At 40.1% G+C, this 144179-nt stretch overlaps 3 protein-coding genes and 3 long non-coding RNA genes across 6 annotated transcripts; 5 read left to right on the top strand and 1 right to left on the bottom strand.

Annotated features, from left to right (window-relative positions):
• Positions 1 to 40057: 40057 nt before the first annotated feature.
• On the top strand, positions 40058 to 42218 carry LOC311093985. Its single transcript, XR_014608508.1, has 8 exons — positions 40058 to 40361; positions 40670 to 40775; positions 40873 to 40979; positions 41087 to 41178; positions 41292 to 41374; positions 41480 to 41575; positions 41675 to 41783; positions 42084 to 42218. It is a non-coding gene; the product is annotated as an uncharacterized lncRNA (long non-coding RNA).
• A 12000-nt stretch (positions 42219 to 54218) lies between these two features.
• Positions 54219 to 55062, top strand: LOC311078798. The gene is made up of 3 exons (XR_014605274.1): positions 54219 to 54320; positions 54466 to 54546; positions 54658 to 55062. It is a non-coding gene; the product is annotated as an uncharacterized lncRNA (long non-coding RNA).
• Positions 55063 to 60354: 5292 nt separating this feature from the next.
• On the top strand, positions 60355 to 68102 carry LOC311097661 (uncharacterized protein; the record flags this gene model as incomplete). The annotated part of the gene is made up of 7 exons (XM_084137505.1): positions 60355 to 60766; positions 62893 to 62952; positions 63041 to 63115; positions 67459 to 67487; positions 67581 to 67655; positions 67805 to 67873; positions 67992 to 68102. 7 exons carry the CDS (start codon positions 60355 to 60357, stop codon positions 68100 to 68102), a joined length of 831 nt encoding a protein of 276 aa, XP_083993631.1.
• Positions 68103 to 74587: 6485 nt separating this feature from the next.
• On the top strand, positions 74588 to 90407 carry LOC311078720 (uncharacterized protein). Its single transcript, XM_084107698.1, has 11 exons — positions 74588 to 74763; positions 77559 to 77882; positions 77980 to 78345; positions 78652 to 78738; positions 80618 to 80677; positions 88692 to 88754; positions 88843 to 88917; positions 89226 to 89254; positions 89346 to 89420; positions 89570 to 89638; positions 89757 to 90407. The coding sequence occupies exons 1-10, from the start codon at positions 74703 to 74705 to the stop codon at positions 89627 to 89629; spliced, it is 1200 nt and encodes a 399-aa protein (XP_083963824.1). The 5' UTR covers positions 74588 to 74702; the 3' UTR covers positions 89630 to 89638; positions 89757 to 90407.
• Positions 90408 to 108230: 17823 nt separating this feature from the next.
• Positions 108231 to 132562, top strand: LOC311078653 (uncharacterized protein). Its single transcript, XM_084107598.1, has 17 exons — positions 108231 to 108354; positions 109805 to 110116; positions 110199 to 110561; positions 110868 to 110954; positions 116167 to 116214; positions 116359 to 116439; positions 125778 to 126104; positions 126194 to 126535; positions 126842 to 126928; positions 130285 to 130347; positions 130474 to 130515; positions 130812 to 130844; positions 130933 to 131007; positions 131313 to 131341; positions 131433 to 131507; positions 131657 to 131725; positions 131814 to 132562. Exons 1-17 carry the CDS (start codon positions 108294 to 108296, stop codon positions 131922 to 131924), a joined length of 2205 nt encoding a protein of 734 aa, XP_083963724.1. The 5' UTR covers positions 108231 to 108293; the 3' UTR covers positions 131925 to 132562.
• Positions 132563 to 133995: 1433 nt separating this feature from the next.
• LOC311085901 lies at positions 133996 to 140555 on the bottom strand. The gene is made up of 6 exons (XR_014606975.1): positions 140321 to 140555; positions 139990 to 140099; positions 139851 to 139891; positions 137521 to 137585; positions 135851 to 135952; positions 133996 to 134410 (listed from the first exon to the last, which is right to left on the bottom strand). It is a non-coding gene; the product is annotated as an uncharacterized lncRNA (long non-coding RNA).
• Between the last annotated feature and the right edge of the window lie 3624 nt (positions 140556 to 144179).

Genomic DNA, 144179 nt, shown 5'->3' with positions numbered 1-144179 from the left:
GATAGTTGACGCCATAGCGCTGGCTTATACTGCCAAGGGCATTCAATGCCCGTTGGGAGTCAGAGCGCACTCTACGAGAGGCGTTGCCTCCTCGTGGGCTTGGTCCAGCGGGATTTCCTTACAGGATATATGTACGGCGGCAGGCTGGGCCTCTCCGTCTACATTTATCAGGTTTTATACCTAGAGGTTCCCGCCTTACAGGCTAAGCTTTTGTCGGTGTAATCTATTTACAGGCGCAACGCGCTACCGACTATACTGGGCAGAACTGTGTAAGACCCACGTTTTCCCACATTAGTGCAGGCTCCCTACCCTGGCTATGTGATGTCATATTCGCGTCTGTGGACATGTCTATATAAGGACGGAGGAAACCCCTCCTGTCTTTAGACTCTCCCTGTGAGGTCATGTTAAGCCTGCGGACGCTACAGTATAGGGAATTAAGGCTCCCCCCCTTATTCCCTGACTCTGTGTGAGTCTATCTGGTGATTATGCACTGTATGCCTGAAATAGCTTCCGGTGATCAGTGTTTTTATCCCAGCACGCACGGCGTTTTGCAAGGGGTTCCCGTAGCGTTTTGATAAAACGCAGTACGAGAGAACTCTCGTAAGAGAACGTACTCGGTTACTAACGTAACCTCGGTTCTCTCTAGAAGAGGGAACGAGTACTGCGTTCCCTTGCCGTGCGTTTGGTTCACTCTGGTTCGCTTCGGCGATCAAAATCAAGTGAATCAGCCTTCTCAAGCTCCTTTTATAGAGGTAAGCCACGCCCGTCTCGGCGGGAAGTGGCGAGGAGGGCGCGAAGCGCCCTCATTGGTCTGATGTTGCATCAGCCTGCGCTCGATAGGCTTATGCAGTTGCCGCAGAGCAGCCAATGAGCGGACAAGCCGTCTTGCTTCAGCTGTCTGCTGCTGCCGCAACGCGTTTTACATATATGAAAATTAAAGGATAATTTTTGCTTCAGTGTTTCGTGAAAAGAGACTTTTCCCGTAGCGTTTTGATAAAACGCAGTACTCGTTCCCTCTTCTAGAGAGAACCGAGGTTACGTTAGTAACCGAGTACGTTATCTTCAGTGTTAACTCATCAAAATATGACTGTCATATTCTACAGTATGATTGTCACATTGAGTTGTTGTTTTAGTTTCATTTCGTTGACTTTTATGGTGTGTCCCAATTAGTGTACTTATGCATATTCTAGGACATGTTTAGTATAAACAGTGAGAGTAGTGTGTTCATATAACACTCCGGTTCTTTCACTCGATTCTCCCAGAAAGCGTCACATGAAGACGATATGTTGAGCTCATCCATGCAGCGCATTCACTGTAGATCCATGAAAAACACCAAACAGACATAAAATTCTGCTCATCCACTCACAAAATGATCAAAAACATACATGTAAAAGTGAACAAAACAAATATACAAAAAAGAGAGAAACACAAAATAAGCCGTACACTCGTAATGCTCAGCAACAAGTTTAACATATAAAACTTCAGTTATTCATCAAGTCTGGGTGTCTTATGACCCCAATATGAAATAAACTGATTTAAATATATTTTTAAAAAAATATATATTTTTGACCTTGTCTGACTGGAGAAAGTTTGTCCTGCCATTCACCTCAACAGCTCAGATGAAACTGAAGAGAAAATGGCCGACTTCACTTATTTTTTACCCTAATGCTCAATTCACCTACTTATACTACGCCCTAAAATGATGTGGTCTTTTTGGGAAGAAAATACTTTTGAGTGTGTAGTAGAAGAGAAGACAAGCTTTGGGGAGACAAACTATCACGTCATTGCGTCTTTGACAGTTGCTCTCTGTTCATTCTGTCACAGTAAACTGACCTGTCAATCATCTTGTCACAGTTAAAATCCTCCACATTTAATTTAATTTAATTTCCTACTATATCAGAGAAAAATGCAGAATCATGTTGATCTCACGGGTCTTTCATGACGAGACTCTCCTCATATTAATTAATAACATTGAATAAATGTTTTTATATCAGGTTAAACTTTGATTAGTCACTCAAACCTTTATCTAAACCTCTCACCGTCGGTCGCGCATATCCGCTTTGTTTTGTAGTTTTTTTTTAACACTTTTTACTCGTGTTTGTAGTTCCTTCTCCAAAGCACAATGGGTTGTGGGTAATATTAGCTGTTATAGTGAGCACAGATCCACACTTCCAAAATCCACCGGAAATAGTAGACCATCCGGAGACTTCTGACACACTCTTCAACATACTGTGCTTTGGGACACTTATTCTAATCTCACACACTGTTTAGGAAGGATAGTATGGACATTGAGACGCAGGGCGAGGCTGTGTTTACGTCCACTTTTTATGCTCATCCCTCGCTAATGTTGCACTAGTGTCCACTACTGGAGAACTCTTGAGTTTGAATGAAATGCTCTAAGCCCTTGATCACTTGGAATCCAATATGGAGCTGATTATAAATTATACATTTGTTTTACACACCATTATATAGGCCTGTATGTGTGCTTGGGCTGTTGGAGAAAATACATTTTAAAAAAAAATCTTAATAAAAGTCTAATATCATACTATATAGAGTTGTGTGGTGTGACATGCTTCATGCCGCAATGCATGCTGGGAGCCATGAGTTTTATACTATGGGTGGCTCCCAGCATGCATTGCAGCATGAAGCATGTCACCATTGTCGATGGCTTTTGTCTTTGTCTATAATTGTCCCCAATCTGCCCTATCCGTCTCTGACTCTGTGCTCGATCTCTTCTTCAGTCATAGTGATTTCTGTCGCTGCAGTCGCTGTTCTCCTTCTTGCTCTTCTCTGGCTGATCTGCAGAAAAAGAGCTGGTGAGTTTTCAGATTTACTCCTTTACAACAATTAAAAACAGTTCAGATGAGCAAACAAACACATCATGTTCAGACTGTAAGTATCATAGAAACATGTGGATTATATTAAATTCTCAAACAGAAGTTTATTCCTGCTGAGAATTCCTGTAATGTCAATATCAATGAGTTATCAAGTCAACAATCATTTTTATTATTAATTTTAATGCTTCAACAAAACCTGATTGTTGAAAATCTTTGCCATGCGTGTTTGATCATAAATATTTCATGAGGCACTTGTTTTCAGATAATAAAAGAGGGACTGGCGACTCTGCGGTGAGTTCAGTAATGCAGTGATTTAGATTTGATTACTGTCTTTAAAGCTCAATAAAGTGTCATTCATGCAGTTTAACTGTTTGTTCTGAAGGTCAAAGATGAGAATGATCATAAAGGGACGTATGAGACGATCAACATGTCCATTCCTCCCACTGCAAGAGCCAATGTGAGTCCACTAAATCATCAAACATTACGTTCACTGTCTGTTCAATAATGTGATTTAAAAGCTTTTGTGTTATTCTACATATTATAGTGAGAGATATGTCTGTTCTGCGTGTTAAACTTGACTCTCTGCACGTTTGCATTGATGTTTAGGAGCAGACAGATGATGTGACTTATTCTGAGGTCACTTCTTCCAATACAAAGCCAGTAAAATCACTCAATGTGAGTAGATACCAGCACATGAGTTTGACTCTCAGATAAATGAAGCTCATGCTCTAATAATAATAATAATAATAATCGCTGGGGTTCAAACATTGATGAACAGAATCTGTGCTTTCAGGATCATGATGATACAGTGACTTATGCTGCCATCAGAGGAAGAGAAGATCAACCGCAGGATGAACTTTACGCCTCTGTGAACAAGAACAAGACCTTCACTAATAAACATTAATGATACAGATCATGAGCTCATCATATCAGGAGCAGACGGGAAGATTTCATCTCTCTGGTGTTTGGAGGAATTATATATTTGTGTGTGAACGAGCAGGTATTTGTTGAATGTCCTGTGAATATGAATGAGATTTATTGTGAATCATCATCTGGTCAGAGCACAGAATCTCATCTATATCATCACAGCTACAGTAAAGTTAGAGATTGAAGCCCTGATGTGTTTTCATACAGGCCAGACTCAATCTAGTGTCTCTCAAGCCTCTTCCATGACTGGAGTCTGTTTATCCGCTGGATTTCTGTCTGAAAACCTTCATCTTCATGCAGAAGCTCATGCTGAAATGATCCTCTTGCTTCAGCTTGTATATCAGCTTCAGCAATTTGACTTTGCAGTGTGTATATGTCACGCAATTAAATGTAAGTTATTTCTTTCTTTTTTTCACGTGACAATAAAGAGCATGAAAAATCATGGGTTTAAAGAAAAGTTTTTGTCTCTTCCATTCCTGTAAAAACAGACGTAACTAAACTTGCTCTTGTTAGCTGGAAAGTTTTAAAGTTAGAATTACCCTCATAGTTCTGATGTGAAAGTCTGAATGTTTCGATTCACACACACAATAAACTAGTCAGACGTTACCAGCTAAGTCCAAACGTCGAGCGAAGGGTTCATTATGATGACCATTACACTGACCTCGTACCTTATGCACACCAATGATGTTGAAACGATCTGGTCATCTACAGCTTTAAGATGGTATGAGCTTCTGGAGTCGGGATTTCATCCCAGTTATAGGAATTTCGATCTCTGTTCTGTTGACTGAGAAGAAGGCCTTAGGTTTCCATGATTTGGTTGGATGTTGCTTCTCAACTCTGAAAGGTATAGTGCTGGAAGTTGAGAGGGAAAAAGCTGGGATCGTTCCTCATCTCTGACACCATGCCTAAGTCGGATATAAGCTAAACCACTGAAAGTGCTCTTATAACACGGACATTTAAAAGGACAGAAGGATGGATTTTCTGCTTCAAGTGATAGGACTAGCTGAGTGAACTTATATTTATATTGTCTTGATGCCTGTCGTTTTATATAAATATTCAGATATAAGTGACCAAAAAAGCCATTTTAAAGTAGTTAAAACATCCGACTGGTAAACTTTTGTGTGCTTTCCTCTATTTTAAAACCTGTATGTTTAGCAGTAACTACAAAGCTATTTGAGGAAAAAACATTACTTATTTAAAAAAAAAAAATAGAATAAAATAAAGACAAAAAAAGACTGACCCAGGAGCTTCTTAATGATAACAGCACTAAACACTAGACAAGAGAGTCCATTACCACACTCTGAGCTACAAGGAAACACTGAACATTTGGACACCATGCTTCACAGCAGGGGCGTAGCCAGAATTTTATTTTTGGGGGGGCCAATCTGAAAATGAGGGGGCAACTAATATATATATACAGTGAGGAAAATAAGTATTTGAACACCCTGCTATTTCGCAAGTTCTCCCACTTGGAAATCATGGAGGGGTCTGAAATTGTCACCGTAGGTGCATGTCCACTGTGAGAGACATAATCTAAAAAAAAAAAAATCCAGAAATCACAATATATGATTTTTTAACTATTTATTTGTATGATACAGCTGCAAATAAGTATTTGAGCACCTGTCTATCAGCTAGAATTCTGACCCTCAAAGACCTGTTAGTCTGCCTTTAAAATGTCCACCTCCACTCCATTTATTATCCTAAATTAGATGCACCTGTTTGAGGTCGTTAGCTGCATAAAGACACCTGTCCACCCCATACAATCAGTAAGAATCCAACTACTAACATGGCCAAGACCAAAGAGCTGTCCAAAGACACTAGAGACAAAATTGTACACCTCCACAAGGCTGGAAAGGGCTACGGGGAAATTGCCAAGCAGCTTGGTGAAAAAAGGTCCACTGTTGGAGCAATCATTAGAAAATGGAAGAAGCTAAACATGACTGTCAATCTCCCTCGGACTGGGGCTCCATGCAAGATCTCACCTCGTGGGGTCTCAATGATCCTAAGAAAGGTGAGAAATCAGCCCAGAACTACACGGGAGGAGCTGGTCAATGACCTGAAAAGAGCTGGGACCACCGTTTCCAAGGTTACTGTTGGTAATACACTAAGACGTCATGGTTTGAAATCATGCATGGCACGGAAGGTTCCCCTGCTTAAACCAGCACGTCAAGGCCTGTCTTAAGTTTCCCAATGACCATTTGGATGATCCAGAGGAGTCATGGGAGAAAGTCATGTGGTCAGATGAGACCAAAATAAAACTTTTTGGTCATAATTCCACTAAACGTGTTTGGAGGAAGAAGAATGATAAGTACCATCCCAAGAACACCATCCCTACTGTGAAGCATGGGGGTGGTAGCATCATGCTTTGGGGGTGTTTTTCTGCACATGGGACAGGGCGACTGCACTGTATTAAGGAGAGGATGACCGGGGCCATGTATTGCGAGATTTTGGGGAACAACCTCCTTCCCTCAGTTAGAGCATTGAAGATGGGTCGAGGCTGGGTCTTCCAACATGACAGTGACCCGAAGCACACAGCCAGCCACAACTGGCCTAGCCAGTCTCCAGACCTAAACCCAATAGAGAATCTTTGGAGGGAGCTCAAACTCCATGTTTCTCAGCGACAGCCCAAAAACCTGACTGATCTAGAGAAGATCTGTGTGGAGGAGTGGGCCAAAATCCCTCCTGCAGTGTGTGCAAACCTGGTGAAAAACTACAGGAAACGTTTGACCTCTGTAACTGCAAACAAAGGCTACTGTGCCAAATATTAACATTGATTTTCTCAGGTGTTCAAATACTTATTTGCAGCTGTATCATACAAATAAATAGTTAAAAAATCATACATTGTGATTTCTGGATTTTTTTTTTAGATTATGTCTCTCACAGTGGACATGCACCTACGATGACAATTTCAGACCCCTCCATGATTTCCAAGTGGCAGAACTTGCAAAATAGCAGGGTGTTCAAATGCTTATTTTCCTCACTGTATATATATATATATATATATATATATATATATATATATATATATATATATATATATATATATAACCTAGGCTATAGCAGCCTACGACATAGCTCGGTGATTTTACGAGGGCGATTATAAAAAGTGTCAATGATGTCATCTTACTCAGCAAATATATGAAGAGTTTAGTTCCAAAACGTGATAAACGTTATATATATATATTCCCGCAAAAATCTGTATTGTATCTCGTCGGTTTTGAAAAGTCCATTTTTAATTTTACGTAAAATGCGATATCTGCCGTGTTATTCTGTCATGTTTTCTCCCTTTCCTTTTCCCTTTCTCTGCAGAATGCGATACATCCGCTCAACTAATCACAGCGCAGTGAGCGCACCATTCCACGCTTTGTAAACCGTAACGGCGCGCACTTTGAATACACCCGGCATATTTTCCTTCTACTTTGTGATCCACAATTTTATTTTATTTTTTAAATAATAATTTTGACGGTATTGGTAACCCTGTGGTGGTTTCTGCTGTGGGGAAGAAACATAAACCATCGAAATCTAATCATTTAGGCTACTTGTGGAGATTAAGAAGATGAGGCACGCGGGAGGAGGAAAAATGCCGACTGTTGCTTGTTCTCAAACGACGACAGCATCAAACTTCTGTCACGCTGACACTTTCACCCCAGGGGATCTTTTGAAAAACTTTCAATTGTTTTACTCAAAGTCAACGAAAACCGAGCAGGACCAAGACATTTTACAGCTGATCGCCGTAAAAAAGTTCAGGAGGTATTTCTTAGCGATGGTGATTTAATGTCGGCTATTTTTAGTCCAGTGCCTGTAAGCTATATAAGATTAGTATTGACCAAGTTCAGAGGCTGTCATATGTGGATCAACTTACTTTGTTGTGTATTTTCAACAGTTAAAATATGAAAAATAACTTTTATATTGGTTCAATGGATTAATTGCATTTTGGAAAAAAAGTGTCATGAATTAATTGCATTTTGGGGGAAACTAATCCTTTTTTATAATAAATATTTGAAAATCAAAATCTGGATTTGACATTTTTATGTTATTATAACCTAAATATGCTATGTGAAAGTTTGAAACAAACAATAGTGGTTTTCATCTTTCCACTCTCTTGGTAAAGAAAACACATTAGCCTATTACTCAAAATAATCATAATTTATCGCGTTTTGAAACCAAACTCTTCATATAGCCTACAACAGATATAGGCTATACAGGAAATGTGGTCATCACTGGTTGTGAAGGCGGTTCATCAATTGCAAACAAGTCATTGCGCATTGTGCCGATCTGAGTCGAAGTCTCACCGCTATTCCTGTGATGAAATATGTGCGTTTCTGTCTCCTAGCCGCTTCACTCGCTGTCGTCTTGTAGTAAGCTGAAGCAAACTCAGACATAAATGGCTTATTTTCTCCTTCTCGCTCATCTTTTCGTGTGTAATATTGTACTTTGCACAACGCTGCCATTGTCACCGCATGAACTCTCCCACGAAGATGACAGCGTAGGTTACGCACAACACGTCAAATCAAGTTTGAAAACAGCCGCATTTTACCGCACAGTATTTTGATTGGTCAATCTATCAATTAGACTAAATTTCTTATTTTTATTATTTTATTTTAAGCAATCAGAAATCTGAGGGGGCCGGACATGTAAATGAGGGGGCCTAGCCCCACCCAGGCCCCCTCGTGGCTACGCCACTGCTTCACAGTCTCTAGTCTAGATACTTCCTCAATGTGGAATTGACTCTCTTTTGCAGCCTGTCTCTAGTGGCCAGTCGATGAACTGCAGTTTAAGTAACTTCTGTATCGGCTTCACAAGAGAGACCGGAAGGTTGCCGCCTTAAAGGTACGTATCTTTTTTTTGGAGAGTGATTTCTATCAGGATGACTCTGAACCAGACAATGTGGAAACAGACGATTCAGAACAGGACTATGTCTTGGTCAATATTACAGAAAACAGAAGTACGTTTGGCAGTAACTGCTATTTTAAGAAGAAAAAAAAAGAATATTACTGATTTTCAATTTTTAAAAAAGAAAGAAAAATAAAAAATAGAGGGGACCTAGGATGATAACAGCACTAACACTAGACAAGCGAGTCCATTACCACACTCTGAGCTACAAGGAAACGCTGAACATTTGGACACCATGTTTCACTTCCTCAAAACTGCTTCACAGCTTTATCAGCGCTTTAACCTGTTCTGAGAACAGAGCTATTCTCTGAACGTGTTCAAATGCATCCTGCAAAATCACCATCATCTGGAAATCACACTGAATGCTGCACTTGAAGTCCATTTCAGAGTCTTGCATATCTGAGCTTTCTCTATTCTCCTGAGTAACTCTCTCAGTTAAATGATCTATAAGAGATCATTTGAGGTTTTGCATATGTGATAGTCCTATTTCTCTTTATTTTGCAGATTTTAAACACACATAAACACTAACATTTTACATGAAGCATTGGCTTTATCACATTTGCTGTCGATGAATAAATGATGTTACTGCCATGATGGTGTTGTTCCAGCATCTACCAGCAGAGGGTTGATGAGATTATTCAGTCAATTCCTGACCCAATCCCAGAGGAAAACAGTGAGGATCAGGCACACATATATATATATATATATATCACAGAAAGGTGCTCGTATCCAGACTGTTTAATGTACAAGGGCAGCATGAATGTGTTGAATGAACACTATCAACAAAATTGTAGCCGCAATTATCAATTAAAAAATCATAAACTTTATTTGTTTTAAACACACACTCAAACACAATACAACAATGTGTGCGGTAAAGTGCCTCGTTTAATTTTTCACATCTATCTTCACACAAACCAGGAAGTGACATCATGGCCTAAATGCTGGAAAATGCTAAAAGAAAGAAGACTAACAGTAATTCTCTCGTGTGCAAAAGTAGCCAATAAACTGTTCAGAGCAGATGTGTGATGAGACAGTGTGGTTCACACATTTGATGAGATCATAGGAAGTTAATAACCACAGGAGGAGATGATGATGTTTAAAGGAAGAGCTGTAACTATATATAATGAAGAGAAAGACTGAAACCGAAAATGGCTGATAAGTGTGATCTGTGTCTGCTGGGACTGATCATTCTCTCTTCACTTCTCACAGGTAAAGAAATCTGTATTTTCTCTAAAGACATTGTAGGATTGAAAATAATCCAAGATATTTTAAATGAACAAAGACGTTTGCTTTACTGTTTTCCACCCCCTCTTTCTACCACAATGACCATTTGTAGATCCTAAAGGCACAGAGGGGCTGATAGTGATCACTGTAGGCCAAGATGTGTGTACTTAAGGGGTCGATGAATTGTCACACATTTAGTACCGTGGGGGAAGTTGTAATTCTCTGATTGGTCAGTTTGAACGTCTCACATTTGGGTTTTAGTCACATGGTCAGGGAAAGGATAAAAGAAGATTGTACCTGTTGCTCTGTCTCTTTTATTATCTGGGTCCCTTTCTTGGGGCTCTCTCTCTTTGCCTCCTCTTTTCTTTCTATCTATCTATCTATCTATCTATCTATCTATCTATCTATCTATCTATCTGGTAACATTTTACATATATCATCGCTGTCGAGCGGAAACCTCGTATGTCAAAATTTTGTCAATTTCATATTTTTTCACAAATCGATGCTATTGGTCAGTCCCCATGTGGTTCTGTTATTTTTACAAATTAACCAATCAAGTGTTGAAAATAGCTTGAGAGCAAATCTCTTAACTCCATTGGACACTTCAACTGTCTGAGAATCCTCGTAACTCCACCTCTTCTTCACTCGGGAGAGAGCGGGTGCTCTGGAGTAATCGTAAATCCCCAAGTGCATCGTAATAAGACAGAGTTATGGTCACCTCCAGGACAACCGGCAGATTACACCTTTGACTTTATTCAAATGCAATGTGATTATAAGGTTTTGATTGTACTTTATTGTACACTTTATTACACTTTATTTATTTTTTTGGTTAAATTAACCCTTGTGTGGTGTTCATATTTTTGTTACTCAGCCAGTGTTCGTGGGTCTGGTGGACCCGCTGCATTTTTGGGTTTTTAATTCAACACAATCAAAAATGTTATGTTAAAATACTCAACAGATGTTTACTTCATCCCAATTACAAGCAATATAAACAGCATATATGGTTAATATTTTCTCTTTACCTTTGTTAGATCACATTTAAGAATTGCAACCTCGTGTGGGAATGGCAGGAGTAGAAACACAAAACTCACTCTTGCACTCTTTCACACTTACACACAATCTCTCTCTCACACGCACACACACACACACTCATGCACACACATACACACACCCATAACACACACACCCACAACACACACACAGACACACACAAAACACACACCCACCCACACACACACACATACACATGCACACATACACATGCACACACACACACACACTCACTTGGATATGTGGTGTACGGTCACTCTCCATAGGCATAATGGTTTTTCTAATGTACAAACTGTATAATCTATCCCCTACACTAACCCTACCACTAAACCTACCAATCACAGAAAACTTTTGCCATTTTTTGAATTTCAAAAAACACCATTTAGTATGTTTTAGTATGCGGACACATATGTCGTCATAAACCTTGTTTACGTTGTAATACCCATGTCATTATACACATTTGTGTCCTCATAAACCATATACAAGAACATACACACACTAACAGCAGGCCCTGACAGGAGGAGGACAGAGTAAAGGTACACAGGACCTACAATTTCTACACTTTTATTAGCCCCGGGTCCAGTAGACCCGAACATCCTGTGTGTAATATAAATGTGTAGGGGGGGTGTACAATGTGTTTTCATTGAAAATGTGTTCTGATATATATTCCTCACAGAAAATGAGCCAAGGCCAATGAGTCTCAGTTTGAAAAAATAATTAATTGTATCATTTTTCTTTTGATAAAAAATTAAAACGGGTCCAACAGACCCGAACACCATACAAGGGTTAATGTAGGCTATAAATTAAATAATTAAAAAGGTCAGAAAAAAAAAAAAAATAGAAATAATTTAATCTAATAATTTTAATCAAAATTAAATGAATGAACAAAAAATAAATAAAAGATGTAATATGCTTCAAAGAAAAATAGGGATGAACAACAACAACAACAAAAAATCTGTCAATGACTTGCTGACATGCACGAAAACCAGCCATGTATAGGGCATTTCTTGGTTGGCCATCATTGGTCCCACCACCTGTTTTATTAAATGTTGTCCTCTGCAGAGCCCTTTTCCTTTTAGCAAGGCTGGCAAAGTCCTGCCACTTCTTCCTGACCTCCTTCCCTGATCTTTTAATGCCCCTAGTTACAGTCAGTTTTCTAGCAAAATCCTCCCAGATTTTTGTTTTGTGTATTTGTATGACTTCCCTTAAACCTGCTGAAAATAATATGTTTGTATAGCTCCACCTTAATCTCCTCTTTTTAAAAAATTTTTTTTTTTTTTTTGGTTCAGCCATTTTTCTGGTGTCTCCACTCGTAGGTTTGTGCTTTTATAGATTATTGGCCTAGTGGAAAATGCACATCAGGTGAAAACAGTTAGGTTAAACATTTAAAATGGCAAGCTGTGCTGCAATTACAACTTGTAAACAACATTTCAGCTCTAGATCGTCTCTTATTTAAAAAACGAACGAAATGAATGCTCTGCCAGTTAACTGGAGATGTTTTATTTATTTGTAGAATTGGTAGGCTACATTCGTGCCGCGAGATGTTTTAAAAAGTGGTGGGGACAATATCGACCCTAGCAAAAAGTGGTGGGGACATGTCCCACCCGCAAATTACGCCTATGATTAGGCAAGGCATTCCACAAGGTGACATTTCAGCACTTGACAAACGGACAGCGACTCTTAAGTAGCACTTAAAGCACAGCTGCGAACGATCGTGCTAAGTGCAATTTTGTGAAACGCACGTGGAATGAACACGAACGTTCGTAAAGTCGCTCGCAGAAAATCCTCGTAAGTGCTAAGAAGATCCATCGTTATCTGGAAACGCAGCCCAGATTAGGCTAATTTCCGCCTATTAGACAGCCGGCCATTTTGCTTTCACATTTGTGATATGGAAGATTTTAGTCAACTGCCTTTTTTTTATTTGATATAATATTAATAATCTGGAATATTAAGAATCCCAATAGTAACTGGGCTGCACATTTACATTGTGAACCCCCTTTCTGTTCACATAATCCCCTTCATTGAGGCCTTGATGTCAGTCTATGGTAGCCTATAGTCTATGGTACCAATCACGTTAGTGAAGCCTGAGTGACACATACTGTAATCGGCATGGTCATGATTGCATGATCTTCATAAAAAATTATGATAGCTTTAAAAAAAAATGCTTTACAACATTGGGTCTTAAGTGGCTTGGAAATACCACAAAAAACCTAAAACTGTTTTTTAAACCTAAAAGCGCCAGGTAAACTCCGAATGACACGACAGACAGCACTTTCCATCAAGTTCTCCGCATCTCTAATAGTGTAAAGGAAAGAGCCACTCGCAAATAATCTTAGGGCAATGCAAACAGTTTGTGCTTAAAGCCTGACTCCGAGAAGTCGAAAATAAATGTGTGTTTCCAACAATTTAATAATGTAAACGACAATCTCACGAGTCACGAGAAAAAATATACATCTCAGAAAGTGCACTACCGCGCTGCACTGGACTTCCCGTATCAGCTCCGCTTATAAAGCCGCAATCTAATCCTGTTTACATGAAATAAGCTCCCGAGCAGGTTTAAGCTTGCGCACTTGTTGCTATGACAGCAAGTCCAGGATGAGCGTCGAAGAACCAAACAATCCAAGATCATAAATCATCAACAATCAAATCCAGTTAGAGTTAGCGACGTACGAAGAACGGGCCCCAGGACTATGTCTTGGTCAATATTACAGAAAACAGGAGTATGTTTGGCAGTAACTGCTATTTCAAAAAAAAAAAAGAAAAAAAAAAAAGATTATTACCGATTTTCAATTTTTTTAAAAAGAAAGAAAAATAAAAAATAGAGGGGGCCTAGGATGATAACAGCACTAAACACTAGACAAGAGAGTCCATTACCACACTCTGAGCTACAAGGAAACACTGAACATTTCAACACCATGTTTCACTTCCTCAAATCTGCTTCACAGCTTTATCAGCGCTTTAACCTGTTCTGAGAACAGAGCTATTCTCTGAACGTGTTCAAATCATCCTGCAAAATCACCATCATCTGGAAATCACACTGAATGCTGCACTTGAAGTCCATTTCAGAGTCTTGCATATCTGAGCTTTCTCTATTCTCCTGAGTAACTCTCTCAGTTAAATGATCTATAAGAGATCGTTTGAGGTTTTGCATATGTGATAGTCCTATTTCTCTTTATTTTGCAAATTTTAAACACACATAAACACTAACATTTTACATGAAGCATTGGCTTTATCACATTTGCTGTCGATGAATAAATGATGTTACTGCCATGATGGTGTTGTTCCAGCATCTACCAGCAGAGGGTTGATGAGATTATTCAGTCAATTCCTGACCCAATCCCAGAGGAAAACAGTGAGGATCAGGCACTCTTTTAAAAAGACACATTTCCGGCTATACTTTTGGACTCTGCTCATCTATATATCACAGAAAGGTGCTTGTATCCAGAGTGTTTAATGTACAAGGGCAGCATGAATGCTCTTCCACAGCTCAGGAACACTATCAACAAAATTGTAGTTGCAAAAATATTATCAATTAAAAAATTACGCTAGATACTATAACTTTGATGTTAGCATTGTCATTAGCAAACACGTTTGATTTCTGTAGTTGTTTGGCCGTTCCTCTGTCGGTTTTATTTGTGTAACTTAGTTCGCAAATAAATAGAGATCAAATTCTTCATAGACATAACTGGTTTTGAAATAGCCGGTTCCTCTGCTCAGGTTGACAGCTGATCAGCTGGGTTGCTCGTGGCGAGGGGGGGGGAACAACAGTTCGTTTTTACGACAGTGTGTTTGAAAGGGCTATAATAAAGAGGTCTTGACGCTTCAGGGCCCTGTCATGTCCATGACGTTTTAAAGGTTTAGTTTATTTAATATAACAATTATAAATGCAAATAACTTGAATCTTTATATACAAAGCTTAATTATGTGTTTGGTAAATTGATACAGAAATTATAAGAAAATGTAAAGGGAAGATAAATGTTCATTTTGAATTGAATGTTCTTTGTTTTTCACCAAAAAAAAAAAAAAAAGTATGGTGACTACAGCCACATAAATGTAAATAGTTATTTTGTTTCTTTATATTTTTTCACCCAATTTTATTACAGGTGTTCTAAAGCCTTTGAGGAATCAATATTTGATGTAAAATCCCTTATTCATTATGGGTTACTCTTTTTATATAATAAAAACAAAACATTTGAACTTCCATTTTTTTATTTATTGGTGATATATCACATCAGAACACATACAAGTGTCTCAAGAAGTGTATTGTCTCTGCATCCACCTTGTAGCTGAGAGTCTGTAGAATCCAGAAATATGAATATCTTCACTCTGCTATGAAAATTGACCCTTCCAGAAGCCAAAATATCAACATAGTGCCAGGTGGACTTTTTTTCAATTCTAATACAAAACATGATTACACACACACACACACACACACACACACACACACACACATTATTTCCTAAATGTCCAAGTGCATTATCTCTTTTTAACATAATTTGATACTTTAATCTATGAAAACTATTTAGTTTGAATTAATTTTTAGTACATTTAAATAATACATATTTTATGTTTTGTTATCTTAAACCCAATGTCAGGTTGTGCAACTGTCCGCACAAATTAACAGACTAAGAAACTATTTAAAATGGAGTCTAAAGAATAAAAAATTAAAAACGAAATTCTATGCCATACTTTTAGGTTTAAAACCTTTCACATGAACACATTTTATAAATATCAGTAGTTTTAAAGCTGTTGAGATCATTGAAAAACTTTTGACCAGCAATTTGCATGTCATTTATTATGGTAATTACAGTATGCATGATAATGCATCGTCCAGAGGAGCCTAAATGGCCCTTGTGGCAGAGTGAAAAGTTTTGTAGATCTCTCTCAAATACTGGTAAAAACTGCTGATTTAAAGTATCGGTAGGTTGGTACACTTTCCATGTCTGGTGAATTTAAACACTTAGAAATGTTAACAACTGAAACTTGTTTAAATGCATTGTTCATGACTAAAAAATATACATTACATCAGTTTTGAAAAGATGTAAAAAAAAAAAAAAAAAGCTTTATTTGTCAGAATTCTGACTTTTTTTCTCGCAATTCTGACTTTATAACACGCAATTCTGACATTAACACGCAATTCTGACTTTATATCTCGCAATTCTGACTTTATAACACGCAATTGCGACTTTATTTCACGCAATTCTGACTTTATATAGAAATAAAGTCAGAATTGCGAGATGTAAACTCGCAATTGTGAGATAAAAAGTCGCAATTATGTTTTATTCTGTGGCGGAAACAAGCTTCCATACAATACAGATTACCACAGTGATATTTAACCGTTCGATTTTGCTGTGGAAAGATTCCTGCTTTTGGGGTTATTCATCGCCTGTTGAAAGTACCTTGTTGATGCTTTTACACTTTTAAATGTCCTTTTAATGTTCAATGGTTGAAGGATGAGTAGTATAATGTAATTGTTTAAAACACAGTTTAAAAATATTATTGCGTCCATAGAGCTGGGGCCTGTACCATGAAGCCGGATTAGGTGGCTAGCCAGCTATGTTTCAGCTTAGTTTCCGCCAACCCTGGGTTTTAGGTACTATGAAAGTAGCTTGGCTTTAATCGGTGTTCGTTGCCATGGTATCTTACGCTGCACGGCTAACCTGCTCCGGGGCAGGTTATGTTCTGGATTCAAGATCTCAGACCGAAGTTTGACCAATCAGCTGAGAGCAAAGAAACATATAGGTGACGTAACTTATTCCCAGTGTCTGTTGCAATGACTTCACCTTTTCTTCCAAATCCGGTGGACATCTCAGCGCAAATTGTTTGACGAGCACTTCGTAGAGAAAGAGTTTTTAGCCAGACAAAATCCCCTTGCCTTAACTGATAGTTATGAAAGATACAGATTTTCCGCGGAAGGAATGTCTTATCTTTGCGAACTTCTTGAGCCGCACATAAAGAATTTAACACGTCGAATTCATGCACTTACTGTACCGCAAATATTGTGTTGCATTTTTTTTTTTTTTTTTTTGTTGCAAGTGGTACATTCTTGCACGGTGGGTGACGCACAGAAGCTAGGGGAAAACATATGTTTGTCGAACCATTCGCAAGGTGGTCCTCGCTCTGCAGGAGTACATGAAAAGTTTAACTAATAATGTTCCCCGGACATTTATCGACCATGTCCATAAAAGAGGGCTTTTATAAAATTGCCGGTAAGATATATTGATAGGGTGACATCACATGAACACTTTTTTTTCTTTAAAAGCAAATTTCACAAATGTACTATACAATATAATACATGTTAAGAATTATTTTTAATCTTTTTTATTATTCTTCTGATAATCTTATGATAGGATTCCCAAGTCATTGCAACATGTATGCAGTCTATTGCTCCAATCTCCACTGCTCTAGGGAACATGAGGCAGATTATGTTAATAGGAAGTCCTATCACAGCCTTAATGTTCAGGTAGAGATGATGTGAATATGTGAGATGATTATTTTCTGTGAGATGAATCTTTAAATTAATAGTAACTTTAACAGATATAACAATGATCTACTAAACATTTCATCTGCAGACGACTTGTGGTGGTCATGAACATATGATCAAGTTTGGATGCCAAATGGCCTGGCTCCAGTGCTTGACTCACAAATTTTCCGTGAGTCTGTGTTGTGTCAGCGCTTTGAGGAAAGCAAGTTAAATTTGGTACAGTACAAAACACTGTTCATTTAAACTGAGATAGAAAAACCTACACAATAACCCCCTATCATGACCCTCAGACAGGGCCACAGCACCGCTTCAATGTGGCCCTCAGTAAAACCAGAGTGAAGATAGAGATGACCTTTGGCCTCCTAAAGGCACATTTCAACTGTGTTCGGCGCTTCAGAGTCACCAGAGCGGGCATCACAGATAGTGGCTGTATGTGCCATTCTGCACAATATAGCCACCAGTAGAAAGGAGCGAGAAACACCACAAAACCAGCTTCTCCCCGATGAAACTGACCCGATCACACTTGACCACCCAGCTGGTGCAGATGTAGATGCAATCACCATACAATTACACTTAATAAAAGCACATTGAAACTGCAGATATGTCTCAAACTGTTTTATTGGTTTTGTGGGATGGGAGGGAGAAAGAGAGCAAGAGAAAGTTGCATTAATAAATATTCATACTAAAGTGTTACTTGGTTAAATAAGTTATACTAATATATATATATATATATATATATATATATATATATATATATACACATATATACACATATATACACATATATACACATATATACACACATATATACACACATATATACACACATATATACACACATATATACACACATATATACATATATATATATATATATATATATATATATATACATACTGAGATCAGTTTTGTCCAGCTGTTTGATTTTGTTTGGAGCCTCCTCAGCTCACAGTCAGCTCCTTTAGTGTGCAGTCTAGTTCAAGACTCCTTTAGTGTGCAGTCTAGTTCAAGTCTCCTTTAGTGTGCAGTCTAGTTCAAGACTCCTTTTGTACAGGGCCCTGACTGAGTCTGTTTCCACCTGAAACATAATTCCACCACAAACATGATCATTACAAGTTTTCTGGAGGCTCATCAAATCACAAAAAGTTCCTTGACTTCCTACAAACACAGGACTGACTGTAATTTATGTCAAGGGTTTTAAATCCTTACACATTTCTTCTGAAGGCCATTGAGGTAGAGGCTTCAGTTTCTGGGTCAGGTTGTGAAAAATCCTACAAAAGAGATGTGTAAGGGCCAGTCCCTTTTTTATGCCACACATTCAAATGTTTGCCATAATAAAAAGCCCAGTGCATTCACATCAGCAACTGTCTGAGAACACACAGACAAAGTGTCTTCATCATTTGCTTCACCCTAATAGTGTGTGTGTGTGTGTGTGTGTGTGTGAGAATGTGTGCTAGCTTCAACAGGGACACTGTATTTCCCTGCAGAACATACAGTCAGCCATATTTAAAACTTAAAAAAAGTAGTAATGTATTGCACACGTACCCAGTGTTACTTGCTTAGAGGAGCCAGCACCAGGGTCAGATTGTACAGCACCTGTAATCCCATCCATAATCGGCCGTCCCTTATTGCCTACTCAGAGCCAACTCCTCCGCCAGTGTATTCTGGTTTTCTGAATTTAACTCTTTATTTCTGTTTGCTGCAAACAAGTGTGATAAAATGTTCACAAAAGTAATAAAAGGTTGTGGTAAATACTCTTTGAATTAACTCCTTGAAATAACCTTTGAATTATATTTGTATATTTTGTCTTTATCTGCTGCCAAGAACATTTGGAGTTGGGGTTGCATCTAAAAATCTAAAAATCAATGAATATTAATCTTTCTTAGTACATACATGCACATTTTTTATATATTATAAAAATAAGCTATAGGCTATATTACACATATAGGCATACATATATACATACATAATTTTACATAAATATAGAACGTATTTGTTTAACTTACACATTAACAATCAGCAATCTTTCTCCAACAGTCTTCTCTTGCTTTGGCAGCAGAGACCGTATTGTTTCGAGCTTGAAATACATATTTAAATTAATCGTAATTATGAATGATTATCTCTTGCTCCTCCGCAGAAAAATATATCGCTTTCGCTCTACCCGCGATTGGTTGTTCAGTGTCGACGTCACTCTTTTATGTGCACGCGCGTGGAGTAATCATAGCTTGAGGATCAAAGCCTGAGTTGACAAAGAAAGTTGATGAGCTGCATCATGGTACCAATAAAGCCTGATTGCATCGGTTTGGTTTTGTCAACTCAAAACTAATCCTGTAACCCCGAGTTTGTTCAGCTACCTTCATGGTACAGGCCCCTAGTCTTTCACTGATTGTTTACAGCTTAACAGAAGTTACACCATGAGGCATATAGGAATAATGTGGATATGCTAAAAACGGCTTTCCATTGGTTAGTAGGCGTCTCTTCCGTCATTGAGTTTCAGTGTCGAGTCTTCTGCGGTGAGGAGAGCAGTTCACGGTATTTCTCATATTTACACAACCACCACACACACTTTATACAGCTTGATTAAGCGACAGACTCATTTCTGTATTGTTTTCATCGATCACAGCGATACTTGTGCGTCTTTTCTGGCGTCTTCCTCCTGAAATAAACATTTAGTGCAGCAGCAGCAGCGAGCATGAGGAGAATATGTTGAATTCATTCAGACCTGGGGCCTGTACCATGAAGGTAGCTGAACAAACTCGGGGTTACAGGATAAGTTTTGAGTTGACAAAACCAAACCGATGCAATCAGGCTTTATTGGTACCATGATGCAGCTCATCAACTTTCTCTGTCAACTCAGGCTTTGATCCTCAAGCTATGATTACTCCACGCGCGCGTGCACATAAAAGAGTGACGTCGACACTGAACAACCAATCGCGGGTCGCGATTTTTCCGCGGAGGAGCAAGAGATAATCATTCATAATTACGATGAATTTAAATATGTATTTCAAGCTCGAAACAATACGGTTTCTGCGGCCAAAGCAAGAGAAGACTGTTGGAGAAAGATTGTTAATGTGTAAGTTAAACAAATACGTTCTATATTTATGTAAAATTATGTATGTATGTGTAGCCTATACGTGTAATATAGCCTATTTTTATAATATATAAAAATGTGCATGTACCGGTACTAAGAAAAATTAATATTCATTGATTTTTAGATGCAACCCCAACTCCAAATGTTCTTTGCAGCAGATAAAGACAAAATATTAAAATATAGTTCAAAGTGGTGAGTATTTACCACAACCTTTTATTACTTTTGTGAACATTTTATCACAAACACTTGTTTGCAGAAAACAGAAATAAAGAGTTAAATTCAGAAAACCAGAATACACTGGCGGAGGAGTGGGCTCTAAGTAGGCAATAAGGGACGGCCGATTATGGATGGGATTACAGGTGCTGTGCAATCTAACCCTGGTGCTGGCTCCTCTAAGCAAGTAACACTGGGTAAGTGTGCAATACATTACTACTTTTAAAAGTTTTAAATATGGCTGACTGTATGTTCTGCAGTAGAGGGAAATACTACAGTGTCCCTGTTGAAGCCAGCAAACACACACACAGTCTCCCACACAGAGGTCAGTATGCAGCAGACAGAACACCAAACATAACCTGCTTTTCAACAGTTATGCTTTACATTGGCCTATTTTTATTTATTAGGGTGGTGGAAATGAAGACACTCTGTCTGTGTGTTCTCAGACAGTTGCTGATGTGAATGTACTGGGCTTTTTATTATGGCAAACATTTGAATGTGTGGCATAAAAAAGGGACTGGCCCTTACACATCTCTTTTATTGTAGGATTTTTCACAACCTGCCCCAGAAACTGAGGCCTCTACCTCAATGGGCTTCAGAAGAAATGTGTAAGGATTTAAAACCCTTGACATAAATTACAGTCAGTCCTGTGTTTGTAGGAAGTCAAGGAACTTTTTGTGATTTTGATGAGCCTCCAGAAAACTTGTAATGATCATGTTTGTGGTGGAATTATGTTTCAGGTGGAAACAGACTCAGTCAGGGCCCTGTACAAAAGGAGTCTTGAACTAGACTGCACACTAAAGGAGACTTGAACTAGAATGCACACTAAAGGAATCTTGAACTAGACTGCACACTAAAGGAGACTTGAACTAGACTGCACACTAAAGGAATCTTGAACTAGACTGCACACTAAAGGAGTCTTGAACTAGACTGCTCACTAAAGGAGTCTTGAACTAGACTGCACACTAAAGGAGTCTTGAACTAGACTGCACACTAAAGGAGTCTTGAACTAGACTGCACACTAAAGGAGTCTTGAACTAGACTGCACACTAAAGGAGTCTTGAACTAGACTGCACACTAAAGGAGACTTGAACTAGACTGCACACTAAAGGAGCTGACTGTGAGCTGAGGAGGCTCCAAACAAAATCAAACAGCTGGATAAAACTGATCTCTCTATATATATATATATATATATATATATATATTAGTATAACTTATTTAACCAAGTAACACTTTAGTATGAATATTTATTAATGCAACTTTCTCTTGCTCTCTTTCTCCCTCCCATCCCACAAAACCAATAAAACAGTTTGAGACATATCTGCAGTTTCAATGTGCTTTTATTAAGTGTAATATTGTATGGTGATTGCATCTACATCTGCACCAGCTGGGTGGTCAAGTGTGATCGGGTCAGTTTCATCGGGGAGAAGCTGGTTTTGTGGTGTTTCTCGCTCCTTTCTAATGGTGGCTATATTGTGCAGAATGGCACATGCAGTCACTATCTGTGATGCCCGCTCTGGTGACTCTTAAGGGCCGATCACAGTTGAAACGTGCCTTTAGGAGGCCAAAGGTCATCTCTATCTTTACTCTGGTTTTACTGAGGGCCACACTGAAGCGGTGCTGTGGCCCTGTCTGAGGGTCATGATAGGGGGTTATTGTGTAGGTTTTTCTATCTCAGTTTAAATGAACAGTGTTTTGTATTGTACCAAATTTAACTTGCTTTCCTCAAAGTGCTGACACAACACAGACTCACGGAAAATTCGTGAGACAAGCACTGGAGCCAGGCCATTTGGCATCCAAACTTGATCATATATGTTCATGTGAAATTTGCTTAAAAAAAAAAAAATCCCTTCAATATATCAAAAACCCTATCAATATATCTCACTGGCAATTTTATAAAAGCCCTCTTTTATGGATATGGTCGATAAATGTCCGGGGAACACTATTAATGAAACTTTTCATGTAGCCTACTCCTGCAGAGCGAGGACCACCTTACAAATGGTTTGACAAACCGTGTTTCCCCCTAGCTTCTGTGCGTCACCCACTGTGCAAGAATGTACCACTTGCAAAAAAAAAAAAAAAAAAAAAAAAAAAACGCAACGCAACGCAATATTTGCGGTACAGTAAGTGCATGAATTCGACGTGTTAAATTCTTTATGTGCGGCTCAAGAAGTTCGCAAAGATAAGACATTCCTTCCGCGGAAAATCTGTATCTTTCATACAAGTAACTATCAGTTAAGGCAAGGGGATTTTGTCTGGCTAAAAACTCTTTCTCTACGAAGTGCTCGTCAAACAATTTGCGCTGATATGTCCACCGGATTTGGAAGAAAAGGTGAAGTCATTGCAACAGACACTTGGAATAAGTTACGTCACCTATATGTTTCTTTGCTCTCAGCTGATTGGTCAAACTTCAGTCTGAGATCTTGAATCCAGAACATAACCTGCCCCGGAGCAGGTTAGCCGTGCAGCGTAAGATACCATGGCAACGAACACAGATTAAAGCCGAGCTACTTTCATAGTACCTAAAACCCAGGGTTGGCGGAAACTAAGCTGAAACATAGCTGGCTAGCCACCTAATCCGGCTTCATGGTACAGGCCCCTGAGCGAGTTTGTGTTCGTTTGTGTGATTGTCTCGATGTTTGTGTGAGAACTGTTACTGAATGTTAAAGTCGAGAGTTAAAGTGTGAGATCTGTGAGAGGAATTAATGGGAAACGATCTCAAGTGTTATACTGATAAGTTACTTTACGTTGAGCCTATAATGAGCAACGTCAGACATCTAAATCAACTCTTAAATGTTAATATTGTAAATGAATAGTGTTTTACTCTTGCTTTGTGATTTCTTGCGTTATTTCTTGCCTCTTCATGATGACTCGCTTAATTTAATCCTAATTTGTAAGTCGCTTTGGACAAAAGCGTCTGCTAAATGACTAAATGTAAATGTGATGCTATTTATTTTTAAACGTTGTATGATCATTGTCCGTTTCAGCGCACATAAAATGTAATATTTTAATGATTTAAGTAGCTACGTTATATTAAGTATGTTATATTGTGAGATATCTTTCAGTAGTGCAGTTTAACAGGCTTTTATCATGTATCCTGACTCAAATAATGTGTTTCTAACAGCAAACACTCAGAATAAAGTGAGATGATCTGCTGATGATCCTGAATGGCTTGTTAAATGAGTGTTGATAGTCTGAGGCTCATCAATATTAACAGATCTGCTGAAAACACTCTTTATTTCATGACAATAGTTCCTGCTTTCACCTCATTTATTATGCTGATGTCTTCAGATCTCCTGTAAATTGACACTTAAAGCTCATTTCATTGGTGTCAGCAGACTGAGGGTATTTGTTGGTTACTATATGTACGTTTATTTCTGTTTATGGAAGAATATATTTGGAATAATTACAATTATTTATATTATTTTCTATATTTCTAGATACCTGTATTTTAATGAAGAAGCAGAATAATGTTAGAATTAACAATAAAAATAATAAACATAATTAATGAATTGGCATCAGTTAGTGTGTATGATGAATACAGACATAAATGCTTAGTGTCATTTATTATAAAAACAAACTCAGTGATTTATATTTTTGATTTTAGCAGATCAGCTCCTCCCACAGTAATTCATCATCAGAGAAGCTCCTCCCACAGTAATTCATCATCAGAGAAGCTCCTCCCACAGTAATTCATCATCAGAGAAGCTCCTCCTACTGCAGTCACATCATCAGTGAAGCTCCTCCCACAGCAATTCTCCAATAAATGCTGTAAATTCCCATCAGCTACAAGTGAAGACGAGCATCAGAGCATCAGGAAGAGCTGAAATCTGCAAAGACTGAGTTTATTAAAGAGGACAGTGAGAACATGAGTGATCCAGAACCCTGCAGAATGAAACACACTGAAGATCCTGAAGAACAAAGAGGTTGGTGTTTATTCTTCATTCATTCATGATGCTGAAGAACATTCATGTTAGAAACATTCAAGCACTTCATCACATTTAGATAAACAGTTCAACTATGAAACGGTACAGAATGTTCTGGGTTTTCTTCAACAAATGGTCAGTAAAGGGAGGTTTGAGACATTTTTATATTGATTGTCAACATCAGATCAAGCTAAATACTATTTTAACTATTTTATTTTACATTTATTTTATATCTGGTTCTCAAGTAGCAACAACGTTTCCAGAAGTTTAGTCATTTTCAACATAGTTTTCAAAATATATATTTTTAGGAATAGTCAGTAAACACCAAGTTACTGATAAAGTTGCATTTGTAAAATATCATATAAGTTATTCATAGTTATAGAGATTTTTCTTACAGTAACTTTGGTAACAGGGTTGATGAATACAGTCAATGCTACAGTTTGTGTAAAAACTCAGACAATGGATTGAGATTATTTTCTTGTCTTCCCAACATGCAGTAGAAAGAGCCCAGATGATGTCACTTCCTGTGTGTCACAGTTTTAAGAAATGCTCTGTTTTTAAAAGGAGGAAAATCATGTCAGGAGTAACAGGGTTGAGTGAAACATGTAGGACACAGATAAAGCTAATAAAAATAGTTAATTTAAAGCCAGTTAAAGTTATGGCCACTCTACAATTTGAGCTTGTGAAGTTTCTACAGATGCTGCAACGGCCGTGAAATGACGGAAATAAATTTAACACATAACAAATAATAATAATTCAAAATTTAAAAATAAACAATCCACTCCACTTGAATGCTGAACGCTTGTGTTATTTCTCACAGGGTAATTCACTTGAGCTTGTGTTTCTGGTGTCCCACTTTCACATGCGCATGAATTGAAGTCTATGAAGGAAAAGTCTAGTGTGAACGGCCATTAATAATTAAAACGGTTTTAGAAAAAATAAATATCAATATATCATATGTTTCTGGTGTCCCACTTTCACATGCGCATGAATGGAAGTCGAAAATGGCAGTATTGTGTATTTTAATGTTAAAGGAACCGTATGTAAGATTGTGGCCAAAACTGGTACTGCAATCACTTTCAAATTACTGTAGAGCGGTGTAATATTTGTTTCTTTCCTGTCAGACCTGATGGAAGAGAGCGAGGAGAGTGAAGAACTGAGTGAAGTGGAGGAGGAGAGTGAAGAACTGAGTGAAGTGAAGGAGGAACATCATGTCAAACCTGGAGAAAAACCTCTGAGTCGCTCAAAGACTAAACATATTTTTTTCAAGAAAACAAGAGCCAAGAAATCTTTCACCTGCACTCAGTGTGGAAACAGTTTCACAACCAAACAAAGTCTTGAGTATCACATGAGAATTCACACCGGAGAGAAGCCGTTCTCATGTGATCAATGTGGGAAGAGTTTCGGTCAATCATCACACCTTAGTGTTCACATGAGGATCCACACTGGAGAAAAGCCGTACGCATGTGATCAGTGTGGAAAGAGATTCTCAAACAAACAACATCTTGAAATTCACATGAGGATCCACACAGGAGAGAAGCCGTTCTCATGTGATCAGTGCGGCAAAACATTTCTTTGTGCATCAGACCTGAAGAAACACCTGACAGTTCATACGAAGGAGAAGCCGCATTCATGTTCTGTGTGTGGAAAGAGTTTTTCACTGCGGGGCAATTTACATAAACATGAGAAAATTCACACTGGTGTGAGAGAGTACATGTGCTTTGAGTGTGGGAAGACTTTAACAACAGCTCAACATTTAAAACTGCACCAGAGAATTCACACTGGAGAAAAACCTTACAAGTGTTCACACTGTGACAAGAGATTCAGTCAGTCAGCAGATTTGAGATCACATGAGAGGATCCACACTGGAGAAAAACCTTACAAGTGTTCACACTGTGACGAGATTCAGTCGATCATCATCTCTGAATTCACATGAGAGGATCCACAGCAGAGATAAGCTGCACATGTGTGATCAGTGCAGGAAGAGTTTCTCTTTTAAAACTCACCTGAATCTACACATGAAGATCCATACAGTGGAGAAACCACTTAAGCACAGTCTGAAATCACAGTAAGTAGTTTATTTTCATGTGCTGAGCAACAAAGTCTCTTCCGTGTAAGTTAGACACACATCACTCTATAGCCAAATCTCTCCTCTCCACCTATAGCCGGTGTGTGGTGAGCACAGGCCACTTTGTTGATTGATTGATAGATATATATTAACTCGTGTTCAACCGGTCATGAAAAATGAATATTAATAAAAGAAATCAAGCCACAATGTCTTACTTTTTTATAGATTTTTATTCAAAAATATTAATTTCTCTGCTGTGGAAGGACTTTTTACAGATAATTTCTCCAGCCTTTGAAAAAAATCCTCTCACAAGGGACAATTGTTGCTGGCATGCAAATATGTTTTTTAGCAAGGACATACAAATGAGGAAAGATTACTGCTCTCTCATTCCAGTAAGTTAGGGGATCATGAGTTATGGGCAAAAACGCATCGTTGAGGTATTTTTTTCACTTCCACCGTGGTATCAGCTGTAGCATTGTGTATCATCTGGGTTTTCACGGATACGATTACCGAAAAATGTTCCCATAAACTGTCCTGTGTTGATGTTGATGATGATGGGTCTGATGTTGACATTTGTGGCTCTGAATGAAAATGAAAACAGCATTTAGTTACAAATCCAAATAAATGACATGAATCAGATTACATAACATAACATAACATAGACTGAAACTGCTCACCAGGAGTTTGAACCACTGATGAATGCATCATCGAAGCACACTCCACTGTGATGTGCTTTTCAGCTTCCTGGGCTTTGGCAGGATTTCCAAATGCCACATTTTTAAGTTGGCTTGAGAAAGAACTGAAATCCTATTTAAACTTATTATTATTATTCTGGCCCAACTCTAACTCCTCATATAGCTTTAACTCTAAATACTCCAAACTCGGGTCAGACCTTCAGACTGTTCTGACTTAGTGTGCTATATCTTTTCTAACTGATTTGACAGTTTTCCTAAAAATTATTAAAAATCATAAAAATCCCATTGATCTATCTATCTTATCTATCTATCTATCTAGGCTATGTATATATCTATTAATCTATCTGTATACATCAGGGTTATTATAGTTTTGCATTTTTCATTAGTTTTTATTTTTATTTCGTTTTGACTTTTTGTTTTCAAATTCAGTTTAGTTTTAATTAGTTTTTAAAGTGGGTTTGCTAGTTTAGTTTAGTTTTTATTTTTTGAAAATGCTTAGTTTTAGTTTAGTTTTTATTAGTTTTAGTGTTAGTTTTTTTTTTTGTGTAATTTGTGTTATTTGTCAGGGGCAAGATTCAAAAAGATCAGAAAAAGTATTGTGTAATAATAACTCAACAAAAACATCATACAATTTTAGAAAAAAATTCACACCCCATTGAAATTCCTTTACCTCTTACCAAATCCACACGCCATACCAAAAATCTATATATCTTCTATACAGAATTCACACCCTATTCAAATACCACAGCTGTACAATTTCCACACCCTATACTAAATTTACCCTATACAGTCAATAGCCTACTCATCTGAATTGAAGCAGCAAACATTCAGTGTAAAAGTAAAAAAATGACATAACATTATTTAATATTTGAATCACAGCTTACAGTATATAGTGTTTTGACATCGACAACCACAACCAAAAAGTGCATTTTACCTCAAACTTGCGACTAGTTAACTTTCTAAAGAAGGCGCAATTGCTTCTCGGGTCGACATTAACACACTGACAAAATTATATTCAGAATTTAAAATATATTTATACCACTTTTTAATGTGTGATTGTGTAAAGTTGTTCACAAGACATGAGATACCAACCTTTCGCGAACTTGCTTTCAACGTCGAACGAACACTCGTTCTCATGGAGACACGGTGTGCACGGAGGGGAGGGGCTGTGTGTGTGTGTGTGTGTGTGTGTGTGTGTGTGTGTGTGTGCGCGCGCGCGCATGTGAGAGACGCATGAGTGACAGAGAGACGGAGGGAGAGCAGGGAAAGGAAATGCAGCTGAACGAATATGCTGCGTGTTTTAAATAGCGTTAAAAAAATGAAAGACCTTGACAAAGACGAAAACTAAGGACATTTACTCTATAATTTTATTTTATTTTAGTTAGTTTTGCCAAACACACATTACAGTTTTAGTTAGTTATCGTTTTTTTTGTAATACCTCGTTTTTATTTTTATTTCAGTTAACGACAACGTTTTTTCCCACCTAGGTTTCGTTTTTTCGTTCGTTTTCGTTAACGATTATAACCTTGGTATACATACACTCACCTAAAGGATTATTAGGAACACCATACTAATACTATGTTTGACCCCCTTTCGCCTTCAGAACTGCCTTAATTCTACGTGGCATTGATTCAACAAGGTGCTGAAAGCATTCTTTAGAAATGTTGGCCCATATTGATAGGATAGCATCTTGCAGTTGATGGAGATTTGTGGGATGCACATCCAGGGCACGAAGCTCCTGTTCCACCACATCCCAGAGATGCTCTATTGGGTTGAGACCTGGTGACTGTGGGGGCCATTTTAGTACAGTGAACTCATTGTCATGTTCAAGAAACCAATTTGAAATGATTCGAGCTTTGTGACATGGTGCATTATCCTGCTGGAAGTAGCCATCAGAGGATGGGTACATGGTGGTCATAAAGGGATGGACATGGTCAGAAACAATGCTCAGGTAGGCCGTGGCATTTAAACGATGCCCAATTGGCACTAAGGGGCCTAAAGTGTGCCAAGAAAACATCCCCCACACCATTACACCACCACCACCAGCCTGCACAGTGGTAACAAGGCATGATGGATCCATGTTCTCATTCTGTTTACGCCAAATTCTGACTCTACCATCTGAATGTCTCAACAGAAATCGAGACTCATCAGACCAGGCAACATTTTTCCAGTCTTCAACTGTCCAATTTTGGTGAGCTCGTGCAAATTGTAGCCTCTTTTTCCTATTTGTAGTGGAGATGAGTGGTACCTGGTGGGGTCTTCTGCTGTTGTAGCCCATCCACCTCAAGGTTGTGCATGTTGTGGCTTCACAAATGCTTTGCTGCATACCTCGGTTGTAACGAGTGGTTATTTCAGTCAAAGTTGCTCTTCTATCAGCTTGAATCAGTCGCCCATTCTCCTCTGACCTCTAGCATCAACAAGGCATTTTCGCCCACAGGACTGCCGCATACTGGATGTTTTTCCCTTTTCACACCATTCTTTGTAAACCCTAGAAATGGTTGTGCGTGAAAATCCCAGTAACTGAGCAGATTGTGAAATACTCAGGCTGGCCCGTCTGGCACCAACAACCATGCCACGCTCAAAATTGCTTAAATCACCTTTCTTTCCCATTCTGACGTTCAGGAGATTGTCTTGACCAGGACCACACCCCTAAATGCATTGAAGCAACTGCCATGTGATTGGTTGATTAGATAATTGCATTAATGAGAAATTGAACAGGTGTTCCTAATAATCCTTTAGGTGAGTGTATATATATTTCTATCTGTGCATCTATTAATGTGTATAGTGTGTATGTGTATAGCCTACTCTGTCTGTCTCTAGCCAGTCAATGTGTAAATTTAAATGTAAGCCTAAATATAACTAAACAAATCGCACTATAAATGTCACTATATCACCAAAAATACGCTATCTCAAAATCAAACTCCTCTCACAAAAACCCACGAGGTAAATATGCGTTAATTTCACTTTTATACAGATGTGCGAATGTGTGGTCTGTTCCTGACCGTGTCAATCAAACGCTGATTCGGCGGACCACACCTGATGAAACACTTTGAGGCTTCGTTTGGCCATAGTCACATGACATGGGTGTTTTGAATCACGCTTCGGATCAGTGTTTCAAAACACCTGATCTTCGGGATTTCGCAAAGCTTCGGAACGACTGTTTCGCGTCAGCCATCCCTATCCTTCACTCACTGCGAAGTTTTGTTTGTGTCACACTACATCTCTGAGCATTTTCCCTGGTTTCCTGTCTCTTGGTTTTTGGATTTCTTGCCTGTTCTGTGGATTACTCTCTTGCCTCTGACCCCTGCCTGTTTTGTTTGTTTTTTTTGTTTATTTGTTTGTACGGACTGCCTGCCTGTGTTTGACCTTGCCTGTTCTTTGGATTACCCCTTAAATAAAGCTGCGTTTGGATCTCAACCTTCGTGTCTCGGAGCAGTATAACTGCCCATTTTCCCTAAGTTAAAGTGAGAGTACATTTTTAAACATTGCCTAATTTTTTATTTGCCTCATTTGCATAATTATAAATGATCCACAAAATGGGCCTAGAGAGAGTATGTTTTAGCATAGTTATTATTTAAAATTTAAACTGTAAAAAGTAAAAGCGCACACACTTCACTCTACAGTTGTTTGAATGACTGTAAAAGATGCACCTTCAAATAAAAAAGCAGAGTGTGTATTAAGTGTGTTTTAATAGCCACAGCACTCGAAACCACTGGTCCGATCAGATTGTAATACCTATCACCACTAGACTAGTGACGTCAAAACCATCCACAGGATTTTGTGAGACTATGAGGGGTGGACCTCAGTTCTTCTAGATCCGGGGGCAAGAAAAGTTTGAGCGTTCAGAAATATAAGAGCTCAATCCCATGTTCAGCAGCAGCCTATGAATACATATCATTAGTAAGGATTGTAACAAAAAACAAAACAAAAAAAACTTGCATCACAATAAGTGTATTGCGATTCTTAAAACATTTGCTGACCAAACAGAATTTCATAAAGTTTAGTAACAACATGTAACAATGTTTACATCAATTAATGTGGATAAATATCAGGTACTGTATATAGATACATATGAATTTTTCTCAAAGTAAAATCTCTCACTAATGCTGTAAACATAAATAATAACGTTATAATATTTTTTATGATAGGCCTATGAGTAAAATTATAATATGTAATATAGTGCATATTAGCACAAATACTCCTCTCTAATGTTTCTAGCGAGGCCTGTATGCTGTGGTCATTAAATGGCTTTTCTGAGGTAAATATTGCGTTACTTGACATATTGTTCTCCAGCTGTTTTATTGACCTATTTCCGCGGTTGAAGCACTGATTGAGTGATTACATGAGACATGATACATTTCAGCAAGTTGTAGGCTACTGTATCTTCCAACATAGTTCATTCTAGTTTATTTACTTTTAACTAAAGAAGAGCTTTAGATCAGTTCACCTGCCGCTTGAACCGAGGTGCTACTACGATCTGCAGTGGCGGCTCTAGACAAATTTTACTAGGGGGGCCAAGGAGGGGCCAGTGTTTAACCAGAGGGGCACATTAAAAATGGCAACACATTTTATTTACATATTATAAACTTTATTTTACTTTAAAATCATATTAACATTCATTTTGTACAAGAGTGAGTGCAGGTGCAAAAGAGGTAGGCCATAACATTTTCAGGGCTCTCAAGTGTCACGCATTGAGCGTGACGGTCACTCATTTTGGTCTTTTGTCACGCACTCCCGCCACACATTGTATTTCTCGCGCAGAAAAAAATATTTATAATATATTTAATATACCGCAGCGCCCAACAGTTCTCTGGCCGCGCCGCTCTCGCTATAGAACCGGCAGGATTCAAGCGCGTCTCCCCTGGAGTTCTTAGTCGAGCCTGCCACTTATCAGCCAATCAAAAAAAGAAAGGGGCTACACAATAGCCAATCAGAAAATAGCACTATTGTATCTGGGTAAGATTTAACGCAACAACCAATGAAAAAAAAAACATATCCTGGAATTGTTCACTTGATTCTGCTACAGCGTCGTCTTCCGAAGTTTCGTTCACAGAGGAAACCACTCCGAGCTCCGAGCATCACTTTGAGCACAGAGTAAGTCATGATCTCCTGTTTTAATGTTACAACAAATTCACAACTTGTTTGACACAAACAGTGACAACTTTGACTGCTGTTAGAGAATTTTTCTCAGATAATTAGCATCAGTTTTTCATGAGTGTCTGTATCTAAGCCAACAGTTTTACAGCCTGTTCACTGACAACACCTGCTCAGAACAAGTAACTTAGTCTAGGCCTAGTCATATTTTCGTTATCACACGTTGACTGACATATTGTCACATTATAAACATCTCTCTCACCAAATAGGCTTAATAATTTTATTAGCACTAAATAAATGAAAGTGTATTGCATAGTCGATGTTATACAGGCCAAAAGTTTGGAAACATTACTATTTTTAATGTTTTTGAAAGAAGTTTCTTCTGCTCATCAAGCCTGCATTTATTTGATCAAAAATACAGAAAAAAAAATTAATATTGTGATATATTATTACAATTTAAAATAATTGGTTTTCAATTTATTATACTTTAAATTATCATTTATTTCTGTGATGCAAAGCTGAATTTTCAGGATCATTACTCTAGTCTATCACATGATCCTTTAGAAATCATTCTAATATGAGGATTTATTATGAGTGTTGGAAACAGTTCTGCTGCCTAATATATTTGATGAATAAAATGTTAAAAAGAACTGCATTTATTCATAATAAAAAAATATTCACTGGTCACTTTTGCCTGTCTTCAAAACTTGAGAGCCCTGTCATTTTTTAAAATACAGGGTGTCAATTCAATGCGAAAATAAAACACCAGGGTACAACAATGTGCCATTTCCTATTTATGGAAGCCTCACTTCTGTGGACAGTTGAGTCCACACTTAAGTTTTTGAATTGGCACAACAATTGAATTTTAATAAAATATAGATACACTACACTACAACAACAGGATACGACGGTTGTGCTGTCTGGATACATCAAGATCCAGAGCCTTGGCCCTTCTGGACTCTATGCTCAGGACACCAAGATCACGGAGTCTCTCATCAGTAGTGGTGGACCGCAGGAAGGTTTTTATTAGTTTCATTGTGGAGAAACTGCGTTCGCAAGAGGCTGAGCTTACAGGAAGGGTAACAGCAATCTTTCACAGTCTAAACACTTAGAGTTTTAATTCATAATTGTGATGAATTTAATCCTTTGTAAGTTATCATTTTGCAGTGTAAGATTACAGTTAACACCTAAATAAATGTATTATGTATTTTTATAAAACTCAGTGAGTGTATCAGCAGCAAAAAGTAATTCTTGAAAAAATGTGCACAGTAATTTTATACAATCTAAACATGTTAATAAAAACAAATTACTATTAGTACTCATAAAATTCAGTCAGGCAATCATACATTTCACAATTTTATATTTATATATGAATGTCAAGAATTCAGAAGTGTATAGCTTATATTTATAATGCTTACACTACACTACACAAAAATAATATACAATTAAATTATGCTTATTTTAAATGTATTGTGCAGGCTAAAAATATATAAGCTTTTAATAATCTTTCAGTGTTTAATATGAATAAACACAGTGTCTTCAGTGTTCTTACCATGATAATATGAAACGCTTCAAAACAGCTCACAAAGCATTTTTAAAAGTTCACAGCTTTTAAAACATTTAAAAGTTCACGGCACAAAGCGAAGAAATGTCGAAAGCACGATTATTTGTTCTTCAGAGTTTTAAATTCCAGTTATTTTGCGTTTGATGCCGATTCATAGTCCTTGTGTGATGTGTGTGTGATCTAACAGGCACAAGCGAGTCGTTTAAAAACAGCAACAAACATAAAATACAAATACACAAAATAAAGTCATTTTATGCAAATCCACAGCCTTTTAGATCAAGCATTATAATGTGAATATATCATATTGGAGAGAGTTTTACCGTGCATCCTGCTGTAACGAGGCGCGCGCACTGTTTGAATATTGAATGGAGAATGATTGACAGCCAGATTACTTCAGATGACTTTGTGAAATTATAAGCAGACTCTCTCAGGCCCAAGTCACCCAAACTGACGTGAAAAAGCGGGAGGCGCCGAAAAGCGCGCTGTTTGCATCCCTGAATATGATTAAGTTTCTAAACATATCGAGACCATTCATTATCAGTGTGAGGAAGAAAAGTAACACGATTATGTCCAAGAACAAGAAGTCACTTATGAGATGAAATATTTTTGCTTACCTTCGACGTTTGCAAAAGGAGAAATCGTAGCTCCTCTCTCCAAGAGTAACGTTAGTTGCTGAGCTCTCATTCACCGAGCAGCACCGCAGGCAACAGTGTTTGGATGCGTCGCACTAATTTACCCGTGTAGAACGTTGCGTTAGTTCTGCTTTTGGCGCTCGCATGTAAAATCATATTACTTTTTTTTTTCACAGGGGTTGCCAGGGACATGTCTACAGAGGCACGGGCCTCCCTAGGCCTCCGTGTAGAACCGCCACTGACGATCTGTCACGTCATATTTAAGAGCGCCAAAACGGTATTTATTGTTTGAATTTCATAATAAAATTGGCATAATTTGAAAGCTGAGACTTTGTTTCATATCAAAAGTAACCTGCCTTGTCTTGTCTTGTCGATCGTTGTCAGTGGCCTCTTTGCTTCGGTATTTTTCATTGCGTGAAACAAAACTGCGGGGGGTTGGGGGGCCTTTGGAGATAACTGGCCCCAGGGCCTTTACAAGTCATAATCCGTCCCTGCTTCAGGACCAGATCAGATTTTCTGTCCAATCAAATGCTCTCTAGAATCTGAAGCTCCGCCCCCTACATTATAAATAGACGCTGAAGCTGCGGCTGAAATCGGTCACTTGTTCACACATTTACTATTTTCTACATGGTGAATGGCACATAGTGCACTATATAGGGGACAGGGAACCATTCAGACAGTGTAAATGCTTTCCATTGGGACGAATTAAGTCTGGTCACCCAGGGAACTGATACGAATGTAAATGTGTACCTTGAAATGCAATGGAAGTCGCTTTGGATAAAAGACAGAAATGTAAAATGGTTTGGCATTAGTGTCACGAGAACCGACTGTGGTTTAAGCCATGAGTTGTAAAATGGTTCTTTGCTCAATGGATCCGATTGAGCTGAAATATAAGCGAAACTCTATTGGCTTTTTTAAAAAATGGGAGGAGCTGCCCGATAAACCCCGCCCCTTATCCCTGTTTCAGTGGAAATTACATCAACACACTGAATAATGCTGTGTGTTTCAAGGCACTTCAGTGGGACTTTAAATCTCAAATCTTTATAAACAAGTGTGTACTTTTTAAGTCTGAACAGTTTAGAGATTTCCAGATGTGGAATTACTGGACTTTTCACACAGAAAATTAAAGTATCTTGAACCGTATCTTCAAGTATCTTATCCAGACATGTATCTTTATCTGGTTGATACACGAGTAAAAGCATATATCATTATTTTCTTAGCGGAAGAGTTGGGAATATTTGTTTGTAGATTGTAGACGACATTTGTCTTGCACTTTGTGGAGTTGAACTTACACCCCTAGCATTAAACATTTAAAACCTTTAAGTCATCCTTTAAAAACTCTTGACAAATCAGTCATATTTATTTTGAATAAATCTCAAATCCAAACAGTAATCGTAAACAAAAAAGATAAATTAGTAAAAGAAAGTTCAGAGATCCAATACACACAAATAGATAAAATGACCTTAAAATGAATCATTGAATCATATTACACAACATAACGCTTTTGGACTTTCTCAGTTTGTGTAAATCTACTCAGGGTTCAGAGTATTTATTTTTCCCACATTAATTTCCCACATGCCTACAATTACGTGGTTTTGTTTTATTAATACAGTGTATATTTTTTACTTGATTTAGGCTACGTTTACACGTGGATGGCTATTTTCATAAACGGACATTTCTCCCCTCTTCGTTTTCAAAAATAACATCGTGCACACGAACCTGTGTATATGCTGTCAAGAGCATGCCAAACCTGTAGGTGGCAGTGTAACGAGAAGCTCAAGCCCACCTTAGCCAATCAGAATCCCGAAAATGGTCACATTCCGTGACGTCGCTGCCTAAAACTCAGTTTTTCTCTGTTTACATGCAAACGTGCAAACGAAGATTTTCAAAATCTCCACTCTGGCCGGAGTTTTTAGAAAGAATCGGTTTCATTGGCGAATCCTCCGTTTGCGTGTAAACGAAGGGTGCAAACGAAGGGAAATGTCTCCGTTTTTCAAAATAACCATGTACGTGTAAACGGGGCCTTACTCTGAAAGAATGGAAATGAAATGTGACAACATGCCCCATAGGTGGAGTACATTATAACATGACCATATGACAGATTCAAATGCTATCTGATCTAATCAAACAATATACAAGACAAACTAAAATATTTTCTCAATAAAATACAATTATTCACTTTTTCATATAAAATAATGGCATTTTCAAAAAATGAAAAATTAAATAATTTTTGAGTTTGACAATGAACACACCGGAAAACACAGCTCAACATAGTTAAAAAACATAATAATAATATTTAATCACTGACTTCACCTTTTTATCATGTTTTTTTTTTTCAATAGAATTCAAGTATAGAATGGAATATCATAGTTCTAATAGGGGCTCATTGTAACATATAGTGTGACAACATGCCCCGCCTGAGCAACTGGAATTCAAACCCTGCGAGTGTCTTCTGAAGTATTTAAATCAAGTGTGTGACAACTAACCCCGCATTAGTGTGTGCTCTCCTCTATACTTCTAGAAGTGTGTTTAAAGTGTAACCTGAAGAAATCCTGATAGTGAGCGTGGAATTACTGTAATGATCACTTGTGGGAGTGATCATTAACTCCACCCTCTTACTACACTAACCAGGAAAACACTCGTTATTCCTCGTTTCTGTCAAACTGACTCTTTGTGTCCAGACAAAAGAAATAAAGAATCAGCGATCAGTGGAGAATGAAGAAAAGAGCTTTCAAGAAGGATTTATGATACGTTTGTTTCTGAACAGAGCAGATCTTAATGAGATCTAATGAGCAATCCAGACATTATGCAGATGAGCGAGAGAGACTCTCCAGTCCTCAGAGCCCAGCAGAACCAGGAGAACCAGGAGCCGGACGCTGGCAATGAGGAGGCCACGCTGAGAAGAGAGAGTTTCTGCGCGAGAGTTGCGCTGTGGTTCTGCTGCTCGGGTTCCTGAGTCTGATGTGGGTTCTGGTTCTGATCTCAGTCCAGCAGCTCATCAGCAGCAGCAGAAGCACAGGACACTTCAACGCCACCCGGGCCAGGTACACTTTACCATCAGCACTGCACTCAACACAGTGCCACTTTTGTTGTTCATACTGTCACTATCCAAACAATTTATGAATAATTAATGAACTCTTTGTGTGACAGTTAATTCAGACAGAGAAAGATATATATTTTATATTATACACAGATAATGGACAAATGTCTGCTCAGGTCTTTTTATTATTGCAAATGAAAGGTTACAGACATTAACAGTGAGTACAAAATAAATAAATATTTTTCACCACAGTCGCTAGGTGTCACTAGTGAGCAATGCTGAATGAAGCTTCGAGTAATGAACCTTTGGGTGAGCAATGGGCTGCGAGGTCTCAGTGGTTCAGGAAGCCTCATTTTGCCATCACTAGGGAAAGCCCCAGTGCTTCACAAAGCTTCATTTCATCATCACTACTTAGGGACAACAATAAATACAGAATGTGGAGTGAAAGTATCAACAACGATTACCTTTGAAGTCTCAAACAGAAAACAAAGCCAGTAGCCCACGCAAACAACTGCTCTTCCGGTCTTAAACAGCGCACGGAAATCTAATCGCGTGCACAACTCCTCCCACAGAGAAACGCTCTTAAAGGGGCCATGTCACTTTTACATTTCTACAGATAGATAGATAGATAGATAGATAGATAGATAGATAGATAGATAGATAGATAGATAGATAGATAGATAGACAGATAGATAGATAGGTAGATAGATAGATAGATAGATAGATAGATAGATAGATAGATAGAGGCGGATCTGATCTATCTCTCAGGGCTGGAGAGAGTAAAGCAGAACATTATAATCCATGTGTAGAAACTCTTCCTGAAGACATTTAATATCTGCTTTACAGACGCTCATGAAGTGTGTGCAAATACTTTCTGTTTCACCAAACTGGGGCTGACGTTAATCATTTCAAAATACCTTAATTTTCTACAAGTTAGTCATGGATAGTGGAAACCTTTTCAGTAACAAAACAATTTTTTCACTAATAATGTAATAATCGTATTTCTGGATTTTAGCGTAATAAACTGCTAAAAGAAAGAAGTGAGACTAACAGTAATTCTCTCGTGTGCAAAAGTAGCCAATAAACTGTTCAGAGCAGATGTGTGTTGAGACAGTGTGGTTCACAGTATATGCACTTCTCACACGTTTCACACACACTTAAAGCAACACTTTAGTGTCACTATAGCAACTCTAGTTTATAGTCTCAAACAGAAAACAAAGCCAGTAGCCCACGCAAACAACTGCTCTTCCGGTCTTAAAAAGCGCACGGAAATCTAATCGCGTGCACAACTCCGCCCACAGAAACGCTCTTAAAGGGGCCATGTCACTTTTACCTTGTCTTACCTTTTCATTAATAATGTAATAATTGTATTTCTAGATTTTAACAGCATGTGGGAAACTGCTAAAATAAAGAAGTGAGACTAACAGTAATTGCTCTCATGTGCAAAAGTAGCCAATAAACTGTTCAGAGCAGATGTGTGTTGAGACAGTGTGATTCACTCATTTGATGAGATCATAGGAAGTGAATAACCAGAGGAGGAGCTGATGATGTTTAAAGGAAGAGCTGTAACTATATATAATGAAGAGAAAGACTGACAGAAACACAAAATGGCTGATAAGTGTGATCTGTGTCTGCTGGGACTGATCATTCTCTCTTCACTTCTCACAGGTAAAGAAATCTGTATTTTCTCTAAAGATGTTTGCTTTACTGTTTTCCACCCCCTCTTTCTACCTCAATGACCATTTGTAGTTCCTAAAGGCACAGAGGGGCTGATAGTGATCACTGTAGGCCAAGATGTGTGTACTTCAGGGGTCGATGAACTGTCACACATTTAGTACCGTGGGGGAAGTTGTAATTCTCTGATTGGTCAGTTTGAACGTCTCACATTTGGGTTTTAGTCACATGGTCAGAAAAGGATAAAAGAAGATTGTAACTGTCTCTTTTATTCTTTGGGTCCCTTTCTTGAGTCTCTCTCTCTCTCTCTCTCTCTCTCTCTCTCGGGTAACATTTTACATATATGCTGAGTACAATTATTGGTATAAGTTATCATCTCATTTCATTTATTTTGAACTATTTTAAGTATAACTATAACCATGTTGTCAATAAACCCTTTCAATTACAAATATTGTGCTAACTAGTTTTGATTTGGTATTGACTTGATATATAGTATAATAGTGCTACCTATTGCAATGCAATATTGTCACTCTCTACACTGTAAAACCTAAGACTGAAAGTTACTAAACTAAATGAGTACATTTAACTTATTTTTAAAAAAAAGTTAGTTTAACTTAATAAAATATGTGATATTAACTCAAAAACTGCAATGTATTAAGCAGAACTTAAACCGAATAAGTTATGAATAACCTATTTGTTATTTTAGCTTTTAAATTTTATTTTTCAAGAAATTACTTTTGTATAAGGAGATGAAATAAACACTTAAATACATACATTTAACATTTTCTGCTTCATTTGAAGCCTACATTTAGGTCTCTCTACGGCGTTCTCCCTCACGCACCGGAAAACCCCGCGTATTTATTTCAATCTGCCCATCCCCCACAGCTCAGCTCACACACGAAGTAACTCGGAGTCGGAACAGAATGGCGGCCATGGAGAGATTTAACAGGTAAGCACGGCAAAATGCTTCGTCCTCTTTAGAGCACTTGTACGTTTAACGTTGTATTGTCGTTACTCTTCATCTTATGAAGACCGACTAGCTAAAGTAACGTAGGCTACTAACTACTGTAATAAGACTAAGTTATGCCATTTGTGTCACGTCACAGAAACGCCAAGCCAACGCGACATTGCATTTAGCACTAACTTAGAGATTTTTTTTTAATCAGCGGCAGTAAGTTAGTTGTACTGTGAGTACACGACAGTTTTGTCACTGGAACAGTAATTTATATGTGTGTGCGTTTTGTCACATTTTTACAGAGCGTGTCCCGCGCAAATTTGGATATTTATCAGTGAGGACGAAACTGACTGACTCCACTAGTGCTAACGTTAACCGTCATTCACACGGCAAAAACTAAAGAAATAGGTAACGTTAATACAAGCTGACATACTCTTTAATTTATTATGTTGTGAGTAAACCACAGAAGTGGAAAATTAATATTTTTTGTGTTTTCTCATTTTAGCGTAAACAAACGTGTCCCGCGCAATTTTGGATATTGTGAGGAGACTAGCAGCTATAACGTTATCGTCCACCGACCGACATTTACCCGGCAAAAACTAAATAAAAAAGGTAATACAAGCTGACCTATTTCTTCATTTATAATGCTGTGAGTAAACTTAATTTTTTTCAGTGGAAGATTAATTAATTTCTGTGTGTTTTCTCACATTTTTGCTTAGACAAAAGTGTCCAGAGCCATTTTGGATCATTATCAGTGATTGAGACTACCATCCACCGCCCGTCATTCACATGGCAACAACTGCAGAAATAGGTAATACAAGCTGACTTATTCCTTTATTTATTATGCTGTGAGTAACGTAAACCAATTTTTTGACAGTGGAAAACTAATTAATATTTTGTGTTTTTTCTCACATTTTGTCATAGACAAATGTGTCCCTTGGGCAATTTTGGATATCGGTGAGGAGACTATCAACCACCGACCGTCATTCATACGAAAAAAAAAAAAGGTAATACAAGCTGACATATTTCCTCATTTATAATGATGAGTAAACTACAGTTTTGTCAGTGTAAGAGTAATTCATATTTTTGTGTTTTCTCACGTATTTGCATAGACAAACGTGTTCCGTGCAATTTAGGGTCTAGTGAGGAGACTGACTGACTGTCCTCCACATCGTCTGCCATTCACGTGGCAAAAATGAAAGAAAAAGGTACTACAAACTGACCTATTCTATTTATTATGCTGTGAGTAAATTATATTTTTGTCAGTGGAAAATGTATTATTTTTTATTTTTTATTTTTTTTCACAGTTCAAAATAGACAAACGTGTCCTGCGCATTTTTGGATCTATTTCAGTAAGAAGACTGACTGACTATCCTCCAGTGACTGTCATTCACATGGCAAAAACTAAAGAAAAAGGTAATTTCCCAGGGAAAGCAAGAACTGAGAACTGATAAGAATGTAAAATGTGCACCTTGAAATGCAATGTAAGTCATTTTGGATCTTGTCAAATCTAGTTGTACTGTCAATCTCAAAGCTCTTTTCCATTTTAGATGTGTGTGTGTTTTTATAGTGAAAACAAATGCTGCCGCTCAGTCTTTTTGCCACTTAGCCGACGGTGACGTCACGCATAACCTCTATTCTAGCATTTATGCTGTGAGTAAACCAGTTTTGTCAGTGGAAGATTAATGTTTTTTTTGTTTGTTTGTTTATTCACAGTTCGCCAGACAGAAGTCATGTGCAGTTTTGTATTTTGGACAGTGAGGAGACTGACTGACCATCTTTCACAACATTCATCACTGAGAACCTTTTGTAAAATAAATTATTTTTCAATAAATACTATTAATAACTGCATCCTTTTCTTTGACCATTTCTTTATACCAGGGTTCCTCAAACTCGGTCCTGGAGGGCCACTGTCCTGCAGAGTTTAGCTCCAACACTGATCAAACACACCTGAGCAAGCTGATCAATGTCTTCAGGATCTCTAGAAACTCACAGCTAGGTGTGTTTGATCAGGGTTGGAGCTAAACTGTGCAGGACAGTGGCCCTCCAGGACCGAGTTTGAGGAACCCTGCTTTATACCAATGTTTTTCCTTTGTCTTATAAAACTTTATTAATTTGAGTTTAATCAACTTAAATCATTTACCGCAATCGGTTTCCTAAAACCATTTGAGTAGCTATATAGTTGTTATGACTTGATTAGATTTATTAAATGAACTCAAACCAGTTAGTTTAAATGGTTTAAATTACTTTAAAAGTTTAATGGAACGAACTTAAAATATTCAAGTTACATATACTCAAAATGAATGACTAAACGAACACTAAATTATGAGTGAATATGACTCAATATATATAAGTTCACAATACTCATATGTATTTATTTTAAAACTTAAATGGTTTGCCGCAATTAGTTTCCTTAATCGGTTTGAGTTGAGTTAACTTGTTGGGTTTTACAGTGTATAGCAACGCTCTCCCACATATTAATCTATTGTAACTGCGCTTATTTCCGTCGTTGGTATAAGTGGCAGTGGGTGGAATAGACAAGAAATGTGCAGTTTTCTACCATCTTGCTGACAATGTTTCTTTAGTCATTCGTCAGTCTTGCAGGAAATCCACCCTTACAACATTTAGTGGAATTAGTCTGGAAAGAGTTCATTTGAACATGCTCAGTTTATTCTTGCACACATTCACGTTGTGATCTCAGAGTTGTGTATTGATACACACAGATCATACTGTATTATTCCTGATACTGGACATAGTGTCACTCAAACATCTGATGATGAAGAATTATCTTCATATTAAGAGTGTGTCAGTGATTTGAACAGCTCTCTGATAAAGACTCATAGTTTATTCTGGAGAGTGTGTTGTTTGCTTTAAAGGGATAGTTCACCCAAAAATGATGAAAAATACTATGATTTAAAACTTCTGCTTTTTATGCTGGTATGTTTTATGTTTTAATTTATTAATATATATCATAATGATCACTGAGATATACTGTGTTTCAGGAACCAGTGGAGTGGATGAGAATGTGTTCATCAGTTCTGGTGAACATGTCTCTCTGTCCTGTAATAATGCTCTTTCTGGCTGCAAATCTAAAACTACATGGACCTACTATAACATTAACAGACATTCAGCAGCAGTTGAACTGATTAAATTAGGGATAAAGAAGAAAGACACAGAGAGACATGAGAGACTGAGTCTGGAGTCTGACTGCTCTCTGAACATCAAGAACGTCACAGAAGAAGATTATGGATCTTACACCTGCAGACAATATGTGAATGGACATAAACAAGGAACTGATGCACGTGTTTTTCTGCATGTTCTTCATGGTAATTTTATGATTATGTGGTCAATTTTAAAAGGGCAGATTCTCCCTTTAAACTCAGATGATGATTGAAGAGTCTGTGATTTGTGTCTTGTGTCCAGTTTCAGTGTCTCCATCATCATCTTCATCTTCATCCTCACAGACTGAGATCAGTCCAGGCCGCTCTGTGACTCTCTCCTGTCAGTTGTATTTATATACTAGACTCTCCTGTGATGATCTGGTTCGTTCTGAGGGATTTGAGCTGTTGTGGGTGAATCAGGCTGGTGTTGATCTGAAGACAGACTCCAGATATCAGATATTATCATCATCAGATCAATATCACTGTTTCATCATCACTCTGAATACAACACTCCTGAATGAAGATGACAACAGAGAGTGGAGATGTCAGCTTACTCGCAGAAATCAACTCGAGACCTCAGTCAGATACACTGTCAAGTATTCAGGTGAGAAAACAGTGTTAGAAGAGCCTCATAATGTCAGTAACACTAAGGTCTATCAGTATCACTGAACCAGAACAAACTGAGGGAACAAAAGCTTCTTTGACTCTCACAGAAGAGTAACTCAAAGCATTGCTTCAAACTAATGAACTGCAGTGAAGTAACAGTCCAAAACGTGATGCTGGAAATAATAAAGAAATTGAAACTTGACAGCAAAAATATTAACTTTTTATGTAATGTGATGATCAAAGTTAAAATATGGTTATCTTTAGTGTTAACTCTTCAAAATATGACTGTCATATTCTACAGTATGATTGTCACATTGAGTTGTTGTTTTAGTTTCATTTCATGGACTTTTACGGTGTGTCCCAATTAGCGTACTTATGCATATTCTAGACATGTTTAGTATAAACAGTGAGAGTAGTGTGTTCATATAACACTCCGGTTCTTTCACTCGATTCTCCCAGAAAGCGTCACATGAAGACAATATGTTGAGCTCATCCATGCAGCGCATTCACTGTAGATCCATGAAAAACACCAAACAGACATAAAATACTGCTCATCCACTCACAGAATTATCAAAAATCATACATGTAAAAGTAAACAAAACAAATATACAAAAAAAGAGAGAAACACAAAATAAGCCGCACACTCGTAATGCTCGGCAACAAGTTTAACATATAAAACTTCAGTTATTCATCAAGTCTGGGTGTCTTATGACCCCAATATGAAATAAACTGATTTAAATATCTTTTTAAAAATATAAATTTTTGACCTTAAAGAAAAATAGTTATCTCTGCCTACATTTTGTTTCTATCTGACCAGAGAAAGTTTGTCCTGCCATTCACCTCAACAGCTCAGATGAAACTGAAGAGAAAATGGCCGACTTCACCTATTTTTTAATCTAATGCTCAATTCACCTTCTTATACGACGCCCTAAAAGTATGTGCTCTTTTTGTGAGGAAAATGAAGATACTTTTGAGTGTGTAGCAGAAGAGTAGACAAGCTTTGGGACAAACTATCACGTCATATCCCAGATAGCAACATTGTTTCGGCCCAGATCCGGCCCACATCTAGCACATGTGGAAAGATGATCTGGCCCTCATGCAGCGAGGAATGACGGCCATTCGTTGGACCGCTCCTGTTTGCCAGATCCGCTCCTGTTTACAAAATAGTAATAAGTGAAGCTGGTAATGCTGTTTGTGGAGTTGTTTAATCCTCCTCTGCTGAGATCTTCACAGATTTAATGTCTTCTTTTATCTTCAGTTGATTTCATCTGAGGCTGTGGCTGAAGTCAGTTGTAGTTCTTGTGTTTCTGCTCGTCTCTTTTTCTGTTCTCTTCTTTCCTTCAGTGATTCTGCTTGTTAACAGGCTTATTAAGGCTGAGATGACTCCATATTTAATATACGCAGGTTTTATGGCTCAGATAAGGTCCAGTTCTGGTTTATTTCTTTGCTCTTGGCTGACATGTGGCATTGCTATGGCCTGCTTGTGGCCCAGATCTGGCAAACAGGAGCGGTCCGCCCAAGGGCCGCCATTCCACACTGCATGTGGTCCAGATCATCTTTCCACATGTGCCAGACGTGGGCCGGATCTGGGACGTCACAATGTTGCTATGTGGGTTATAGCTAGTCTAACGGCTAAGATGCTAACAGACTTTTTCGAAGACACTAAAGCATTTCTGTAAACGAAATATTCAATAGAAGCGTTAAGAAAGTGTCAGGAACAGTTGTGTGTATTATTTGTGTAACTTTAGGGAATAGACTTGCCTGAAAGCCGTGAAAACAACAGTGAGACAGAGTTTTTGCAGCTTGTCAGTTGAGTTCCCGCCCCGTTTCCATGGTAACTCCCTCCGCTCCTGTTTAAATGCTACTCGCATGTTCAGCGCGCGCGCCCATTAAAACATGTCAAAGTTATGTTGAATTTACATGAATATACATCTAGAATTAAAACATTAAAAATACTGATGGAGTGAATTATAAGAAAAAAAAGTTAAAATGTCCTGAAACTTTTTTTTTTTTAAGTGGATAGTAGGCTTAATATAAATGGAATGAGAATATGAAAGCAGTATAGGCCATAATACAATAGCCTAAACATGGTATAGAAACAAAATGTGGCCAAGTAGTATAAATATACATTGTTTCTATTTTGTATTAAAAATGTTTGTGGCCCCTTTAAGAAATCTCTCTCTTCTCGCGATACTATTCACTGGTTTTGGATGCGTGCGCGACCAGAGAAGCATTTTCACTGTACAGAAGAGCTCCACGTTGTTGTGCGTGCATGTATTTGGATCACACGTGTGACGAGTGAACCTCGTGGTGATTGGTATTCCAATTAGTTGTACCCATAGACTGTAAAAAAAGATGGACGACGCCCCTTTGTTCTCTTCCATTGATGAGAACTGAAGCCGCCACTGTCCCGATATGGCGCTGACATATTGGAACGTGAGTCTGCGCAGTAGCGATCTCGGGACCAGACCTGCGCAGTAGCGATCTCGGGACCAGACCTGCGCAGTCGTGAGCAGGAAGTAAAGCCGCGAAATCAACGCTCCGCCCTCACTCTCGCCGAATGCACTCAGGGAGAGTGGATTGAGCTTGTTAAAATAAAGTAAATACAATCTCCTCAGTCTTCCGAAGATCCTGAAAAAATGTCCGTTGGTGCTTCAGTGACTACTTCGCTCAGAGAACCTGTCAATCACAGCTGTCAATCATGACGTTACACCACCGCATCACGTAACTAACTAAAAAAAACTTATTTTTGAAAAAGACACTTGAACTTACATCAGCGTGATAAAAACGACAGCAAATGAAAGAAACCACCTTTGGAAAAAAAGATATTTGAAGTGTAATTTAATTGTTTAGTTGGTCTCACGTCCGGTTGAATAACACGGGGAGGCGGGGCTTGTTATGACCTATACTAGGACCAGTCACCGGGGGGCGATCGAGACATTTTGGCTTCACTTTTCAGGGCTTGTGCGGCACGCTTGGTTGTACCATATTTAGGTTTGTTATGGAGTAGGCTAATAGATTTAAATCTGACATATTGCGGTGCATTCCACTGTATTTCAGTGTGATTTACACATTTCATTCTGTATGACTTGTATTTTTGTGGATTTGGCATTTATCCACGGTCTAAACTTGTACTTTTGTGACATTTTATTCAACTGCATCTCCAAATTTACTGTAAATTGTTTTCCACAATTGCTAGTGAAATCAAATTTTTTTTTTTTTTTTTTTTGAAATCTCTTCAAATAAGTCAAATATTCAACCAAAAAAAATGAATTCCCATCGACTGCTGTTGGCCTACTTATTTAAAACAGCAGTCAGAATAAAACCCCGATTAGTTTGCTTCAGGTGTGTATTTCCGCCATTACACCCGGTTACAAGAAGTAGAAACAAATACAAAACACACTGATTAAAAACTATTTTCACATATTTACACGAAGAACAATTTAAGCTTTATGTTATAAGCATTTTTAAAATATATTTCAATATATTTATCAGTGTACCACATAAATGTGAATATATGACATTTCTGTATGGGTAAACTTCTGCCTAGCCCCCCTAAAATATGTGTGATTAACTGTACACTAATTCGTGATCGCTTCAGTCCCCTTTAAAACATGAAACCGGCAGCAGGCTTCGGCTTCACACCGAGCTCACGTCAGAAACAGGAGTGTGTGTGTGTTCATCTGAGCCTCATTGGTCTGTCACTGCCCGTCAATTATTTATTTCATATAATACTATAATTTAATTTACTTAACTTTTAGTGTTTCAGAACATGTTTTTGCAGCTGAGCATTAACTGCATAATTGATGAACAAAGACTTTTCTCCACCCAAAATCTATGTAATAATCCGTGTTTTTCCTGGCTCGAAATGAGGCGTAGGTGCTAAAACCCAGATCATGTATTTTAATAAGATAATTAAATGTGTAGCCTATTTTTTTCCCACAGTATTTTTGTGGGTTGAGCTCGGTACATCTAGGGGGGTCCGGGGGCATGCCCCCCCGCAAGAAAATTTTGTACATTTTAAAGATAAATTCATTAATCTGGTGCACTTTGAGTCCCCCGAATCTGCTGTTAAAAATAAATAATCCACCCGCCAACCTCCCGAACCTATATTATATTCTCTGATTTAGATATCTGCATCTGATCATCACATTTCAATTATTCAAATTCTCAGTGTTAAGCATGATAATATGATAAAATATCACACTGAAGTAGGCTGATTTAAAATTAAGATTTATTTAAAATAAAAGTTCTTTTGTCAAAATTACATTTCTAGCCTAAACAGAGGCTTTACTCCCTCTTCAAACTTAAATAGTCAATGTTTCATTACATCACTGTTGGAAAACACTCTTATCCAGGGACGTGCACAGACATTTTGAGGGGCAGGGGCTCAAGTGAAATAAAGGGCACTTCTCATAATTACGTATTTAAAAAAAAAAATTAAACAAAAAAGTATATATATTAACGCAACTCTAACTTCCTTTTTAAAAAATGTATTTAAAAAGTTAATTAATTTTATCTTCCTCAAACTCACGCAATTGTTTCATTTTCAAAAGATGTCTACAAAATAATCAGTTCACACAGAAACCAGTAGTCTCCTTAGTATTCACTAGGTTTATAGAGCAGAAAAGGAAACCATTCCACAATGTGCATGTTTTGAAAACATTGTCTATGCTACTAGTTTCAAGTATATATTTATTAATTGTTTAAATACTTTTTGTTTCACAAGCAAAATAACTGTTTAGCTTCACACAACCAAGCATCAGAATACTGAATTGCCTTAATGTTTTAATCAAATATATTAGTATTATTATTGCTAAGCATGTACACACACAGACACATACACACACATAGCCTACACAATAACTAATGGTGACTGACATGGACTTAGTTTCACATTTGAGGAGCAGGGAGGACTGTAGCCTATCATCAAATAAAACCTTCAAAATCCACATTTAGATGGAGTTTGTTTTAAAACTACTACACCCTTAAAAATATTATGTGGCTTAGTAAATATTACAGAAATATTTAACTTTATTAACTTAATAAAATCTCAGAAAATCTTACTTGATTGTATTAATTGTTTTTATTGATTGAATTAAACTTACCAAAAATAATTGAGTAAAAATTCAATAAAAGCCAATGTCATGTATGTATTTGTGGTTGTATGGAATACTGTTTTATAAAGGTTTAGAGGAAATAAAAAAAAGTTAAATTACTCATAAATAAAAAGTTAATTTATAAATATTGTTATTTTTAATGTTTAATGTTAACTTATTTCTACTCAGTTTTATTTATTAATGTACCAGATGCAGTTACTCAGATTTACTACAGTACATTTTTAGAGTGTATCCTCCATCTGTTTGCATCTGTAGATTTCTTCTAAATTCACCTATTTAGATTTCTAAATTTCAGGGGGAAAGATTCTTGATGTAAGTCATTAACTGGGGACAATTACTGACATTACTGTTCTGTATGCAAATTAGGCGTCAACTAGTTAAAATGCACACATTTTCATCTAATTGACAGGGCGATGCAGGTAAATAGGATAAACAAAATAACTAAAGCATTTCACCTGGTGGTGATATAGCCTATGCTTATTTTATTACTAACTTATTTTATTACATGGCTTGGTTGAATTCCAATGTAGAATGCGGTCTGTTATTTCGGAGTATAACAGACCGTTGCCATGAAAAACAGAGCGTTGCTATGGACTCTAACCGTAGAGACGGAGCGTACTATTTTCTTTAGCGGAAGCAATACAATCGAGTTTTAATCGGGAGAGAGAGAGAGAGAGGGATCGCTTCAGAACTCCTGACCTGATATTTAGATATACTATTCTTCAATAAATATATTTGTAAAAATAAATAATAATATTTTTGACAGGGAAGCTGTGCGCAAACAGGAATATTATTTTTCAAAAAAAAAGCACCCACGAAAAAAGGGCACTTTCTCTCCAGGAATAAAAAGGGCAGGTGCTCAAGCCCCCTTTGATGTCTATGTGTGCACGTGCCTGCTCTTATCAGAATCATTTTTTTTAGCTTTTTAAAGGGCATTTCTTTCCCTAATTTTTACTCTCTATACTCTTTCCCTACTCTCAGGGAACTGAGGTTACGTTAGTAACCGAGTACGTTATTTCTTATTTTATTTTTTTTGATATTGAAAATTGTTTTAATCAGGGCATTTGTCCGGTTGGGCAAGTACAATCAAAGTCCTTTTAGGCAAGTCGTGCCACTCGGCCGCCATCTTGGCAACGCCTCCGGGCAGCTATTTCGTACTAACAAGACCAGGCTCCTATCTAAATGAATGGGCAGAGAGTCAGAACTGCACTTTCACTGGTCACTGGGACATAAAAACTGTGTGTATAGAAACAGCAGTAAAATATGATAAAAATCGCTGAAAAAGTTTGATGACTTTGCCCCAAAATAAGGTTTAAAATGCCCTTTTCCCCACAGGTTATACCTTTACTACGCATGCGCAAGGGTTCACGTTCACGACACCAAACTTCATTTACGTCTCTATCCAGAATGCCGGTGTTGTGCCAAGCACTTAAACAATTATATGTATTTAAATGTCTGAAACCTAAAATAAACATTATGTGGTTAAAACACTGAACAGCTGTGATAGAGCCTATGACAAGCGCTGAGCGCGTCCGTCTTTGGCTCAGCGCCAGCCACAGCGCGAAAGCACAGGTTGAATATGTCAGTTATGTCACGTCACTGTACATTCGCTCCTTAGTGGTCAGCTGCTGACTGTTAAAAGCTGATGATTGGCTTTCCGGCGGGAGGGGCGGGACATGTGCATACAACCGCCATCTTTGCCGTTACGGGTTTTCCTTATATAGTTGTATTGAGGATTGAGGAAGTGGCATGTCTCATATAAATTGTCTCTGGTACAATTCTCTTTCACTTGTCCCTTAAAAAACACACGCACATGTCCCGGACAAGCGTTAATGTCTAAATTCTATTCAGATCTGTAAATTACCAAACAATCATAAAAGAAAAAAATATTATCTTACCGTCATCGTGAGGTGAAAATGAGGATCCACTCTGCCAGACTCTCGTGAAAGTGCTTATCTATAGCACGGAATTTATTTCTCGTACCATTTATTCGCCAAAAATAGTTTTTGCGTGCATATGATACGCACTTTATGGTGTAATACGTACGTACTCCACACCCCTAATCCTACCCAAGGGGTTTGCAGTGCGTATCATTTACACGCAAAAAAACAACAAAAAAAATACTATTTTTGGCGTATAAATGGCACGATAAATAAAATGTATCCGTTTATAAATTCAACAGTCTGTAAATTCCTTCAGAAAACAGCGTGTGGCGCACTTGAGCGTCTTTTCAGATGCAAATCTAATTTGAATTACTTTCTAATGGGAGCGGCAGCGCAATACTTTGATTAAAAAAAAAAATATATATATATATAACCTAATAAATTATGTTTCTATTATTTTTGTTTTAATGAAAAACCAGGGGACCCCCCCCAAGGTAATTTTTTTGGGCCTTATGGGGGGTCCCTTGATGCTTATGGGAGGTCCCGGGCCCCCCCAGCCCCCCCTCAATTCGAACACTGAATCAAAGTGTCTGGGATCTCAGTAGCTTTATGTTCACAGACGCTGCAGAGCGCGAAGTTTAGCAGCGCTACTCAAGTGCGAAATAAGATGCAAGTAACTAAACATTTCATATGTGACAGCTGTTTTAGGTCATAATTGTTAGACGAATTACAGAAATACTCAGGTAATCAACTAATAAACTTTTGTCTAATTAGGCACAAGGTTAATATGAATGTGTACATATTAAGAATTAATATTATATTAGTACATTTGTAGCCTTCAGTAAATTAAAAAAGCCCAGCTTTAGGAAGAGGAGAGAGCAGGTATTGACAAATAGCCTAATCTAACATGGTTTTAAAGCTATTTTTTATCCTTTTTTGGCCTTCAAAAGTCTTTGCACATATATAGATCAGAGAAATAATAATAAAAAAACCTAACAACCTCAAATTTAGGACCTCAGTGATTATAAAGCCCTGCCTATGGCCCTGTATTAGGCATAAGATCAATAATGAATGTGTACATATTGTGAATGATTTTAATGAACTTAGTTACCTATCTTTCCTGGTAGCCTTCAGTAAATGAAGTGTCTGAGACCCTGTGTTTACTTTCTTCTCTGACACAGACACACATGAAAGGCCTATATCAGTCAAAGCTCAGCTTCAGGAGGTGTTGTATTTTTATCCCGCTGTAACCTCTAGATCCTTCTAAAACATTCCCATAATCTGCTGCAATCAAACATTGCCCTGACCTGTAGGTTACAGATGATAGATGTGGATTCAGGGTCCTCGGCGGAGCCTCTAACCAGCTCAATCTTGAATTCGGATGCACTGGGCGTTTGCCAATATTACTATTTAATTACAAAAATCATGAATTATTGATAGGGAAAAATTACTCTTAGACTTGCTTAAAATTTTTTACCACAACATTATTTCATTTCATTTAAAAAAGATTCAGAATAATACAAAGACAAAAAATTCCAAAGGCAAAAATAACACAAACACTTAAAAGTCCAAAAAAAAAAAACACTCAAGGCTTTTGGGGATATTAATTTAATTTTATCAATCAATAAATTTACACTAGAAACAACCTTGTTGTGTTATTTTGGTTTAATGCTGTGAAGCTGCTTTGATGCAATCTGTATTGTGAAAAGCGCTATATAAATACACTTGACTTGACTTGACTTGACTTTTTAACCCAGCCCTGTTCTGGGCCGCCTTCTAACTATGGACTGCCATTATAGTACAGCCACTTCCCTTATAAGGTCAAACTTTGGACTTATCCTAGTCCTTCATTAACATACGCTTGCAGAAGCACATATTCAAAATATCTATTTTCTTTTCACACCTATTTTATGCCGCACACACACACAAAAGCTTTATTTGGTACGTTTTTCTATCACAGCCCTTTTGACCTTTCTCTAGTTTCACACATTTTCTATGTCTGAGGTAGTGTTCTCACGGTACCAACATTTCAGTATTCGGTACCAATACCAGTGAAAATCCACAGTTCCCTGTACTAATTTTGGTACCAAAGCTTAATTTAGATTAAATTTACATATATTAAAGTGTATATGGTGTTTTGTTTGACATGACTGTACTTTTATTTAATCCAAAACTGTGTTCATATTTAATTTTAAAAGGGCTTTTTAAACGCTTTTTAAAAGAGTTATCCAGCCAAAAATAAGCCTAGAACTGCTTTTCTGATGGACTGATATGAATTACATAAATAGGGATGCACCGATACTGATACCAGTATTTGGGTGTCGGCCCGATACTGTGCTCGTAAAAGTACCCCGATACAACCACACCCGATACCACTTTAGGGGCCGTTCACATATTGCATTTTTTGCGCGTGCAAAATCTTTATTTCAGATGTAGGCTATGCCGCGGCGAGATGAAAACGTCTCATGTGACAAAAACCAACCGATCAGCTTCGGCCTTTCCGTAACAACATCGAAAGCTTGGCCGAACAGCTGATCATAGCTTTACAGATCGGCTTTTTATTTCTCATCTCCATAAATATATCTAGTAGTAAAGCTAATGCAAGGGCTAGAAATAAATTCTTTGCTGATACTTCCTCGTCATCATGGAGAGCGCAGTTCCCACCACTTTCTCCTTCTTCCCACAAGTGCTTGCTCTCCCGTGGCGTCTGTCGTTGCTGTGCAACCATGAACAAAGGCGCGCCTGGAAAAACAAGCGCGCCACAGCGGCACCATTTCTATTATGAGCGCGCATGTCGCGCACCTACATTTGAAATAACGAATTTGCATGCACTATGTGAACGGCCCCTTATAGCAACGTGACATTAGCCTAATCCAAAATATTTCCATATGTGGCTCTTTCCTCCTTTCTTGTCAACGAGTGGATTCAGAGCCACCGCATCAGTAGCGCCGCCGGTCCCCATGTCTCAGTGTTTTAATGAAGGGGACACAACTGTGTACCTTTTGGACTGCGCATGAAGAACCGGATTAAAAAATTAAAATTAAAATCCTGTGTGAAGCTCGAGTATTATGTGATGATGATGTTGTGTATATGTGGCATTATGTGTTGAACTGAACTAACAGACGTGATCCACAGATCCAGGAGAAACTGAAGTCTGTGTGACTGCTGGATCATTATACAGAGGTACGACACGTTCATTTATACTGACAGCTTTATAACATTAAACTATCAGTCAGTCTGTAAAAGCTTCATCAATAACTGTTGATAGTTGAATACCCTTGACTTCAGTCATGTACAGTTTCTCTTCTTCCTCTCATGTTTCCTGCAGTGATTGTGATTATTGTTGAGATCGCAGTGTTTGCTGCTCCTACTGTGATTCTTCTTCAGATCATCTGTGCAAGAAGAGCTGGTGAGTTTTGAGCCGCACACAATCTGATGATTCACACTCATCTGATCTGGAACAATCTGCAATCATGATAAAAACACATACGAGAGGTCAGTCAATGCTTTTATTTTGCAGGGAGGAAGGACTCGAAGCACCCAGAGGAAACAGAGATGCCGACAATATTAGAATAAAATACTGATGAGTTTAGAGCGAATCTGCAGCAATATTTACAATAGCAAAGACTTACAGAGGATTGTTCATTGTTTTATTTTCTCCTTCTCAGAAAACAGGGAAAAAACTGAAGAAATAGTGACACCAAGTTTAGATTAAATTTTCTTGTGCTTCATATATAAACTGCTTTATATATAATATTAAATACAGTAATGCACAGATTCAGACTGTATAATCTCTCTCTGTTCTGTGTGATGGAGCTGATTTGGTGATTCTTGTATCTTGTCTGTTCATTCCTGTTTTTTAGCATCTTTTTCTACATTTTGAATGATTAATTCTAATTTTCTTAATAAAACCTCTGCAATCGTTTAATATGTCTCCTTTCCTGAGATGTTTGTTACAAATATGGTGATTCCCCCTCATGAGCTCGTAATGTATTGTAATATAGAATAGTAAGTGTGAGTATTAATGGGTCGAGTGTTGATGTAAAAGAAGCGTTTCAGTTGTTTCTTGAAAGTGGCTTAAGTCTCTGCAGTTCTGAGAAAATTGGTTTGTTACTGAAATGCTACTCCTGAAATGCATATATCTTCAACAGTCGGACACTAGAAGACTGAAACCAGTGTCGTCTTGACCTGCTAGATACACTGTTCACAGCAAAGTCTTTGTCTGTCATACCGAGTCCTCCAGTCGGGAATGTGGAAAATAGGCATTCTTCATGTTTAACAGCTGTTTGCAGTCTATATCAAATCAGAATCATTTTTCATTTTCTAGCAGCTTTTAAGGCCTTTCTCTACGCAATCGTGCTCTTTCTCCATGAAATGCGAAAAACTTATTTTGCGGACACCACTTAGACAGCCAGCCGTTGAGTGAGGACAATCTACTAAGTGTCTCATCACTCCGGTGAACAGGACTGGGGCCAGAGAAATTACAGTGCCTGACATCATACTTGTGAGTTCACACAGCTCTTTAACATTAATTTTAATTTTGTGACTGGTGTCTCTATTTTCTCGAGAACGTCAGATGTAGTCGACTGAATGGGGATCACGCTTAGGGAGCCTGTCTTCTTCATACTACTATTTAATCAAGCCAATTCAACATTGGCATGCGTGATTACACACTCCGCCCCGCAGCGTGGGTATAAACACAGAAGTGGACGCACGCACCAGTTGCCTTTCGCTTCGGAGCCGGGCGGATGTCTCTGAAGAGTACTATTGTTTACACAACAAGCGAGTGTGTCGATGTTCTTGCGGGAAGACCTGCCAGTGTTGGTGTTTCTACAGCGTGAGTGCAGCGGTGATCGCGAGCTTCTCAAGCTCTCAACTGCTGTTTTAATCATTTCAAAATACCTTAAAAACTGTTTTAGAATTCATTTTCTACAAGTTAGTCATGGATATTGGAAACCTTTTCAGTAGCAAACAAATTTTATTACTAATAATGCAATTATTTTATTTCTAGATTTTAATGTCATGTGGGAAACTGCTAAAATAAAGAAGTGAGACTAACAGTAATTCTCTCGTGTGCAAAAATAGCCAATAAACTGTTCAGAGCAGATGTGTGTGTGAGACAGTGTGTTCACAGTATATGCACTTCTCACACGTTTCACACACACTTAAAGCAACACTCCAACTAACAGAGTTTTGTTGTTAGAACGTTCTCCAAATACTCAGTGTTGGTTCTGGGAACGTAAAAAAAAATCCAGTTTTCTTGACGTTAGAGGAACGTGTTTTAAAAGGTATAATGTTCCTCAAACGTTCTTTCAACTTAATTTTTTATTTAAAATTCCATATTCTAGGAAAGTTGATTTCTAACATTCCAAGAACATAAAAATGTTTGCTGAATGTTAACAGAATTTTATTGAAAGTTTAGTGTGATGCTCCTGAAACATCCTTTCAATCATTCAAACACATGCTGTGAGCAAAGTACAATTTTCTTCAGCCACAGCCTTAGATTAACTGAAGATAAAAGAAGACATTAAACTCTCTCTGAAAATGTTTCATTTGAGGTCACCATCATTGAGATTAGTGTTTGCTTTAGTTGGGCTCTTGTCTTGACCATTGACTTTCAATGACCAGGTGTTTATGGAGAATATTTCTGCATTAATAAAACAGATCAATGTCTGTTGTGTCACTATAGCAACTCTAGCAGGACTAATCACTCAGACGAGAGGAAGTTATTAACCACAAGAGGAGCTGTAACTATATATAAAGAAGAGAAAGACTGACAGAAACACAAAATGGCTGATAAGTGTGATCTGTGTCTGCTGGGACTGATCATTCTCTCTTCACTTCTCACAGGTAAAGAAATCTGTATTTTCTCTAAAGACATTTAGTGGAATTAGTCTGGAAAGAGTTCATTTGAACATGCTCAGTTTATTCTTGCACACATTCACGTTGTGATCTCAGAGTTGTGTATTGATACACACAGATCATACTGTATTATTCCTGATACTGGACATAGTGTCACTCAAACATCTGATGATGAAGAATTATCTTCATATTAAGAGTGTGTCAGTGATTTGAACAGCTCTCTGATAAAGACTAATAGTTTATTCTGGAGAGTGTGTTGTTTGCTTTGTAAAGACCAGCCATTGGCCCAACGACGGAAATCCAACAGTCTGGGTGAAGGGATAATGCATGTATGTCTTTTCAGAGCTCCAGTGAAGTTCACTTAATTTACTAGAATTTTTCAGTATTATTTTAGCTCTACACTTAATCTGACTCCAATTTAACATTATAATCAAATTTAGATTGTGTTTATTATTAGAAAATAATCATAAATATTGATTGATTTAATTTAATTACATCTTTGATTATTCTGAGTATTCATATTTTCAATTATTAATTCATTATATAAGGGTTAAGGCCCGACGAGGTGTCCATTGTCAGGTATTAATGGATGACGGCGAGGCGTGTGCGTCGGACGGTTGCCTCCACACCATTCCGTGCTGAAATCTTGACAAATTTACAAACGGTTTGGTTTCTTACAAACATTATTAACGTGGCTTTAATTCTGGATGCTTGAACATGTTTAAATTGCAGCTTTTCGAAAAACGACTTAATCATGCAGCATAGTTGTGTATCACGGCTACTAGCTTATCAAGGCTGAGACCACAATCGAGCTGTTCAAGGTTTTACTGACACCAATAACGATTTTATGACAATTTTGCCTAAATTACAATATTTGTGGATGTGGTTGTAGTTATTAGCTGGCTAATAACAAGAAGCTGTGAGTGTGGTTGTAGTTATTAGCCTAGCTGGCTAATAACAAAAAGCTTTGATTGAGACCTAGAAGAAGCTGAAATGTGGTCAGTTCAGAGATGCTTGTTATCCGGCAGAAAGAAAAAACAATATTCTAGCCTCTATAACTCTGTGCCAATACTTCACACAATTATTCTGATTGTTTCCTAAAACTACAGGGTCTCAGGTTTCTAAAGAGTTCAGGCATTTGATGGTTGGCCAAAATAGGTGGCAACAGTGATCTCTGAAGTAGGCACAGTGCAATGTCGGGGGGGAAAGCCTAGAAATGGCCCAACCCTGAAGAAGTTAAAATAAACATGTAATAATTCAAATTATTTTATTATAATAGTGTATATATATAAATAAATATATATATATATATATATATATATATATATATATACATATATCATGTTGCCATTCTGTACACTGAGTTTTAGTAGCCTATATATTGATTTAACATAAATAACATAAATACCTTGTGCGTGTGTATATTCATTGCACCTATCTGTTCTGTTCAATGTTATTTTCATATGGAAGTCCATGGTTATAATTATTCATAAGTATGTAGTGTCATAACTACATCTCTGACGTTTATAACAAACCAAACCGTTTGAAAATCGGTAGAAAATTGAGCAAGTTATGGTTATTTAAAAAGTACATGCACCATTAAAACACAATGTTATGAGTGAGCGAGCTGACTGTGGCAAGATGGCCACCAGGTGCAGACGTCGACCTCCATTGGCCATATCTATGATTCCGTGAAGGGAAATGTGAGCGGTGTCGTCACGGTGTGTCGTCACTTTAGCGTCTGAGAGTCTCAGTCACAAAAGGGGAAATCCCACCGTAAGTCAGTAGCATCAGCATTCAGCACAGTAGCCACTGCACTCCTAACTTCCCATCTCTACTCTCTCCCCGCACCCGCTATCTATCTGTCTTCCTCGCCGGCGGCCCTATCCGACCACGAACGATACCCCCCTCCCAAAAAAAAGGTAAGTACCGCCGTCTTGTTGTTCATAATGTAACCGGAACCGAGCCCCCATCCATCGTCTTTTGTGCCCCATTTAAACCTTTTTCCACCCCCAGTCTCTCAATATACAGCTCCTGCCCTGGTGTTTCTCATTTCTCAATCAGTCTCATTAATTAGTTGCCAAGACAATATCCCAAAACCCAACACACATTACAATACCAAACATGAAAAGGAAAAACAATAGATTCACAAGATACATCATATGTGATATATAGACTTTCTTAGTGAACTTTTGGTGACTCGAATCAGGGAGAGGTAGCCTGGCAAGCCAGACCTACATCAAAATGTTAGGTCTGGCAACTCACCATAGACGCGGCTCAATCCGAGGGGCGGGATAAACGGCTGTCTTTCAAATTCACTCTGCAGGCAATAGGACAGCGCTTCAACCAACCAGAGCGTTTTCCCAACAGCGGAGCTAACGTTAGTTGATAGATTCAACTTTTGAATCTGGCCGGCAAAACTACGAACACATCTTCCTTTTTTAAGAATGACTTAAGTGCCGTTCTTTGCTCTTTTCTCAAAGAAAAACTTAACTCCAAGTCCTCCAGAGTCGCGGCCAAAGCCGGTCTGACAGACTGTTCTCCAACAGCAGCCGTCATTCTTTGTTGTCAAGTAGCAGGGAACCGTCGCAACTCTGTCGTCATTATGTTAAGCCCGCCCCGCCTACTCTATACATGATGTGATTGGCCTGACCCAATTTAGGTTTTTACAGCTCTGAAAGTCAACGGAGAGTTGCTAGACTACCCTGGCTGCAAAATAAATTTTGCTGCCGCTAGGGTGCGTCTAGATTTCTAGGCTAAGGGAGAGGGGAATGCAGAGATAAACAAGGAGATAAGTTTGGACAAGACAATGTCCTGTGCTCTTTCTTTGCGATCTTTATTGCAGGGTGAGTTTTGTCTTAGCAGGAAAATCCGTTCTTACAGCTTTAAGTGAAGAAAAAGACTGTGGTTTGAGTCTTCTGCTTTTTATGCTGGTATGTTTTATGTTTCATTTATTAATATACTGTATATCATAATGATCACTGAGATATACTGTGTTTCAGGTATCAGTGGAGTGGATGATGATCATGTGTTCATCAGTTCTGGTGAAAATGTCTCTCTGTCCTGTAATAATGCTCTTTCTGACTGCAAATCAACTACATGGATCTACACTAACAGTCATTCGGTAGCTGCAGTTGAACTGATTACTTTAGGGATAAAGAAGAACGACACAGAGAGACATGAGAGACTGAGTCTGGAGTCTGACTGCTCTCTGAACATCAAGAACGTCACAGAAGAAGATTATGGATCTTACATCTGCAGACAATATGTGAAAGACATGCTACCTGATGGACGCGTTTATCTGCATGTTCTTCATAGTAAGTTTGATTATGTGGTAAATTTAAAAACTCACATGATGATTGAAGAGTCTGTGATTTGTGTCTTCTGTTCAGTTTCAGTGTCTCCATCATCATCATCATCATCGTCATCATCGTCATCTTCATCTTCATCTTCATCTTCATCTTCATCCTCACAGACTGAGATCAGTCCAGGCCGCTCTGTGACTCTCTCCTGTCAGTTGTATTCAGTCTCCTGTGATGATTGGGTTCATTCTGAGGGATTTGAGCTGTTGTGGGTGAATCAGACTGGTGTTGATCTGAAGACAGACTCCAGATATCAGATATCATCATCATCAGATCAATATCGCTGTATCATCATCACTCTGACTACAACACTCCTGAATGAAGATGACAACAGAGAGTGGAGATGTCAGCTTACTCTCAGAAATCAACTCAAGACCTCAGTCAGATACACTGTCAAGTATTCAGGTGAGAAAACAGTGTTAGAAGACCCTCATAATGTCAGTAACACTAAGGTCTATCAGTATCACTGAACCAGAACAAACTGAGGGAACAAAAGCTTCTTTGACTCTCAAGGTAATGATACACAGGGCAACTTTTTGAGCAATGTTGCTGGGAATCTTGCTGAGCAATTGTTGCTTAGGCACTTTCCCATTGAAAATGGGCAGTACATTTCTATCTGGATAACTTAGATCGATCGTGGGCCCTGTGTCTCATCTGGTTGCCCGTTGACGGCAACATTGCCCAGCAACATTGCTCAAAAAGTTGCCCTGTGTATCATCACTTTCACAGAAGAGTGACTCAAACTAATGATCTGCAGTGAAGTAACAGTCCATGAAGTGATGCTGGAAATAATACAGGAATTGAAAATTGACAGCACATTTTTTTTACTTTTTTATGTAATATAGTGATGGGATGATTGATACAGTTTTTCAAAGCAATATTGTATCACACACTGTACCGATGCTTGGTTCGAAATGACAATACCACTTAATTGATGACGTTTGAAGCTTCGAACATCCTGCAGTATCAGAAGGTCCAGACAGCTGGTTTGAAAAAAAATTTGCTTTGCGAAAATCACGACCTCATCTGATGCATAAGAAGGGAAATGATTATGGGAGGAGGCATTATTTAAATGATTTAACACTACACTTCCCTATAACATAATTTATATATTTTTAAAACAGAGCATCCAAAATATTTTTTTCAATTACAATTACTACATTCATGATCACATACTTGTATATTTTATATCATTGATCAATATGTGAATCCGTTTACCAGGCTACACATGACACGAGTTGTGGTCTTATTGTCACAAATTAATTTACATGAGATTAGATAGAACTGTATTAATCCCACACTTTTGTCATGGACTTCCGAAGTTTTGTTTGGTCATGTGCTTTTTCTGCTCTGCGTGATATGTTAGATATAGTGGAGAAAACAAGTGTGTCCACCAGATGTCACTAATGCACATTGTGGTAAAAGCTTCAAGTAATTAAGCTTTTTTTGGCTCAATTTGATGAAAGCCTCAAATGCTTCAGAAAGCCTCGGTTTCCCATCACTAATGTAATGTGATGATCAAAGTTAAAATATGATTGTACAGTTTTAATCATCTGAATTAACATTTATCCTTTACAGCTCAAGCTGATTCAACGACAGCCGTCTAACATTATTTTATTTTTTTTTAGACACACACAGACATTAAGAATCACCATATGAATCTCAACAATGGTGACACGCTGTAATGATAAATTTAAGGGAGGGACCCACCGACCAGATTTTCAATCAACCCTAGTGCTAAAACGCTAACATATAACCTTAATAAAAGACACATGGCACGAAAGGAAATATAGTTTTTAAAGTTTATATGAAAAGACACTTAATACATGTTTGCATTGAACTCAGTCTGCTCCTTTTTGGTAGGTTGGTAGTGTCTTCAGAGCCTTCAAGCTCCAGGCAAATAAGCCGGCCAGTGAAGAAAGGGTGTATATAAAGAGTCCGTCTACAATAAAACATACAGACTAGCATTAGCATGCTACTTACAAACAAAGCTTACTTAGAGAATTAACCTAGACAAACTAAACATATACACGTACTTGACTGAGCCTGAAACCACAGTTTCTCAATCAGGACTCAAAACGACCATGCTTCCCTTTCATCAAATTAACGCATTCTCTCCTCTTACTGGCCATCACCTGTTCCATCTGCTGCCCTCAGGGAGAAGGTACAGGTCCATTGGTGCCAGTAAAGCCAGACTGGCTAACAGCCTGTACCCTTACGCAGTGAGGCTGCTTAATGATGCCCTTTCCCCCTCTCCTCCCCCTCCCATGGACAGTAAACCATATTAAATAATCTCTTAATTATCTCATTAACTTTAACTCTGATTCAGAGTTACTTTTAACACTCTTTAGAGTAGGACCATATGTACTCTGAGCATATGTGCATATGTGCTCTTAATTTAACTCTGGGAATGTTGCTGTGTGTGTTCTCATGTTAGATTTCTCTCTTTAGTTTGGTAAAATAAAGTTTAAGTAATATAATTTAACATCATATTATTATGATGCATCTCAATGAACATTAATCCTTTTCAGCTCAAGCTGATACAACACCAGGCACAGACTCTCAAAATCATTCGACTACAAACACACAAGGTACATAATCACAGTGTTTTGTCTTTGTCTATAATTGTCCCCAATCTGCCCTGTCCGTCTCTGACTCTGTGCTCGATCTCTTCTTCAGTCATAGTGATTTCTGTCGCTGCAGTCGCTGTTCTCCTTCTTGCTCTTCTCTGGCTGATCTGCAGAAAAAGAGCTGGTGAGTTTTCAGATTTACTCCTTTACAACAATTAAAGGGGTAATATGATGGTTCTAAAAATAACATTATTTTGTGTATTTGGTTTAATGCAATGTGTTTACACAGTTTTAGGTTAAAAAAAGTCATTATTTTACACATACTGTACATTATTTTTGCTCCTCTATGCCATGCCTTTCTGAAACGCTTCACTTTTTACAAAGCTCATCATTCTGAAAAGCACGGTGTGCTCTGATTGGTCAGTGATCCAGTGCAGTGTGATTTGCCCACAAACTTTAAGCGTGTGACGGAAATGTCACGTCCGTTACCATATTTGGAACATTAGCTCCCAAAGCATTAATGATAGGTGATAATGTGTGTTCTACCTTATCAATTCGAGCCCGAATCTGATCCGGATAATGCCGATGACCAAGCTGATCGATCAACTTTGCCAGCGCAACTGGACCAAAACGTATCAGATTAGTACGATTTTATTTCATTGTAGACATAATTACTGATTATAATGATTATACTGTCCTTTTTTATGTGTCGCACGATGGGTGTGAGAACAAATTCGGTTGATGTACGAAACAGCTGCAGTGCTTTCCATACGGACCAGTACGTGCTTGCCTAGTAGCGACATTTTGAGGCGGCCCACTTGTTCTAGGGGGATACCAGCCCGTAGAAACGAAGGGTCTGACCATGGGCTGAGGGTTTGGTGACAGTACGAGGTGATAGGAGCCCGGCACGAGCCGCTCTGCCACGCCCATCTCGGGACTCGATCGTGGAGCCAGTGTTGAAGTGGCCTCATATGAAGCAATCCGAGTGGCGTCACAGCGGCTGTGGATGCCATATGCCCCAGGAGCTGCTGCTGTCCTGAGTCTTAAATTTACGCCTTCTTTCTTTGTGAATACATTTGAGCGGTGTTATGAAACTCTGCCTCACACACTGACGTAGATTTGTGGGGGCGTGTTTGAATGAAACATTTTAGGAAGGCGTGGCTGAGCCTTAACTTTTATAAAGAATCTTATACTTGCACTTAAAGTTAAATAACACACTAAAGAAAAAGGAAAACAAGAAATCGTATCATATCATATATACCGAATCATATTTCTGCTCATCTGAACTTTAAAAATAGTTCAGATGAGTAAACAAACAAATCATCTTCAGACTGTATCATAGAAACATGTGGATTATATGGAATTCTCAAACATAAGTTTATTCCTGCTGAGAATTCTCAATCAAGAAATGTCAATCTCAAAGAGATATCAAGTCAACAATCATTTTTATTATTTATTTTAATTCTGTGTTTTGTACTTTACCTCAGTACAGATAAAACGTTATCAAAACTATTCCGGTTGTCATGGATGTCACTTTGTAAAGAAAGACTACACGCCTGCGCACATACATATTAAAATGCGCATACCCATGGACTAAACACGTAATATGCATGTGCACGCCGTCACCGTTTTCACAGATTCATGTTTTTGAGGTTTACATGTAGATGATAATGTTTTTCAAAATTTTACAATTTTACAATCTATATTGCCCCTCCTTGAACTGCTACCTTATCGTGGTGGAAGGGTTTGAGTACCTGAATGAGCTATGCTGTCCGGTGCTATATGCCCCTGGTTGGGTTTCCCAAGGCAAACAGGTCCTAGGTGACGGGTCAGACTTAGAGCGGTTCATAAACCCTTTATGACAGATTTAAAAACAAGGGCCGTGATGTCGCCCGGCATGGCGCAGCCGGGGCCCCAACCTGCAGCCAGGCCCGGGGTTGGGGCTCGCATGCAAGCACCTGGTGGCCAGGCCTCCCCCCATGGGGCCCGGCCGGTCTTAGCCCGAAAGAGTGACGTGGGGCCGCCCTCCCGTGGGCTTACCACCAGCAGGAGGGATCATAAGGGGCCGGTGCTTAATGGATCAGGCAGCAGTCGAAGGCGTGGGCCCCGACGACCCGATCTCTGGACATGGAAAATGGCTCTAGGGACGTGGAACGTCACCTCGCTGGCGGGGAAGGAGCCTGAGTTTGTTCGGGAGGTAGAGAGGCACCAACTAGAGATAGTCGGGCTCACCTCCATGCACAGCTTGGGCTCTGGAACCATACTCCTTGAGAGAGGCTGGACTCTCTACCACTCTGGAGTTGCCCATGGTTAGAGGTGGCGGGCTGGTGTGGGATTGCTTATTGCCCCCCAGCTCAGCCGCCAAGTGTTGGAGTTCACCCCGGTGAATGAGAGGGTCGCTTCATTGCGCCTTCGGGTCGGGAATAGGTCTCTCACTGTCGTGTGTGTCTATGGGCCGAACGGCAGTACAGAGTACCCTGCTCTCTTGGGGTCCCTGGGAGGGGTGCTCCGACTGGGGACTCCGTCGTTCTACTGGGGGACTTCAACGCCCACCTGGGCAGCGACAGTGATACCTGGAGGGGCGTGATTGGGAGGAACGGCCCCCCTGATCTGAACTCAAGCAGTGTTCTGTTATTGGACTTCTGTGCTAGCCACGGCTTGTCCATAACAAACACCATGTTCAAGCACAAGGGTGTCCATCAGTGCACGTGGCACCAGGACACCCTAGGCCGTAGGTCGATGATCGACTTTGTGGTCATTTCATCCGACCTCCGGCCACTCGGGTAAAGAGAGGGGCGGAGCTGTCAACTGATCACCACCTGGTGGTGAGTTGGATCTGATGGAGGGGGAGAAAGCTGGACAGACTCGACAGACCCAAACGTACTATGAGGGTCTGTTGGGAACGTTTGGCCGAGTCCCCTGTCAGAGAGAACTTCAACTCCCACCTCCGACAGAGGTGGAGCTTCGACCGGATCCCAAGGGAGTCTGGAGATATTGAGTCCGAGTGGACCATGTTCTCCACCTCCATTGTCGACGCGGGCGCCCGGAGCCGTAAGGTCAGTAAGTCAGACTTGTTCCCAGTGCATGTTGGACTCCGGCAGGGCTGCCTTTTGTCACTGGTTCTGCTCATAATTTTTATGGACAGAATTTCTAGATGCAGACAGGGGCCGGAGAGTGTCCTGTTTGGGGACCACATGATTTTCTCTCTGCTTTTTGCAGATGATGTTGTCATGTTGGCCTCATTGCATCAGGACCTCCAGCATGCACTGATACGGTTTGCAGCCGAGTGTGAAGCGGCTGAGATGAGAATCAGCACCTCCAAGTCCGAGGCCATGGTTCTCAGTCGGAAAAGGGTGGCTTGCCCACTTCAGGTTGGTGGGCAGTTCCTGTCTCAAGTGGAGGAGTTCAAGTATTTTGGGGTCTTGTTCACGAGTGAGGGAAGGATGGAACGGGAGATTGACCGCCGGATTGGTGCAGCTTCTGCAGTAATGCGGTCGCTATACCGGTCTGTCGTGGTGAAGAAGGAGCTGAGCTGCAAGGCGAAGCTCTCGATTTACTGGTCAATCTACATTCCTACTCTCACCTATGGTCATGAGCTGTGGGTCATGACCGAAAGGATAAGATCCCGGATACAGGCGGCCGAAATGTGCTTTCTCCGCAGGGTGGCTGGGCGATCCCTTAGAGATGGGGTGAGAAGCTTGGTCACTCGGGAGAAGCTCAGAGTAGAGCCGCTGCTCCTCCACATCGAGAGGGGCTAGCTTAGGTGGCTCGGGCATCTGTTCCGGATGCCTCCTGGATGCCTTCTCGGGGAGGTGTTCCGGGCACGTCCCACTAGGAGGAGACCGTGAGGAAGACCTAGGACACCCTGGAGGGACTATGTCTCCCGGCTGGCCTGGGAACTCCTCGGTATTCCCCCGGAAGGGCTGGTGGAAGTGTCTAGGGAGAGTTTTGTATCAAAATTTATAAGGAAAGACCAGTACTTTGTTTAGGCTTGGTCTGTAGGGAATTCCAAACCTGCGCACATATATTCAAGCGCACATAACTATAGAACCAATTCTTAATGCGCATGTGAACGCCATCAGCGTTTTTCACAGGTTCGCTTTTAAATTCTATGTAGAGAGAATGGTGTCATCATAGCGGCCCCTAATTTAATAACAAATGATCGTTGTGACGGAAGCGAATCAATCAAAACTAACTTTAGCTGGAAAATAACTTTATTAAAGAACCGCTATAAAGCCAAAACAATCTCTGTTACCTTAATTTATACACTTATCTCTGTAAAGCTGCTTTGAAACAATCTACATTGTTAAAAGCGCTATATAAATGAGGATGACTTGACTTGACTTGAGTGAAGTCTGGGCGTCTCTGCTTAGACTGCTGCCCCCGCGACCTGGCCCCGGATAAGCGGAAGAAAATGGATGGATGGAAGGATATTGTTAAAAGTGCTGTAGATTGAAGGTGACTTGACTTTTGTACTACTGTGTTTTACCATAAATACTTCATATTTAATGAGACACTTGTTTTCAGATAATAAAAGAGGGACTGGCGACTCTACGGTGAGTTCAGTAATGCAGTCATTTAGATTTGATTACTGTCTTTAAAGCTCAATAAAGTGTCATTCATGCAGTTTAACTGTTTGTTGTCTGAAGGTCAAAGATGAGATTGAACATAAATGGACGAATGAGACGATCAACATGTCCATTCCTCCCGCTGCAAGAGCCAATGTGAGTCCACTAAATCATCAAACATTACGTTCACTGTCTGTTCAATAATGTGATTTAAAAGCTTTTGTGTTATCCTACATATTATAGTGAGAGATATGTCTGTTCTGTGTGTTAAACTTGACTCTCTGCACGTTTGCATTGATGTTTAGGAGCAGACAGATGATGTGACTTATTCTGAGGTCACTTCTTCCAATACAAAGCCAGTAAAATCACTCAATGTGAGTAGATACCAGCACATGAGTTTGACTCTCAGATAAATGAAGCTCATGCTCTAATAATAATAATAATAATAACCGCTCTGGTTCAAACATTGATGGACAGAATCTGTTCTTTCAGGATCATGATGATACAGTGACTTATGCTGCCATCAGAGGAAGAGAAGATCAACCGCAGGATGAACTTTACGCCTCTGTGAACAAGAACAAGACCTTCACTAATAAACATTAATGATACAGATCATGAGCTCATCATATCTGGATTTATGTCTGAAAACCTTCATCTTCATGCAGAAGCTCATGCTGAAATGATCCTCTTGCTTCAGCTTGTATATCAGCTGTTTCTTCTACAGAGAGACGTCCGTCTGAGAATTACATCAGTTTCTGCTCACATTATATTGTCATAAAATATTCTAAAATTTGACTTTGCAGTGTGTATATGTCACGCTATTAAAACGCCGTTTTCAAATGTATCCGGATTAATGTAGACGTAGCCTTATTGATTCTAAATGTACTGCATGTTCCCTGACCCTCCGCACAAGGCTGTCACCCAGCTGATGTTAAATGTGAATTGAGGCCTTCTAGCTTGCTCGTTACAGCGTGATTAAGCATCTTCATCAGAGGTATCACTTTGGAGGCAGACACCCTTTTCTCTCCCGAAAGCTCTACTGTATCCTGGCGGAGAGGGGCAAGAACATCTAAAGCATCCTGGACTGCCTCATACTCCAGGGCTGTAGGAGGGGTGACGTCAGTCTTTAGAGAGGTCAGGGCTGCCCCCACTGGCTCTCTCAGCTGATGGAGACGCTCCAGCATGTTATAAGAGCTGTTCCAGCGAGTGTCCACTTTAGTCATCATTTTCAGGACTGATCTCCCCATCTGCTCCTGTACTTAGGCCAGTCTCTCTTTTGCTGTAGTGCTGGTTCGGAAATGGGTCACAAGTTTCCTACATTTGGATCGAATGTCATTGAAGCTACTGATGTCATCAAAAGATTTCCTTACAATAAGGTTTAGTGCATATCTAAACTGAGGGAACGCTGGCGCGTTTTGGCTGCCGCTCCTCTCTCTCCCGTTTTGTTTGTCTGTTTTTAAATATTAGACAACAGTTTTGGAGCATTTGAAGTTTGAAGAAGTTCGAAGATTGAATAACCTTTCGAACTATTGAACTATGTGCGTTTTAGTTTCACCTGTTGGCCTATTGTTCCTAATTTTAAACGTCTGCTGCTGGAACAAACTTTCCTGGTGCCCTCCTCTGGATCTACACTTCTGCGAGGTTGCTATTAGTGTGGATTCCTCCCGCATGGCGCTGAGGTACACTGTTTGCCAACTGTTGAAATTGAAAAGGAACTTTTATTTAGCACACGATACCTATGCTAACTGTGATGATGTTGGAATACTTCGGCGTAAGCGCTACTTACATCGCTCCTCAAGGCGCAGTGTTATATGTTCTTCATCTGATGCTGTTTCCTATCCTACATTTCTTCGTAAACACCAAAGGTCGGTGTATAAACCTGTTGGGATTAACAATAACAACTTGACTGTGCTAACATACAAAGAGCATTCACAGGAGGTTTCGAAGTCCCCGTGCCTGTTGAAATCTGCGATTTTTAATGCTCGCTCTGTGAACAATAAAGCGGTGGCTTTATCTGACATCATTCTGGAAGAAAAACTTGACTTTTTAAGTATAGTAGAGACATGGCACAAACATTCAGACGGTCTTCTTTTTAATGAACTCACTCCTGCTGGTTATGGGTTATTAGATCTCCTGCGATCTACTGGCAGAGGTGGTGGCATTATTGTTCTGTACAATCAGAAATTCAATTTAAGACCCGTTGCTGTTCCACTGTTCTCTTCATTCGAATGTCTTGTTTTAACTGTTTCCGAGTGTCATTCAACTGCCATAACTACAGTCTACCGGCCTCCTAAAGCAAACAAAGACTTTCTATCTGAGTTTGCGGATCTGTTGTCGCATTTGTGCCTTAAATTTGAGAGAACTCTTTTTTTGGGGGATTTTAATATCCAGATGGACAAAAAAGACTCTGCATTAACTAAGGACTTCTTGTCCTTGCTGGAGTGCTTTGGTTTAAATCTATTTGTTGACTGTATTACACATAACAAAGGACATATTTTAGATATAGTGATATCAAATGGGTCTTTTGTGTCTGGGATGTCTGCTACTGACTTAGGGTTGTCTGATCATCTGGCAATCTTTTTTGACATGCATATACCTGTTGCTAACACTGCCTCCTCTCGTATTTTGACTTATCGGAAGTGGAGATCAGTTGATCCTTCTGATTTCTCTGTTTTTATTGACTCTTCATTAAGTTGTTTTACTCCATCTGACCCTCTGGAGAAAAGGGTTTCTATGTTAAATTCAGCTCTCCTATCTGGCCTGGATTTATTTGCTCCTCAGAAGTCACGCTCTGTTTCATTCGTACGTCCTGCTCCTTGGTATAATGAGGACTTGCGTATGATGAAAACATCTTGTCGCAGAGTGGAGCGTAGGTGGCGTATCTCAGGTCTGACCGTCCATTATCAAATGTGGAAAGATTGCTTACAAGCATATAAGGCTGGAATTGTGTCTGCCAGATCTGACTATTTTTCTAACATGATTGATGACAATCAGGGTAATTCTAGACAACTTTTTAATTCAATTAACAAATTGTTGAATCATAAAACTGTCTCTCATGTTACTGCTTCTGATCATCTCTGTAATAAGTTTCTGGATTTTTTTGTCACCAAAGTTGAAAATGTTCGTAGAGGTTTTTGTACTTCTACTTTACTGTCTTCTATTGCTGTTTATATTCCTTCTTATTCTGGTACTAAGTTGTCCAAATTCTGTACAATAGACTCATATTCTCTTTTAGCAGAGGTTTCAAAAATGAAAGCAGCCACTTCTTTACTAGATCCCATACCATTTGGTTTGTTTAAATCATGTTTTGCTTCTTTGTGTCCCTTTGTTCTGAGCATTATAAATGACTCTCTGTGTACTGGGGTTGTACCAACAACTTTCAAAACCGCTGCAATTACCCCGGTGCCTAAAAAGTCAAATACTGACTATGAGAACTTCACTAATTTCCATCCCATATCTAATCTCCCTTTTTTTGCTAAACTTTTGGAACGAGTGGTTGCTTCTCAGTTGATTTCTCATTTAACTGAGAACAATCTCTTTGAGCCTCTGCAATCAGGTTTTCGTAAATTACATAGTACAGAAACAGCTCTGGTTAGGGCCACCAATGACCTGTTAATCGCCTCAGATTCTGGCTGTCTTTCAGTTTTGATCCTACTTGATCTCAGTGCCGCTTTTGACACTGTTGATCACTCAATTTTAATCACTCGTCTTGAAACTGTTTTTGGGGTTTCAGATACTGTTCTTAATTGGTTTAAGTCCTACCTTTTTGATCGGAAGCAGTTCGTTGCCATGGGTGGATTTAGATCTGAGGTTAATGTTGTGCAGTCTGGCGTCCCCCAGGGGTCAGTTTTGGGCCCTCTTCTTTTTAATATTTATGTTTATCCTCTTGGCCAGCTTTTGAGATCACTTGGTCTAAAATTTCATTTCTATGCAGATGATACCCAGATTTATATTCATTTTAGACCTAATGAAATTGTGCCTGTTAATTTTCTTTCTGAGTGTATTTCTAAGATGAAGGAATGGATGACGGATAATTTTCTTTGTCTTAACAGTGAAAAGACTGAGATCATGCTTGTTGGTTCACCCTACCATCTACGCAAAGCAGAGCCGGTCGCTCTAACTCTTGATGGCTCAAATGTGGAGTTTCAAACAAAATTGAGGAATCTAGGAGTAATTTTTGATGCCAATCTAACGTTTGAGCCACATGTTCTGAATACTGTTAAAATTTCATTCTTCCATCTTAGAAATATTGCCAGATTGCGTCCAATGCTGTCGTTTACTGTTGCTGAGAGATTGATAAACACTTTTGTGTTCTCCCGTATAGATTACTGTAATGCCTTGTTAGCTGGCGTGTCAAAAGCTACCTTAAACAGAATGCAGGTTTTACAAAATTCGGCTGCCAGAATCCTTACTAGAACTAATATGCGTGACCATATTACTCCCATTTTGGAGTCTTTGCACTGGCTTCCCATTAGGTTTAGGGTGGACTTAAAAATTTTAATGCTTGCTTACAAGGCACTGCATGGTTTAGCACCTCAATACTTGACTGAGCTTTTAACTCCGTATACTCCAAAACGTGATCTTCGTTCTTCGGAATCTGGTCTTTTAACTGTTCCCTCAACTCGTTTAAAATTAATGGGAGACAGGGCTTTTTCTTCATTAGCTCCAAAACTTTGGAATTCTCTACCGATTGAGATTAAGCAAGCTAAATCTTTTGGTATTTTTAAATCACAGCTTAAAACTCATTTTTTTAGGTTTGCTTTTAATTGATTTATTGTCTTTTATGTTTATTTTACAGTGTATTATGTATCTTTGTGTGCTGTATCTTTGTTGTTTTAATTGTTTCTGTACAGCGCTTTGAGATGTACATTTAAAGGCGCTATAGAAAATAAAGGTTATTATTATTATTATATCGCATGCCTAACATTCAATGATCTTACACATGCTATCATGTTGGCTGCAGCATCAGTTACCAGACACTTCACTTCATCCTTTATGCCCCACTCCTCCATGAGCTTGATATGTCCAGTAGTTCTCAGCAGAATGGCTCTTGGGGAAATGCTCTACACCTAGTAAAATAGTGCAGAGCTTGTCAGTGTCATCTATAAAAGGGCAAGTTACTGCTAGGTAGGCTTCCATGTTTAGGGATGTCCACATGTCTGAATATTGTAGGAGCCTAAAATATTATTTAAATAATGTTTATTATTATTATTATTATTATTACTTTGACTCCTGTGTGGATTGTTAGTAGTTTGTGCTTGCTCATGCAGTGCCCGATAATGCCTGAGCATGGAGGAGGTGTTATTGCTGTATGTCAGCTCCTTTAGGCACAGCAAGCATTTCACCTTGAAACATAAATGAATAGACATGAAATATAATACAGCCATATAGTGAGGATTATGTTAATATCAAGACAGAAATAATAATAATAATAATAATAATATACATACCTTATTGTGAGCAACCATTTCAAAATACTCCCAGACAGGGCAGGATTTCCTCTTTCTTGCTGGCTCCATTACAAGGAAAAAGGTCACAAAAAGCAAACAAATCCAAAAGGGCAATTCAAGTCAAAAAGCAGTCCAGTCCAGATCCAAAAATCCAAAGCAATCCAAAAAATCTTATCTAATGAATATAATACTATAATATAGCTACTGTAATTAATAATAACAATATACTATAACTAATCTAACCTGCTATAATGTAATAATACACAGCCCTAACACATATATGACAAAATAACGACGATGACACAACTTTCTAACTCTGACTCTCTGACTCTACAACTGTTTCTACTACTCCTGCAACACCCACAAGGAGGCGCGAGTTTCGAACCCCTTTTATCCGGAAGTGACACTCAGACCGAACCGATGACGTATCCACACAAACCGAGGCCTCGTTTGTCATTAGTCACGTGATTTCCACGTAAACAACACAAGCCTGGAATCGCGGCTTCATCTGGCACGCGATTTTTTCCCGACACAAGCTCTGACGCCTCGGTTCAAATGTCACACCACTACACTTAACCTACACTTACAACAGCTTACTGCCTACCTGGAAGATTCCCCGTCAGTGCTTTATCTCCGATCATCCGCTTCCTGTCCTCCATCATCCGTCTTCTGTCTCCAGCATCTGATCACTGTATCCACATTCATCTACAAACAAGAGATCAAGATTATCATCCAGTTCAGATTCTTCAATATACACTCACCAGTCATCTCTGCTGTTCACTCAGTGCCTCTGTTCAATAAAACTCTGTTTCTGAACTACTCCCCTGTCTGCTTCTCTCTACACCGTGACAGAGTGAAGCTGGTAATGCTGTCTGTGACAGGGTATTTATGAGTTTTGGAGGACTCTTATTTTGGAATACAACATCAGAATGTCCTGAAAAGGTGCAGTTGACTCTGTGAGAAGGTGTACTCTCCACCTGAGTTGAAATTGATCTGTGGAAACTAGGATTTAAAAAAAAAAAAAAAAAGATTTTCTGAATGTACAGACACAACAGCATATTTATGAATTTTGGAGGGCTCTTATTTTGGAATAGACAGATAGATTAAAAAAATGATAGATAGATGTGTATAGTGTATACGCGAACTGCGAAGTATAGTGGCGGATCTGATATATTTTCTCAGGGCTGGAGAGAGTAAAGCAGAACATTATAATCCATGTGTAGAAACTCTTCCTGAAGACATTTAATCTCTGCTTTACAGACGCTCATGAAGTGTGTGCAAATACTTTCTGTTTCACCAAACTGGAGCTGACGTTAATCATTTCAAAATATCTTAAAAACTGTTTTAGAATTCATTTTCTACTAGCTAGTCATGGATAGTGGAAACATTTTCAGTAGCAAACTAATTTTATTACTAATAATGTAATTATTTTATTTCTGGATTTTAACGTCATGCTGGAAACTGCTAAAATAAAGAAGTGAGACTAACAGTATTTCTCTCGTGTGCAAAAGTAGCCAATAAACTGTTCAGAGCAGATGTGTGTGAGACAGTGTGGTTGACAGTATATGCACTTCTCACACGTTTCACACACACTTAAAGCAACACTTTAGTGTCACTATAGCAACTCTAGCAGGATTTAAACACTCAGCATGTCAGATCAGAGGAAGTAACACAACTAGAGGAGGATATGATGATGTTTAAAGGAAGAGCTGTAACTATATATAATGAAGAGAAAGACTGAGAGAAACACAAAATGTCTGATAAGTGTGATCTGTGTCTGCTGGGACTGATCATTCTCTCTTCACTTCTCACAGGTAAAGAAATCTGTATTTTCTCTAAAGACGTTTGCTTTACTGTTTTCCACCCCCTCTTTCTACCACAATGACCATCTGTAGTTCCTAAAGGCACAGAGGGGCTGATAGTGATCACTGTAGGCCAAGATGTGTGTACTTCAGGGGTCGAATTGTCACACATTTAGTACGGTGGGGGAAGTTGTAATTATCTGATTGGTCAGTTCGAACGTCTCACATTTGGGTTTTAGTCACATGGTCAGGGAAAGGATAAAAGAAGATTGTAACTAATCTCTGCTCTCTCTCTCTCTCTCTCTCTCTCTCTCTCTCTCTCTCTCTGGTAACATTTTACATATATGCTGGGTACAATTAATGGTATAAGTTATTATCATCTCATCTATTTTGTAACTATTTTAAGTATAACTATAACCATGTTGTCATTAATTTCAATTACAAATAATGTGCTAACTAGTTTTGATTTGGTATTGACTTGATATATAGTATAATAGTGCTATCTATTGCAATACAGTATTGTCACTCTCTATAGCAACGCTCTCCCACATATTAATCTATTGTAACTGCGCTTATTTCCGTTGTTGGTATAAGTGGCAGTGGGTGGAATAGACAAGAAATGTACAGTTTTCTACCATCTTGCTGACAATGTTTCTTTAGTCATTCGTCAGTCCTGCAGGAAATCCACCCTTACAACATTTAGTGGAATTAGTCTGGAAAGAGTTCATTTGAACATGCTCAGTTTATTCTTGCACACATTCACGTTGTGATCTCAGAGTTGTGTATTGATACACACAGATCATACTGTATTATTCCTGATACTGGACATAGTGTCACTCAAACATCTGATGATGAAGAATTATCTTCATATTAAGAGTGTGTCAGTGATTTGAACAGCTCTCTGATAAAGACTAATAGTTTATTCTGGAGAGTGTGTTGTTTGCTTTAAGTGAGTGTAATGCTGTTTGTGGAGTTGTTTAATCCTCCTCTGCTGATGTAGCAGATCCAGTTCTGTACATAAGATAATCCACACAGCAGACAGCAGGATGGCTTCAAAACAACTGTGTTTATTGACCCTGGAAACACATGGGACAATTTGATCAGAATACTATCCGTTGCGCAGACCTCTTTCCACGTTATACACTCGCCAGTGTCCATTTGCGATCTCAGGCTGACGTAACTCACTTTGTATACATGTTTAACATTATGTATTAGCCTACACATTAAAGTAATAACAATCCATTACTGTTGTTAAAGGAAAAATAAAGTAATAAAATGGCTGGATGTGTATTCTTCAAACTGCACAGTCACATTATACTCTTTAGAACCGCAAAACCAGCGTAATAGTTGGAAGTAAAATGATAGAATGTATTACAGAATATGAGAAATAAAGATAGGATACCTGTCAAAAGCACAATCCAGATATACATTATAGACCCAAATTACATAAATTAGATCACTTATACTGGTTAAGTTGAAGAGTTGAACAAACCTGGAAACACATGGGACAATTTAATCAGAATACTATCCGTTGCGCAGACCTCTTTCCACGTTATACGCTTCACGTGCATCACAGAAAACTCACATAAAACTCACAATACACAACATACATATGTATAATCAATTCAGTAACACATTGTGCTTATTATTCAATGAACTTTAACCAAATGAGCACTTTTAAACATACCAATACTAACAGGAAAGAGTGAAGGAAAGTGTGTCTTGCCTCGCCAGCGTCCATTTGTGATCTGAGGCTGACGTAACTCACACACTCTCTAAAGGCTGACACTGATATAGCGCGCGCAACAATGAAGCGTCCCACTTAACGAAACACCTTAATTGATAGCTCCTAACCACAATAACATTGAATTACTCACTGTACAAGTATTTAATACAAAATGAAATAAGATACCATTAATATTTCTCTCTTCCCAACTTGCTACACTGAGATCCTCAGAGATTAATGTATAATGTATAATGTATAATGTATTGATTTAATCTAATGCTGAGTTCACACTGCACGATTTTAGCCCCGATTTTGTTACTGTCAAAATGTGGCAGTTTTTTTACAGCAATTTTTTACAGTGTGCACTGTAACAAATGGCCACATTTTGACAGTAACATGCTGTTTTCCATTAAAACACCCTATACCCTCATTCACTATTCCCTACATTAGTTCACTAATATAGTCCACTTGACTGAGTGAATAAAAACAAGTGAGTTAATTCAGACACTGATGAACACCTGCTGCTAACAAGCAGAATCACTGAAGGAAAGAGGAACAAGAAGAACAGAAAAATATGAAATCAACTGAAGATAAAGACATTAAATCTGTGAAGATCTCAGCAGAGGAGGATTAAACAACTCCACAAACAGCATTACCAGCTTCACTTACTACTAACCAGACTGACTTTATTTCTGTCACACGTCTACAGAAGCTCTTATTGAAAGGTGGCAGAGGTTTAGATCATTTGATGTCACCATGATGGTGATCAGTGTTTGCTTTAGTTGGGCTCTGGACCCTTGACTTTTGAACATTAGTTTGTCTTTGGCTGCGATAGCTTTGTCTTTAAATACATTTGCTATTGCAAAAAAGCTGAAAGAAAACAGGATCAGATGACAATGGCTGTTTGTTAATGGTCACAATCATCATCTAGTGGCACGGATCTCATTTATTGTCTAATGTATTTTATCAGCGCAATTTTTTACAGTGTGTATTTGATTCTTCTGCTTTTTATGCTGGCATGTTTTATGTTTTCATTTATTAATATATATCATAATGATCACTGAGATATACTGTGTTTCAGGAACCAGTGGAGTGGAGGATCATGTGTTCATCAGTTCTGGTGAAAATGTGCGTCTGCCCTGTAATAATGCTCTTTCTGGCTGCAAATCAACTACATGGATCTACAATAACAGATTCAGACATATAGTAGTAGTTGACCTGATTAAATTAGGGATAAAGAATAAAGACACAGAGAGACATGAGAGACTGAGTCTGGAGTCTGACTGCTCTCTGAACATCAAGAACGTCACAGAAGAAGAAGATCATGGATTATACATCTGCAGACAATATGTGAATGACAGACAACAAGGACCTGATGCACGTGTTTTTCTGCATGTTCTTCATGGTAAGTTTATGATTATGTGCTCAATTTAAAAAGGGCAGATTCTCCTTTTAAACTCAGATGATGATTGAAGAGTCTGTGATTTGTGTCTTGTGTTCAGTTTCAGTGTCTCCATCATCATCATCATCATCATCTTCATCATCTTCCTCATCTTCATCCTCACAGACTGAGATCAGTCCAGGCCGCTCTGTGACTCTCTCCTGTCAGTTGTATTCATATACTAAACCCTCCTGTGATAATCTGGTTCGTTCTGAGGGAGTTGAGCTGTTGTGGGTGAATCAGGCTGGTGTTGATCTGAAGACAGACTCCAGATATCAGATATCATCATCATCAGATCAATATCGCTGTTTCATCATCACTCTGACTACAACACTCCTGAATGAAGATGACAACAGAGAGTGGAGATGTCAGCTTACTCGTGGAAATCAACTCGAGACCTCAGTCAGATACACTGTCAAGTATTCAGGTGAGAAAACAGTGTTAGAAGAGCCTCATAATGTCAGTAACACTAAGGTCTATCAGTATCACTGAACCAGAACAAACTGAGGGAACAAAAGCTTCTTTGACTCTCACAGAAGAGTAACTCAAAGCATTGCTTCAAACTAATGAACTGCAGTGAAGTAACAGTCCAAAACGTGATGCTGGAAATAATAAAGGAATTGAAACTTGACAGCAAAAATATTAACTTTTTATGTAATGTGATGATCAAAGTTAAAATATGAATGTCATATTGTACAGTATTAATGATCTGAACTAACATTCATCTTCACAGCTCAAGCTGATTCAACGACAGCAGTGAATCCAGTCCACATCACACACTCTCAGGATCCCTCAACTATAAACACACACGTTTCTAAAGGTACATCATCACTGTCTTTCTCACATCAGTGCTTTCCAGTGCATAATGCTAGAGTTATCTTCAGTGTTAACTCATTAAAATATGACTGTCATATTCTACAGTATGATTGTCACATTGAGTTGATGTTTTAGTTTCATTTCATGGACTTTTATGGTGTGTCCCAATTAGCGTACTTATGCATATTCTAGGACATGTTTAGTATAAACAGTGAGAGTAGTGTGTTCATATAACACTCCGGTTCTTTCACTCGATTCTCCCAGAAAGCAGAAATTACATCGCTTATAAAAAGCCTAATCACTTTTAAATTAAAATTTTAAATTAGCGTCAATTCACCCTTTGCAGGGAGTTTGATTGACATGCGATCTGAGTCTGACCAATCAAAATCCACCATTTTTGTCCGACAAAGCAGTCAGGAGAGTTAGTAGATTAACGTCGGTGAATTTGAACTTGACTTTAACTGAGGCAATCTGTCACGACACAATACGGAGCCACAAAACGGTAGGACTATTTATTGTATAATTTTCTTTGACTGACGAAATTTGAAAGTTGAGACTTTGTTTCATATTAAATATTCCCTGCTCGGTCCTGTCTGTCAGCGCGTTGTCAGTGTCCTCTAGTTTTCACTGCTTGAGAACATGGGTTGAATCTGAAATCACCCCCTAAACCCTCATTCACTAAGTTAGGCCTATTCCCTACGTTAGTCCACTAATACTGTTCCCTTGAAGGAGTGAATGAAAACGAGTGAGTGAATTCGGACAGCCGTTGAGCGTACATAAGCTGTACACTCGTTAATGCAGCGCAATGTGGGATTGAATAAGTGCACTCAATAACGTCCACTATGGTTTCGGTTGCGACTAAAAATGTCTGTGTCCTCAAATAACGCCCTATTTGCATGCGCTTAGAGCTCGTGTGAATTGCACGTATAAAATGAAGTTAACGAACAACCTCGATCCATCAGGAAACGCCACATAGGTCGCTGAATTTCACTGCGCTTCATGAAGAGTTTTTCTTTTGCGTGAAGAAGCCGGACGAATGGCATAGAAAAATCACACATGTTCGTGTGGACAGGGCCTTAATGTCTTCTTTTATCTTCAGTTGATTTCATCTAAACCTGTGGCTGAAGTCAGTTGTAGTTCTTGTGTTTCTCTTTCCTTCAGTGATTCTGCTTGTTAACATCAGGTGTTCATCACTAATGATCAATCATCACTTAATTAATCCCATTATTATCTCATTAACTTCTCATAACCCTCATTAAGCTGGATGCACACTGTGCGATTTTTTTTAATAGTCCTTTACGATTGTTGCTTGTTAGACTGTACGAACATGATCCTCGCTGTAAGCCATGTCACACTGTAAGATCTCAGCTGTCATTAATGTACGACAGTGAAGATGCATTAAAAACGGACGCACACAAGAAAACTCGTCTGGAGTTTTACAAGACAATTTGGTGGTTGTCTTGGCAAAAGTCACTGCAGGACTGAGAGTCAAATCTTCTGACACTGACAGAATTTCATCTGAGGTAAAATTTGATCACAACAGTCATTAATCGGCTGTCGGTGAACGTGTCAAACTAACGTTCAAAGACTTCAGATTTTAGTCTAGGATCAGAGGAATCTTTTATGATTTGCAAAATTTGTCACAGACGGCCAAATCGTGGCCAAAATCGCACAGTGTGAACCCGGCTTAACTTTAACACTCTTCAGAGTGGGACCATATGTACTCTCAGCAGAGTTAAATGAAATCGGGGGATTTTGCTGTGTGTGTTTTCATGTTGGATTTCTCTCTTTAGTTTGGTAAAATAAAGTTTAAGCCTCACCTCTTCTTCTCCTCATTCTGGATATTATTATGATGCATCTCAACTAACATTCATCCTTTTCAGCTCAAGCTGATACAACACCACCAGGCACAGACTCTCATCATTCAACTACAAACACACAAGGTACATAATCACAGTCTTTTGTCTTTGTCTATAATTGTCCCCAATCTGCTCTGTCCATCTCTAGTTAAAATTTAATGGTAATATTGTACAGTATGAATCATCTAAATGTAGCAGGGTGAAGTGTACCTGTGTTGATCATTGGCCAGTGTCATGTGAAAACATTGAACCTATCAGCAGTCTGGTGTCATGGTATAAAATGGGGAGGTTTTTTGTCACTTGGGATGTGTTGACACCCGTACCGCCCCTTTCCGGAGGCCACCATTTATGAATGGGAGAGTAGCTGATGTGCCGTCTCGGCTCTGTGCGGCCGTGCACAGGCTGCCCCGGGCTTTGAGGTTGGTAACCTACGTCTGTTTTGAGGATTTTTGTCAATGGGATGTGTATTTACTATTTTGAGTCTGTGTAGTTCATTGACGAGCAACCGGCGGCATGTTGAGGCCAGTGTGGTGGATATTTTTCTAAACCTAACTATCTGGGGTGTCTCCAAATGGACACCCAACTCTGTACCTGGCTCTATTTATTGGGTCTCGTCTCCGACGTCCCCACTCTATAGATCACCAGCTTTTTGACTCATTTTCCCTAAACCTAGTTTTCTAAACTAGCTTCCTACCTAAACTAGCTTCCTACCTAAACTAGCTTCCTAAACTAGCTTCCTACCTAAACTAGCTTCCTGCGCAGGAATAAATTGACAAACAGACTAGAGCCCTGCACGGGCCTCAAATTTAGGCCCGAGCCCGGCCCTGGCCCGAGACGCTCAGGCCCTAGCCCGACCCGTGTCCGACAGCTCATCAGAATTATCAGCCCGAGTCCGACCCGAGCCCGTTTTTTTTTTTTTTTTTTTTTTCATTACACAGCGGCAGCCTGCCCTATTTGCACTTTTTGCAGCCATTAAATTAGCTCAGTTTTGTTAGTTATGTTTCTTTGTTAGTTATGTAAATTCATGTTTCTTTTCATTTCTTTATTAGGTTAATTTAGACAAATGTTTGGAGCATTTTTATTTTTAAATGACGACCAAGCAAACCGAGCCGACAGCAAGAAAAAAATGTTTGATCAATTGAGCCTCTCAAATCAACGCTATAATACTTACTTGTCTACAATAATCAATAGATATAAAAAACTTCAAGCATATCACACAGACAGTTAGTTTAATAAATATTTATTTATTAAACCACAGTGAGTATTTTTTTTTTTAATACTGAGGCAGGCTCAGGCTGCTCGCAACAGCGCTTGCAAACGAAATGAGCAATAGCCTATAAACAAATTAAATTAAATAAATTAAAAACAAACTTGCAGATTATCTTACCTCAAAAATGCACCACAGAACATGGCCATTCTTTTTTTCCAGTGGTTTCCAACAGTTAAACGAAAACAAAGTCCAATCAAACGAAAAACATCAGAGGTTTCCAACAGTTAAACGAAAATAGTCCAATCAAACGAAAAGTTAGAACAGTCTCTAACAGAGCATCGTGGAGAAAAAGAATAGCTAAGCATCCACAGTGGAAGGTTTTAACCCAATCCTCCTTTCTTCTATCACAAAATTTTCTCACGCACGCGATTTTTCTCTTAATATTCTCCATTATTTGCACATGAGGTGAATCGTGAGTCGCGCTGATGGGAAACCTTCTGTGTGCGTGAGACAGACTGTCATGTCAGTCTTATGTCAGTGTAACTATAAGATTAGCTGATGGCTATAATGGCCAGTATTTAAAACACGTTTTAAGTGCAGGGCACGTCCAGTTCCCGCGCGCGAGCAGAGAGATTCGCGCTCGGCACATTATATTCCGTGTGCGAGCAGAGAGATTCGCGCTCGGCACATTATATTCCGTGTGCGAGCAGAGAGATTCGCGCTCGGCACATTATATTCCGTGTGCGAGCAGAGAGATTCGCGCTCGGCACATTATATTCCGTGTGCGAGCAGAGAGATTCGCGCTCGGCACATTATATTCCATGTGCGAGCAGAGAGATTCGCGCTCGCGCATTATATTAATGTAGCCTACTTTCACAATAATGCGCTCTCGACATTTGACAGGAAAATAACGCCATAAGTTATGAGGTTACGAAATTTCTTTCTATGTTTGTTTTTCTATCGTCAACGTCAACTTCTCATATTTTTTAAAATTAATGTCTAAAAATATAAAAAGCAGGATAACCCAAAAAAGGCCCGAGGCCCGGCCCGCATTTTAACTATGACGTGAAAATTGGCCCGAAGCCCGGCCCTAGGGGCGTAAAAAAGTCGGGGCCCGTCGGGCTCGGGCTGAAATGCAGGGCTCTAAAACAGACCTGCAATTGTCCTTTAAATGCTTTAATCACGGCCAGGAGATCTTCCCGAGCAGTTCTCAGGGAATCTCTCCCAAGAAGCAAGGTCGGAGGATCTCAGACAAATTCCATTGAGAATCCCACCGAAAAATACTTATATGTCACGGGGTGACAAAAAAAAGGCAGGCGGGACCTTTTTTTTTATGAGGAGGTTTCCCCGCCGGAATGGTTCCGGTGCGACACCAGGCCGGTTCCGGTTCGCTGTCATGGCCGACTGGGAAGGTAAACAAGGGAAATTAGCGGCAGCTGCATCAAATCGGAGTTGATTACGTTGGCGATTAGGACGGTAATTTTAGAGGGGATAAAAACAGAGATTTGAGAATCTGAAGGGGAGGCAGAGGACATGTGAAGGCACGAGGGGCAGAAGGAGAGAGAGGCACGAGCAGAGAGAGAAGCACGAGGAGGGCACGAGGAGATGTGAGGCGCGCAGCCTGTGAGCGGCCGCTGATGCGGCGGGAGGCCGCGAGAGAAAGAGAAAGACAGAGACAGAAGATTTCGGCTGGATTGCGTGTGTAAGCCGTTGTTTGCACCTTGAGTCTGTTGAATTGCAGTTCTATTATGGAGATGAGCACGAGTGAAACCTTACAGGGTGTGGTGAATATACAAGTGTGGGAATTGTGTTTCTGCTGTTCACACGCAGTCACAGCTGTCCATTAACCTCTTCTCGGCCTGAGCCCTGTGAGTGTGCAGCTACGCTGGTGAGATACGTAACCTCTCCTCAGCCTGAGCCCTGTGAGTGTGCAGCTACGCTGGTGAGATGCGTGACCTCTTCTCTGCCTGAGCCCTGTGAGTGTGCAGCTACGCTGGTGAAATGCGTAACCTCTCCTCAGCCTGAGCTCTGTGAGTGTGCAGCTATGCTGGTGAGATACGTAACCTCTCCTCTGCCTGACCCCTGTGAGTGTGCAGCTACGCTGGTGAGATACATAACCTCTCCTCTGCCTGAGCCCTGTGAGTGTGCAGCTACGCTGGTGAGATGCGTAACCTCTCCTCAGCCTGAGCCCTGTGAGTGTGCAGCTACGCTGGTGAAATGCGTAACCTCTCCTCAGCCTGACCCCTGTGAGTGTGCAGCTACGCTGGTGAAATGCGTGACCTCTTCTCTGCCTGAGCCCTGTGAGTGTGCAGCTACGCTGGTGAGATGCGTGACCTCTTCTCTGCCTGAGCCCTGTGAGTGTGCAGCTACGCTGGTGAGATGCGTAACCTCTCCTCAGCCTGAGCCCTGTGAGTGTGCAGCTACGCTGGTGAGATACGTAACCTCTCCTCTGCCTGACCCCTGTGAGTGTGCAGCTACGCTGGTGAGATACGTAACCTCTCCTCTACCTGACCCCTGTGAGTGTGCAGCTACGCTGGTGAGATACGTAACCTCTCCTCTGCCTGACCCCTGTGAGTGTGCAGTTACGCTGGTGAGATACGTGACCTCTTCTCTGCCTGAGCCCTGTGAGTGTGCAGCTACGCTGGTGAGATACGTAACCTCTCCTCTGCCTGAGCCCTGTGAGTGTGCAGCTACGCTGGTGAGATACGTAACCTCTCCTCTGCCTGAGCCCTGTGAGTGTGCAGCTACGCTGGTGAGATACGTAACCTCTCCTCTGCCTGAGCCCTGTGAGTGTGCAGCTACGCTGGTGAGATACGTAACCTCTCCTCTGCCTGAGCCCTGTGAGTGTGCAGCTACGCTGGTGAGATACGTGACCTCTTCTCTGCCTGAGCCCTGTGAGTGTGCAGTTACGCTGGTGAGATACGTAACCTCTCCTCAGCCTGAGCCCTGTGAGTGTGCAGCTACGCTGGTGAGATACGTAACCTCTCCTCTACCTGACCCCTGTGAGTGTGCAGTTACGCTGGTGAGATGCGTAACCTCTCCTCTGCCTGACCCCTGTGAGTGTGCAGTTACGCTGGTGAGATACGTAACCTCTCCTCAGCCTGAGCCCTGTGAGTGTGCAGCTACGCTGGTGAGATGCGTAACCTCTCCTCTGCCTGACCCCTGTGAGTGTGCAGTTACGCTGGTGAGATACGTAACCTCTCCTCAGCCTGAGCCCTGTGAGTGTGCAGCTATGCTGGTGAGATACGTAACCTCTCCTCAGCCTGAGCCCTGTGAGTGTGCAGCTACGCTGGTGAGATACGTAACCTCTCCTCAGCCTGAGCCCTGTGAGTGTGCAGCTACGCTGGTGAGATGCGTGACCTCTTCTCTGCCTGAGCCCTGTGAGTGTGCAGCTACGCTGGTGAGATGCGTGACCTCTTCTCTGCCTGAGCCCTGTGAGTGTGCAGCTACGCTGGTGAGATGCGTAACCTCTCCTCAGCCTGAGCCCTGTGAGTGTGCAGCTACGCTGGTGAAATGCGTAACCTCTCCTCAGCCTGAGCCCTGTGAGTGTACAGTTACGCTGGTGAGATGCGTAACCTCTCCTCAGCCTGAGCCCTGTGAGTGTACAGTTACGCTGGTGAGATACGTAACCTCTCCTCAGCCTGAGCCCTGTGAGTGTGCAGCTACGCTGGTGAAATGCGTAACCTCTCCTCAGCCTGAGCCCTGTGAGTGTACAGTTACGCTGGTGAGATACGTATCCTCTTCTCTGCCTGAGCCCTGTGAGTGTGCAGCTACGCTGGTGAGATGCGTGACCTCTTCTCTGCCTGAGCCCTGAAGAGAATGCTGAAGAGACTTTTAAGAGACTTTTTATTTATTTAATAAAGCATATTTATTTTGAAGTCTGTGTCTGCCTTTTTCCTTTGTGTCCACGGTCAGCTCCTCAGGGGTGGCACGTAAGCGGAGGGGTGGGCGGCACGCAAGCGGAGGGGTGGGCGGCCCGCTGGCGCTCCACCCCGACCTGTGACATATACAACAGTTTTTATAGTATAGAGGTATGGCATAAATTTCATGCTGCATTACATAATTTCCCCACTATTTGATTGGTTCTTCATATGCAAACCCCTCTGTTACTAGGTAAAGCAAACTCTGATCTTGTGATTACTTATCACAAGGTTTTAATGATGACTTAATTTGTTCTAACAGACTGTCTAGTTTTACTTCCCCTTTTTGTTATTAATACACATAGACACATACACTCAAAGTCACAAGTTTTTCCCCAAAGAGTTTGGAAACATTAAAAGCATATGAATGTTGTTCCTGCAAGAAAAACAAATGTTAGTTGATTAATTAAAGTTGATTAATTAAAATTCATTCACACCAGCGAACACGCATAGTGCTGCGCTGAGAACGTTTCCGGTATGTATGAGAGCCATTCGCGTGGCTTGTCTCTTTTATTGTTTTATTAGTAACTTTTTTTTAACTTCGACAGATTGAGTGACGAGAGCAAGGGTTTCACCTCTATATTGCGGGACGAGATGCGCGTATGTTGACGTAACGCACTGCTGCCTTGCCTGGGCTTATTCCGGTCGACTTTTGTTATAGTAAACTTTGTGGGCCCTATTTTAACGATCTGAAACGCAAGTGTCAAAGCGCAAAGCGCAAGTAACTTTGTGGGCGGGTCTTGGCGCTGTTGCTATTTCCCGGCGGGATAAATGACTCTTGCGCCAGGCGCAAATCTAAAATGGGTTGGTCTGAAGAGCTTCATTATTCATAGGTGTGGTTTGGGCGTAACGTGAAATAAACCAATCAGAGCGTCATCTCACATTCCCTTTAAGAGCAGGCGCACTTGTTCTAAAGCGGATTCCTATCATAACGGCGGATTTGCCAGGCGCACGCCAGGAGCGGTTCACAGCCAAGGAGAGCAACGCTCTCATCAGGGACGTTGGGGATGGAGAAACCCACCCAAATTAACTTCGGTTAAAAAGGCGTATGATAATTTGGGTAAATGTGTAAGCTAGATGTATGCTTTTATAATAAATTGTCTATCTATCTATCTATCTATCTATCTATCTATCTATCTATCTATCGTAATAATGTATGATTTGCAAAAATGAAAACTGCTGCTTCTGTGTAGATGAGAGAATCAAAGTGTATGTGCGTTGTGCACACGCTACATTGATTATGGCCAAGCATGCGCCCTTAAAATAGCATATGAATAACATGCGCAACGCACCACTGACTTTAAACTATTTTTTCCTGGTTAGTGGCGCAATTGTTTTCTAAACCTGCAAAATAGCATGAAGGAACGTTTGCGCCGGAACACGCCTCCTTTTTTGCGCTGAACCGCCCAGGGAGCGCAAGTTCATTCCCTAGTTTAGCGACGTGCTTCTGTGGAGGGAAAAGCACGCTTTGCGCGGGTGCAAAATAGGAATGATACATGCGTCGGTGTACAAAGTCAATTGCGCTGGGTGCAAGATAGGGCCCTGTGTGTGTTTACAACTTTGGGCGCAGAGAATTGCTCGCCGAGGAGTGAGAGCAACGTGAGAAGCGTGGCTGTTTTCTAGCCGACTCGCTCATCACGTGTGCGGGCAATTGTGACCCTGTCTGTTGGTTTTATGTTCTTTGGTTTAATGCTTTTGGTTTGTGTTGTGAATTGTAATCGTTGTTTTTATTCTTTTTGTTTTATTTTCGTGCCTGCTTTCGTGTGCACGGGATGTATTGTTACTTATTTTGTAGGTTTAAAATTTAATTTGAGTACGAGATTGACTTGAATATTGTCTTTGTGTATTCTTATTATATTTTTGTTTGTTTGTGAACTGACTGTTTCTTCTGGGGCGGAGTGAGGGAGAAAGTGTACAGAGGAGGGGTTTAGCTGCTGTTTAACGGGGTTCACGTTGTGCCGTGCTTATTTGAGTGACCTCACCAGAGTGGATATGTGTGTGTGTGTGTGTGTGGGTGTGTGGGTATTAAGTGTGGTGTGTGGATTGAGGGTCACAGCAGTCCATCTCTCTCCCTTAAGCTTTCTTGTAGATTTGTATTTTCTTTATTTTCTTTATATGGAAGTTTTGTAAAGTGTTGTTTCTTTTCTTTCTTTTTGACATGTGAATATTGATCCCTTGATGTTAATATATTGATGGTTTTAAATTTTGTATTTGAATAAAGCTGCTTCATCTATTGTACTCCCTGGACTATGTCTCTCTGCTCACCCATTTTGCGATAACGAACCTGTGCGCCCCCTGTCCTGGGGCTGGTAGTTCCCGGTATATACCGGGTGGCGTAGTCGAACGTTAGTTTAATTGTTGGTGGTTTTCTTACCATTCCCTCCGGTACCTGACGCAACTGGCTACATAAACAAACATTCATCCATTACAGCTCAAGCTGGTTCAGCGACAGCAGTGAATCCTTCTACACGAGGTACATGATGATGCTGATGCTTTTAAGCCATTGATGATGTTATTCAAAGAACAGCTTTGTCTAACATAATTATATAGATAATATGAATTAATTACCATATAGACACTCTACCACATATATATATATTCAGGATGTCAGAGTTGAGTTGACTTTTTCCTTTTGTTTCTTGAAAGAAGAGTAATAAACAATAAATAAATCATAGGGCAATAATCAAAAGTCAGAGGAAGATCAGAATCGTTTGAAATCTCATTCGGTGCCGATGGCTTTTGTCTTTGTCTATAATTGTCCCAATTCATCCTTTTCAACAACACCAGGCACAGATCATTGGAATAAAATGAAATCTGGGGATTTTGCTGTGTGTGTTCTCATGTTGGATTTCTCTCTTTAGTTTGGTAAAATAAAGTTTAGGCTGTTATGTTTGCTACACCTCACCTCTTCTTCTCTTCATTCTGGATATTATTATGATCCATCTCAACTAACATTCATCCTTTTCAGCTCAAGCTGATACACCAACACCAGGCACAGACTCTCAGGGTCATTGGAATACAAACACACAAGGTACATAATCACAGTGTTTTGTCTTTGTCTATAATTGTCCCCAATCTGCCCTGTCCGTCTCTGACTCTGTGCTCGATCTCTTCTTCAGTCATAGTGATTTCTGTCGCTGCAGTCGCTGTTCTCCTTCTTGCTCTTCTCTGGCTGATCTGCAGAAAAAGAGCTGGTGAGTTTTCAGATTTACTCCTTTACAACAATTAAAAACAGTTCAGATGAGCAAACACACACATCATGTTCAGACTGTAAGTATCATAGAAACATGAGGATTATATGAAATTCTCAAACAGAAGTTTATTCCTGCTGAGAAATCCTGTAATGTCAATATCACAGAGTTATCAAGTCAACAATCATTTTTATTATTCATTTTAATGCTTCAACAAAATCTGATTGTTGAAAAAGCTTAATGCTTAACATTGTGTTTTTCATGTGTGTTTGACCATAAATACTCATATTTCATGAGGCTCTTGTTTTCAGATAATAAAAGAGGGACTGGCGACTCTGCGGTGAGTTCAGTAATGCAGTGATTTAGATTTGATTACTGTCTTTAAAGCTCAATAAAGTGTCATTCATGCAGTTTAACTGTTTGTTCTGAAGGTCAAAGATGAGAATGATCATAAAGGGACGTATGAGACGATCAACATGTCCGTTCCTCCCGCTGCAAGAGCCAATGTGAGTCCACTAAATCATCAAACATTATGTTCACTGTCTGTTCAGTAATGTGATTTAAAAGCTTTTGTGTTATTCTACATATTATAGTGAGAGATATGTCTGTTCTGTGTGTTAAACTTGACTCTCTGCCATTTTGCATTGATGTTTAGGAGCAGACAGATTATGTGACTTATTCTGAGGTCACTTCTTTCAATACAAAGCCAGTATAATCACTCAATGTGAGTAGATACCAGCACATGAGTTTGACTCTCAGATAAATGAAGCTCATGCTCTAATAATAATAATAATAATAATCGCTGGGGTTCAAACATTGATGGACAGAATCTGTTCTTTCAGGATCATGATGATACAGTGACTTATGCTGCCATCAGAGGAAGAGAAGATCAACCGCAGGATGAACTTTACGCCTCTGTGAACAAGAACAAAACCTTCACAAATAAACATTAATGATACAGATCATGAGCTCATCATATCAGGAGCAGACGGGAAGATTTCATCTCTCTGGTGTTTGGAGGAATTATATATTTGTGTGTGAACGAGCAGATATTTGTTGAATGTCCTGTGAATATGAATGAGATTTATTGTGAATCATCATCTGGTCAGAGCACAGAATCTCATCTATATCATCACAGCTACAGTAAAGTTAGAGACTGAAGCCCTGATGTGTTTTCATACAGGCCAGACTCAATCTAGTGTCTCTCAAGCCTCTTCCATGACTGGAGTCTGTTTATCTGCTGGATTTCTGTCTGAAAACCTTCATCTTCATGCAGAAGCTCATGCTGAAATGATCCTCTTGCTTCAGCTTGTATATCAGCTGTTTCTTCTACAGAGAGACGTCCGTCTGAGAATTACATCAGTGTCTGCTCACATTATATTGTCATAAAATATTCTAAAATTTGACTTTGCAGTGTGTATATGTCACGCTATTAAATGTCAGTTATTTCTTTCTATTTTTCACGTTACAATAAAGAGTACGAAAAATCACGAGTTAAAAGAAAAGTTTTTGTCTCTTCCATTCCTGTAAAAACAGACGTAACTAAACTTGCTCTTGCTGGAAAGTTTCAAAGTTAGAATTCACGTTTTAAATGAATACTTGTTTGAAGGTAAAAGAGTAGCAAAATTCGAGAGCTTGTAGATTTGAATTTGAGAACAAAATATTCATATTTGTAAGCTGAAATGTACCCTCATAGTTCAAAAGGGGAAAAAAATATTACTTATTTTCAATAAAAAAAAAGGAAACGCTGAACATTTGGACACGAGTGTTGCGTTCCAGTCCACTTTTAGACACGCACTTGCGAACTTCCCTAAGCACTTCCCCTCGGGGGAATCCCTGCCGCCATTTTGAAGTGCGTTCCAGTTCGTGAAGTGGAGGAGGGAAGTTTAGATGGACAGACCCTCGTTCCCTCGATTTTAACCAAGGGAGTGAGTCTACTTCATACTTCATACTTCAGGCACCTAAATGTCCCACAATGCAGTACGATTGTGACATCACCACATATCTCGTCTAATCACCACCACAACAAACAACTCTATGAAATATTAATTCAATTTTTTTTTAATTGAAAACAACCCAAACACACATATATACATTTGGATGCTGCATTAAACAAATTCTTAAAGGGAAAACAAATGTAAATAATAAATCAACTCCACAGCTGATTCCAAGTGATCAAGGGTTTAGGACGTTCCAATTCAGCCTATTGCAGTTTCCGCCAGTAGTGGGCACTCGCAATGACGTACATCCGAGTGAACGAGACGGAGGGAAGTTAGCAAGTGTAGGGCATGACAGTTTTGGACTGGAACGCAGCCCATGTTTCACAGTCTCAGACACTTCCTCAATGTGGAATTGACTCTCTTTTGCAGCCTGTCTCTAGTGGCCAGACGATGAATTGCAGTTTTTACTTCTGTATCGGCTTCACACGAGAGACCGGAAGGTTGCCGCCTTAAAGGTACATATCTTTTTTTTCGGAGAGTGATTTCTATCAGGATGACTCTGAACCAGACAATGTGGAAACAGACGATTCAGAACAGGACTATGTCTTGGTCAATATTACAGAAAACAGGAGTATGTTTGGCAGTAACTGCTATTTAAAAAAATAAATAATAATATTACTGATTTAATTTTTTTTTGTTTTAAATAAATAAAAATAAAAATAGGGGGGACCTAGGATGATAACATCATTAAACACTAGACAAGAGAGTCCATTACCACACTCTGAGCTACAAGGAAACGCTGAACATTTCAACACCATGTTTCACTTCCTCAAATCTGCTTCACAGCTTTATCAGCGCTTTAACCTGTTCTGAGAACAGAGCTATTCTCTGAACGTGTTCAAATCATCCTGCAAAATCACCATCATCTGGAAATCACACTGAATGCTGCACTTGAAGTCCATTTCAGAGTCTTGCATATCTGAGCTTTCTCTATTCTCCTGAGTAACTCTCTCAGTTAAATGATCTATAAGAGATCATTTGAGGTTTTGCATATGTGATAGTCATATTTCTCTTTATTTTGCAGATTTTAAACACACATAAACACTAACATTTTACATGAAGCATTGCCTTTATCACATTTGCTGTCGATGAATTAATCATGATATTTGTCTTGCGCTTTGTGGTGTTGAACTTACACACCTACAATACCCCAATATTCAAAACCTTTAAATCATCCTTTAAAAACTCTTGAAAAATCAGGCATATTTATTTAGAATAAATCTCAAATCCAAACAGTAATCGTAAACAAAAAAGATAAATAAGTAAAAGAAAGTTCAGAGATCCAATACACACAAATAGTTAAAATGACCTTAAAATGAATCATTGAATCATATTACACAACATAAAGCTTTTTGACTTTCTCAGTTTGTGTAAATCTACTTAGGGTTCAGAGTATTTATTTTTTCCACATTAATTTCCCACATGTCTACAGTTATGTGGTTTTGTTTTATTAATACAGTGTATATTTTTTACTTGATTTACTCTGAAAGAATGGAAATGAAATGTGACAACATGCCCCATAGGTGGAGTACATTATAACATGACCATATTACAGATTAAAATGCTATCTGATCTAATCAAAAAAAATATACAAGACAAACTAAAATATTTTCTCAATAAAATACAATTATTCACTTTCACTTTCATATAAAATAATGGCATTTAAAAAAAAAATTAAAAAAAAATGTTCCCTTTCAGTCGCTCACGTTCGACATAACGTCGACGTGACGACGTAATTGGGATCACTTCAGGGAGCCCTATCAACTTCGAGTGTCTACAGAACGAGCCAATGAACGTTGGCGTGCGTGAATCGCGTCACGCGCCCCGCCCCGCCGCGCGGGTATAAACAGGAAGCGGGCGCACGCACACATTGTCTTTCACTTCGGAGCCGAGTTTCTATGAGACTTTTTGTCTATCAGAATCAGCCTTTGAAGACTTCAAAAAGAGGATCATCTCTCTGTTCCTGTGTTGGTGTGACGGCGCGATCAGCGGTGGCCGCGAGCATTGCAGCTCTCAACTGCTGTTTTCACATCATTGTGTTTGTGTTTTGTGTGTGTGTGTGTCGGTTCGGTGGGCGTTTCCCCTGTGTGTGCATTCACACTGCGGCTACCCCTGGGTGCCTCAACACAAAAGAGAGTTTTTCCAAATCCTTTTTTTATTTTCACTAAAAGAGCAACACAAGCGTGACCCTGCGTCTTTTTCAAGATGTCATTCCGCTTGTGCGTTTCTGGAATGCGTCGTTCCCTGGCCCCAGCAGATGGCCACAGCAGTTGCCTCTCGTGTTTGGGCATTCAACACGCTGAGGCAGCTTTTGTGGATAGTTCATGTTCCCACTGCGGGAACATGACTATCGCAGCGCTTAGATCGAGACTCGCTTACCTCAAGGGAGGTGCAGTCCCCTCGCCTATGCCCCGATCTAGTGTCTATTCTGCCCCGCAGAATAGACCTACTTCGGCGCATGACCAGGGTGATCTGAGGATTACCGTGAGGGCTTCCCCGTCGAGTCATCCTCTGCGGGCCCCTCACGCCTCACAAGTGCTGTCGCCACTGGGGCCCCTTAGTGGACGTCTTGGTCCTTCTCCGGAACGACCAACCGTTTCCTTTGGGGCTCCGGCTGATGACCAGATGTCGATCGCAGCATCGGAGGGGGAGCTGTCCTCTGGAAATGACGACTCGGCTGCGTTGCCCCCCTCGGGGCGTGTAGCGTTGTCCGAGCCAGATCCAGAATGGACTGCTATGCTTTCCCGGGCCGCTGAGAAGGTCGGGCTTGCGTGGAATCCTCCACCACGTCCCGAACCTTCTCGGTTGGACGATTGGTTTCTCGGGGCGGGCCGTGCTGGTTCTCAGTGCGCCGCCCCGGTACCTTTCTTTCCGGAAGTGCATGAGGAGCTTTCTAGGACGTGGAAGGCACCGTATAGTGCCCGAAGCCGTTCTAGTGGCTCCTCACCCCTCGCCACCCTCGACGCCGGGGCAGCTAAGGGGTATGTGGATATCCCCCCAGTGGAGCGGGCCGTCGCGATGCAGCTGTGTCCGGCGTCCGCTTCCTCTTGGCGGGGTAATCCACGCCTCCCGTCCAAGGCCTGTAAGTTTTCGTCCGGTCTAACGGCGAAGGCTTACAAGGCCTGTGGACAGGCTGCTTCCGCCCTCCATGCCATGGCGCTCTTGCAGGTCCACCAGGCCCAGGCGCTCATGGACATGAACGAGGGTGGTTCTGACCCAGAGCTCCTCCGGGAGCTCCGTGTGGCAACCGACCTCGCCCTCCGGGCGACGAAGGAAACCGCACGTTCAGTTGGTCAGGCGATGTCCACCTTGGTGGTCCAGGAGCGCCACCTTTGGCTCAACCTGGCGGATATGAGGGACACCGATAAATATCGGTTCCTGGATGCCCCTCTTTCCCAGGTTGGGTTGTTCGGCGACGCGGTCGAGAGCTTTGCCCAACAGTTCTCGGCCGCACAGAAGCAGACGGAGGCCATCCGGCACATCCTGCCCCGGCGGACCGCTGCTGCTCCCACCCGTCCGCCGGCCGCAGACCCTCCGTCTACTCGTCGCCGAGGTCGGCCTTCTGCGGCGTCCTCCGCTCCCGCTAAGCCCCAGCAGCAGCAGCAACCATCCAGGCCTCAGCGCGGAGCAAGCCGTAGGAAGCCGACCCCGCCCGTCCAGGCCGCTCCCAAACCAGGAGGCAAGCGACGGTGCAAACGACCCTGAGACGGGCGGCCCGGAGGTGGATCAAGTTGCTCTTCAGGAGATGGCGAAGGCGCCACTCCTTCCCCCGGTGGAGGGCCGGGCGGAGAATCTTTTGTTTCCTTTTCTTTTTGTTCCGCCACTGACCCACGGGTACCCACATTTTAAAAAAAAGAGCAATTTCTGAAACCTCTGGGCCCCAAGAGGGCGCGCTTGGCAGTCGACGACGCCGCCATGCCTTGTCACTCCCCAACCCCTCTTTCATCGCCAGCAGGCAGCAGTGGCTGTGTCCTGGACGCTCTGACGCCTCCGCACAACCGCTCTGCCCTTCGACGGAAGCAGGTATGTGTTGCACCACACACTCAGACCCCACTTCGGGCCGCTGTGCCGTCCGAGTCGGGTCCCTGCATTCCGCCGCGCTGCCCCACCCCGGGTACGTCTGTGGTGCCCTTGGTCCCGCTTGCTCGGTCTCTGGGAGCCTGGTTAACGCTTCCCAGCCCGTCTCGCTGGCTCATCCGTACCATCAGACTCGGCTATGCGATTCAGTTCGCCCGGCGCCCCCCTGCTTTCAAGGGCATCCTGTTCACCCGTGTTCTGGCGGACAATGCCCCCGTGCTCAGGGCGGAGATCGCAGTCCTACTGGCGAAGGACGCGATCGAGCCGGTCCCTCCAGCCGATATGAAGACCGGCTTCTACAGCCCGTACTTCATTGTACCCAAGAAAGGTGGTGGGTTACGACCAATCTTGGACCTGCGCGTCCTGAACCGGTCCCTTCACAGGCTACCGTTCAAGATGCTTACGCAGAAACGCATTTTCAAATGCATCCGTCCCCAAGATTGGTTTGCAGCGATCGACCTGAAGGACGCGTACTTTCATGTCTCGATTCTCCCTCGACACAGACCGTTTCTCCGCTTTGTGTTCGAGGGACGGGCATATCAGTACAAGGTCTTACCCTTCGGGCTGGCCCTGTCGCCCCGCGTCTTCACGAAAGTCGCGGAGGCGGCCATTGCTCCCATGTGCGAGCGTGGTGTTCGCATCCTCAACTACCTCGACGACTGTCTTATTCTGGCCCAGTCGAGAGAGCAGTTGTGCGAACACAGGGACATGGTGCTCAGTCACCTCAGCCACCTAGGGCTTCGGGTCAACTGGGAAAATAGCAAACTCACCCCCGGGCAGAGGATCTCTTTTCTCGGTATGGAGTTGGACTCGATCAGCATGACAGCGCGCCTCACAGAGGCCCATGTCCAGTCAGTGTTGAACTGCGTGAGCACGCTCAGACGCAGAACAGCGGCACCACTGAAACTGTTTCAGAGGCTCCTGGGGCATATGGCATCTGCAGCCGCGGTTACGCCGCTCGGATTGCTTCATATGAGGCCGCTCCAACACTGGCTCCACGATCGAGTCCCGAGATGGGCGTGGCAGAGCGGCTCGTGCCGGGTCCAAGTGACTCCGCACTGTCACCAAACTCTCAGCTTGTGGTCGGACCCTTCGTTCCTGCGGGCAGGTGTTCCCCTGGAACAAGTGTCCAGGCACTCTGTGGTCTCCACGGATGCCTCTACCACCGGCTGGGGGGCCACGTACAACGGGCATGCAGCTTCAGGTCTGTGGACGGGGCCTCAACTGCATTGGCACATCAACTGCCTCGAGTTGTTAGCAGTACGTCTTGCACTGAGCCGTTTCAAAACGCTGCTTCTAGGTAAGCACGTACTGGTCCGTACGGACAGCACTGCGACCGTTGCGTACATCAACCGCCAAGGTGGTCTACGTTCCCGCCGCATGTCACAACTCACCCGCCATCTCCTCCTCTGGAGTCAGAAGCATCTGAGGTCGCTTCGTGCCGTTTACATTCCGGGCCTGCTCAACCGTGCAGCCGACGAGCTCTCACGGCAGCAGGTGCTACCGGGAGAATGGCGACTCCATCCCCAAGGTGGTCCAGCTGATTTTCAGGCGCTTCGGGACCGCACAGGTAGATCTGTTTGCCGCCCCGGACACGTCTCATTGCCAGTTGTTCTATTCTCTGACCGAGGGGACCCTCGGCACGGATGCTCTGGCACACAGCTGGCCCCGGGGCCTACGCAAGTATGCGTTTCCCCCAGTGAGCCTTCTTGCACAGACCTTGTGCAAAGTCAGGGAGGACGAGGAGCAGGTCTTGTTAGTTGCGCCGTATTGGCCCAACCGGACCTGGTTCCCGGAACTAGTGCTCCTTCCTGCAAGAAGGGCTGGAGCGAAGGCTGTCTCCCTCCACCCTTAAAGTGTATGTTGCCGCTATTGCTGCACATCACGATGCTGTTGATGGTAAGTCTTTGGGAAAGCATGACCTGATCGTCAGGTTCCTGAGGGGAGCGAGGAGACTGAATCCTCCTCGCCCACTCTCTATACCCTCTTGGGATTTGTCTCTGGTCCTTTCGGCACTTCAGAGACCACCCTTTGAGCCTCTGCAATCAGCTGAGTTAAAAATTATGTCCTGTAAGACAGTACTCCTGGTTGCATTGGCCTCTATCAAGAGGGTAGGGGACCTGCATGCATTTTCGGTCGACGAATCGTGCCTAGAATTCGGCCCGGATAACTCTCACGTCATCCTGAGACCCCGGCCCGGATACGTGCCCAAGGTTCCTACCACTCCCTTCCGGGACCAAGTAGTGAACCTGCAAGCGCTGCCTTCGGAGGAGGCAGACCCAGCCCTGGCTTTTCTCTGTCCCGCTTTCCCAGTGTTATCCAAGAGTTCCGCTGTGTGGGGTATAATGGAACAGCAGTTGAACTCCCTCTACGCAGGTCTTCCGCCCCAACAGTTGGGGGTTTGAGAGTCTTGCGTAGGGCGCTGGATGTGGCAGCAACCGTGGCGTTTTCCATGGGATCCCAATTACGTCGTCACGTCGACGTTACGCCGAACGTGAGCGACTGAAAGGGAACGTCTCGGTTACTGTTGTAACCCTCGTTCCCTGAAGGAGGGAACGGGAGACGTAACGTCCCGTCGCCACCGTTGCTGACCATCGCTGCATGGCCGTCACAAATCTCGGCTCCTCAGCGAAAAACAATGTGTGCGTGCGCCCGCTTCCTGTTTATACCCACGCGGCGGGGCGGGGCGCGTGACGCGATTCACGCACGCCAACGTTCATTGGCTCGTTCTGTAGACACTCGAAGTTGATAGGGCTCCCTGAAGTGATCCCAATTACGTCGTCACGTCGACGTTACGTCTCCCGTTCCCTCCTTCAGGGAACGAGGGTTACAACAGTAACCGAGACGATTTATGAGTTCGACAATGAACACACCAGAAAACACAGCTCAACATAGTTAAAACACATAATAATAATTAATAATTTCTAATCACTGACTTCACCTTTTTGTCATGTTTTCTCAATAGAATTCATAAAAGTATAGAATAGGATATCATAGTTCTAATAGAGGCTCATTGTAACAACATGCCCCGCCTGAGCAAACCCGGCGAGTGTCTTCTAAAGTATTTAAAACAAGTGTGTTACAACTAACCCCACGTTACTTCTAGAAGTGTGTTTAAAGTGTAACCTGAAGAAATGCTTATAGTGAGCGTGGAATTACTGTAATGATCACTTGTGGGAGTGATCATTAACTCCACCCTCTTACTACAGTAAACAGGAAAACACTCGTTATTCCTCTTTTCTGTCAAATTGACTCTTTGTGTCCAGACAAAAGAAATAAAGAATCAGCGATCAGTGGAGAACGAAGAAAAGAGCTTTCAAGAAGGATTTATGATCCGTTTGTTTCTGAACAGAGCAGATCTTAGTGAGATCTAATGAGCAATCCAGACATTATGCAGATGAGCGAGAGAGTCTCTACTGTCCGCAGAACCAGAGCCCAGCAGAACCAGAACCAGACCCAGGAGAACCAGACCCAGGAGCCGGACGGTGGCGATGAGGAGGCCGCGCTGAACGGCCCCCGGAGCCGCGAACACAAGCCGGCAGTGAAGAGAGAGTTTCTGCGCGAGAGTTGCGCTGTGGTTCTGCTGCTCGGGTTCCTGAGTCTGATGTGGGGTCTGGCTCTGATCTCAGTCCAGCAGCTCATCATCAGCAGCAGAAGCACAGGACACATCAACGCCACCCGGGCCAGGTACACTTTACCATAGTACAGCCAGGCTACCAGGTGCCTTACTATAGTATTGCATGATTATCATATACTTTCATTTTTTTTTTAAGCATGACTTTAATAATAATTTAAAAAAAAGGTATCTAATTCAATGCCTTGTATACTTAAAACAAGAAAAAAAAAATCTTCCAAGCCATGGTAAAATGATATAAGCATTGTAACTTAATAACATGAGGTTTAAAACATCGGTAGGCCTAATGTCTGTTTGGGTTTGATTTGACTAGGGATGCACCGAATCCAGGATTCGGATTCGGCCGAATATTGGGCTTTTTTGATGGGGTTCGGTTTCTGTCGAACCTTAGAATTTCTTTTCCACCGAACCGAACCCTAGACTTCACTACGCGCGCTGCGCTGGTCGATGTCACGCTGCCGTTGATTACGTATGTGGACTGTTCGAATGCAGTCGCTGTGAGAAAGTGAAAGTGAAACTCGATCGTGAGCAGAAAAAGTGTTGTTTGGCAGTACTTTCAGTCAAAAGAAGATGATTCAAGGTATCATATCGGGTGCCTTACTATAGTATTGTATTTCTGTGGCTGACAAACTAAATGCTAACTTAGAAAAAATATATTATCATGGCTGGCCTCATCTTGTTTAACTTTAAACATCATGGGGAACTTATTGAACAAGTACCTGAAGTGAAGTATCTTGGAATAATTATAGACTATCAGTTGAATTTTAAAAGTCATATCAAGAAAATCTGTAAAACCATTAAGGCCAACTTGAGCTGTTTTATGATGATAAGAAACTGCCTGACTTTTGACTGTGCTTTTATTTTTTTTTAATTCTATGATTATCTCACATATATCTTATGGCTTAACCACATGGTTCCAAGCTCATCAGTCATCAGTCAAAACCATAGAGTGTCTTTACAACCGAGCCTTGAAAGTTCTGGACAAGAAGGCAATAAGGTACCATCACTGCCAAATTCAAAGTAAATATAAGATTTTAAGTTTTGCTAATTTTATCTCCCTGCATCTGGTTAAACTGGTCTTCAAATGCTTAAATGACGCTGCTCCACTACCGCTTTGCAAACTAATAACAAGACAGCAAAGTACCAGACCCACCACCCGATCAGCGTCAAAAGGCAATTGTAGTATTCCTTTTCGAAGAACATCATTTGCCCAGGCTGCCTTTCAGTAAAAGGAGCAAAATTATGGAATTCTTTGCCAGACCACTTGAAATTTATCCTGACATTAGCCACCTTCAAAAAAACACCAAATCATGGTTAATTCAGGAACAATACTGTTCTCATATTTAGTCTTTACACTATGCCTTCTCTGTATATTTTTTGTCCTTTTTTATTCCCTTACATTGTATTTCATTTTTTTTTATATATATTGTTAAACTGTATTTTTTTTTTATCAAAAAGCCCTACTAGGGACAAGTGTCGTGAGTTAGCTTTAGCTAAAAACACTATGATACATACATCGGATGACTGTTAAGCTTATCTATATTATTTGTATTTGTCCCTGTCTAAAAAAACTGAATAATAATTGCATGATTATCATATACTTTCGTTTTTGTTTTAAGCATGACTTTAATAAAATCGGTATCGTATTCAATGCCTTGTATGCTTAAATTATTATTTTTATATATCATACTGCACATATCTCTACTAATGATGCTTAAAGTTAGCATTAAATGAAAATTCATGTTTCTAAATTAATGATATTCATCTTATTGTGAATGTTTCATACATCCGTAAAGAATAGAGCAGAATAAAGTATTATATAAAAGAGTAGAATAGAGCAGAATAAAGTAGGACATAAATGAGTAGAGTAGAATAGTCTTTATTGTCATTATACACAGGTGCAATAAAACTCTACACAGCAAATTTACCAGTGTTAAATGAACACTGCTCAGTGTTTCTATGAGTCCAGAAATAAAGTAAATCTGGTCAGTAATAAGTGTGTCACGGAGTCACCAGATCCGCTCGCTCCGCTCACTCGTTCCCTCTCCCCGGAAGTCTGATTCACCGCTCCTGCACATCATCACCGACTCACACTATAAAGAGACACTTCCCTAGTGATGGCGAAATGAGGCTTCCTGAACCACTGAGACCTCGCAGCCCATTGGTTCACTCAAAGGGTCATTACTCGAAGCTTCATTCAGCATTGCTCACTAGTGACACCTAGCGACTGTGCAAAGAAACAGCAGACAAATGAATCAATACTGAACCAATGACCTGAGCAGACATTTGTCCATTGCCTGGGTGTAAAATAAAATATGTCTGAATTTTCTTGTGCAGAGACAAATGTCACACACAGTTCATTAATTATTCATAAATTGTTTGGATAGGGACAGTATGAACAACAAAAGTGAGACTCATTCACCATTTCTTTTTTGGAATCTATAATAAAATAAAATGCAGGTGTATTGTAGGAGCCTAAAATATGAATTAAATAATGGGGTTTTTTTTATTATTTTTTATTATTATTACTTTGACTCCTGTGTGGATTGTTAGTAGTGTGTGCTTGCTCATGCAGTGCTCGATAATGCCTGAGCATGGAGGAGGTGTTATTGCTGTATGTCAGCTCCTTCAGGCACAGCAAGCATTTCACCTTGAAACATAAATGAATAGACATGAAACATAATACAGCCATATAGTGAGGATTATGTTAATATCAAGACAGAAATAATAATAATAATAATAATAATAATAATAATACACATACCTTATTGTGAGCAACCATTTCAAAATGCTCCCAGACAGGGCAGGATCTCCTCTTTCTTGCTGGCTCCATTACAAGGAAAAAGGTCACAAAAGGAAACAAATCCAAAAGGGCAATCCAAGTCAAAAAGCAGTCCAGTCCAGATCCAAAAATCCAAAGCAATCCAAATAATCTTATCTAATTAATATAATACTATAAGATATCTACTGTAATTAATAATAACAATATACTATAACTAATCTAACCTGATACAATGTAATAATATACAGCCCTAACGCATATATGACACAATAATGACGATGACACAACTCTCTAACTCTGACTCTCTGACTCTACAACTGCTTCTACTACTCCTGCAACACCCACAAGGAGGCGCGAGTTTCAAACCCCTTTTATCCGGAAGCGACACTCAGACCGAACTTCCACGTAATTGCATTTCTCAGATATAACAAAAGTTACAATTTATTAACAGACATACAGAAAATGACACCCAATTATAAGTCTTAATTCTTCATCTGGGTAATCACACATTGAGCTGTAATCTTAAAAGAGAGAACACCAACTACAAGAAACAAAACAAACCCCCAAAAAACTAGCCGACACTCAAGGAGGACTGACCAGCCACTGGCGTGAGCCCACTCTATTTCCCCTGTAAAATTCACCAGAAAACATGCCAAAACAAAAAAAAGAGGAGACAAACACACACCACACGCACACACACAGAGAGAGAAAAGATGTGCACACCACAGTGTACATGCAGCACCAACGGAGGGTATCCACCAAAGAGACCACATCCGCCTTCCTCAGTGCAGAGCACCCCTCAGTGATCCGCTAAAACAACAAAACAAGAATACAACAAATTAGTTGGTTCTCAGAATAAAAGAATGCTCAGGAAACTGACCATTATAGTTTAAGCAGCCCCTATGTAGACTAATAACAGCAGCAATACCTAGCCTTACCAGACGCGTCACAATATTAAATATGAAAATAATAAACAGACCTTAACCAACAAAACCAAAAGAAAGAAAAAACGTTACATATCCCAAAAAGGGAAAAAAGGGGGAGGAAAGACAGCAGTGGCAAGTAAACTGAAAATACTGAAGAAAACAAAATAAACAAATGTTACATCAGATAAATATAACATCACATAAACATAATAAACTACACAAATAAATATTGCCACTCCCCCAGCTACATCACTCCAAAAACACATACAACCCTACCGGGTTGCTCTAACGGGTTGAACAGCACCACATCGCCATTTTCAATGGTCACTAACACACGTCCACCAGCCCCACGACCATCAGGGAGATCAAACCAGCCTAAAACAAATCCCTACAAATTGTTAAAAGCAATTCACAAATTTCAAACTAAATGAAAATCATTCTGACCTACCTCTCACTCAATATACAGCACCCACACACAAGCGTGGGGGAAACAGCCTACAAACAAGACAAACAGGGATCACTTAAAAGATAGTACTATCCAAACTTCACTTAGGAGTAGTGATGTGACGTTCGGCACCGAGGCTTCGAAGCTTGTAAAAAAAAAAAAAACCATCTCACACTGAACCACTGTATCGGAGCTTGATTCGTTTTGCTATAACCACGTGATCTGTGACGTCCAAAGCTTTGTTTCCACACACAGTCACGTGACTGCTTCGTGTTCAGATTCAGAAATAGCGTGAACCCCTTGAGCAGGTTTCGAGTTTCATGCCCTTCGGTAGTAGTAAATAAAAAAAGAAATAGACTTAGCCCTCACACTGTTGAACAAGTCCTGTTTCTTAATAATAATAATAATAATAAAAAAACTTTAATTTATTAAATACCCACAAAATAAAATGTCAGTGTTATGATGCAGAGGCAGGAAGCAGGAAGCAGGATCCAAATGCAGCAGTGTTTTATTAAATAAACTTGAATTAAGACAAAGACTCTGGGACAGAACAGACAACATGAACGTAACAACATCAAGAACTCACAAAGACTGAACTAGACACAGGGCTTAAATACAAAGGCAAACAAGCTAAACAAGATAACAAGGGGGCGTGGTGTCACGGAAGGTCAAAAAGTGAAGCGAGGATCCAAGTGCAGGTAAGGAATTTATTAAGTAATAAACAAAATAAAACTACAAACAAAAACTCCCCGTGGGGGAAAACGAGGCAGGCATAAGTCAGGAACATAACACAAGGGAAACATAGACAACGAACCAGCACAGGACTGCAAACACAGGGAGACTAAATAGGGAGCAAACAAAAGAGGGTAATGAACAAAGCAGGTGAGGAAGGTTTATCAAGATTATCAGGTAACGAGATGGGAGGGGCTATACAATTGACAGGAGAGCACATGGCACAAAACAACAAAACATCCATGTGCAGCACAAGACAGGACAGGCATGTGACATTACCCCCTCCCTACGGAGCGGCTACCAGTCGCTCCATAAGACCAGGGCGGGATGGGAGGGACAGACCAGGGCGGGACGGGAGGGACAGACCAGGGCGGGACGGGGGAAACAAAACATTTGGGACGCCAGAGCAGCCCACAGGGTTCGGGAGGCCAGGGCGGACCATAGAGTTCGGGCGGCCAGGGCGGAGACTTTCCCTCGGGCGGTCAAGGAGGAGACGACCCTTCAGGTCGGCCATGGCTCAAGAACAGACACCGGCTCAGGAACAGACACCGGCTCAGCGGTGGCCATCTTGTCCGGAGACGGTCTCTGGGTTAGGAGCCACTGGTACTGGGACCACCGGACTCGGGTCCACCGGAACAAGGTCCACCGGAACATGGTCCACCAGAACAGTCACGGAGGGAGTCTTCCTTCTCCTCCTCCGTTTCGGGACCACCGGAACTGGGACCACAGGAACTGGGACCACCGGAACTGGGACCACCGGATTCGGGACCACCGGACTTGAGACCCCCGAAGTCGGGTCTTCCAGGACCACCAGACTTGGGAACGCCGAAGTCGGTTCCTCCCGGACCACCGGGCTTGGGACCACCGAAATCGGGTCCTCCCGTACCACCAGGCTTGGGACTGCTGAAGTCAGGTTCTCCTGGACCACCCAATTAGGGGAAGCAACAGGAGCCTTCCTCCTCCTGCGCTTGCGAGGGTGAGGCGACGTAAGACTGACCGTCTCTGGAGATGCAGCAACAACTGCCCCTTCCAGGGGAACTGCAGCCACTACGGGCACCTCCAGGGAGACTGGAACCTCCTTAGCAGGAGGATTACCGTGACGCTTATAGATTATGGCTTATGGCTCTATGGCTTATAGTCATAGATTGATTGCACCAAAGTGCAAGTCTGAACGTACCAGGAAGTCCTTTGTACCAGCGGCCATCAGAATGTTTAATGTGTTATGAATATTCACATGTTACTGAATATTCTATATTAATTTCTGTTACTGAATATTCTGTACTGAATATGCATCTGTTACTGAATATTCTATATAGGTATTATTATTTTTATTATTATTATTATTATTATTTGTTGTTTAACTGTAGATTGGTTAGAAGTAATCTGTTCTGTTTAATGTGGTGTTTTTTTTTTTTTTTTTTTTTTTTTTTTTTTCTTGAGTGTTAAAGCTGCTGTGACAATATAATTTCCTGCAAAGGATCAATAAAGTATCAACAACAACAACAACAAATCAACAACGCTCCAAGGAATTCACAGAATTCACAAGCCCCAGTCCTTCTGCAGCAGCGCTGAACTTCATGGCAAACTCTCTCACGTCAGTCCCCTTCACACGAAGGGAACTTAAAGTGCTGAACCTTACAATGCGCTTGTATTGCGGGCAGGAAATAGGAGGCTGGTGTGAATCCTTCCACTGAATCCTCATCTTGGCTGGTTCGTTCTGTCACGGAAGGTCAAAAAGTGAAGCGAGGATCCAAGTGCAGGTAAGGAATTTATTAAGTAATAAACAAAATAAAACTACAAACAAAAACTCCCCGTGGGGGAAAATGAGGCAGGCATAAGTCAGGAACATAACACAAGGGAAACATAGACAACGAACCAGCACAGGACTGCAAACACAGGGAGACTAAATAGGGAGCAAACAAAAGAGGGTAATGAACAAAGCAAGTGAGGAAGGTTTATCAAGATTATCATGTAACGAGATGGGAGGGGCTATACAATTGACAGGAGAGCACATGGCACAAAACAACAAAACACCCATGTGCAGCACAAGACAGGACAGGCATATGACACGTGGCTAATCAGAGACACCTGGGAAGACTAATCAACATAACGGGAGACAGCTAAACATGAAAAGACAGGGGAACACATAACATACAAGAACAAGACACAATAAGGACGTGCCAGCGACCAGGGCGGAGCAGGCGGCCAGGGCAGAGCAGGATGTGCAGGCGGCCACGGCGGTGAAGACCCTTCGGGCGGCCACGGCGGAGCAGGCTGGTCAGATGTCCCAGAAGGCCCTGGGAACCATGTCGGCGGGACCTCCACGGTCCCCCCAGAGGACTTATTGCCCCCCCAAAAAAACTTCTTGGGGAAGTTCACAGGATTGGAGGCAGTCTGCTTTGAAGATGGTTCGGGACAGGACGAAACCCGCGGCAAAGGCGATTCTGTGCTGGACAGGACCAGCGGCGAAGGTGGCTCTGGGATGGACAGGACCAGAGGCAAAGAGGTCTTTGGCTGGGCGGGACCAGCGGCGAAGAGGGCTTTGAGCTGGACAGGACCAGCGATGAAGAGGGCTCTGGGCTGGACAGGACCAGCAGGGAAGGAAGCTCTGAGCTGGGCAGGACCTGCGGCAAAGAGAGCTTTGGCTCTGGCTCGGTGGGCATGACGCTCTCAGTCTCAGGCTCGGCGGGCATGACGCTCTCAGTCTCAGGCTCGGCGGGCATGACGCTCTCAATCTCAGGCTCAGGCTCGGCGGGCATGACGCTCTCAGTCTCAGGCTCGGCGGGCATGACGCTCTCAATCTCAGGCTCGGCTGGACTGGCGTGAAGTGTAGGCTCGGCAGGACTGACGTGAACAGTCTCTGGATCGGCAGACGTGCCGTGATACGTAGGCTCGACAGAAAGAAACCCTTGAACGATGGCCCTCTTGGCAGCACATGCAGACATAAGCGGGGGATCGGCCAGGCTGGAAACCTGTCCCGTACGTCCATAGACCAATCCAGTGGCTGGCTTGATGGTTGGCAAGACGTGACGATTCCCAGGCCGGGCGGGAGAGACGTGAACTGACTCTGGCTGGGCAGACGGGACATGGACTCTGGACTGGACATGACCAGCGGTGAGGGCTCTGGGGGTACTGTGAGCTTGCAGGGTGTTTCATCAGCCAAGCCCACAGTAAATGCCGAACCGCTCAAGGAGAGGGCCAGGTTGACATACCCTTCTAGGGTCCAGCCGGTATAGTCCTCCGGCATCAATTGAGCAAAGTCATCATCCAGCCCTCTCCAAAACAGGTCCATGAGCTGGGTGTCGCTCCCAGATGACAGCAAGACAAAAAGTCCCTCGCATACCTCTCAATAGGCTGGCCATCTTGGAACATCGAAGAAAGGAATTTCCTCAGGGCCTGGTTGCTATAACTGCTGGATCCATTTTGTGGTGAGTTCTTCAGTTATGAGGCAGGAAGCAGGAAGCAGGAAGCAGGAGTGTTTTATTAAATAAACTTGAATTAAGACAAAGACTCTGGGACAGAACAGGCAACATTACAACATCAAGAACTCACAAAGACTGAACTAGACACAGGGCTTAAATACAAAGGCAAACAAGCTAAACAAGATAACAAGGGGGCGTGGCTAATCAGAGACACCTGGAGACTAATCAACATAACGGGAGACAGCTAAACATGAAAAGACAGGGGGACACATAACAGACAAGAACAAGACACAAACCCACACCGTGACAGTCAGCTCCCCAGTTCACAAGCACTTCACCATTCCACAATAATTTTATTTTATTTTGATTATATATGCCTACTTGAGACTTGCCTATGAACTCGTAGGATTAGGACTGAGGCTAAAGTTTATGTGAATAAGGCTGCATTTGTTGATCAAAGCAGATTCATAAGAACCGTTTCTGTACAAGTTAATTAGTCCCATTTATTATTATTTTTTTTTCCATAAATTCATTCATACAGTTGTTTGTTCATACATTGTGTAAGAACTACATCAACACTAACACATGAATTATGAGGATTAATTGTATTGCTTTGTGGTTTACAGAGGACAAGGAGATTTATTAAATGAAACAATAAAAAAAAATGGATGTGTCTTCTGGGACAGAAAGGCAGCTTTTCCACCTTTTGACCACAAGATGTCGTTAGTGTGCAACGTGTTGAAAAGCTTCCAGTAATGAACCATTTTACCATACATTCAAGGGGGAAAGCCCCAGTGCTTCACAAAGCTTCATTTCACCATCACTACTTAGGGGCAACAATAAATACAGAATCAATAAACGGATCTATTTTCTCAGGGCTGGAGAGAGTAAAGCAGAACATTATAATCCATGTGTAGAAACTCTTCCTGAAGACATTTAATATCTGCTTTACAGACGCTCATGAAGTGTGTGCAAATACTTTCTGTTTCACCAAACTGGAGCTGACGTTAATCATTTCAAAATACCTTAAAAACTGTTTTAGAATTAATTTTCTACAAGTTAGTCATGGATAGTGGAAACCTTTTCAGTAACAAAACATTTTTTTCACTAATAATGTAATAATTGTTTTTCTAGATTTTAACGGCATGCTGGAAACTGCTAAAATAAAGAAGTGAGACTAACAGTAAATCTCTTGTGTGCAAAAGTAGCCAATAAACTGTTCAGAGGAGATGTGTGTGAGACAGTGTGTTCACTCATTTGATCAGATGAGAGGAAGTTACCAACCAGAGGAGGAGCTGATGATGTTTATAGGAGGAGCTGTAACTATATATAATGAAGAGAAAGACTGACAGAAACCGAAAATGGCTGATAAGTGTGATCTGTGTCTGCTGGGACTGATCATTCTCTCTTCACTTCTCACAGGTAAAGAAATCTGTATTTTCTCTAAAGACGTTGTAGGATTGAAAATAATCCAAGATATTTGAAAATGAACAAAGACGTTTGCTTTACTGTTTTCCGACCCCCTCTTTCTACCACAATGACCATTTGTAGTTCCTAAAGGCACAGAGGGGCTGATAGTGATCACTGTAGAACAAGATGTGTGTACTTCAGGGGTCGATGAATTGTCACACATTTAGTACAGTGGGGGAAGTTGTAATTATCTGATTGGTCAGTTTGAACGTCTCACATTTGGGTTTTAGTCACATGGTCAGGGAAAGGATAAAAGAAGATTGTAACTGTTGCTCTGTCTCTTTTATTATCTGGGTCTCTCTCTCTCTCTCTGGTTACATTTTACAAAAATGCTGGGTACAATTAGTGGTATAAGTTATTATCATCTTATACATCTATTATGAACTATTTTAAGTATAACTATAACCATGTTGCCAATGAACCCTTTCAATTACAAATAATGCGCTTACTAGTTTTGATTTGGTATTGACTTGATATATAGTATAATAGTGCTATCTATTGCAATACAATATGTCACTTTCTATGGCAACGCTCTCCCACATATTAATCTACTGTAACTGCGCTTATTTCCGTCGTTGGTATAAGTGGCAGTGGGTGGAATAGACAAGAAATGTACAGTTTTCTACCATCTTGCTGACAATGTTTGTGCACTGTAACAAATGGCCACATTTTGACAGTAACATGCTGTTTTCCATTAAAACAGCAATATAACGTAGAAACAAATGCATTCTGGGAGATATTTGTCTTTTTAAAAACACGCCCTATACCCTCATTCACTATTCCCTACATTAGTTCACTAATATAGTCCACTTGACAGAGTGAATAAAAACAAGTGAGTTAATTCAGACACTGATGAACACCTGCTGCTAACAAGCAGAATCACTGAAGGAAAGAGGAACAAGAAGAACAGAAAAAATATGAAATCAACTGAAGATAAAGACATTAAAAGGATTAAACAACTCCACAAACAGCATTACCAGCTTCACTTATTACTAACCAGACTGACTTTATTTCTGTCAGACGTTTACAGATGTAATTATTAAAAGGTGACAGAGGTTTAGATCATTTGATGTCACCATGATGGTGATCAGTGTTTGCTTTAGTTGGGCTCTGGACCCTTGACTTTTGAACATTAGTTTTTCTTTGGCTGCGGTAGCTTTGTCTTTAAATACATTTGATATTGCAAAAAAGCTGAAAGAAAACAGGATCAGATGACAATGGCTGTTTGTTAATGGTCACAATCATCATCTAGTGGCACGGATCTCATTTATTGTCTAATGTATTTTATCAGCACAGTTTTTTTACATTGTGTATTTTAGATTTCTGCTTTTTATGCTGGTATGTTTTATGTTTCATTTATTAATATATATCATCATGATCACTGAGATCTACTGTGTTTCAGGTATCAGTGGAGTGGAGGATCATGTGTTCATCAGTTCTGGTGAAAATGTGCGTCTGTCCTGTAATAAAGCTCTTTCTGACTGCAAATCAACTATGTGGATCTACTATAACAGTAATTCAGCAGCAGCAGTTCAGCTGATTACTGGAGGGATAAAGAATAAAGACACAGAGAGACATGAGAGACTGAGTCTGGAGTCTGACTGCTCTCTGAACATCAAGAACATCACAGAAGAAGATCATGGATTTTACATCTGCAGACAAAATGACAGACAACCAGGATCTGATGCACATGTTTTTCTGCATGTTCTTCATGGTAAGTTTATGATTTTGTGGTCAATTTAGAATTCTCTCTTTAAACTCAGATGATGATTGAAGAATCTGTGATTTGTGTTCAGTTTCAGTGTCTCCATCATCATCATCATCATCATCTTCATCATCATCATCATCATCATCATCCTCACAGACTGAGATCAGTCCAGGCCACTCTGTGACTCTCTCCTGTCAGTTGTATTCATTTACTGGATACTCCTGTGATCATTTCGTCAGTTCTGAGGGAATTGAGCTGTTGTGGGTGAATCAGGCTGGTGTTGATCTGAAGACAGACTCCAGATATCAGATATTATCATCAGATCAGGATCACTGCATCATCACTCTGAATACAACACTCCTGAATGAAGATGACAACAGAGAGTGGAGATGTCAGCTTACTCACAGAAATCAACTCGAGACCTCAGTCAGATACACTGTCAAGTATTCAGGTGAGAAAACAGTGTTAGAAGACCCTCATAATGTCAGTAACACTAAGGTCTATCAGTATCACTGAACCAGAACAAACTGAGGGAACAAAAGCTTCTTTGACTCTCACAGAAGAGTAACTCAAAGCATTGCTTCAAACTAATGAACTGCAGTGAAGTAACAGTCCAAAACGTGATGCTGGAAATAATAAAGGAATTGAAATTTGACAGCAAAAATATTAACTTTTTATGTAATATAATGATCAAAGTTAAAATATGAATGTCATATTGTACAGTATTAATGATCTGAACTAACATTCATCTTCACAGCTCAAGCTGATTCAACGACAGCAGTGAATCCAGTCCACATCACACACTCTCAGGATCCCTCAACTAGAAACACACACGTTTCTAAAGGTACATCATCACTGTCTTTCTCACATCAGTGCTTTCCAGTGCATAATGCTAGAGTTATCTTCAGTGTTAACTCATCAAAATATGACTGTCATATTCTACAGTATGATTGTTACATTGAGTTGTTGTTTTAGTTGTTTAAGCTCAGCTTTAGGAGGTGTTGTATTTTTATCCCGCTGTAACCTCTAGATCCTTCTAAAACATTCCCATAATCTGCTGCAATCAAACATTGCCCTGACCTGTAGATTAAAGATGTAAGATGTGGATTCAGGGTCCTCGGCGGAGCCTCTAACCGGCTCAATCTTGAATTCGGATGCACTGGGCGTTTGCCAATATTAATATTTAATTACAAAAATCATGAATTATTGATAGGGAAAAATTACTCTTACACTTACTTAAAACATTTTACGAATCACCACAACATGATGATTTATTTTTATTTAGAAAAGATTCAGAATAATACAAAGACAAATTCCAAAGGCAAAAGGCTTTTTAACCCAACCCTGTTCTGGGCGCCTTCTAACTATGGGCTGTCATTATAGTACAGCCACTTCCCTTATAAGGTCAAACTTTGGACTTATCCTAGTCCTTCATTAACATAGGCTTGCAGAAGCACATATTCAAAATATCTATTTTCTTTTCATACCTATTTTATGCAGCACACACACACAAAAGCGTTTTTCTATCACAGCCCTTTTGACCTTTCTCTAGTTTCACACATTTTCTATATCTGAGGCAAATTGTCATGATTCCTGTCTTGTGTTCCCCTTGTCTTGTGTGGACTTTTGTCATCTCCTGTCCTGTGTCATGTTTTGTAGTCCCTTGTAGTTTTTCTTGTTTATTAGTCTCCAGGTGTTTCTGATTAGACACGACCCCTTGTTATCTTGTTTAGCTTGTTTGCCTCTGTATTTAAACCCTGTGTCTTGTTTCAGTGTTGGTGGGTTCTTGACTTTGTAATGTTGTTTGTTCTGTTCCTGAGTCCTGTTCCCTAGTCCTGCTTCCTCCTTTGTTTCAACCTGCATCATTACACAAATGATGTTCACAGTTCCCCTTTAAAAATACATGTGGCCCTAACAACCTAAACATGTTACACACACACACACACACACACACACACCTCTAACAATAACCCTTAAGTTCGCAGGTCAAGCTCAAATTATACTTTAAGTAATTTGAGCTTGTCCTGCAAATTGAAATTTCATTTTCAACCATAAAACTGTTCTCGATGTGTATTATTAGGGATGCACCAATACCACTTTTTAAGGATCGAGTACGAGTACCGATATTTTTTTCCGATGCCTGTTGTACTGGGTTTTTTTTTTCTTGTTTTATGTGGCAATTTTCTAAGAACAACACAATGAGACTAATGAACATATCAGCATCTTTATTTTTAACAACTTAAATAAACTTAAAAAATAAATCATTCTTATGTGCTTATCACAAATTTTCAAAGCCCAAATTTCACAGTGTCCAATAACTTCCAAAGGGCAAAACCAAGGACATAATTAATGTAATTTTTACCTGCCTGTAACAAAGTTGTCAAAGTGCTAAAGAAATCACAGACAACAAGACAATCAAATTTGTCATAAAGTGCCAAAGAAATCACAGAACAAATGTTTATAACATAACACTGAGTAACAATGTAATCACAGCCGAAAGTGTAAAGTGAAATATTAGTGTACTATTAAATCTAGCAACACTATAACTGCAGGAAGAGTGTTCATAAGAATTAAGAAATATAAGCTAAGGATGTTCCTCACAGCATTTGTACACTCTGTTTTTGAAGAAAAAACAAATCCATTAGGATTATTTTTCAAAAGTAAGTGGCAGGTTCCTTTTAAGGAACAGAAGCATCTCTGCATGTTCAGCAACAAGTCTGCTTCTGCTTTCATTCAGAATGTGTGACACGGAGCTAAATAATCTTTCACTTTCCACGCTACTGCAAGGGGCTGAAAGATATTTGTGTGCCATTTGAGCCAGAGCCGGAAATCACAGATTATTAACTGCCCAGTACTTAAAGGGTTTGTCTGACCGATGCACAGTGGTCTCTCCAAGGTATGCTTCCAGCTGTATGGTAACAGCTGTTGGAGATCTGCTCGTAGATGTAGATGCATCTGCAATTTCTTCAAAAACACTGTCCAGACTGCTACCTGGCTGGTCACTGTGAGGCCTTTTGACAGCTGGTTCTCTGTGCTCCTCAGCTGTGGCTGTCTCTCCAGCAGATGTTTTTTGCAGCTCCAGTACCACCATTTCGCTGACCTGCCTTGCAGTGTCTGTGTTGGAGAAGAATCGATCTTTATACCTAAAAAAAAACAAAACAAAAAAACAATGACAATATAAGCATTCATTTTATGCAGTATAAGAGAAAAAAAACTCTTGCATTTTAGAATTTAAATTGAATAGATTACCCCAACATTTATTTATTTTTTAATTCTATCATTATGATGAAATTATTTAATATAAAAACTTAATAGTATATAATAATGAATGATATATACATTTAATAAAAAAAATGTAAAGTTATTTATTATAATTTAAATTATTTTTTTTTATTTATTTTTTTTTACCTTGGATCGAGTAACGTTGTGATGCAGTAAAACTGGTTTTGTTCAATGTTGGAGAACCGCTTCTGCAAAGCAGCAAGCAAAGTGCGCTTCATCGTTTTGATACCTTGGTCCTCATCCATATGTTTCAATAACAGTCTCTGTAGCACAGTAACAGCAGGAATTACATCTGAGGCTAAAGCATCTGAAGAACTCACTTGACGAGTCATTTCTTCAAAGGGAGCCAAGACATTTAGCATTTTCTCCATAATATTCCACTGGTTTGCTGTTAGTGTTGCAGGGAGCTCGTTTTCAGACACATACACACCAATGGCCCGTTTCTGCTCAATCAAAGACTGCACCATATAGAATGTGCTGTTCCGACGAGTCTGTACGTCTTGTTGGAGTCTTTTAATGGGCTGACCGAGCTGTATCTGGATGTCCTGAAGCCGAGAGTATGCCAGGTTGGAATGTTTAAAGTGGCCGACTATTTTGCGCCCGACTCCAACGGCATCAGCAATGCTGCGCTGTGATAGCAGACCCTCTGTGACAGCCAGCTGCAGCGTATGTGCCACACACGGAAGACTAGAAACTCCGGCCTCCTCCATGCCCTTTATCATGTTTCTGGCATTGTCACGGACCACAACATGAACAGAACTTTTGGAAATTTTCCAAGTCGCAAGCATTTCCTCAAATATGCCCGCGATTGCTTGACCGGTGTGCGAGCCTCGGAATTGTTTTGCATGGAGCATGATTTGTTGTAGATTGAAATCGCCATTTATCCATTGTGCCGTTAAGCTGATGAGAGACACTGGATTTACACTACAACTTCATATGTCAGTGGTAAAGCTAATCGCTTTTATGTCATGCAACAAGCTGGTGATGTCCTTTTCACGTCGTCGTGTATCTGTGGTAATACGACCTCTGTGACATAGCGGCGACTGACATTAACAAGGCGATGAAAACCCACATTATCAACAACTGAGAGTGGTTGATCGTCAAGAACAATGAATTGGGTAAGCATCTCTGTTATTTTTATTGCTCTTGGGGTATCTCTTGACATTTTCTCTCGTCTTGCTAAGGTTTGCTGCAAAGTTGGTTGCCGAGTGCTACTGCTAGTGGCAAATTCGCCGTGCTCACTTTTGTGTTTCAATTTCAGATGTTTTATCAAATTACTTGTATTATACGTACTGGCTTTTGTACCTCCTCTCGATATTAATGCAGAACAAAGCGTGCAGATTGCCATGCATGGGTCGTCATCATTGATTTTGAAATATTTCCACACTGCTGAGGCTGACATTGTGTCTGCTGCGGCTGGTGTCTCTGTGTGCACTGGAACGTTCTGTCAGTTACGTCACGTGAGGTATCGGTCTTTGGTATCGGGGTATTTTTACGAGTACAAGTACATGAGCTTGGTATCGGGCCTATGTATTATTTTCTTATTTAATCGTCCGACTCGTCTGATAATCTTTATTAACTGCTGTGCACGATGAATCAGTCCGTTCTTAGGGAGTTGAGCGTTAGTGGAAGATCTTCTCCAGCGCCTTTCTCTCCTTCTTCTCCGTCTTGAGAGCTCTCCTTGCGTTGTCCCTCCGGAGGTGTTCAACTATAAGATCATCCATAAAAATCTCAACCTTGTCTGTTACATTAACATTTCTTATTTCTGGGTCATCTCCATCCGTTACATTCAAAGCATGCAGATTATGTATGGTATATATGTTTAATATATACCATTTTCTGGGGATTTATCAGAAGAATTCATAATCATTTGTTCTCCAGTTCCGACATTTATTACAGAGGGGAAGATACCGGGCAAGATAAAAACAAAGAGAAAAAGAGAGTGATGGAGATGAGGAGAGAAAATAATCTACTTCACATGTACTTCACGTAAAACTACCCCGATACAACCACACCCGATACCACTTTAGGGGCCGTTCACATATCGCATTTTTTTGCGCGTGCAAAATCTTTATTTCAGATGTAGGCTATGCCGCGGCGAGATGAAAACGTCTCAACAGGTCATGTGACAAAAACCTTTCCATAACAACATCGAAAGCTTGGCCGAACAGCTGATCATAGCTGTACAGGGCGGCTTTTTATTTCTCATCTCCATAAATATATCTAGTAGTAAAGCTAATGCAAGGGCTAGAAATAAATTCTTTGCTGATACTTCCTCGTCATCATGGAGAGCGCAGTTCCCACCGCTTTCTCCTTCTTTCCACAAGCGCTTGCTCTCCCGTGGCATCTGTCGTTGCTGTGCAACCATGAACAAAGGCGTGCCTGGAAAAAGCGCGTTATGTGGCTCTTTCCTCCTTTCTTGTCAATGAGTGGATTCAGAGCCACCGCATCAGTAGCGCCGCCGGTCGCCATGTCTCAGTGTTTTAATGAAGAGGACACAACTTTGTACCTTTTGGACTGCGCATCAAGAACCGGATTAATCCGGTACTTCGGTACCACCGGTACTTATGAAAAGCTGGTACCATAACGGTTTCATTTTTTTAGTACCAACTTGGTACCGAAGTACCGGGTCTTTTGACAACACTACATGCACTCATTGGGAGCTGAGCCCCGCTAAAATGAAAATCCTGTGTGAAGCTTGAGTATTATGTGATGATGATGTTGTGTATATGTGGCATTATGTGTTGAACTGAACTAACAGACGTGATCCACAGATCCAGGAGAAACTTTAGTCTGTGTGACTGCTGGATCATTATACAGAGGTACGACACGTTCATTTATACTGACAGCTTTATAACATTAAACTATCAGTCAGTCTGTAAAGCTTCATCAATAACTGTTGATAGTTGAATACCCTTGACTTCAGTCATGTACAGTTTCTCTTCTTCCTCTCATGTTTCCTGCAGTGATTGTGATTATTGTTGAGATCGCAGTGTTTGCTGCTCCTACTGTGATTCTTCTTCAGATCATCTGTGCAAGAAGAGCTGGTGAGTTTTGAGCCGCACACAATCTGATGATTCACACTCATCTGATCTGGAACAATCTGCAATCATGATAAAAACACATACGAGAGGTCAGTCAATGCTTTTATTTTGCAGGGAGGAAGGACTCGAAGCACCCAGAGGAAATAGAGATGCCGACAATATTACAATAATATGAGTTTTGAGCGAATCTGCAGCAATATTTACAATAGCAAAAACTTACAGAAGATTGTTTATTGTTTTATTTTCTTCTTCTCAGAAAACAGAGAAAAACTCTGATCACAATGAAGAAATAGTGACACCAAGTTTAGATTAAATTTTCTTGTGCTTCATATATAAACTGCTTTATATATAATATTAAATACAGTAATGCACAGATTCAGACTGTATAATCTCTCTCTGTTCTGTGTGATGGAGCTGATTTGGTGATTCTTGGATCTTGTCTGTTCATTCCTGATGAAAGTCTCTGCAGTTCTGAGAAAATTGGTTTGTTACTGAAATGCTACTCCTGAAATGCATATATCTTCAACAGTCGTACACTAGAAGACTGAAACCAGTGTCGTCTTGACCTGCTAGATACACTGTTCACAGCAAAATCTTTGTCTGTCATACCGAGTCCTCCAGTCGGGAATGTGGAAAATAGGCATTCTTCATGCACAATATTAGCATTGACCAGCAGGTGTCGCTGTGTGCATTCGAAGCCTTGAGAAATCAACCACTTTCACACACATCAGGCTGAAGCTAAATCTCACCATAAATACCTTTAGGTTCACTTAGCTCAACAGTTAAACTGTATATTTGCAAAAAAAAAAAAAAAAAAAAAAAAAAATATATATATATATATATATATATATATATATATATATATATATATGTATTTACTGTAGTAAATCACTTGCAACATTTTTTGAATAATGTCCTAAAATGTAAACTTTGTTATGTTATGTAAACTTTTTAACTTACGAGCATAAGGGCAGGAGGAGTGATGGAGGACTCATAAGGGCAGGAGGAGTGATGGAGGGTCTCATGAGGGCAGGAGGAGTGATGGAGGGTCTCATGAGGACAGGAGGAGTGATGGAGGACTCATAAGGGCAGGAGGAGTGATGGAGGGTCTCGTAAGGGCAGGAGGAGTGATGGAGGGTCTCATGAGGGCAGGAGGAGTGATGGAGGAGGGTCTCGTAAGGGCGGGTGGAGTGATGGAGGGTCTCGTAAGGGAGGGTGGAGTGATGGAGGGTCTCATGAGGGCAGGTGGAGTGATGGAGGGTCTCATAAGGGCAGGAGGTGTGATGGAGGGTCTCATAAGGGCAGGAGGAGTGATGGAGGGTCTCATAAGGGCAGGAGGTGTGATGGAGGGTCTCATAAGGGCAGGAGGAGTGATGGAGGGTCTCATGAGGGCAGGAGGAGTGATGGAGGGTCTCATAAGGGCGGGTGGAGTGATGGAGGGTCTCATAAGGGCAGGAGGAGTGATGGAGGGTCTCATAAGGGCAGGTGGAGTGATGGAGGGTCTCATAAGGGCAGGAGGAGTGATGGAGGGTCTCATAAGGGCAGGAGGAGTGATGGAGGGACTCATAAGGGTGGGTGGAGTGATTAGGACTCATAAGTGCAGGTGGAGTGATGGAGGGTCTCATAAGGGCAGGTGGAGTGATGGAGGGTCTCATGAGGGCAGGTGGAGTGATGGAGGGTCTCATAAGGGCAGGAGGTGTGATGGAGGGTCTCATAAGGGCAGGAGGAGTGATGGAGGGTCTCATGAGGGCAGGAGGAGTGATGGAGGGTCTCATAAGGGCGGGTGGAGTGATGGAGGGTCTCATAAGGGCAGGAGGAGTGATGGAGGGTCTCATAAGGGCAGGTGGAGTGATGTAGGGTCTCATAAGGGCAGGAGGTGTGATGGAGGGTCTCATAAGGGCAGGAGGAGTGATGGAGGGTCTAATAAGGGCGGGTGGAGTGATGGAGGGTCTAATAAGGGTGGGTGGAGTGATGGAGGGTCTCGTAAGGGCAGGATGAGTGATGGAGGGTCTCGTAAGGGCAGGAGGAGTGATGGAGGACTCATAAGGGCAGGAGGAGTGATGGAGGGACTCGTAATGACAGGTGGAGTGATGGAGGACTCATAAGGGCAGGAGGTGTGATGGAGGGTCTCATAAGGGCAGGTTGAGTGATGGAGGGTCTCGTAAGGGAGGGTGGAGTGATGGAGGGTCTCATGAGGGCAGGTGGAGTGATGGAGGGTCTCATAAGGGCAGGAGGTGTGATGGAGGGTCTCATAAGGGCAGGAGGAGTGATGGAGGGTCTCATGAGGGCAGGAGGAGTGATGGAGGGTCTCATAAGGGCGGGTGGAGTGATGGAGGGTCTCATAAGGGCAGGAGGAGTGATGGAGGGTCTCATAAGGGCAGGTGGAGTGATGGAGGGTCTCATAAGGGCAGGAGGAGTGATGGAGGGTCTCATAAGGGCAGGAGGAGTGATGGAGGGACTCGTAAGGGTGGGTGGAGTGATTAGGACTCATAAGTGCAGGAGGAGTGATGGAGGGTCTCATAAGGGCAGGTGGAGTGATGGAGGGTCTCATGAGGGCAGGTGGAGTGATGGAGGGTCTCACAAGGGCAGGAGGTGTGATGGAGGGTCTCATAAGGGCAGGAGGAGTGATGGAGGGTCTCATGAGGGCAGGAGGAGTGATGGAGGGTCTCATAAGGGCAGGAGGAGTGATGGAGGGTCTCATAAGGGCAGGTGGAGTGATGTAGGGTCTCATAAGGGCAGGAGGTGTGATGGAGGGTCTCATAAGGGCAGGAGGAGTGATGGAGGGTCTAATAAGGGCGGGTGGAGGGATGGAGGGTCTAATAAGGGTGGGTGGAGTGATGGAGGGTTTCGTAAGGGCAGGATGAGTGATGGAGGGTCTCGTAAGGGCAGGAGGAGTGATGGAGGGTCTCGTAAGGACAGGAGGAGTGATGGAGGACTCATAAGGGCAGGAGGAGTGATGGAGGGACTCGTAATGACAGGTGGAGTGATGGAGGACTCATAAGGGCAGGAGGAGTGATGGAGGGACTCGTAATGACAGGAGGAGTGATGGAGGACTCATAACAACTTTACATCAACGGGGTTTTATGCTCTTGCCCAGCGCTGATGGGTTTATCTACAACCATCCGCACCGGAGCCTACGAGCATCTGATGCTAAACGTAAACAAGCAGTGAACTAACCCCTACGTAATGACGTAACCAAATCTGATTGGCTAATAAGAACACATTTTGTATACTAGTAAAATAACTGTAACAAACAATGTATTTACTGAACTAACACTGTAACACCCCCCCCCCCCCCCCCCCCCCCCCCCCCTTTTTTAGCTCTCCAGAGTCCCTTCTGCACCACTGAGGATGAACAGTTAACTTTTTGTTGTCTTCTATTTTCTTCTTTAGTCCATATAACGACTTGGGGCTCGAACAAGTCGCCCCCTTTTTGTCTTCGTCCCCTTTTCCACAGGGAATAGGGTCACAGTTAGAGTCCGTTCCAAGCAGGGTCAGAGGCTCTTCCGACACAGAGTTGTCAGAGGACGATGGGTTTGGTGCCTGAGCAGTGATTGGAACCAGGAAGCCTTCCTCGGTGCAGGTGTATTTGTGTCGCAGACGCTGCATCCAGGCAGGTATGTGGTCACTTAGATAGGGTTGTAAGCGATCATGATGCAGTACTTTCTCACTTCGTCTGTCCCTGACTCGGTAGAGCACTGGTCCAAGGCGTGCTGTGACGACCAATGGCCCTTGCCATGGAGGTTGGAGTTTTGGACTGTAGCCCTTTCTCCTGCTACTGACCCTCACTGACACAAGATCACCTACTTGGTAGGACTTCTCTCTGGCTCGTAAGTCATAGACCTTTTTCTGGCGAGTCTGAGCGGAGCGTAAGTTCTGGCGCGCTACTTGATGAGCCTGCTGGAGGTTAGCTTGCAGTTCCTGGACAAACTCAGGTGTACCTTTAGCTTCTCTGGTAACCTCGTCCATCCTTAGCCAGATGTCATGTGGCTGGAAAACTTCTCGCCCCAGCATCAGCTGATTTGGTGTGAAACCTGTCGCTGAATGTACAGTGCTCCTGTACGCTGCAGTGAGTAAGGGAAGATGCTCATCCCAATTCCGCTGACTTTGGTCCACATAACACCGTATCATCTGCAAGAGCGTTCTATTGAATCTTTCCACTTGCCCGTTCGAAGCCGGATGATATGGTGTGGTCCGGGTCTTGGTTACTTGTAACAGACGACAAACCTCCGTAAAGAGCAAACTCTCGAAGTTCCGTCCTTGGTCAGTGTGAATCTCAAGGGGAGCCCCAAAGCGTGAGATGAAGTCAAACACCAACCTCTTTGCTGTTGTCTCAGCTCCTTGTTCGGGGACAGGGAATGCCTCTACCCAGCGAGTAAACTGGTCAATTATAACGAGGATGTACCTGTTGCCTGTCTTGGACTCTGGAAATGGTCCTAGGACATCAAGGTGTAGTCTGTCCATTGGCGCTCCAGCCTGGTAGTTCTGAAGCTTGGCCCTCCCCATTGGACTGGTTGTTTTACAGGAACTACACTGTGGGCACTTCTTGACGAAAAGGCGTACATCGTTCCCCATATTGTACCATTGGTAACACCTGCGGAGGCGCATAAGCGTCTTTTCCTCCCCTGCATGACCCGCTTGTGCTGGATTGTGACAGGATTGGAGAACCTCATTCTTCAGGGAAACAGGAACAAGTAAGCGCAGAGATGACATATCTCCATTGACATCATCCCATCGGTAATAGAGGACCCCATCTCGCATCTCTACTTGAGACCAACACAGCCAGTATTTGCGAACCGCTGGGCTCTGCATCATGACCTCTTCCTTAGCAGGCAAAGAACCATCAGACATCCATTTATGGAGAACTGAAAGGTCTGGGTCAGCTAACTGTTCTTCCCTGAGACTTTCGGGACTCAGCGGTTGCAGCCAGTTTGAGGAAGGACCTGGTTTGTCATCACCTTCTTCATTAACATCACTGGAAGTGTTAGTGCAACTATCCTCATTCTGACGGTCAAGGGAGTGTGTGCGTCTTACCGCCAAGGGGATGACATCATCAACATCTTCCTCGAATCTGGCCCACTGATGGTAGAGCTTTCGGCAGAAGCGACAGCTTCTTGCATGGCAAGCTATCTAGCTCTCTTCCTGCTTGATAACAGTCACAAGGTTCTTCATCCAGAGTCCTTCGGGACAGAGCGTCAGCGTTGGAATGGTGTGTACCTGGCCTATGCTCGATGACAAAATTGTACTGACTGAGTTCTTCAAGCCACCTAGCCAGTTGGCCTTCTGGTCTCTTAAACCGGTATAGCCACGTTAGACTGTTGTGATCCGTCCTGAGTAAGAAGTTAGACCCCAGCAAATAGTGGCGGAACTGTCTTGTAAACCTGACAACTGCTAGGAGTTGGACGTGTGACACAATACCTCTGGTGAGCTGGTGTGAGGAGACAGCTGGCAAATGAGATAACTTTCTCTTCCCCCCACTGTAACTGTGAGAGCACTGCTCCAATGCTCTGGTTGGACGCATCAGTGTCCAGGACAAACTGTCCAGATGTAATTGGGAACACCAAGATGGGTGCAGTTGTGAGGCTCCTTTTAAGATGTGCAAAGGCCTTGTTCTGCTCCTCTCCCCAGGAGAAGGAACTCCCTTTCTTGAGTAGCATTGTCAAGGGTGTAGTGATTTCAGCAAACTTGGCAACAAACCTCCTGTAATAGTTGCACAGACCCAGAAAAGACTGGAGTTCCTGGACATTGGTTGGGGTCTTCCATTTCCTAACGTCACTAATGAGGGCTGGATTGGTCTTAATTCCTTCGCCGCTCACAACGTGACCAAGAAACAGGACTTCCTCTCTTAGCAGCTGACATTTTGAGGGCTTCAACTTTAGTCCATATTCCTGCAACCTCTGAAAAACCACTGCTAGGCGCTCCATACACTGTTCCACATCTTCACCAAAGATGATTATGTCATCCAGGTATATCAGTAAGGTGTCCCACTGCAACCCTCGTAGAACCAGCTCCATGGCCCTCTGAAATGTGCTGGGTGCGTTACACAGACCAAATGGCATTCTGGTGTACTCATATAGTCCATACCTCGTCACAAAAGCAGTCTTGGATCTGTCTTTTTTATTCACTTCTATCTGGCAATATCCTGACTGAAGGTCAAGTGTTGAGAATGTTTTTGCACCACCCAGCACATCCAGGCATTCCTCTATTTTTGGTAGGGGATATGCGTCCTTGATGGTAAGGTCATTTAGCTGGCGATAATCTACGCACCAGCGGACCCCCCCATCTTTCTGGCCAAATCGGAAAGCCAGCTGTTCTTTCAGCAGAAAGTAATCTTCACGTATGTGTTCGGGTAATGAGCACAGATATCTGACAGCAGCTCCCCGTAGACATTCATGAAGTTTATCCACTCTCTCTACTGTACTCCATCTGTAAATGACAGCTCTGCGCTCAAAAGGAATGATGAAGGAGTCCCAGTCATCCTTACCATCGTAAGTGTCAAGTTTAGCTTTAGGTCCATCTGAAGCTCTACCACGAGGAGTTGTGAGGTGATGGGTGGACGCTGCAGCAGTTGAAGGTGTGTGCATGTTGGGGCCCAAGTTGAAAGAGCCATTATAACGGCTGGGTCCCTGTGCACGGCTTCTAGGTCTTACATCGGGGCCAGGTGTGGAGGAAGTTGGACTAATTGGGCTCCGTACGTGTCTATCAATGACCGCGAGCTCTGCAGCAAAAAGCTGTTCAGTATCTGAAGGCCCTGTAGCATCTCCATCTGTCATAAGGGTTCTATCAGGGGCAGCTGTAAGTGTGGTAGAGTTGTCATGTTGGTGGGGACCACGTGTTACTATACTGGCATGACGCTGCTGCGTGAGGGCAGACAAACTAGCCTCTGTCGCTTCCAATCTTTGGAGCAGAGGTGAAATGGCATGTTGAAGTTGCTTATTTTGTTGTGATAGCACAGCCTGTAGCCACTGTGGGGGGTCTGGAGCAGCTGATGCTCCAAGTTGGACTTCTGACTCACTCACATCCATGTTATATTACAATTTAGCTTGAAAAAAAAATTGCTTTTTTTTTTATTTATTTTTTTTGTTGCTTTTTTTTATTTATTTATATATATATAATACTGAAATATATTCTGGTTTGTGAGCTTCGATGTAGATTTGCAGGGCTGTTTAGTAGTGTCTGTGAAAGTTGGCTGTTTAGTAGTGTCTGTGAAAGTTGGCAGGCAGCCAACAGCAGCGCTATCTTTGGCAGACTGCCAGCGCCGCGCCTCTCCGATGGGGGAAGGGAAACTCCGTGCAGCTCTTATTATCGTGAGTTTATGATGGTCAATGCGACGACCAAACGTGGTCAATCAGTCTTTAATACTACTTCACAACAGCGTTTGCAGTGATTATAATGTCCATCGATTAACAAAGGATGTCCCAGCAGTTCACAAAACTCACGATTCTCTGATAACTGTCAATCACGCTCAGCTTCTGACACCACTTGTTGTGCTTTCTCGTGTTGGTTTCTCAGTGTCCGTGGAGGCGTGAAGAGAAGCACACAACAAAGAGAGTATGTTCAGGAACTTTACTTATTAAGTCACAACTTTACATCAACGGGGGTTTTATGCTCTTGCCCAGCGCTGATGGGTTTATCTACAACCATCCGCACCGGAGCCTACGAGCATCTGATGCTAAACGTAAACAAGCAGTGAACTAACCCCTACGTAATGACGTAACCAAATCTGATTGGCTAATAAGAACACATTTTGTATACTAGTAAAATAACTGTAACAAACAATGTATTTACTGAACTAACACTGTAACAGTAATAACATAAGAATAATGTTTGTACGAATCAAACAAATATTCCCTCAAAACATCATGCACAGTCACATTATACTCTTTAGAACCGCAAAACCAGCGTAATAGTTGGAAGTAAAATGATAGAATGTATTACAGAATATGAGAAATAAAGATAGGATACCTGTCAAAAGCACAATCCAGATATACATTATAGACCCAAATTACATAAATTAGATCACTTTATACTGGTTAAGTTGAAGAGTTGAACAAACCTGGAAACACATGGGACAATTTGATCAGAATACTATCCGTTGCGCAGACCTCTTCCCACGTTATACGCTGTGCACAAATCACTAGTTAGCTCCACGTGCGTCACATAAAAGTCACAGAAAACTCACAATACACAACATACATATGTATAATCAATTCAGAAACACATTGTGCTTATTATTCAATGAACTTTAACCGAATGAGCACTTTTAAACATACCAATACTAACAGGAAAGAGTGAAGGAAAGTGCGTCTTGCCTCGCCAGCGTCCATTTGCGATCTGAGGCTGACGTAACTCACGCACTCTCTAAAGGCTGACACTGATAAGCGTCCCACTTAACGAAACACCTTAATTGATAGTTCCTAACCACAATAACATTGAATTACTCACTGTACAAGTATTTAATGCAAAATGAAACCGAAAGTATTTTACTTAAAAGGAAAATAGTTTTGGGAAGTTCATCATATAAAAATAAGATACCATTAATATTTCTCTCTTCCCAACTTGCTACACTGAGATCCTCAGAGATTTAATGTATTCTTTTGTCTTCAGTTGATTTAATCTAATGCTGAGTTCACACTGCACGATTGTAGCCCCGATTTTGTTACTGTCAAAATGTGGCAGTTTTTTTACAGCAATTTTTTACAGTGTGCACTGTAACAAATGGCCACATTTTGACAGTAACATTCTGTTAAAACAGCAATATAACGTAGAAACAAATGCATTCTGGGAGATATTTGTCTTTTTTAAAACACACCCTATACCCTCATTCACTATTCCCTACATTAGTTCACTAATATAGTCCACTTGACTGAGTGAATAAAAACAAGTGAGTTAATTCAGACACTGATGAACACCTGCTGCTAACAAGCAGAATCACTGAAGGAAAGAGGAACAAGAAGAACAGAAAACAGAGCTTTTATTAAAAGGTGGCAGAGGTTTAGATCAGTTGATGTCACCATTATGGTGATCAGTGTTTGCTTTAGTTGGGCTCTGGACCCTTGACTTTTGAACATTAGTTTTTCTTTGACTGCGGTAGCTTTGTCTTTAAATACATTTGCTATGGCAAAAAAGCTGAAAGAAAACAGGATCAGATGACAATGGCTGTTTGTTAATGGTCACAATCATCATCTAGTGGCACGGATCTCATTTATTGTCTAATGTATTTTATCAGCGCAGTTTTTTTACAGTGTGTATTTTAGTTTTCTGCTTTTAATGCTGGTATGTTTTATGTTTTCATTTATTACCATATGTCATAATGATCACTGAGATATACTGTGTTTCAGGAACCAGTGGATTGAAGGAGAATGTGTTCATCAGTTCTGGTGAAAATGTGCGTCTGTCCTGTAATAATGCTCTTTCTGACTGCAAATCAACTACATGGAACTACTCTAACAGATTCAGACATTTAGTAGTAGTAGTTGACCTGATTAAATTAGGGATAAAGAATAACGACACAGAGAGACATGAGAGACTGAGTCTGGAGTCTGACTGCTCTCTGAACATCAAGAACGTCACAGAAGAAGAAGATTATGGATCTTACAGCTGCAGACAATATGTGAATGGACAGAAACAAGGACCTGATGCAGGTTTATTTCTGCATGTTCTTCATGGTAAGTTTATGATTATGTGGTAAATTTAAAATTCTCCCTTTAAACTCAGATGATGATTGAAGAGTCTGTGATGTGTGTCTTGTGTTCAGTTTCAGTGTCTCTATCATCATCATCATCATCATCCTCACAGACTGAGATCAGTCCAGGCCGCTCTGTGACTCTCTCCTGTCAGTTGTATTCATATGCTAAACTCTCCTGTGATGATCTGGTCCGTTCTGAGGGAATTGAGCTGTTGTGGGTGAATCAGGCTGGTGTTGATCTGAAGACAGACTCCAGATATCAGATATTATCATCATCAGATCAATATCACTGTTTCATCATCACTCTGAATACAACACTCCTGAATGAAGATGACAACAGAGAGTGGAGATGTCAGCTTACTCGCAGAAATCAACTCGAGACCTCAGTCAGATACACTGTCAAGTATTCAGGTGAGAAAACAGTGTTAGAAGACCCTCATAATGTCAGTAACACTAAGGTCTATCAGTATCACTGAACCAGAACAAACTGAGGGAACAAAAGCTTCTTTGACTCTCACAGAAGAGTAACTCAAAGCATTGCTTCAAACTAATGAACTGCAGTGAAGTAACAGTCCAAAACGTGATGCTGGAAATAATAAAGGAATTGAAACTTGACAGCAAAAATATTAACTTTTTATGTAATATGATGATCAAAGTTAAAATATGAATGTCATATTGTACAGTATTAATGATCTGAACTAACATTCATCTTCACAGCTCAAGCTGATTCAACGACAGCAGTGAATCCAGTCCACATCACACACTCTCAGGATCCCTCAACTATAAACACACACGTTTCTAAAGGTACATCATCACTGTCTTTCTCACATCAGTGCTTTCCAGTGCATAATGCTAGAGTTATCTTCAGTGTTAACTCATCAAAATATGACTGTCATATTCTACAGTATGATTGTCACATTGAGTTGTTGTTTTAGTTTCATTTCATGGACTTTTATGGTGTGTCCCAATTAGTAGTGTTGGGTCCGAGTCCACCATTGTCGAGTCCGAGTCGAGTCCAAGTCCTTAACAATCGAGTCCGAGTCCAAGTCCGAGTCCAAAGAGGGCCGAGTCGCACTTGAGTCCGAGTCCTTAACATCCGAGTCCGAGTCGAGTCCGGCCGAGTCCACAAAGATTTAAATAGTTTTAAATTGACCTTTCACAGAGACCCGCCCCTCTTACTGTCGCTACGTCTGACAAGCCTTTCTGCTCTCACTCCACATGTTCTCACACAGTGAAATATATATTGCGGAGCAAAGAGGACACTGACAATGCGCCAACAGACAAGACAAGCTTCTGGTATGAAATAAAGTCTCAGCTTTCAAATTTTGTAATTTTTATGAAATTAAAACAATACACACCGTTTTGTGGTGCTTTAATATAGGCCTCAACTCAAGCAGCACATGAACTGATAATATCTTCTAGTTATAGCACGAATTAAACATGAATGAACATCAGAACTGCAAAAAGAATTCAATACACAACATTTTTCAAGTTCAAGTCCAATGACTTTAATCTACTATCTGGTTTGGTTTGTTTGTCGGACAAAAATGGCAGGTATCTGCATTATCTGGTCAGATCACATGTCAATCAAATTCTGGTGAAAGGTCTCAACACTGAGCTCTTAAATTAATATGTTAAACCTTACAAAATGATTCCAATGTATAGTTACAGTCATACGTTTACCTATCGTACATCTTTCAGATTCTGCAAGGTAATGCTCAAGAATATAACACGATGCATTAAGAGCCAGGAGTAAACTTTTGAGCAAGATGACGTTGATTTTTTAATTTTTATTTATTTTGATTATCTTATTTTGTTTTACATGCTAATATCTTATTTAGCCTCTAAATGGCAGGACTAAATTAATTAATGAATTTTTAAATAAAATAAGAGCAATTTACACCAATGATCCAGTTCAAAAATGTACACCCCCTGGCTCCTAATGGTTGCTTCCTTCTTGAGCATCACTAAATGTTTGCAGGGTTTGTAATAGTTGTGTATGAGTCCATCAGTTGTCTTCAGTGTGACAAGATGGATTTCACAATCATAGTCACTGCTAGTAAGGAGTCAAATATGCAGAAGATGCTGGAAAAGCAAAGAATGTGCAGGAGCTGGAGGATTTTTCCTCATGAACAACCATTAAAAAAAAATAAAGAATCAGGTAATGAAACACAATATTAAAATCAAGCCTATGTAATTTGTCTTGTATTTTTTCTTGTGGACTAGGCTATTTAACATCCATTATGTGAAAAAGATTTTTCAGGGCAGTAATAAATAGAAACAATGTTTTTATGATCATCCTCGTTAAAAAATAAATAAATATTACATTTTGGAGATTCTGCAAGGTGTATGTAAACTTATGACTAAAGTGTAGGCTAAATCAATGTAACAAAAATCATAACATTATTAGACGCCAAAATGTTGCTTTGGTTATCGCGTTCTCATGTTGCTATGGTTACTGTGTCAATCATCGCAATTTCATGACTCACAGGACTAAAATTCTGCAGATTCTCTCCCACATTTAAATGCAGTTATCACTCTTTTTAATTTACAGTGTGAACGTAACCACTGGTCCTCTACAAGCATGAAAAAATATATTATTTAGATTGTCAATAGCGCTCACTTTAAGCCATCACTTAGCCTACTTACCGCGTTCTGCACTCTCACTGAAACTCTCGTCATAAACACTGAAGTTGTCCGCACTGCACAGCGAATCTCTTATTTATATCGCGCCAAGACTTTGTTGTTTATGAGGAGATTTGCGAAAGGATAAAACTCGCGCTGATTCTGAACATACGTTTTGAGCGACTTCTCCGCATGGTGACTCAAAACGCCTCTGATTGGACACTGTGTTCATGCGCTTAATATACATATCTGTGATTGGCTACAATGCTCAACACTGACACAACACAATGTAAGCAGTTTCGTTTCGTTTTTGAATAATATTGTGTCCTTCAGTGCCCGGACTCGACTGTACTCGGCAAATTTTCCGAGTCTAAAATGTCCGAGTCCGTGTCAAGTCCGAGTACAAATTCATCCGAGTGCGTGACAAGTCCGAGTTCATTCAAAATTGGACTCGAGTCCGGACTCGAGTCCGAGTCCGAGTTCGAGTACCCCAACTCTACCAATTAGCGTACTTATGCATATTCTAGGACATGTTTAGTATAAACAGTGAGAGTAGTGTGTTCATATAACACTCCGGTTCTTTCACTCAATTCTCCCAGAAAGCAGAAATTACATTGCTTATAAAAAGCCTAATCACTTTTAAATTAAAATTTTAAATTAGCGTCAATTCACCCTTTGCAGGGAGTTTGATTGACATGCGATCTGAGTCTGACCAATCAAAATCCACCATTTTTGTCCGACAAAGCAGTCAGGAGAGTTAGTAGATTAATGTCGGTGGATTTGAACTTGGCTTTAACTGAGGCAATCTGTCACGACACATTACAGAGCCACAAAACGGTAGGCCTATTTATTGTTTAATTTTCTTTGACTTACCAAATTTGAAAGTTGAGACTTTGTTTCATATTAAATATTTCCTGCTCGGTCCTGTCTGTCAGTGCGTTGTCATTATCCTCTATTTTTCACTGCTTGAGAACATGGGTTGAATCCGAAATCGCCCCATAAACCCTCATTCACTAAGTTAGGCCTATTCCCTACGTTAGTCCACTAACACCGTTCACTTGAAGGAGTGAATGAAAACGAGTGAGTGAATTCGGACAGCCGTTGAGCGTACATAAGCTGTACACTCGTTAATGCAGTGCAATGTGGGATTGAATAAGTGTACTCCATAACGTCCACTATGGTTTCGGTTGCAACTAAAAATGTCTGTCTCCTCAAATAATGCCCTATTATGTGCTTAGAGCTCGTGTGAATTGCACGTATAAAATGAAGTTAACGAACAACCTCGATCCATCAGGAAACGCCACATAGGTCGCTGAACTTCACTGCGCTTCATGAAGAGTTTTTCTTTTGCGTGAAGAAGCCGGACGAACGGCACAGATCATTGGAATAAAATGAAATCTGGGGATTTTGCTGTGTGTGTTCTCATGTTGGATTTCTCTCTTTAGTTTGGTAAAATAAAGTTTAAGCCTCACCTCTTCTTCTCCTCATTCTGGATATTATTATGATGCATCTCAACTAACATTCATCCTTTTCAGCTCAAGCTGATACACCAACACCAGGCACAGACTCTCAGGGTCATTCGACTACAAACACAAAAGGTACATATTCACAGTGTTTTGTCTTTGTCTATAATTGTCCCCAATCTGCCCTGTCCATCTCTAGTTATAATATAATGGTAATATTGTACAGTATGAATCATCTGAACAAACATTCATCCTTTACAGCTCCAGCTGGCTCAACAACAGCAGTGAATCCTTCTACACAAGGTACATGATGATGCTGATGCTTTTACGCCATTGATGATGTTATTCACAGAACAGCTTTGTCTAACATAATTCTATAGAAATATTACCATATAGACACTCTACCACATATATAAATAATCAGTATGTAAGAGTTGAGTTGACTTTTTCCTTTTGTTTCTTGAAAGAAGAGCAATAAACAATAAATAAATCACAGGACATTAATCAAAAGTCAGAGGAAGATCAGAATCGTTTGAAATCTCATTCGGTGCCGATGGCTTTTGACTTTGTCTATAATTGTCCCAATTCATCCTTTTCAGCAACACCAGGCACTTGGAATAAAAACACACCAGGTACATAATCACAGTGTTTTGTCTTTGTCTATAATTGTCCCCAATCTGCCCTGTCCGTCTCTGACTCTGTGCTCGATCTCTTCTTCAGTCATAGTGATTTCTGTCGCTGCAGTCGCTGTTCTCCTTCTTGCTCTTCTCTGGCTGATCTGCAGAAAAAGAGCTGGTGAGTTTTCAGATTTACTCCTTTACAACAATTAAAAACAGTTCAGATGAGCAAACAAACACATCATGTTCAGATTGTAAGTATCATAGAAACATGTGGATTATATGAAATTCTCAAACAGAAGTTTATTCCTGCTGAGAAATCCTGAAATGTCAATATCAACGAGTTATCAAGTCAACAATCATTTTTATTATTCATTTTAATGCTTCAACAAAATCTGATTGTTGAAAAAGCTTAATGCTTAACATTGTGTTTTTCATGTGTGTTTGATCATAACTCATATTTCATGAGGCACTTGTTTTCAGATAATAAAAGAGGGACTGGCGACTCTGCGGTGAGTTCAGTAATGCAGTGATTTAGATTTGATTACTGTCTTTAAAGCTCAATAAAGTGTCATTCATGCAGTTTAACTGTTTGTTCTGAAGGTCAAAGATGAGAATGATCATAAAGGGACGTATGAGACGATCAACATGTCCGTTCCTCCCGCTGCAAGAGCCAATGTGAGTCCACTAAATCATCAAACATTATGTTCACTGTCTGTTCAGTAATGTGATTTAAAAGCTTTTGTGTTATTCTACATATTATAGTGAGAGATATGTCTGTTCTGTGTGTTAAACTTGACTCTCTGCACGTTTGCATTGATGTTTAGGAGCAGACAGATTATGTGACTTATTCTGAGGTCACTTCTTTCAATACAAAGCCAGTAAAATCACTCAATGTGAGTAGATAATAATAATAATAATAATAATAATAATAATAATAATCGCTCTGGTTCAAACATTGATGGACAGAATCTGTTCTTTCAGGATCATGATGATACAGTGACTTATGCTGCCATCAGAGGAAGAGAAGATCAACCGCAGGATGAACTTTACGCCTCTGTGAACAAGAACAAGACCTTCACAAATAAACATTAATGATACAGATCATGATCTCATCATATCAGGAGCAGACGGGAAGATTTCATCTCTCTGGTGTTTGGAGGAATTATATATTTGTGTGTGAACGAGCAGATATTTGTTGAATGTCCTGTGAATATGAATGAGATTTATTGTGAATCATCATCTGGTCAGAGCACAGAATCTCATCTATATCATCACAGCTACAGTAAAGTTAGAGACTGAAGCCCTGATGTGTTTTCATACAGGCCAGACTCAATCTAGTGTCTCTCAAGCCTCTTCCATGACTGGAGTCTGTTTATCCGCTGGATTTCTGTCTGAAAACCTTCATCTTCATGCAGAAGCTCATGCTGAAATGATCCTCTTGCTTCAGCTTGTATATCAGCTGTTTCTTCTACAGAGAGACGTCCGTCTGAGAATTACATCAGTGTCTGCTCACATTATATTGTCATAAAATATTCTAAAATTTGACTTTGCAGTGTGTATATGTCACGCTATTACATGTAAGTTATTTCTTTCTTTTTTCACATGTGACAATAAAGAGCATGAAAAAATCATTAGTTAAAAGAAAAGTTTTTGTCTCTTCCATTCCTGTAAAAACAGACGTAACTAAACTTGCTCTTGCTGGAAAGTTTCAAAGTTAGAATTCACATTTTAAATGAATACTTGTATGAAGGTAAAAGAGTAGCAAAATTCAAGAGCTTGTAGATTTGAATTTGAGAACAAAATATTCATATTTGTAAGCTGAAATTTACCCTCATAGTTCTGATGTGAAAGTCTGAATGTTTCAATTCACACAGACAATAAACTAGTCAGACGTTACCAACTAAGTCCAAACGTCGACACCATCCCAGCTAGAAATTTTTTGTTCTAAAAATGTTCTAAGAACATTAGCATGTATTGTTCTATAAATGTTTTCAGCGGCTAGTTTTATTTTTGTTCCCATGTTCTTTTAAAAGTTTGGAGAACATTCTTTAAAAACATTATTAAAATGTTTAGTAGTAACATTCTTTTAACATTATTCTCTAACGTTCTTAGAAAGTTTTCAGCGGCTAGTTTTATTTTTGTTCTTAGAATGTTCTTTTAAAAGTTTGGAGAACATTCTTTAAAAACATTATTAAAATGTTTAGTAGTAACATTCTTTTAACATTATTCTCTAACGTTCTTAGAAAGTTTTCAGCGGCTAGTTTTATTTTTGTTCCCAGAATGTTCTTTTAAAAGTTTGGAGAACATTCTTTAAAAACATTATTAAAATGTTTAGTAGTAACATTCTTTTAACATTATTCTCTAACGTTATTAGAAAGTTTTCAGCGGCTAGTTTTATTTTTGTTCTTAGAATGTTCTTTTAAAAGTTTGGAGAACATTCTTTAAAAACATTATTAAAATGTTTAGTAGTAACATTCTTTTAACATTATTCTCTAACGTTCTTAGAAAGTTTTCAGCGGCTAGTTTTATTTTTGTTCTTAGAATGTTCTTTTAAAAGTTTGGAGAACATTCTTTAAAAACATTTTTAAAATGTTTAGCGATAACATTCTTATAACATTATTCTCTAACGTTCTTAGAAAGTTTTCAGCGGGTAGTTTTATTTTTGTTCCCAGAATGTTCTTTTAAAAGTTTGGAGAACATTCTTTAAAAACATTATTAAAATGTTTAGTAGTAACATTCTTTTAACATTATTCTCTAACGTTCTTAGAACGTTTTCAGCGGGTAGTTTTATTTTTGTTCCCAGAATTTTTTCTTTAAATGTTTGGAGAACATTTTCTAAAAACATTATTAAAATGTTTAGTAGTAACATTTTTATAACATTATTCTCTAACGTTCTTATAATGTTTTCAGCGGGTAGTTTTATTTTTGTTCCCAGAATGTTTTTTTAAATGTTTAGAGAACATTTTTTTAAAAACATTATTAAAATGTTTAGTAATAACATTCTTATAACATTATTCTCTAACGTTCTTATAATGTTGTAAGCGGATAGTTTTATTTTTGTTCCCAGAATGTTCTTTTAAATGTTCGGATAACATTATTTAAAAACATTATTCAAATGTTTAGGTGTAACATTCTTACAACATTATTCTCTAACGTTCTTAGAAAGTTTTCAGGGGGTGTTTTTATTTTTGTTCCCAAAATGTTCTCTTAAACATAAAAAATGCTTAGCTATAACATTGTTAAAACATACAATTTTATTAATCTCTAAAATAAAACAAAAATCTAACAGGATTATGAATGGCATCCACATAAATTATTAGAAGTTCTGCGTACAGTAGATGCCCAACATTACATGAAGAACTCAGTAAAGTCCAATGTGCAATCACACGTCTTGACTGCTGTTTGCTCAGAGCGCTCATCATCAGTCTTTGGTTGTCTTGGTTCTTGCAGAAAAAGAATAAAGTCATCTGCATTAATAGGTGTTCTACTGTTCTTCTCTTCTTGTTTTTCAGCTGCTATCCCAGTTAGCAGAATTGAGCTCCATTCTCTGTGTGCATGGTAGAGTTTTTCCTCATAGCCTATAAAAGAAGATCATGCAACAGTGTAAACAAAAATAATACAAATACATATTACATATTAAGATCACAAGCAATATTGACTTTGAAAACTTTCAAAATTAGCCAGCCTAATTATTAATCAGAAATTAATTAGATTAGTTTATTTAAAAGTATAAATATGATACCTTATGAGTATCTATTTTGTTTCTGTAATTTAAAACATATACTTAATCCATTATATACATGTTAATAACACAACTAGAGGCTAAATTATTTTAACAAACTACAAACTTGGCTTGAGAAGTGTTAACCTTGAACTCAGGTCACCTTGAGCACAGCTGCAGCATGTCACAGCACTGCCCACGATGCTTTTGCACTGCTCTGCTCACGAACAGCTCATTTTCATCAGTTATATTGTCTATGGATTGTTACATTTCTTACAGATTTCTGCTTGTTTTAAATCAGATACAGATAAAGTAGAACTGCATTTGAATGCATTGGCGATGGAACAATTTCTAGTGTGATTTAATCATACCTGTGTATCGTCTCTTTGCTATTAGCTAAGCTGTAAGTTTTAGTTACTTCAAAAGCAGAAAGAAATATGCTATAACTTCTGTTTCTACGCAGTTTCTTATTGAGAAATCACAGGACAGTGTTGACACTAACTTTCTGTGCTCCAGTAGGTTTCTGTGTGCGCACAATCTGCATGTTAAATGTGAGCTACTGTCTGTGCATATGAAAGCTTGTTTCCGCCATGGAATACAATTTTTAAAAAAGGTAATTGCGACTCACAATTCAAACTTTTTTTTCTCAGAAGTGCGATATATAAACTCGCAATTGGCTGTTTGAAAGTCAGAATCACAGGATAAATTAGTAAAACCTGAGAAAAAAAAGCAATTCTGGCTTATTTTGTTTTTGCTGTCTTTTCTATATGAGGACATTAATGCACTTCATCAATACAGCCGCTCTTCAGCAGCATTTTAGCTTCATTTGAGAAAAACTATCATCATAAAACACAGAGAGACTCAAAGGTCTACACGGCAATCCGTCAAATAAAAGTTTGGTTTAACCTTTGAAGAAAGTTTTGCTTAAATCATTACATTTTAAATAATTGGTTATAGCAATTTAATTAAACCATTAAAATGGAATCAAGAAAACAAAACAAAAAAAAACTTTTGGGAGATGCGAGAGCGAAGTAGTCCAGTGATAATTAACAGGCAGCCATGGTTAATGCAATTTGCAAAGACCCGCCCCCTTTAGTTACTGTTGCTATGTCCAACAAGCCATGGCGCTCTCACGCCACACATCATGTTGTCACGCAATGAAAAATACATTGCGGATCAAAGAAAAAACGTTGAAACGTCTAAACGCCGAGACAAGACAGAGCAGGTTACTTTTGATATGAAACAAAGTCTCAACGTTTAATTTGTGTAATTTCTGTAGAAAAAAAATAATAAATACCTGTCAATCAAACTCCCTCGAAGGGTGAATTCTGAGGGGAGTAAAAAAGACAGCTCACAATTCTGATATTTTCTTGCAATTGTGTGTTCCTGCCTCACAATTCTGAGAGAAAAAAAAACAAAAAAAACGGTAATTTTACTGATGGAAACAGACAGTAAAAAAGTGGACTTCAAAGATTTCTTATTCTGTAGCTCCCTGTGGGATTTTTTTGACAAGTCCATAAAAATGCATCCATCCATGATAAAAGTACTCCACACGGCTCTGGCAGGTTAATAAAGGCGAAAGGTGAAGCGAAGTGATGCGTTCGTGTAAGAAACATATCCATATGATCCAACTGATTATTTACACAATTTGCTGTAATTAAATGCAATTAATTGCATTTCCCCCAAGCTTGTAATCATCAATATTTAAACTTAGAATAACCTAATTAAACAACACAGGAAAAAAGGAACAGAAAATAGCCCTGTATTAAAATAATATTAAACATCAATATATCAATATATTATTATTTTTCAATAATCAATCAACATAATCAATTTAACAATTTATTATTATATATTTTTTTTTTACTAATTATCAAAATAAAACATAGTCCTACAAAGCTATTATTACAAGAGCATGTGATCAGAGCAGGTAATTTTACCATTGTTGCCAGCATGACTATACCAGCTCAGTAGGGCTATTTCACAGAAGTCTACTACTGAGAAAATTCACGTTATTTGACTTTGCTTTCCAGTGCATGATCGGTACATGATTGGAGCGTTTGGGCCGTTAACGACAGAGCAGAACACGCAGCGCAAACACGGAGCAGAACATTGAGCAAAGAGCTCAATGTTTGCTCAATGTTGTGTGTGTGTGTCAGTGCGCCGACACACACACACGGAATGGAGAGCGCGGCGCGGAAAAGACCCGCTCATGAAAGCTGCGTGAGAATAAAACCTGATCGCCGAACACGGAGGGGCGGGACAGCATATTTTGCAGCCTTTTCCACAACAGGAAGTAATTAAAACGAGGCAAAAAAAGTGCTGCGTTAATTGCGTTATTTTTTTTTAACTCGTTATGCATCTCAAATTAATCGCAAAGATTAACGTGTTAATTCCCCCAGCCCTACCATATTTATAACTTTATCGACTTAAATAACTAGCTTCCAGCAGACAGCCATATGCAAGTCAAATTACGCCCAAAGAGTTATAGAGTCAACGCATCGATACGCATACGCGCCTGCAAGGCTACGCATCGCTACACTTCGGCCGCCATTATGCATCTATGCGTAGCAAAATGTGTCGTCCCAGTTTTTGATACGCGACGCACCATTGTATCAAATACTATGCGTTGTTGGTGGGGGCAAAACTGCAAGTTGCTTGCGTCCGACTTGTAGACTATAAAAGCCTCTTGTCGATGTATGACGTAGGAGTAGCATAAGCTTTGACGGCTCTCGCGGTTCAAACAAACAGGGCTAGGTAATAAATTCAAGCTCCTCCCACATTTCTCTTTATATGATTCTCTTTAATGATAATTTTTCTAAAAATCTCTGTGGAAAGAAAGTCAGATATAAATCTGGGACAGATATAAATCAGGCACGAGGGAGAAAAAAAGAGATCATTTTTATTTTGGAGTGCATTGTGCCTTTAAAATTGACTACGGTTTTATAAAATGCAGTGGATACTTACTAGTGATGGACTTGTTTCTCTGTTGGTGCCTGTTCTGCTCCGTGAACATTGTTCCAATGCTTGATCTTAAGAAAATTTAAAAAGTGTGTTAATGTGTGTTAACAGACTATTGATCTGGGTGACATAGGACCATTTTTTATGTTTTCCTTAAAGCTGTAGTCTACGATGTTGAAAATCGGTCGAGAAAGCCTGAGATGGTTGGGAATTTTTAAAAAACTCATCCCACCCCTCCACACACACACCCCTCCCCTCTATGCTACCTGATCCCTCCCACCGGGAAACGAACTGAACAACGTCACTCAGTCTGTCAAGCTGTGATCACCGGTAGTAAACATCGGAACAGAGATTTACCATGTGCGATGTCAAAATAGCTCAGAGGTACACGTTTGAGTTCACGCTCACGCAAAATTAGCAACACATGCAATGTTCTAAACCCCCCACCACCCCCACCCCCCGAAACACAAACAATAATAAATAAATAAAATAAATAATACTGTATTACAGCTGCCGTCTTAGGAGGGTACGTTTGGCATACGTTTCCCCTCCTGAGCCTCGTTTACCCTGTTCAAAAGTGCTACCTAAGGCACATTAATTGCATAATTATTAGTTAGTATTGCTAAGTATTGTAATTGTTATAGCAGCACACAGCGCATCTTGTTCAAATTCCGATCGGCTCGAACAGAACCCACTAGGCCTACTAAAATATATTCAAGCACTTCAAGAAATATAATTACTTTGACCCGTGATAGGCGATGCTAAACGGCTAACATTCCAATGCCGACCGGCAGCATGAGCATGTTGTCAGACTGATAAAAAGCTATTTATGTAACACCTCACACCATAAAAGTATAAATAAATGCTTACCTGCTCAACAAAAAGTCAGCCGTGACTGTGGGGGCAAGCAGGGGCCGCTTGCTGCTTTCGGTTTGTTTTTTTCTCCATTGCTGAGCTGATGCTACTCTGCTAGCTACCATAGACTGTCAGCTGCTTGCACGCGAAATTTCATGTCGCAGGAGGGGGGCGGGGTGGGGTGCAGTGGGGTGGAGACGCGAGCGCCACGTGGAGTTTCAAGCAGAGCGGGGGATTGGATGAGAGCAGTTGACCAATGTAAGCTGTCCGGCCGGACAGCTTACATTGGTCAACTTCTCTGCAGCTGTACACCCAATAGAGTGAATGGATTTTTTTCATTCTTTTTTCTCTTCATATTGTTAGGATTGTACTGTAGAACCATAACCAGCATCTAAACGAGGTTATTAATAATGAACAATCTTTGAAATCGTAGACCATAGCTTTAAGTGTTAGGCTATATAAATCTGGAGAACCCTTACTAACATTAACCATGGTTTTGCTACACTAACTAAATGGTAATAAATTATTGTAATCAATCCACCATAAAAACATTGTTTCTACACTTTACTATAATAAAAACCATGGTTAATTTAGCAAAGGACCCTGGGAACATGTCCTAAAAAGTTCTCTCGTTATTTACCGGTACTCCATGTTGTTCCAAAACTGTATGAATTTATTTTGTATAACCTTAATTAAGATATCTTGAGAAATGACTTCACTGTTTTGTTTTTTTCCATAAAATGGGTTCCAATGTTGTTTTATTCCCAACATTCTTGTGTTTCACAGAAGTAAGTCATACAGGTTTGAAAATAATTTCATTTTGAAAGGACATTTATGTTATGTATAAAGACACAATGTTCTCAGTTCACTCATTGTAAAGCTCCTATGCTTTACAATGAGTGAACATATGCATTTTTTATGTTTTCCTTAAGTGTTAGGCTATATAAATCTGGAGAACCCTTACTAACATTAACCATGGTTTTGCTACACTAACTAAATGGTAATAAATTATTGTAATCAATCCACCATAAAAACATTGTTTCTACACTTTACTATAATAAAAACCATGGTTAATTTAGCAAAGGACCCTGGGAACATGTCCTAAGAACAGCTCGTCCAAAAAATAGAGTTCTCTCGTTATTTACCGGTACTCCATGTTGTTCCAAAACTGTATGAATTTATTTTGTATAACCTTAATTAAGATATCTTGAGAAATGACTTCACTGTTTTGTTTTTTTCCATAAAATGGGTTCCAATGTTGTTTTATTCCCAACATTCTTGTGTTTCACAGAAGTAAGTCATACAGGTTTGAAAATAATTTCATTTTGAAAGGACATTTATGTTTGGGTCAGCTAGGCCCGTAAACTCATATCAAGAAGACAGGTAAAATATTGTCTGGAGGGTTTGGACCAGTGTGCCTTTGAGCAGAGTTTACATGTTCTGCCTCTATTTCACGTGTATTTTACTATGACAATACTCACCGCAAGATCGTGTGGCTGGATAATATTTATTCCCAAAATTCCTAGATAATGGGAAACACACACATACAGCAATATTATTAGCTATTTGTATTTACTTACTAAAAGAGACATTTGCAAAAGCTTGCAAAATTTTACTCACCAGCTCAAAAACATATTATGATGATGACTCATCATTTTGACGGTAGGCCGATATCCCGCGATCAACAATATTCAAAAGCCTAGTTTTCATAGTGTGGTTCGAGTTCCTCTCTGTATAAAGACACAATGTTCTCAGTTCACTCATTGTAAAGCTCCTTTTTTTTTTTTTTTTATCAAAAACTAAGTTAGCTGACAATATTTACACATGCTTAGCCAGAAACATTGACATAATGTCGATATTGCTCTAATCGCATTTAAAATTGGCTTCTCAATTTAACACACTATATTTTGATGTAGCAGAATGTATTTTTATATAAAATAAAGTTATTTACCTTCCGCAGATTGCAATATGTCCGTTACACGTACGTTGTTAAAATTCGTTGTCCATTTACATCCCGCAACTCGCTCAAAATAAAAATGTAACAGTACGATGCAAAATAATCCATGTTTTAAACAATGTAAAAGCCACAGAACCGAAGGAGGCTAGTACTGAAGATCCCGAGCAGCAGCAGCGCGCGCACACACACACACACACACACACACACACACACACACACACACACACACACACACACACACACTCTAACAGACGAATATTCAAACTTGACCAGTAAAAGGCGCGCATAGCTGCCATTGGCCAGATTCCTGGATGACAGTCTGAATAACCAATCATGCTCAAAACAACTCGAAGAGACAGCCAATAATGTGGTAACATTGCAATTACAGGAAAAGATGACATGTTTTAAAAGAAAGAATATGAAAAAAATGTGCACGTGCTATTTATTTAGTTGTATTTGTAAGCTGGCTGTTATATTTAATCAATTGGTTAAATGGTGTCTTCATTGCAGTGCATGATAAAAATAAAAAAAACTTACAATAACATATAAATAATAATAATAAATAACATAAATAATATATACCATATATAACAAAATTATATTTACCACTGCTCTGCCAACAGCAGTTTAAAAGAGCAAACATATTATATATTAAACAGAGCAAACATTGCATATGTAGGCTATTCATATACAATTCTGTATACCTTACCTACATGAAAAAATAATGGATTGGTGTCATGGTGACATTAGAGTTACATTCATGTGACCCATAATGATCCTTTTGCACTTTAACAAAATATTGACCTTTCCTTTAGAAACACTCTTATGCCTAATAATGTCAACTTGCTTTTCACCCTGTGTGGCACTGTTACACAACCTGTTGGTTTAGGGTTAATCCTCTGTCCAACACAACACTTTGCTAACATTGGCATAATTCTATACAAGTTGCAACATATACCCCGGGTTTCACAGGCAAGGTTTAAGCCTGTAGTCCCAGACTAAAATGCACGTTTGAGCTGTTTTACCTGAAAGCAACTTGCACTGACAAATCTTAAAATATGTCAGTGCCATTGTTTTGTCTCAAGATGCACACCAGTAATGTTTCTTTTTTCTTTTTTCTAAGGCACATTTTTAAAAGCTAATTAAATGCACTAAGGCCTAATCCTGGCTTAATCTAAACTCTGTGAAACCGGGTCTGGGTTAGAAATTAAGGGTTAAGGTTAACCATAACTCTAACCCTAACCCTTGTCTACAGACTTTTATTTAACAGCATGGATAGACTCCAAGGTGTTGACTGCAGTGGTTAGGCCTTTAGCGTTGATACAGGATGAATAACTTCTCACTGTGACAGTCTGTAATGTATTTTAGCAAAGAGTGTTTGTATGGATTGTCCCTAATTAAGCTAGAGCTATTGGTGCATTCAAGTCATGTCATAAAGATCGTATTTACAAGTTGAACACCAACACAATGATGAGAATATGAGTAGGAAGCTCAGGATTTTCTTTAACCCCGATCTTGAAGAGTTAGGGGTGTGTCAGTGGGAAACATTGTGGGATACCACTATACTTAGGTATTCAGCAGTGACAATGAAATAATCTAATGCCTGCACAAAATATGATAGCATTAATATATAACAGTATAATATGTGATGATAAAGTTTACAGTGGCTTCATTAATTTAAAACATTAAAAAAATTGTAAAACCTCATGAATACAAACTTCCCAGGAGGACTTAAACGCACCATATGTTCCATCGTGAACCCTGTTGGCCTGCTGTCAGACCAGCAAGCTCAATTTAACAATAATTGTGTAGTTTGATTGCTAAATGTTACATTTAAAATGTTCTAGTTTTGTTAACATGTCACATTACAAGAACGTTTTTTTAAAAACACTCATCATCTCAGGTCTCAGTGATATCCTCAAAACATTTTACGAACATTGTTTTGATAATGTTCCTCCTGTTATTATGGAACATTGTGCCAATGTTTTACTGAGAACATTATATAATCTGTTATCTCAACAACATCCTCAAAACATCCTCAAAATGTTGCAAGTAAAATGTTCTAATTGTGTTAACACATAACATTACAAGAACGTTTTATAAAGAACATTCAACATCTCATCTCTCAATGATATCCTCAAAACATTTTCCTAATGTGACAGAGAGAATGTTCTTCTTTTGTTATCATGAAACATTGGGACAATGTTATATTGAGATCATTGTACAACTTTAACTTTAGCAACATTCCCAAAATATGCTCAAAATGTTGCAAGTAGAATGTTCTTCTTTTGTTTTCACGAAACATTGGGACAATGTTATATTGAGATCATTGTACAAACTTTAACTTTAGCAACATTCCCAAAATATGCTCAAAATGTTGCAAGAAGAATGTTCTTCTTTTGTTATCATGAAACATTGGGACAATGTTATATTGAGATCATTGTACAAACTTTAACTTTAGCAACATTCCCAAAATATGCTCAAAATGTTGCAAGTAGAATGTTCTTCTTTTGTTTTTATGAAACATTGGGACAATGTTATTTTGAGATCATTGTACAAACTCTAACTTTAGCAACATTCCCAAAATATGCTCAAAATGTTGCAAGAAGAATGTTCTTCTTTTGTTTTTATGAAACATTGGGACAATGTTATATTGAGATCATTGTACAAACTTTAACTTTAGCAACATTCCCAAAATATGCTCAAAATGTTGCAAGAAGAATGTTCTTCTTTTGTTATCATGAAACATTGGGACAATGTTATATTGAGATCATTGTACAAACTTTAACTTTAGCAACATTCCCAAAATATGCTCAAAATGTTGCAAGAAGAATGTTCTTCTTTTGTTTTTATGAAACATTGGGACAATGTTATATTGAGATCATTGTACAAACTTTAACTTTAGCAACATTCCCAAAATATGCTCAAAATGTTGCAAGAAGAATGTTCTTCTTTTGTTATCATGAAACATTGGGACAATGTTATATTGAGATCATTGTACAAACTTTAACTTTAGCAACATTCCCAAAATATGCTCAAAATGTTGCAAGTAGAATGTTCTTCTTTTGTTTTCACGAAACATTGGGACAATGTTATTTTGAGATCATTGTACAAACTTTAACTTTAGCAACATTCCCAAAATATGCTCAAAATGTTGCAAGAAGAATGTTCTTCTTTTGTTTTTATGAAACATTGGGACAATGTTATTTTGAGATCATTGTACAAACTTTAACTTTAGCAACATTCCCAAAATATGCTCAAAATGTTGCAAGTAGAATGTTCTTCTTTTGTTTTTATGAAACATTGGGACAATGTTATTTTGAGATCATTGTACAAACTCTAACTTTAGCAACATTCCCAAAATATGCTCAAAATGTTGCAAGTAGAATGTTCTTCTTTTGTTTTCACGAAACATTGGGACAATGTTATTTTGAGATCATTGTACAAACTTTAACTTTAGCAACATTCCCAAAATATGCTCAAAATGTTGCAAGTAGAATGTTCTTCTTTTGTTTTCACGAAACATTGGGACAATGTTATATTGAGATCATTGTACAAACTTTAACTTTAGCAACATTCCCAAAATATGCTCAAAATGTTGCAAGAAGAATGTTCTTCTTTTGTTATCATGAAACATTGGGACAATGTTATTTTGAGATCATTGTACAAACATTAACTTTAACAACATTCCCAAAATATTCTCAAAATGTTGCAAATAAAAAGTTATAATTTTGTTAACTCGTCACATTAAAAGAACGTTTTATAAAGAACAATAAACATCTCATCTCTCAATGATATCCTCAAAACATTTTCCTAACGTGACAGAGAGAACATTCTTCATTTGTTATAATGA

The sequence above is a fragment of the Abramis brama genome (genome assembly GCF_963993115.1).
Source record: "Abramis brama genome assembly, chromosome: 1".
NCBI classification, from domain to species: Eukaryota; Metazoa; Chordata; class Actinopteri; order Cypriniformes; family Leuciscidae; genus Abramis; species Abramis brama.
The sequence above is the reverse complement of the archived record's forward strand: the minus strand, read 5'-3'. Positions and strand labels throughout refer to the sequence as shown.

What these genes read in the sequence shown, in the direction of transcription:
- LOC311078720 (XM_084107698.1), top strand. Translation starts at nt 74,703, where the DNA reads ATGTCTGATAAGTGTGATCTGTGTCTGCTGGGACTGATCATTCTCTCT. An exon ending in AAACACACACGTTTCTAAAG is followed by an intron (nt 78,739 to 80,617) that starts GTACATCATCAC and finishes CATCCTTTTCAG; the next exon opens with CTCAAGCTGATACAACACCA. An exon ending in GATCTGCAGAAAAAGAGCTG is followed by an intron (nt 88,918 to 89,225) that starts GTGAGTTTTCAG and finishes TCTTGTTTTCAG; the next exon opens with ATAATAAAAGAGGGACTGGC.
- LOC311078653 (XM_084107598.1), top strand. Translation starts at nt 108,294, where the DNA reads ATGGCTGATAAGTGTGATCTGTGTCTGCTGGGACTGATCATTCTCTCT. An exon ending in TTTTCTGCATGTTCTTCATG is followed by an intron (nt 110,117 to 110,198) that starts GTAAGTTTATGA and finishes ATTTGTGTTCAG; the next exon opens with TTTCAGTGTCTCCATCATCA. An exon ending in GATCTGCAGAAAAAGAGCTG is followed by an intron (nt 131,008 to 131,312) that starts GTGAGTTTTCAG and finishes ACTTGTTTTCAG; the next exon opens with ATAATAAAAGAGGGACTGGC.